A 144,179-nucleotide genomic window follows, 5' to 3' on the forward strand; every position below is an offset into this window, starting at 1 on the left:
TTTCGGGACAAGTCTCGCACGTACCTAAATACCTGCGCCGCCACGGAAGTGGGGAACCAAGCCTCGCACGAGCCACGTGTAATTTGGATACACCGAGCGGATTGCGTACCACGTGCAGTTACCGTTAGGATTGGAACCTGATTCAAGCGATTTTATTCGTACCACGCTTAGTCAATGATGGAAGGGACGAGATGGTCGAATAAAGGAATAACAGGTTTTAATTACTATTTACACTAGTATGTACAAGTCGGTAGAAGACAGAGACACAGAGCAGCCTTATACAGTCTTATGCTTAATTCCCAGACACAGGCCCGATCACACTCACAAAGGGGAAATGCAGGCAGGATGATGTTCACGCGCTGCTTTGGTCGTCCAGGAACGGCGTGGCTCTCCACGGTCACAGCACGTCCCGCGATGAAGGCAAGCAGGTGGTGGAAGGGACCCTCGTAGCGCGTCTCTCGAACAAAGGGGCAGATGAGGCAGGAAGGCGGGAGGGAATGTACGCGTCTCTCGGCGGCTTTCCACAGCACATTGAGTTACCGGCACGGTATCACTCGCGTAACCCAATAGAGGCTCGGCCTCAAGCTCAACCAAGCGTCCACTTTGGAACGAGTGCTTATACTTAGTTCATGCGTGTCTTTTCTCCGAACTCGTAACTCTCATCAATACGCGCCTCTCCAATATCTCAATGCACATGCTCACCTCTCCCTGAACTACTGGTGGGGGCTTCGCGCAACGGGTTTTATTGCCACGCCCTGAGCCCTCTCGAACGTTCCAACCACGCCCTGTGATGCATTGCCGCAGCCACTCCCTTTGAGCCCTGATTGGCGGCTCGCGCTTACCGTCAGCTTCTCTGCCGCCCTCATTCGGTCCCTGCTCGATTTGCCAGGCCTGCCTCATGTTAATTCATGCCAAAAAGCCAAAGGCAGCACAAGGACGCGTAAGGCGGCATAAGGCAATGGAGGCGGCATAAGGCAATGAAAGGACCTACTCTCATTATTCTACTCAACGCAAAACTAACACAGGAAAAGGACTATGCTCACAAATACTAAGAAATAACTGCACTATCGCGAGGCTACATGTTGTGGTGTGACTAAACTATGAGGGGGAAATTTAACCTTTATTGTACAAAACTCAAAACCGCAACACTACCCCTCTCCCTCGTCAGACCCGTCCCCGAGTCGAACCTAGCAAAATTGGAACGACCGGTTTTGAGAATGATCTGGAAAATTACTTTTACTTTTACATGTGACATATAGATGTGGTTCCCCCTAACATTTACTCTAACCCGTGTATGCGACAGTTTTAAAACACTAAATATGTCCCCCCTATTGCGTTGAGTAGCTACTCTAACAGAATCACGCCCACAATTAACCAAATCCGGAATTTGTCAAACTAAACATATAGCCGGTGGGCTGCATTTTTATATATAAGCACAGAAAAAAACTTAATTATTTACAGTTCTATGACCCAGGACCTGTCCTTTTTGGAAAGAAGATTGGAGGGGAGAGAAAGCACAGCAAAATCCAAAAACACACTCATAAATTCATAACATTTGCTGCTTGCTTCTTGCATCTTGCTTCTGTGTGCCTATATCAAACCGGCTAGCCCCCGGACCGGCATACAGGCCATTCCTGCTCTTCAGGGCGAACTAAACTTACCAATCTCATCCCTAGCACACCATAATAAAAATGCACAAAACATGTTTCATTTTATTTCTCTGCCAGGCAGGGCCAACCCTATGTGGTCCGACTGCGTGACATTACTGCCACTCAAAACAAGTGGTCCAAAGATGCAAGGTGATGCTGCAGCAAGGTGCTGCACAGCTGAGGTGTAAACCACCTTTAAAAGGTAAACCACCTGCACAGCAGAGGTGTAAGGCCACAAAACTTGTGGTCCATAAGTGTGTGGTGCAGCAAAGTGTTTGTGGCAGCAAAGTGCTGCACAGGTGCAGCAAAGTTATAACAAAAGGATATGGCAGCAAAGTGCTGCGCATTTCAGCTGCACAGGTGCAGCAGGGAATCCTGCACAGATCGATGGTGCTGCACAGTTCCACCTCCAAAATGGTCCTGGGGTGGGGGGGGAGAGACAAAGCACGACCAGCAAAGCGGAAAGGGCGCAAAGGTACACAAAAACACGATGTAATGCAGCACATGGGGCGTGGAAGAGCGAGCAGAGCAGGCTCATCCCTAACCGTCCGTACCCCTCATCGTCAGCTTACACTACCCTAGCCCTTTTTTTGTATTTACAAATTCGTCTCTACGTCTTGTCTCCCATATCCCCCTCTACTCCAAATTCGTCTCCCAATCCCTCCCAGGAAGGAAGGAATGGAGCAACCACAATGTCTCTTTACGTCACGATGCGTCTCACTTACTCAAACAGTTTACCAAGCCTTGGTGTGGAGCTTCGTCCTCCTTGGTGAATGGCTGTGGATGGCGCGAAGGGATTTCTCATCCTAACTACACTACTGACATTTACTTTTACACTACCCGTGGTCGTACCCTGCCAATCGGCCTCTTTAAACTATGTGGTTCTAAAAACAGAATTCCCATTGTCCACCCTGTGATGCCATCTGAATTTGGGTCTCACTCCCACAAATTTTCACACTGTGCCCCTGCACAATTTCGGGGCTGGGTCGTGTGGCTCTACAAGCAGGTCCAACTACCTGCGCACCTCCACCACCGAGGTCGCCACCCGAGCTTACCTGCTCCTGCGACTACCTAACTGGGGAAGGCCCCTCCTGGCTCTTTACCCCCTGATGCCCACCTTGGCATTGGGCAACCCGGGTCCTTCCCTTGGATCCTCGGGCCCCACTCAACAACTCACAACTACCATAACTGGCTCCCAGAGCCTACCTGCGGCCTCACCTGGCCGACAAACTACCAGTGGCGGAGTGCCCCAATAACCATACGCACCAATTAAACCACACACCCAGCCAGTCCACATAATCATGCACCCTCCAAAGCACTACTTTGCCACTACCTGCACCACAGGTATCCAATATCCATACAAATTTACCTGAGCCCTCTACCTGGCTTTACACTACCCACCCCGGGCATCCGTGAATGGGTTCCATCTCTTCCCATTCACTCCTTCGCACCATGCATTCCACACCTTTTATTCCACACCAAGCATTCCACACCAAATATTCTCACACACCAAATATTCTCACACACCATTTATTCCGCACACCACTTTTGTCTCGCACACCTTTTGTGCTCACACACCAATTATTTCCACTCACAACTCCATTTATCTCAATACACAATTTCTCACTCACACAGCATCATCTACCTAACTGCTTTTCCCCTAACACTCGTGCTTCCCCGTCTTCCCTTTACACTATGCACTCCCTTCGTCATTATCATCCAGCTAATCTACCTACGTCCCCACTACAGTACAGTGTCACTACTTAACTCTCATGTCTCTACACTCTACAGTCTGCTAATTCCCTACCATTTATGCTAGCCCTCCCTCGGCTAGCTTCGGTGCCCCATGGAGGTAACCATCGCTGCCCCCCCCCCCACCCCCCCATGTGCCTGTCACTGCCATCCCCCTAATCTAATGCTCATGGGCCCTGGTGTGAGGAATGGTAACACTACCATTCCCCCACGTAGGGTACACTATCCTCATCAGTCCACTACACTCGAGCCTCTCCGTGTGGGAATACATTGTCATCACGGCTCGACCTCGAGAGGCCGAGCGATCCATGTGGTTGGTTTGTCTCCTGTATGTGGTGTCCGTCTGGCATTTTCGATCCAGGGGAGGAGGCATGGATGGGCCGAGGTTCAGGGCCCCATCCTGGCGCGGGGCCTCGCGGTCCCACGCACGATGACCCAACCACCCACGGTCGGAGCACCGCACCCGCAAAGGTGCGCGGCTCCGAAATCTCCAACCTCCCCTTGAGCCTCGCCGATTGCCTTTGCCGCCACGGCACGGCACCAACCATACAGGGTGGGGGCCGGCACGGGTCGTGCACGGCGGTCCTTGTGAGACCGCCGCACCACCGATCCCGGCCGGTCCCTGCTGCACACAACTCACCGAGGGCTCGCGTCGGCTATCCGTCACGCTAAACGCTACCCCGGTCGGTGTCGATGCTTGAGCCGCGTTCTCACCACTCACGACCCACTCCGCACTCGCACACCCAGGTGTGCCCGCGCCTCCCATACACACCACTACCACACACCTTGGCACACTCACGCCCCTCACACACTTCAGTACGCACTCTTCTACCGCACAACCAGGCGCACATGCACCTTCCACACACTTCATTATCGCACACCCTCACACACACCCTGGTGCACACTCTTCCGTTACACACTCTGTAACACCCCCGGGTGTGCACTCCTGCACACACTGCAACATGCTATGGTGTGCACTCCTGCACACTCTCTGTAACACACTCTCCTGTTACACACTCTTCCCACACACAGTCTGTAACACCCACGGGTGTGCACTCTCCTGTTACACACCCAATCATCGCACACTCTTTTCCCCCACTCTTGTGTGTGCACTCCTTTGCACACTCTGTAACACACTCTCCCGTTACCGCACACTCTGGCACACACTTTTCTCTCTCACACCAACGCTCCGGTGCACACTTTTCTCTCACACGCGCACCAGTCGCCCTCGTACACTGCACAATGGACCTTCCACGACCGCCCGGGTTTCGTTTCTCTCCCAAGCGCGCCAAAAACCCATTCGCGCCAAACACATTCGTGCCATAATTCCTACTCACTTTGGGGACCTCCTTTCCCGCCAGCACCTGCAAACTTTCCATTGCGTTAGCAAGCCTGACGTCACGGTGCAAATACAAACTTTGGATGCATTCCATTACTTCCCTCTGTGCTATATTTTCTGACTCTGCTGTCTCTTCGGCCCCAATTGTTTCTTTCATTTCCATTATTTCTTCGACGACCGCCGGCGTGCATGAAATTTCCTCGTCCAATTCGGCGGCCGTCGGCTCTTCTACACCCCGTGTCACTATTTCATTATCGCCGGCCAACTTGGCTGTGCCTCGCTCAAGCTCGCTCCCCACGCGTTCCTCACATCGCGTCACCTCGTCGCGTACCAAGGCGACCTCCCCGCTCAACCTGTGCCCAATGTCCTCCCCCAATTTTTCCATATCACACCTGGATTCCTCCCTCATCTTTTTTAATGTCTCCCCTCGGGTGTCCATTCTTTCATTTATTTTATCCATTTTACTATTTATTCCCCGAATTTCGTCCTTTTGGGCACCAATGGTTTCTTTCAATTCGCTCTTTATTTCTTCCATTTCCTTGGTGGATTTGTCCCCCATTTCTTTGGTGGATTTGTCACCCTGGGCGTCCATTGTTGCCATTATTTGGTCCATAAAAAATCGCATGTACCCTGGCATCGCGGGCTCGGCTTCTGCCGCCACGTGCGAGGTGCCGCCATATTCTTCCCCTGCTGCCGCCCTCTCATCAATTTCCTCCTCTTCTACCAACCCTTCCTGTGGGTCCTGGGTCATCAATTCTACCTCTACCTCGTCTTCTACCCCCACTGGCATTCGACCGTCTTGGCTAGCCATGGTACGAATACAAAATTTTGGATTTAATAACTAAACTTCGGTTGCTCGTAATTTCGAGGATTTTGGTGTCCAAAAGTTTTGTCCAGGGTTCCGAATCCCCACTCCTGACACCAATTGTTACGGTTTTCCGCCGCCCTTCCTACCCTTACCAAGGGGAGATTAAGCCCCTTGTTCTTTCTGGGCTGGCGTAACAGAGACCTCACACGTACCTAAATACCTGCGCCGCCACGGAAGCGGGGAACCAAGCCTCGCACGAGCCATGTGTAATTTGGGTACACCGAGCGGATTGCGTACCACGTGGTCCGTGCAGTTACCATTAGTATTGGAACCCGATTCGAGCGATTTTATTCGTACCACGCTTAGTCAATGATGGAAGGGACGAGATGGTCGAATAAAGGAATAACAGGTTTTAATTACTATTTACACTAGTATGTACAAGTCGGTAGAAGACAGAGACACAGAGCAGCCTTATACAGTCTTATGCTTAATTCCCAGACACAGGCCCGATCACACTCACAAAGGGGAAATGCAGGCAGGATGATGTTCACGCACTGCCTTGGTCGTCCAGGAATGGCGGCGTCGCCCGGCGTGGCTCTCCACGGTCACAGCACGTCCCGCGATGAAGGCAAGCAGGTGGTGGAAGGGACCCTTGTAGCGCGTCTCTCGAACAAAGGGGCAGATGAGGCAGGAAGGCGGGAGGGAATGTACGCGTCTTTCGGCGGCTTTCCACAGCGCGTTGAGTTACCGGCGCGGTATCACTCGCGTAACCCAATAGAGGCTCGGCCTCAAGCTCAACCGAGCGTCCACTTTGGAATGAGTGCTTATACTTAGTTCATGCGCGTCTTTTCTCCGAACCCGTAACTCATCAATACGCGCCTCTCCAATATCTCAATGTACAAGCTCACCTCTCCCCGAACTCCTGGTGGGGGCTTCGCGCAACGGGTTTTATTGCCACGCCCTGAGCCCTCTCGAACGTTCCAACCACGCCCTGTGACGCATTGCCGCCGCCACTCCCTTTGAGCCCTGATTGGCGGCTCGCGCTTACCGTCAGCTTCTCTGCCGCCCTCATTCGGTCCCTGCTCGATTTGCCAGGCCTGCCTCGTGTTAATTCGCGCCAAAAAGCCAAAGGCAGCACAAGGAGGCGTAAGGCGGCATAAGGCAATGGAGGCGGCATAAGGCAATGAAGGCATAAGTAAAGGACCTACTCTCATTATTCTACTCAACGCAAAACTAACACAGGAAAAGGACTATGCTCACAAATACTAAGAAATAACTGCACTATCGCGAGGCTACATGTTGTAGTGTGACTAAACTATGAGGGGGAAATTTAACCTTTATTGTACAAAACTCAAAACCGCAACTATATATATATATATATATTTATACAGTATATAGATATACAGTATATAGATATATACAGTATATATATATATATATATATATCTATATACTGTATATATATATATATATATATATATATATATATATATATATATATAGATATATATATAGTATATATATATATATATATATATATATATATATATATATATATATATATATATATATATATATATATACAGACTTGGCATTTCATAGGGAATATTTTTTTTTTCTTGACTTGGGTTTACTTTCTGAATTGGGTATATCAATCTGGAGAGTTTCTTTCACGCTTCGGTGATTTCTTTGTTAAAAGAACCATGTCACTGATTGTCTGTCGCAGCAAGATGTCAATAACAGGATTATATCACAGGTGGCGTGACAAAATGTACGGACATGTACATTTGACGATTGGCTTCACAATCGGGTATATAAGGGTTGTTGCATTCTGTATTAGTGGAAAACAACTGATGCACGTCTACAAAAGTTATTGCCGCTTCCCCTGGAGATGGTCCGTCAACTCGACAATGCTGTTTGTCATTTAGTGGTGGCTTTATGAAATTCCGGCATTAAACAGCGTGCTATTGCTCGGCAGTATGGCATCACTCAAGGTCAGGTGTCAAAGATCCTGAAACGAAATGCTCAGAGGGGTGTCCCTACTCCAAATACCGAGGTCAGGACGTCCCCGCAGAACCACAAGGAGGGATGATCGCCAGCTGGACCGGTTAGTCCGCAATGGCCGTACCAAGTCAGCTAATCGGCTTAGGGCTGAGTGGCAGCAACTGACAAATGTGCCTGTATCCAGAAGGCTAGTCAACCAACGACTGGTTCAAGCAGGCTATCGTGCCAGGCGTCCCCTGAGAAAGCCACGTCTGACCAGACAACACCGCCAGCGCCGACTGCAGTGGGCCAGAGAGCACCGTCAATGGCAGCCAGGACACTGGAATCACGTGATCTTCAGTGACAAGTCTAGATTTCTGGTCTATCATCAATATGGCCGCGTCCGAGTGCGCAGACAAGTGCATGAAGCCTACAACGAAGATTGTATAGTGCCAAGAGTCCAAGCTGGAGGTGGTGGGGTGACCGTTTGGGCTGCTTTTCATGCAGGGGGCAAAACTGACCTGGTTGTTCTGAATGGAAACCTGAACCAGTTCAAGCACAGGGCCATTCTGGAAGAAACATTGCTTCCATTTGTTCGTGCAGCCTTTCGAGGAAACTTTGTCTTCCAAGATGACAATGCACGGCCTCATCGTGCTCGCATGATCCAACACTTTCTTGCTGACCGTGGTGTAGAGCATATGGAGTGGCCTGCCATGTCCCCGGATATGAATCCATGAGAGAACTTATGGGCAGAATTAACACGTCAAATCGACAACTTGGACCAGCAGCCTGCCTCTGTGCATGAATTGCAGCAGGCTATTTTTACTGCATGGCAAGCGATTCCTGTCCAAACCTTGGCAAATCTCGTGAACAGCATGCCTCAACGTGGACGTGCTCTCCTGAATGCTCGTGGGGGTTACACGAAGTACTGAACTGTAATTTTACTATCCGCAATCCCAGTCGTAATTTAACTTTTGTTTTTGTTTAAAAAAAAATTCGGCTAATGTGCAAAATAAAGAAATACTTCTGGAAAACGCACAGAAGTTTAACACAGTACTGTCCGTGAATTGAGTTCGATATCAGTTTACATCACTTTCAAGGATCAATTTACTTGCTTCGAAATGTCAAATGTGGTTTTTGTTTCTGTTAAAGGTCACATTAACAAAATCTAGAATAATTTCAACATAATTCCAATGAACTTTTGGTTCTAAGTCATCTTGAAAAGTAAGTTCACCCCCACAAAAAAAAATTCCATATTAAATGCCAAGTCTGTATGTATATATATATATATATATATATATATATATATATATATATATATATATATATATATGTATATATATATTGTTACGGACACGACTTATTAAGATGTTATGCTGGGCCGAGCGGAATGGCCGCCGTGTTCGCACAAGTTACCCGATTATACTCGAACGTTGGCCGAATCGCGCTACGCTAGATCAATGAAGGAAAGGACACAACGGCTGGGTTAAATGACACGACACCAGGGGTACAGTTCTCAAGACCTCCGGAGGAGGATATAATATGGGATATGCAGAACGTTTAGATTACACGGCACAAGAGGTACAGCACAGAAAGGTGGGCACTTATACACGGTCTTATCTTATTCCCGACAGACCACAGACAAACGGGACAAGACTGACTCACACAGGGATTGATGGCAAGGAAGGGCAGAATCGATGGCTCAAGGTGCACCTTGGCTCAGGGGCAGAATCGACCCGGTCCGGTCCAAAGATGCGGGTAGGTATCGTCGCGCTGGAGGTGGCGTCCGTTCTTCTTCGTAGCTGAGGCGCATCTGACGTCACCTCCGTCTTCCTGCGCATATCCAGCGGGGAGTGACACGCCCTCGGCTCGTTAGCTCCGCCCCAGATGGAATCGGTCCGCCGCTTCTTATTGGGTGCGGGGGGTTACCGGGCTCCAGCCTTGACGAGGAGCTGACAGTCAGCCCCTGAGTGGTAACCCCGTCGGAGCACATGGTCAATGGCGGCTAACCAAGCCGGAGTGAGGACGCGCACTCCCCGCGCCGCTGTTGTTGTTGTTGGTGTTGTTGTTTCATGGGGAAGAGATGCGGGGAGGTATGGGGAGGTCCTAAACTTACTACTGGTGCCATACAATCACATTCTGGTGCAACGAAGAGTCAGAATTAATGGAAACGAGTCCTTAACTGACATAGACTAAGAATAACTAGCAAGATGTCCTATAGTTGTCTACGTGAGATGCGGTGAACCTGGGCACGACATTTAATGGGGGAAAAAGGGGAAGGTCGGGGCTACAGAGTGTTATTTACAGACAATGGGACTAGGGAATGGGGGATTGGGGATAGTTGGGGAGTATTGGGGAAATAGGGGAATATTTACAAGCGGATATGGATGGAGGCCAAATCCCATATCCGCAACAATATATATATATTGTTGCGGATATGAGGATGGCATTTTTTTGATTGTGTGTATTGGATTGTGGTAAACTGCTGTGTACCATTGGTTGGATATGGCCCCTCTTGCCTCCAGAGTTGTATAAAGGTAAAAAAAGGGCGTTTCGGTAATTGGTCCATAAAGCATACACGTCAGCCAATCATAGAATACCCCTGTTCGATAGCTTATATCTTATTATGTGTCTTAGGGTAAGGCTGTGTCTCCCATTAACTTAAATACTCCATTGTACCAAGTGAAATAAGAGTAGATCCCCTTTCATTTCATTTCAATGGCCAACTGCATTTTGGGCGGTTTTCTTCAACCACCATTGGCCACGAGGCAGGGTTGGGGAAGAAAGGCATGTCTCCACCTCGTCATAGAGGGGAGGAGTGAGCCAGCCCCGAACAACCAACTAAGCACGAGGGGTTTGGTTTGAGAGGGCGGAGGAAGAGCGTTTGGGGGAGGTTCGCAAAGGTTGAGGGGCGGGGCCTATATAACCCGCCGGCGGGGCGTTCCCCAAGCAGTTGAGACAAGGAGGGAGGAGACAAGAGCTGGGTCGTCAGAGAGTTGCGCTTTTACTGAGTCCAAAGAAAGAGCTGGGTCGTCAGAGAGTTAGTTGCACTTTTACTGAGTCCAAAGAAAGAGCTGGGTCGTCAGAGAGTTGCGCTTTTACTGAGTCCAAAGAAAGAGCTGGGTCGCCAGAGCAGATGCGCTTTTACTGAGACAAGCAGCTCCGACCCGTGACTCCGCGCACACGACAGGCTCGGTGGCATCAGCGGCCGTCGAGGTCCAGCCCGACGTCCCGTGCGGGATCAAGCTCCAGCCAGCTCCGTGCCGTCCTCCCCCCTCCAGCCACACACCTCCTTCCAGCAATCCACTCTGCAATTCCCCGTGTGAGTCAGTGTCTTTGTTTGTTCTGTCCTGGGTAGTAAGTAAGCCTGTTAGATAAGCTAGTATTTTCCCTGTGTCTCTAAAAGCTTCTGTATATTATTTTATTATCTTTCCTTCTCCTTGGTTATTTTGAGCCTGTAAATAGTAAATAAATTTAGTAGTATTTTCAACCCTTTTCTCGTCTTATTCCTTTCCCTCTTTGCATTTGTCATCTTAGTCTTTTCCCGATTGAATAGCGGTGGCGCGATACGGCCAACGTTTGGGTTGAATCGGGTTTTAGTCGGGGAATAACTGTTCGGCCGCGGTTACACCACCGCTCGGTCAAAATAACATCTAATCCGCGGTCCGTAACAAATTGGTAGTCAGGAGTTGGGATTCGAACCTGGGACTAAATTTATTTAGCCCAAATTTTGGACACCAATTGTGTTATTACGTAACAAATTGGTGTCGGGGAGTGAGATATGAGGCCCGAAGCGCGCTTAACGCGCTCAAAATTACGAGCTGCTGAAAATTTGTGTTTTAAAGCAAGACCCGAATTTTGAAATCGCGCCATGGCTGGTCAAGGCGACAGGATGCCGGTGGGAGAGATAGACGGGGTGGAATCGACCCAGGACCTCGGGGAAATGTATGTGGAGGAAAGGGAGGAGGAGAACATTGGCAATGTGGTTGAGGGGGTATCAGGCGCACAAAATGGCGCTCTCGCGCACGTGGTTGAGGGGGCCACGGCCACGGAACCAATGAGCGCGGCCCAAATACAAGCCTTCATGGCCCAATTCATGGTGGAAATGCAGGAAAAAAAACGACAGTATGGAACAAATGGAAAACAGAATAAGGGCCAATAGTGAAAAAATGGAAGACAGAAGGAGGGCTGATAGTGAGAAAATGGACAACAGAATGATGGGGGCCCTTATGGGAGAAATGGGGAACCGGATGGAGGCTCAGAGTGAGCAAATGGGGATAATGAGGGACGAAGCGAGGGCTAATAGTGAGCGAATGAGGGACGAAGTGAGGGCTGATAGTGAGCGATTGGGGGGCGAAATGGGGGGCAAAATGGGAGAAATGGGGGAACGGCTAGAAGCTAAATTTGAGGGGTTAGACAACGGGATAAAAGAGGTAAAGAATGGGTTAACGGGGGTGGAAAATAGAATGGCTGCCCAGGAGAATCAGATAGAGGGGGTGAAAAACGGGTTAATGGGGTTGGAAAATAGGATGGAAGACAAATTGCGGGAGATAGGGGAGCAATCCGCCCGAGAAATTAAACAAATGGGAGAGCAGATAGAGGAGGTGAAAATCGGGGTAGAAACCAAACTGGATGCTCAGAGGGATGAATTGGGACAGATGAGGGCGGCATCTACAAAAGAGAGGGAGGAGATGAAAGAGAAGATACGACGAGGTGTAAGTGAGGAGGTCTCGGGAGTACGCGAGGAGGTAAAGCGAGGTGAAAAGCGTATAGAGAAAGAGGTGAGAAATGGGACGGCAAAGTTACAAGGGGGCATAGAGGACCTGACGGAGGAGGTGGAACAGCTGACGGAGGGACAGACGGAGTTAGTGGAGCAGGTTCAAAGGAACACTGCGGTACTAGGGGGGTTAAAAGCGACACAAAACGACATTAAAAATGACTTAATAGCGACACAGAGGCAATGTCAGATGGTACGTGAGGGACTGACAATGAGGTTGGACGAGGTGACAGAGATAATGGAGACGAAGGACCGGCAGGTGAGGACGCACATAGAAACGGTCAAGATAGCCTTAGAGGACGAACTTGAGGAGACGCACCGGGAAATAAAAGAGGTGAAGCAAAAATTAGAGGAGGTGGAAGAAGGGGTGAGTGAAATTAAGAAGAGACGGACAGAAACTAAGAGAGAAATACAGGAGGAGGTGATGGAATATGTACAAGGTCGGTGCTCAACTCATAATGGTGTGCTCACCTACCAAATAAAGAGTTTGCAGGTGGCGAAGGAGGTGCGGAGACGAGGTGCCAAGGTGAGTGGCGATATACGTGAAAATGCATATGATGTGAGGGGAGCTTCAGTCGGCTTGGGGGTTGTTGTGGACCCGGGTGTTCGTGAAAGGCCGTTGGTGAAGTGTGCGACAGGTCTGGTGTGCGAAAGAGGAGGTGTGCGAGAATGTCCGACTCTGGGGTGTGTGAGGAAAAAGTGCGCGCCGAGGAGTGAGTGTGCTGTCGCGAGTGAGTTGGTCGAAGCGCGTGTGCGAGGGGGCACATTGAAGCGCAGGGTGGTGAGTGTTACGGAGGAAGTAACGGGAGAGTGTGCGCAAGAGGATGCGCGAGAAAGGTGTGTAACGGACAGGTGCATGGGAAAAGAGTGCGCTGTCAAGAGTAACGGAGAATGCACGCCTGTGATGAGTGTTACAGAGGATGTAACAGGAGAGTGTGCGAAAGAGTGTGCACAAGAGGATGCGCGGGAAAGGTGTGTAACGGACGGGTGCATGGGGAAAGAGTGCGCTGTCAAGAGTAAGGAAGAATGCACACCTGTGGTGAGTGTTACAGAGGATGTAACAGGAGAGTGTGCGAAAGAGTGTGCGCAAGAGGATGCGCGGGAAAGGTGTGTAACGGACGGGTGCATGGGGAAAGAGTGCGCTGTCAAGAGTAAGGAAGAATGCACACCTGTGGTGAGTGTTACAGAGGATGTAACGGGAGAGTGTGCGTGAGAAAGGTGTGTAATGGACAGGTGCATGAGGAAAGAGTGCGCTGTCGAGAGTGGTGGTGAAAGTAGTGAGAGTGACACGGAGCGCGAGTTGGTTGTGACAGGTGAGAGAGGATGTACACCTGGAATGGAAGGAAGCACCTGGAATGGTAGAGCGTGTATGGGAATGCACGCTGGAATTAGTAGTGAGGCACGTGGTTGGGTGTGCGAGTGAGAGCACACCTGTGATTGTCACAGAGGAGGTGACCGAGAAGGGGGCGCGAAGAGGTGTGTTGGTGAGGTGTGGGAACGACGAATGTGTGCCAAGGTGTTCGGTGGTCAGGTGTGTGACCAAGTCTGTGAGCGGAATGAGTGTACCTGGGTGTGTTAGAGAAGGTACGACGAGGAGCATGGGAACAGCTGGATGTATGAGCAAGGAACGGGCTGCTGGGTGTAAGCATGCAGGTGAGGCATCGACGGTAACCGGGTTAGAGGTTAGAACGACTTATAGCCGAATCGGGCCCTCGGTGCGTGCCGGGTTTCGCATGCCGCGAGGACCAGCGGGGATCCGAACCATGGCGGGTTTGAAAGGACCGCCGTACGGGATCCACGCTGGGCCGCGCTTGGAACGGCCGCGTCCGTGCTCCGCTAGGCGGAACGGGCAGCCCGATAGGAAGGGTCGTCATGGCGACCCCTTTTTGTTGAAGCGTTCCGGCAGGTCGAGATCGGGCAATTGGATGGCTCCGTGCCGAGGTGGTGCGTGGGATCTCGGCCCGGGTAAGCCCCCGTCCCTGCACCGAATGCGGGACGTATCCAGCCGCTGGCACAAAACAACCCGCATTCATTGCTCGGCTTTACGAAGCCGAGCTTTAGAAGTGAATTGGCGCACCGAGAGGCATTAGTAAGTAGACGGGTGATGAGGTTAGTGTTTTGGACCCAAAATTAGAAAAAGGAAAAATTTGATGATTGGCAAAGGATTGGCAGAGTGATGATTGGTAATGGTACAGTGATTGGCAGATGATTGGCAACTTTTTGATTTGTGGAAATTGGACGAGCAAAATTTATAGTAAGAGATGCCCCATGTGATGGGATGGCCAATCCACCATCCCTCACAGCGGGGGGCAAAGGAGCACTAGTTTATGGGGTTGATGGCAGTGAAAACTAGCCCGGGAGGGTTAGGATATATCGTGTGTAGGGATCTAGCGAAGATGACATTAGGTAACGTTAAGATTTGTTAGTGACTGATACCTGTAGTGGGGACGCAGGTAGATTAGTGTGGATGATAATGACGTGGTATGTGCTTAGTTTAAAGGGAAGACGGGGAGCACTAAGTTAGCAGGGCAACAGGTAGTTCACATGATGCCGTGTGAGTGTTGGAGGTGTATTCAAGTGTATTGAGCAGTGTGTGAGGATTGAACAGGTGTGATTGCACAGGTGTGCAACTGAACAGGTGTATGGAGCAGTGTATGAGGGAGTAGTGGTGATTGCGTGTGGTGTTGACCAAATGGTCCAGGAAGGAAGGAGGGTGCAGGTGGCACCAGGTGTGAGTGCACAGGTGTGTGGAATACATGGAGTGTGGAGTATATGGAGTATTGGAATGGATGGTCGTGGAGTGAGTATGATGGAAATTGTGGAGTGGAGTGGATGGTGCGAAGGTGTGAATGGGGGAAGAATGGACCCCCATCACGAATACCCGGGGCGGGTAGTGTAAGTGTTAGGTAGAGGGTACAGGTAAATTGTGGTTGGATATTGGCATCTGTGGTGCGGGTGGAAGAATGATGTTTGGATGGGTGCATTAGTGTTGTGGAAATGGCTGGGCGTGTAGCCTGTTAGTGTGTGTAGTTGGTTTGGGCACTCCACCACTGTGAGGATGTCGGCCAGGTGAGGCCGCAGGTGGGCTCTGGGAGCCGGTAGCGTTGTTGTGGATGGGGCCCGAGGATCCGGAGGACGGACCCGGGTAGCCCAGTGCCAGAGGGCACCAAGGGGTGACAGAGCCAGGAGGGGCCTTCCCCAGTTAGTTAGGTTAGGGTGAGGAGCTAGTTATGCTCGGGTGGCAACTACAGTGGTGGAGGTGTGCAGGTGGGTAGACCTGCTGGGAGAGCTACACGTCACAGCCCAGAAATTGTGCAAGGGCACCGGGAGTTGAATCGAGGGAGTGAGACCCCAAATTGAGCAGCACCACAGTTTGGTCAATGGGAATTGGTTTTTAGAACCCATAGTGTAAGTTGGCCAATGGATTGGCAGGGAGAGACCCCGGGTAGTGTAAAGTGTGTTAATGTCATTTAGAGGATAGTTAGGATTGAAGTCTCCTCGCACCATCTACATCCACTCACCTGAAGTGACAGGTACTCCACACCATGCCAGGTTGTTTTTATTATTTTTATGATGCAGATGTTTGGATTGTGAGACGCATCATGACGTGGGTGTGACATTGTGCTTGATGTTCCATCTCTTCCTCCTTTTGAGGATTGATGATGAATTGGTGATGGCAAATTTTGGATAGTGGGATTGTGAAGACGAATTTGGTATAAGGGAAATATGGGGAAGACGTGACGGTAGCGACGAATTTGTAAATGTGTAGATTTTGTAAATATGGGGTAAGGGCAAGGGTAGTGTAGGTGACAGGGGGGGTGACGTACGGTAGGGACGAGCTTTCTCACTTCGCTCTCCGTACGCATTTCGCCCTGCATTGCCTTATTGATGTGTACCCTTGTGACCTTACCCCTCGCTCATTTGTCTTTCCCCTTTTGTCTCCCACATGACCTGTGCGCCATTGGGCGCCGAGGGGAGCGTGCGTGAGTCGGCCATTGTGCGCCCGGAACTCTCAGAACCAGCTGTCTGCATCGATGCACCACATGATGGATCACATGTCTGTGGCCGAGCACCACTTATGGACCCCATGGGTTGGGGCATGGCCCCTCTGCTGGAACCGGCCATGAGGGCCCGAAATCTTGCTGACGGACCTAGGCCACAGGGCACCGATGCCCCACAGGTGAACCACACGTAGTCGGCCTGGTGGGCCATAAATAAATAAAAAGGACACATTGGGTGCATTTTTCAGTTCAAATAGGCCGCCAGTAAGAAAAGCAAAGAAAATGACAACAACTGGAAGAAAATAATAATAGCCAGCAGAGGGAGCCGAAGAGCAAGAGATCACCTGCAGGGTTAGGGGTTGTTGATTTATTTTTATTATTGAACATTCATGAACACTGATGAACTGTGGTGACTGCACCGATTGGTGCTTGGGGGTGTATTGGTGCGTTTTTCGGTGCTTTCATGGTGCATTGATGCAGAGCAGACTGTCTCCCCCCCAGAAAGAACAATTACAGGTCCTGGGTTAGTCTTGTAAATAAAAGTAGTGTCAATTGTAAATAATGCTCCCCACCGTCAATGTATAGTTTGAAGACCATTCCGCAATTCGGTTAACTGTGGGCGTAAGTCTGTTAGGCAGGGTGCAATGGAGCAGCGGGACACATTTATTTATGTTTTAAAACTGTCGCACTCAGGGTCAGGTTAAAAGTAGAGGGAACTACACCTACGTGTCACACTAAATTAAAGTTATAGACCCGGGACGTGCCTAAGAGGAGGAGGGTGCAGTGTTGCGGATATGAGGATGGCATTTTTTTGATTGTGTGTATTGGATTGTGGTAAACTGCTGTGTACCATTGGTTGGATATGGCCCCTCTTGCCTCCAGAGTTGTATAAAGGTAAAAAAAGGGCGTCTCGGTAATTAGTCCATAAAGCATACACGTCAGCCAATCATAGAATACCCCTGTTCGATAGCTTATATCTTATTATGTGTCTTAGGGTAAGGCTGTGTCTCCCATTAACTTAAATACTCCATTGTACCAAGTGAAATAAGAGTAGATCCCCTTTCATTTCATTTCAATGGCCAACTGCATTTTGGGCGGTTTTCTTCAACCACCATTGGCCACGAGGCAGGGTTGGGGAAGAAAGGCGTGTCTCCACCTCGTCATAGAGGGGAGGAGTGAGCCAGCCCCGAACAACCAACTAAGCACGAGGGGTTTGGTTTGAGAGGGCGGAGGAAGAGCGTTTGGGGGAGGTTCGCAAAGGTTGAGGGGCGGGGCCTATATAACCCGCCGGCGGGGCGTTCCCCAAGCAGTTGAGACAAGGAGGTAGGAGACAAGAGCTGGGTCATCAGAGAGTTGTGCTTTTACTGAGTCCAAAGAAAGAGCTGGGTCGTCAGAGAGTTGTGCTTTTACTGAGTCCAAAGAAAGAGCTGGGTCGCCAGAGCAGATGCGCTTTTACTGAGACAAGCAGCTCCGACCTGTGACTCCGCGCACACGACAGGCTCGGTGGCATCAGCGGCCGTCGAGGTCCAGCCCGACGTCCCGTGCGGGATCAAGCTCCAGCCAGCTCCGTGCCGTCCTCCCCCCTCCAGCCACACACCTCCTTCCAGCAATCCACTCTGCAATTCCCCGCGTGAGTCAGTGTCTTTGTTTGTTCTGTCCTGGGTAGTAAGTAAGCCTGTTAGATAAGCTAGTATTTCCCCTGTGTCTCTAAAAGCTTCTGTATATTATTTTATTATCTTTCCTTCTCCTTGGTTATTTTTAGCCTGTAAATAGTAAATAAATTTAGTAGTATTTTCAACCCTTTTCTCGTCTTATTCCTTTCCCTCTTTGCATTTGTCGTCTTAGTCTTTTCCCGATTGAATAGCGGTGGCGCGATACGGCCAACGTTTGGGTTGAATCGGGTTTTAGTCGGGGAATAACTGTTCGGCCGCGGTTACACCACTGCTCGGTCAAAATAACATCTAATCCGCGGTCTGTAACAATATATATATATATATATATATATATATATATATATATATATATATATATATATATATATACATACATACATATATACAACAAAACAACAACATGCATTTTAAAGGCCATTTTCCCTGCTAGAGCGGGGGTTAGCCTTGCGGTCCCCATGACAATCTTCTCCATTTTGCCCTATTTTCTGCATCTCTCCTTGTTAACCCCCTTGCCCGCATTTCTTCTTCCACCATCTTTAGCCAAGTCTTTCTCGGTCTTCCCCGTCTTCTACTTCCTTCTACATTCATTTCCATCACTCTTCTCAACCAGTCACTTTCATCCTTCCTCAACACATGACCAAACCATCTCAACCTGTTCCTCTTCACAGCATCAATCACAGGCTCTATTCCCATCATCTTTCGCAATTCATCATTTGTCTTCCTCTCTCTCAACGATACTCCGCACATCCGTCGAACCATTCGCATTTCCACCCTTTCCAACCTTCGTTGCTGCTCTACGTTCATTACCCATGTCTCGCTCCCATAAATCATAACACTTCTCACACATGCAGCATACACCTTTCCCTTCAGCTTCAACGACACTCCCCTCATCATCAGCACGCCACTCAATTCCCGAAACTTCTTCCATGCACATCTCACTCGAGCAACCGTTGCCGAGTCTGATCCACCTTCTCCATTCAGCATGTCTCCGAGGTAGCAAAATGTTTTCACACCTTCCAGCTTCACGCCGTCTCCAAGATCCAACTCAACATTTCCTCTATCTGCAGCTTGCAGATATCTGCAGCTATCTATCTGCAGCTCAACATTTCCTCTATCTGCAGCTTGCTCCCTCTGTGCACACCTTACATTTGAATGTAGCTGCCACACTGGTTAATGACCCTCTCAGACCACTATATTTTTGATGAACCCACTCAGTGCACATTGTACACTGAATGGAGTTCACTCCGACACCCTTCCTACACACAGCACAGGGCCACTTCCCAGTTCTTTCCACCTCACCACATGCTTTACCACTTGCCATCACCTTCGTCTTTCCGATATTCACCTTCAGACCTTTTGTCTCCATACATTCCTTCCACGTGTTCATCTTTTCCTTCAGTCCATCCATACTTTCCGCAATCAACACCAGATCATCTGCATACAACAACTCCCACGGTAAACCCTCCTTTACGTTCTGAGCCAGCACCTCCATCACAGCTACAAATAGTAGTGGACTTAGTACCGACCCCTGATGCACTCCCACCTTCACCTCAAACTCACCACTGTTCCCGTCCTTCGTCCTTACAGCTGTGCGTGCTCTTTTGTACATTGCCATCACTACTCTGATCAACCATTCCTCCACTCCTAACTTCCTCAATGCCCATGTCAATACTTTGCGTGGAACCCGATCGAATGCTTTCTCCAGATCAACAAACCCAAGAAACAACTTCTTCCTCTTCTCCATGTACTTCTCCTGCAACTGCCTCACAATGAAAAGCGCGTCTGTCATTCCTCTTCCTGGCATAAATCCAAACTGCATTTCGTCGATCTTCACTTTCTTCCTTATCCTCCTCTCCAACACCCTTTCCAATACCTTCATTCCATGCTCCAATAACTTTATCGCTCGGTACGAGCCACACTCCAGAGGGTCACCTTTCCCCTTGTATAGAGGGACGAGGGTACTCAGTTCCCAATCCACTGGAATGCGGCCTTCTTTCACCACCAGATTACAGATCTCTGTCATTCACTTCACACCCCAACTTCCTGCTGCCTTCAACATATCTCCCACAACTCCCGTCAGCCCTCCCGCTTTTCTACCCTTCATTGCTTTTATCGCTTCCTCAACTTCCTTCTCAGTTATCTTCTCTGCCGGTCCTAAAACTGGGTTACTCTCTATGTTGCCATCTCATTCATTCTCTGTATTCAACAGCATTTCCATATATCTTTTCCATCTTCCTTTAATTCCATCTGGGTCGACAACGTTTTGTCCCACTTCATCCTTCAAGCAGCTCACCCCCATCACATCACACCTCTCTTTCGCTATCTGCTTTGCAATCCTGAATACTGCTTTCTGACCCTCTTCCGAATCCAAGCGTTCTCCAAACATTTTCCTACATGCCTCCTGCGCCTTTGCTACCTCTTTCTTTGCAGCCTTCCTGGCTGCCTTATAACTTTCATACTCTGCTGTTTCTGCTCCCGTACCCTTCGCCTTCTGCCACTCCTTGAACTTCTTCCTCTTCTCGTCAATCCTCTTTCCAACTTCATCATCCCACCACCATGTTTCCGAGTGCCTCGGTGGTCCTTTTGTCCATCCACATACCTCACCAACGGCTCCCAACAGACAAGCTTTTATTGACATCCAACCACTTTCAAGCTCAACCACATCATCCTCGACCCTACTCAGCCTCTCTTTTAATGCCTCCCTTACTGTCACCTCTTTCAACCTCCACACCTTCATTCTCGGTTGGTACTTCACCCGCCGAGCTCTCCTCGCACCTTTCACCCTTACGTCGCAGACAACCAAGTGGTGCTGTGAAACAGCCTCCTCCCCCGGGATCACCTTTGTGTCTCGGAGGTGCCCCCTATCTCGCCTACGCACCATCAGGTAGTCAACGGTTGTCGTCGACCCACCTGACGTGTATGTAACAAGCTTATTGTCCTCTTTCTGGAACTGAGTATTACAAATCAACAAATCAGCTCCATCAGCATACATACATACATACATATATATATATACACATATAATACGTTTATTTTATATAGCGCTTTTCAAGAAGCCCAAAGACGCTTTGACAGAGTACAAAAAACAAGTGCAAAAAGACAAAAATCAATAGGTAAATAATCAAAGCAAAAGGAAGGAGAAGGAGAAGAGATAGTCAGGGGTTAAATGCTGTGGGTTAAATGTTGAATGAAGTGTTGAACAGGTGGGTCTTGAGTGATGTTTTGACCGTGGTGAGTGAGGAGGAGTCTCTGATGGTGTGAGGTAGTGAGTTCCAGAGGGTGGGAGCAGCAATGGAGAAGGCCCTGTCCCCCCAGGATCTGAATTTGGTCCGGATGGGGGGGGGGGGGGGTCAGTAGGTTGGTACCAGCAGAGCGGAGGTTGCGGGTGGGAGTGTGTCTGGAGAGGAGGTCAGCCAGGTAGGATGGGGCCAGGTTATGGAGTTGCTTTGTCGGTCAAGAGGAGGATTTTGTACTGGATTCTCTGGGGGATGGGGAGCCAGTGAAGCTTGTAAAGGACGGGGGTGATGTGGTCACGGGTCCGGGAATGGGTGAGTAGACGGGCAGCGGAGTTCTGAATGTATTGGAGTTTATTGATGATTATTGAGGGTGAACCAAAGAGGAGGCTGATGCAGTAGTCCAGACGGGAGGTGATGAAGGCGTGGATGAGGGTTTCTGCAGCCGTGGAGGAGAGGGATGGACGGAGACGGGCGATGTTTTTCAGGTGAAAGAAGGCTGTCTTTGTGATGTGTTTAGTGTATTTGTCGAAGGAGAGGGTTTGGTCAAAGATGATGCCAAGATTCCGGATGTGAGGGGAGGTGGATACTGGGAAACCGTCGATGTTGAGGGCAAAGTTATGGGTGGATTTGGTGAGCGTTTTTGGGCCAATGATGATTATTTCAGATTTATCATGGTTAAGTTTGAGGAAGTTGATTTGAATCCAGGATTTTATTTCAGTGATGCAGTTTGTCAGGATAGAGTGGGTGGCGGTGGAGATGGACTTGGTGGAGATGAAAAGCTGGATGTCATCGGCGAAGCAGTTGAATTGGACACCATGACGGCGGATTAAGTGACCAAGAGGGGACAGGTACAGGATGAAGAGGAGGGGGCCAATAACTGAACCTTGGGGGAGGGGAGCAGTGGGGGATTTGCAGTTATTGATGGAGATGAACTGGCGTCTGTCAGAGAGGTATGATTTGATCCAAGAGAGGGCAGTGCCGGTAATGTTAAAGGTGGTTTCAAGTCGGGTGAGGAGGATGGGGTGATTGATGGTGTCAAAGGCGGCGCTGAGGTCGAGGAGGATGAGAATGTTGAGGTTGCCAGCGTCAGAGGAGAGGAGAAGGTCGTTGGTGATTTTGAGGAGAGCAGTTTCAGTACTGTGGTTGGAGCGGAATCCGGATTGGAATGTTTCATACAGGTTATTGGCAGAGAGGTGATGTTTGAGTTTAGTGGCTGCAGCGCGTTCCAAAACTTTTGACAGAAAGGGTAGGTTGGAGATGGGTCTGAAGTTATTTAGGGTGTCAGGGTTGAGTCCAGGTTTTTTCAGAATGGGGGTAACAGCAGCAATTTTGAGGGATGGTGGGACGATGCCTGTAGACAGGAGGAGTTTATTGTTGCAGTGATAAGTGGAAAGAGAGCAGGAAGGGAGGCCTTGACAAAGCTGGAGGGGATGGGGTCAAGAGTGCAGGTGGCAGTTTTCATTCCTATGAGGAGTTCAGAGAGGTCAGTAGGGGAGACGGGAGAATTGAGACAGGGGTTGGCAGGATAAGGGGGGGCAGGTGGTTTGAGGGGGAGCGGGTGCGGTGTATATATATATTGTTACGGATCTGGGGGACGGCACTCCCGTTAGCAAGGGGGGGTTAATCCACTTGTCCTGTTAAGCTGGCTGTCCGACCGGTCCTGGAACTATCTCGCCACTTCCGGTCAGCACTGAATAGGGTAATAGGCCAATTCTTCCTATGACCTAAGTACCAGCGCCTTCCGGTAAGCGAGGAAATGAGCCCCGCCCGAGCCGCGACTGTAATGGACACGCCGAGCGAAGCGAGCCACGACTCAGGCCGTTAACAAAAGACTAAACCCGATTATAAAGCGGTTCGGCCAAAATCGCGCCACGGGTACTCAATTGACAGAAATCACGAAAGCGATCGGACGAGAATGAAACCAAAGAATAAGGAGGAACAGGTATTTATTAATTATGTACAACAAACCAAAGAAAGAGTAGGAACGAAAATAATTTACAGGGCGAATAAGAAGAAGATACACAGGGCAATTCTTAAACAGGCTTACGTATCCCCAGGACAATACAGACATAACAAACTCACGTACACGAATGGGAATTGCAGGCAGGAAGGGCTGGACAAAGGAGAAGGGTCCGTGCAGAACGGCAGGGCTGGAAGGCTCGGGTGGGAAAACGCAGCAACGACGTCCGCTTCAGCTCCATGCTCCGCGCTGGAAGTGAGCAGCCGGTGACCCCATGTATTCGGTTTCACAAGGCAGGGGCTGTTTGAAGCAGCGTGTCCGAGCTTCATGTGGCAGGGGTTGTTTGAAGCAGCGTGTCCAAGCTTCCCGCAGCTTTGTCTCTCTCTCTGCCTTCTCACCGACTCTCCTCCAACTCCACCCAACTTCTCGGTTCGTGCTCCCTCACTCATCTGCGTAAGCAGTCCCTCACTCCTCCTTTTATTGCCCTCCCCGAAATCAAACCGCGGGCTACGAGGGCACGCCTACCGATCGCTCACCGCGGTGCTGTTCGGCTGTTAGGGCTGGCTGACTCCACCTCTGATGATGATGAGGTGCCACGCCCGTGATCTGGCGGCTCCCCTCCCCCCCCCCCCCCCCTTCTTCTCCGAGATGAGCACATGGCAATGGTGGCGTGCGGGATGGAAAACCACTCGCACCGCTTTTGAAAAGAACGAAAGGGACCTATCTTATTTGATTAATGCAACGTAGAGTCAACTATTGGAAACACAGCCTTACCTGAAACACATAATAATGAAATAACTACAAAGAGGGCTTATGGTTCGCTACGTGTTGCAATGTGGACTAACTAGGGGACGACCTTTGACCTTCACAATGAATGGAAGTATTTACAAAAAGAATTATTTACAAAGGGGTATATTTACAACAATTTACAAAGTGCAGGGTTCTCAAAACCCCAACACAGCACCCTCATTCCTCCAGGCACGTCCCGGCCGAAAAAACTTTAACTTAATGTGACACTCAGGTGTAATACCCCTCTACTATTAACCTTACCCTGAGTGCAACAATTTTAAACACAATTAAGTATGTCCCCCTGCCACGTTGCATCCTGCCTCACAGATTCACACCCACAGAATAACCGAATTGCGGAATTATTCGCAAACTAAACATTGACGGTGGGGAGCATTATTTACACAGCACTAATTTGTATTTACACGGCAAACCCAGGACCTGTCATTTTTAGGAAACAAAAAGAACCCTGTGGGAGAGAGGAAAAGCATGCACTGCACCGATACACCACCTTCACATGCCCGGGGATGCAGAATTGATATTGCAATGCATCCCCGAGCATGCAAGCACCAAAAACACCATAGCAAGCACCATCAAGCACCAAGCACCATCCAGTGCACAGTCATACATTTCAATAAAAAAACAACTGTTGCATGGTTCTTCTTTCTTCTGCTCCCTCTGCTGGCCGATGTTCCTGATGTTGTTCTTTTCTTGCTCTTGTTGACTCTTGTGGCTTGCTGCCTATTTGACCATAATAATAAAAAGTACAAACGTGTCCATTTTTATTTATGGCCCACAGGGGCCAACTATGGGTGGTCCACCTGAAGGGCAAAAGGGGCCACCTCTCCGTGGTCCGCAAGCCAACTCTTCCCTGGCCATCATGGCCGGTCCCAGCAGAGGGGCCAGACCCCAACACGTGGTGTCCATATGGGTGTGGTGCTTAGCCACAAACGTGTGGTCCATAAGGTGGTGCTAGGCCGCAAGTCGTGCGGTCCATAAAGTGGTGCATCGGTCCAGGCAGCTGGCAGCGGCGGCTCGGGCACACAGATGCGGCTCCCGCACGCTTCCCCTCAGTGCCCAGAGAGCACGGTCAATGGGTGGGGAGGAAGACAAAGCAGAGTCAGCGAGGTGCAAGGGCGCAAGGGTACACATCAACACAAGGCAATGCAGAGGTGAGGTGCGCATGGAGAGCGAGCGGAGAAAGCTCGTCCCTATCGTACGTCACCCCCCCCTGTCACCTAATCTACCCTTGCCCCTTACCCCATATTTACACCAATTTACAATTCGTCTCTACGTTCTGTCTTCCCCATATCTCCTTATACCAAATTCGTTTCCAATCCCTCTTTCTCAAATTTGCCATCAACCAATCTCTCATCAATTCCTCATAAGGAGGAAGAGATGGAACAACCAGCACAATGTCTCACCCACGTCATGACGCGACTTACATCCCCAAAACATTTGCAACAAAAAAAAAATACCAAACCATGGTGTGGTGTGGAGCACTGTCATCACCTCAGGTGAGTGGATGTAGATGGTGCGAGGAGATTTCCATCCTAACTATCCTCTAAGTGACTTTAACGTTCTTTACACGACCCGGGGTCTTTCCCTGCAAAACCATTGGCCACTTTACTCTATGCTGTTCTAAAAACCGAACTCCCATTGACCAAACTGTTGTGCTCATCAATTTGGGGTCTCACTCCCCCGATTCAACTCCCTGTGCCTTTGCACAATTTCAGGACTGGGTCGTGTGGCGCTCCCAGCAGGTCTGCTCACCTGCACACCTCCGCCACTGCAGTTGCCTCCGAGCTTACCTGCTCCTTACCCTACCCTATTGACCTGGGGAAGGCCCTCTGGCGCTCTCCCCACTCGGTGCCCTCTCTGGCACTGGGCTACCCGGGTCCGTCCTCCGGATCCACGGGCCCCATTCACAACTCTACTGGCTCCCAGAGCCCAACTGCGGCCTCACCTGGCCGACATCCTCACAGTGGCTGAGTGCCCATTTAAGCACACACACACTAACAGGCCACACACCCAGCCATTTCCACTTCACTAATGCACCCATCCAAACACCATTCTACCGCACGCACCACAGATGCCAATATCCACCACAATTTACCTACACCCTCTACCTACTTTTAAACTACCCTCCCCGGGTATTCGTGAAAGGGGTCCATCTTCCCCATCCACTCCTTTCGCACCAACCACTCCACTCCACGTTTTCCACACTACTCACTCCACACCATCCATTCCATACTCCATTCCATACTAGCTATTTCACACAACCATTCTCCATACACCTGTTCACTTGCACACCTGTTCATCACACCTGGTGCTCCCTGCACCCTCCTTCCTCCGGGACCATTCACTCCATACAATGCACAATCACCTCACACTTTTCACAATACACTGCTCAATACACTTTCAATTCTCCAAACCATTGCCTCAGGCACTCAGATTTTCCCACGCTCACACACACATCTTTCCCGAGCATTGCCTCATTTACTCAACACCAAGATTCTCACACACACAGCCATTCTCAACCAACTCCTCATTTGCTCAACACCAAGATTCTCACACACACAGCATCATCTAACTACCAGGTGCCCTTCTAACTTAGTGCATCGCCGGTCATCCCTTACACTATTGCACATACCACGTCGTTGTAATCCACCTGATCTATTCTACGTCCCCACTACAGGTACATGTCGCTACTTAACTCTACAGTTACCTATGGTCAGCTATTTCCCTATACAATTATCCAAACCCTCCCTGGCTTGGTTTTCACCACCATAACCCCATAAACTATAGCTCATGTGCCCGGGGTGGATGTGAGGGATGATGGATTTGCCATCCCTCCACCTCGGGCATCTCCCACTATCAATTTTGCCCATCCAATTCTTGCCAATCAAAATTTGCCAATCTTTACTGCCAATCATCTTCGCCAATCAAATTTAGCAATCCAATTTGCCAATCACCAATTTCCTACTCCTACCAAATGTCCATTAAACTTGAGCCTCGGTGCGTCATTACATTCTCAAAGCTCGGCTTTGCCAAGCCGAGCAATGAATGCGGGTGGTTTGTCTACTGCGGTTGGGTCCGTCCGGCATTTGGTTCAGGGAAGGAGGTTTACTCGGGCCGAGATTCCAAGGTCCACGACGCGGAGCCTTTCGGTCTCCTGCCCGATGGCCCAATCTCGCCCGGCCGGAATGCCGCAACCACAAGGGGGCGCCGTCCCGACCCTTCCTACCTTCCCTTGCACCGGGCCGCCCGCTCCGCTTAGCAGAGCGCGGACGCGACCATGCAGGGCGAGGCCCGGCCCGGATCGTGCACGGCAGTTCTTTTGAAACCGCCGTGATTACGACCCCCGCCGGTTCCCGCAGTACCCAAAGCCCGGCACGGTCCGAGGGCTCGCGTCGGCTAAACGTCGGTCTAACCGCTGCTCCGTTTCATGTCGATGCTCCCCGTACATACTCACACCACTCGTTCCTTTTCCTCCTCACACATCCAGGTGTCTCCATACACTTCGTTATTGTACTTTCTCTTACACACCACCCAGGTACACTCATTCCGCTCACAGACTTCGTTACACACCTGACCACCGCAAACCTTGGCACACACTCGTTGTTCGCACACTTCATCAACACACCTCCTCGCGCCCACTCCTCGGTCACATCCTCTGTGACAACCATGGGTATGCACTCTTGTGCACACCCAATCACACGCTTCAATGTGCCCTCCCGCACCCGCGCCACCACCAACTCACTCTCCGTGTCACTCTCACCACCACACTCTGTCGTGCATTCACTCTCACTCTCGACAGCACACTCACTCCTCGGCGCCCACTTTTTCCTCACACACACCTCCGTTCCACACCTTTCTTCCCCCGTTACGTCCTCCGTAACACTCACCACAGGTGTGCACTCTTCTGCACACCCAATCATCACCGCACAGCCTTGCTCACCAATACCTCTCGCACTCCCCATGGTCGGACATCCTTGCACACACCCTCTTTCCACACACTCTGCACCAGTCGCACACCTCACCAGCGGCCTCTCACGAACGCCCGGGTCTAGCCCAACACCCAAGCTCACTGAATCTCCCCTCACACCATATACATTCCCGAGCATATCGCCACTCACCTCGGCACCTCTTCCCCTTCGCTCCTCCTCCGCCACCTGCAAACTCTTTATTTGGTCAGTAAGCACGTCATCACGCTGTGAGCACAGACCTTGCACCAATTCCATCACCTCCTCCTTTGTCTCTTTCTTAGTCTCCCTCCGTCTCTTTTTAATTTCACTCACTCCCTCTTCCACTTCCTCTAATTTTTGTTTCACCTCCTTTATTTCCCGGTGCGCCCCTTCAATTTCTCCCTCTAAGGCCACCTTGGTCGTTTCTATGTGCGTCCTGACTTCCCGTTCTTTTGTCTCCATTGCCTCTACCACCTCTTCTAACCTCTTCGTCAGTCCCTCATGTACCGTCTGACATTCCTTCTTCATCGCTATTAATTCCCTCTTTATTTCTTTCTGCGTCGCTTTCAACCCCCCTATTACTGCCGTGTTCTTTTCCACCTGCTCCCCTAACTCCTTTTGTCCCACTGTCAGCTGCTCTACTCCCGCGTCAGGTCTTCTATTCCCCCCTGTAACCTAGCCGTGCTGTTCCTCACCTCTTTCTCTATGCGCTCCTCACCCCGCTTTACCTCCTCGCGTATCCCGCGACCTCTTCGCCCACTCCGCGCCTCATATCCTCCCCCATCTCTCCCATCTCTTTGGTAGATGCCGCCCTCATCTGCTCCAAATCATTCCTTTGGGCATCCAATTTACTTTCCAACCCGTTTTTTACCTCCTCTATCTGATTCCCCATCTGTTTAATTTCCCTTGGTGGATTGCTCCCCTATTTCCCTCAATTTGCCTTCCATATTGTTTTCTAACCCCGTTAACCCATTCTTCACCCCTTCCATCTGGTTCTCCTGGGCGGCCATCCTATTTTCCAACCCCGTTAACCCATTCTTCATTTCCCCAATTTGATTACCCATGTCCTCCAATTGGCCACCTAATTTACGTTCTAGCCCCCCAATTTTGCCGTCGAGCACCCCTATTTTGCTGTCGAGCCCCCCTATTTGGCTTCCCAATTCAGTTGTTAATCCACTAATTTGGCTTCCCAATTGCTCACTGGTGCCCCTCGCTTCTTCCTTTTGGGTGTCTAATTTACTTTCCAATCGCTCACCCATTTCATCCATTTTATGCTCTGCCTTGATCATATAGGCTTTCATTTGCATCATAAATAATTGGAAGTCCCCTAGCCCCGTGGGCTCGGCACTCGCCGCCACGTGCGAGGCGCCATCTTGTGCGCCTCCAACCTCGTGCGCGACGCCGCCATCTTGTGCGCCCGGAACCCCCTCTACCACATCCTCGTCACTCTCCTCCTCTCTCTCTCTCTCCCAATTCCTCCCTGGGGTCCTGGGTTGCCTCTAACTCCTCTTCTAACTCCCCTACCGGCATCCGATCGCCTTGATCATCCCTGGCACGATTTTAATTTGGATGTTAATAAAAATTTCGGCCGCTCCAAATTTTCGACCAAATTTTCAGTTGTTTAAAAAATAATTGGTTCGGGCCTCAAATCCCACTCCTGACACCAATTATTACGGATCCGGGGGACGGCACTCCCGTTAGCAAGGGGGGGTTAATCCCCTTGTCCTGTTAGGCTGGCCGGCCGACCGGTCCTGGAACTATCTCGCCACTTCAGTTCAGCGCTGAATAGGGTAGTAGGCCAATTCTTCCTATGACCTAAGTACCAGCTCCTTCCGGTAAGCGAGGAAATGAGCCCCGCCCGAGCCGCGACTGTAATGGACACGCCGAGCGAAGTGAGCCATGACTCAGGCCGTTAACATAAGACTAAACCCGATTATAAAGTGGTTCGGCCAAAATCGCACCACGGGTACTCAATTGACAGAAATCACGAAAGCGATCGGACGAGAATGAAACCAAAGAATAAGGAGGAACAGGTATTTATTAATTATGTACAACAAACCAAAGAAAGAGTAGGAACGAAAGTAATATACAGGGCGAAGAAGAAGAAGATACACAGGGCAATTCTTAAACAGGCTTACTTATCCCCAGGACAATACAGACAGAACAAACTCATGTACACGAATGGGAATTGCAGGCAGGAAGGGCTGGACGAAGGAGAAGGGTCCGTGCAGAACGGCAGGGCTGGAAGGTTCGGGCGGGAAAACCCAGCAACGACGTCCGCTTCAGCTCCACGCTCTGGGCTGGAAGTGAGCAGCGGGCGAACCCACGTATTCGGTTTCACACGGCAGAGGCTGTTTGAAGCAGCGTGTCCGAGCTTCACGCGGCAGGGGTTGTTTGAAGCAGTGTGTCAGAGCTTTGTCTTTGCTTCACGCAGCAGCTTTGTCTCTCTCTGCCTTCTCACCGACTCTCCTCCAACTCCACCCAACTTCTCGGTTCGTGCTCCCTCACTCATCTGCATAAGCAGTCCCTCACGCCTCCTTTTATTGCCCTCCCTGAAATCAAACCGCGGGCTACGAGGGCACGCCTACCGGGTCGCTCACCACGGTGCTGGTTGGCTGTTAGGGCTGACTGACTCCACCTCTGATGACGATGAGGTGCCACGCCCGTGATCTGGCGGCTCCTCCCCCCTTCTTCTCCGAGATGAGCACATGGCAATGGCGGCTTGTGGGATGGAAAACCACTCGCACCGCTTTTGAAAAGAACGAAAGGGACCTATATTTTTTGATTAATGCAACGTAGAGTCAACTATTGGAAACACAACCTTACCTGAAACACATAATAATGAAATAACTACGAAGAGGGCCTATGGTTCGCTATGTGTTGCAATGTGGACTAACTAGGGGACGACCTTTGACATTTACCATGAATGGAGGTAATTACAAAAATAAATTATTTCCAAAGGGGTATATTTACAACAATTTACAAAGTGCAGGGTTCTCAAAACCCCAACTATATAATTTTATATATATATATATATATATATATATATATATTGATAGATAACGGTGATATAATATAACAAATATCATGAAACATTTACATTTTGTCATCCATTGTATAATTTAAATAAACATAAATGCAAATTTCGCATGTGGAAAAAGTAAGTACACCCCTGCATTTATCACTACTTAAAAAACCTAAAATTAGAATCAGGTACACCAGCTCAGGTGAAAATGATTAGAACATCGTTAGAGAGGATCTTGGAGGAACCTGTCTTATTTAAACCTCAGACATTTAGTTTGGTTTGCTCTTTGTTGTTGAAGTGTGCGGTGTCACCATGCCTCGATCAAAAGAGCTCTCTGAGGCCTTCAGAAAGAAGGTTATAGATGCCTACGAGTCTGGGAACGGATTTATAAAGATCTCCAAACAATTTGAAATCAATCATTCGACTGTCCGGAAGATCATCTACAAGTGGAGAAGATTCCAAACAACTGCCAACTTGTTCAGGCCAGGCCGCCCCAGCATGTTCCGCCCGAGAGCAGACCGCAAGATGCTGAAAGAAGTCTCTAAGAACCCCAGAATGTCATCATGGGACCTACAGGTAGCTCTTGCCACTGTTGATGTCAAAGTGCATGAGTCTACCATTAGAAAGGGGCTGCACAAATTTGATCTACATGGGAGGTATGCCAGGAGGAAACCTTTGCTGTCCAGAAAGAACATCAGGGCACGAATAAAGTTTGCCAATGAACACCTAGGTCCTAGGCAAAGACCAGCACTTCTGGAACAATGTGCTTTGGACAGATGAGTCAAAGGTAGAGCTATTTGGCCACAAGAACCTGATACCAACTGTAAAGCATGGTGGTGGAAATATTATGGTTTGGGGCAGCTTTGCTGCATCAGGGCCTGGGTAGCTCACCATCATAGAATCCACTATAGCCCATCGGCATAGTAAAAAATACGAAACCAATTGTTCAAATTGTTCTAAAAGCACCAAAATTGGCACACATGTAGATTAATACATTCTGAACAATTTTGGATATGGAGGCATTCAAGATTCTCTTTTCATTTTTTTTTTCTTTTTTTTTTTTTTCTTTTTTTTCTCTTTTTTTTTTCTTTCTCTTTTCATTCATTCAAGATTCATTCAAAATGCACTCTTCCAATGTTTCATGCCATCACAGGGTGTGATACTGTGTCAGCCTTCGTCGGACATGGGAAGAAATCTGCCTGGGCAACATGGAACACGCTGCCAGAACTCACTGATGCCCTGCTGAGTCTGGCAAATGCACCCACAAGCATCCAAGAGGATACAATGCATGTCATCGAGAGGTTTGTATCTGTTAAACTAAATATCTGTTAAATATCTGTTATTTAACAGATATTTAAATTTAACAGATAACAGATATTTTGTATCTAAATATCTGTTAAACACTTATTGATGTTAATTCTGATGTAAAAAAAAGGAATTTTGGCCCATCTAGCACCATACTAACGACACATAATGAAGTCTATGTAATGACGCTAATGGTAAATGGCGGCCATTTTGAACAATGGCCGCCATATCTTCCACAGGGCTAATCTTGAATGCCTCCATATCCAAAAATGTTTAGAATATATTAATCTACATGTGTGCCAATTTTGGTGCTTTTAGAACAATTTGAACAATTGGTCTGCTATGCCGCAGGACTACTATGAATTCTCCATTGTACCAGAGGGTGCTTGAGGATAATGTGAGGCCATCTGTCGGAAAGTTGAAGCTCAACCGAAGGTGGACCATGCAACATGACAATGACCCTTAACATACCAGTAGATCCACCAAGAAATGGCTGAAAAGAAAGAAAGGGAGGGTTCAGGAATGGCCAAGTCAAAGGCCGGATCTAAATCCCATTGAGATGTTGTGGGGGGATTTGAAACGAGCTGTGCATGCAAGAAACCCCTCAATTTAGCTCTTTCACGAGCCTCGATTCAGTATACAAAAAAAAAAAAAAAAAAAAAAACCCCTTCCCACGCCTCCTCCCCTCAAGGCCTCTCCCTCCCACACATCTACCTGCTCTTAAATGTTGTGTGCTCTCAAGTGTTTGCGTGCTTCCCATTCTCTTGTCTTCCGCTCCCTCTTTTTATATATTTTGTTTGTCTGGTTGATTTGTTTGTGAAGTAAATGTCAGCTCTTTCAAGAGCCTCGATTCAGTATACAAAAAAAAAAAAAACAAAAAAAAAAAAACATCGCATAGCTGAAAGAATTCTGCATGGACAAGTGGGCAAAAATTTCTCCCAGTCAATGTCAAATTGGTAGACAGTTATAAGAAACGCCGATGTGAGATTGTTTCTGCCAAAGGGGGGCAATACCACCTTTTCGAGCCAAGGGTGTACTTATGTTTTCCACATGCGAAATTTGCATTTATGTTTATTTAAATTATACAATGGACTACAAAATGTAAATGTTTCATGATATTTGTTATATTATATCACCTTTATCTATCAATATGGTTGAAATGAAGATCAAATAGCTGTATGTTGAAATATGTTGAAAAAGTCAAAACTTTACTTGCGGTGTACTTACTTTTTCTATACACACTTTATACACACTTACTATACACACTTTATACCTCTTATTACAAAAAATATAACGTGCTGGCCTATTGGATAAAGCATCGGACTCCCAAAGGCACGGCCTCTGGCCACCGGGTGGTGCGGTCCACCATGGTAAGGACATGGGTGAAACCCCGCGATGGGGGCAGAGGTCCCACCAGGTCCACGTGCACGTGGTCGAACCGACGTTCCGGCACCGTAAACGGGGCCAAGGGGGCCTGTGTGTGCCGGTGCACCTTCGCGCGCTGGCACACGAGGCACGTCCTGGTCCAACTGCGGACGGCCTTCCGGAGGCCATGCCAGACAAACTTGTCGGCGACCAACCTCTGGGAGGTCTTCGTGCCCGGGTGGGACAGGCCGTGGATGGCGTCAAAAACCTGGCGCTGCCAGCCTGCGGGCACGATGGGGCGAGGCCGCCCGAGGGAGACTTCGCAAACAAGGGCCGTGCCCACGCCGTCGAAGGGCACCTCGGTGTTGCGGAGGCCCGTGACGGCGGTCCGCAAGGCCTGGACCCCGGGGTCGGCGGCCTGGTCCGCCGCCATCCGGGCATAGTCGATGCCAAGGTGGACTGCGTGGGCAACGGCCCGGGAAAGGCAGTCGGCCACCGTGTTGTCCTTTTTCCGCGACGTGTCAGATGTCCGTCGTGTACTCGGACACGGCCGCGAGGTGACGCTGTTGCCGGGCCGACCACGGCTCGGCGACCTTGCCTATTGCGAAAACCAGCGGCTTGTGGTCGACGAAGGCCGTGAACGCACGGCCCTCGAGCAGATGGCGGAAGTGCCTGACCGCCAGGTGGAGCCCGAGCAACTCGCGGTCGAAGGTACTGTACCGGCGTTCGGGCGGGCGAAGCTGCCGGCTGAAGAACGCCAGCGGTTGCCAAGCACCACACACCCATTGCTCGTGCACCGCGCCCACCGCGTAGTCCGAGGCATCGGTGGTGAGGGCGATCGGTGCATCGGGCGCCGGGTGCGCAAGCATGGTGGCGTTGGCCAAGGCGAGCTTCGCGCCCGAGAACGCCGCGTCCATCTGCTCGGTCCAGGTAACGTCACCTTTGCCCGGATTCCGTCGAAGGGCCTCGTGTAAGGGGCGCAGGAGCTGGGCGACGCGGGGCAGGAACCGATGGTAAAAGTTTACCATGCCCAGGAACTCCTGGAGCCCCCTGATCGTGCGGGGGCGCGGAAGAACCTTCACCGCCTCCACCTTGGCCGGTAGGGGGACGGCCCCGTGCCTGGTGACGCGGTGCCCCAAAAAGTCGATTTCAGCGACACCGAACCGGCACTTGGCGGGGTTCACGATCAGGCCGTGCTGGCCCAGACGTTCAAAGAGCGTGCAGAGGTGACAAAGGTGCTCTTCGCGGGACGCGCTGGCGACGAGGATGTCGTCCAGGTAGACGTATAAAAAATCCATGCCGCGCAAGACGCTGTCCATGAGGCGCTGGAACGCCTGAGCCGCATTTTTCAAACCGAAGGGCATCCGAAGAAATTCGAAAAGCCCGAATGGCGTGATGACAGCCGTCTTCGGGATGTCCTCCGGCCTGACAGAGACCTGATGGTAGCCGCGTACGAGGTCCACCTTTGAAAAGAAGGACATCCCCGCCAACCGGGCGGAGAAGTCCTGGATGTGGGGGACGGGGTAGCGGTCGGGGGTGGTGGCGTCGTTGAGGCGCCGGTAGTCCCCGCACGGTCGCCATCCCCCGCCGGGCTTGGGCACGATGTGGAGCGGGGACGCCCACGCGCTCTCGGAGCACCGCACGATGCTGAGCCGCTCCAGCGTAGCGAACTCCGCTTTAGCTACGGCAAGCTTCGTCGGCTCGAGGCGGCGTGCCCGGGCATAGACCGGTGGCCCGGCGGTGGGGATGTGATGTTCCACCCCGTGCTTGACGGTCCCCGCCGAGAAGGTGGGTCGCGTGAGGGCCGGGAAACCCGCGAGGAGGCGGGCGAATTCGTCCGCTGACGGAAGCGTACAGATGAACCTCGCCGGAACGGAACCGCTCAGCAAGCCGCTCGGCGAGCCGCTCGGTGAGCCGCTCTGTGAGCTGCTCAACGAGGCGGGCAGCGCACACGCGAGCGAGCTGAACGTCTCAGCCTGGACAAGCCTTCTGCGCTTTACATCGACCAGTAAGCCATTAGCACATAAGAAGTCTGCGCCGAGCAGTGCCATGGGCACGTCGGCCGTAACGAACGACCAACGGAAAACCTGACCTCTGAACCGCAGGGAGAGACAGCATTTTCCGTACGTGCGTATAGACGTACCATTGGCCGCAAGCAGCGCGGGACCTCGGCCCGTGGTGTGCTTGTCGGACGTACCGGCAGGAACGACACTCACCTGCGCCCCCATGTCGCACAGGTAACGGCGCCCGGACAAGGTGTCCGTTATATACAGAAGGCTGTTTGAATTGCCGACGCTCACCGTTGCCACCGAGCGCCGGCTTGCCCGTTTCCCGACCTGCCGAATGAGCACGGCGGGCGACACTGCCGAGCCTCGTGGCCGAACTTGGCGTGGAAGAAACACCAGGCGGGCAGCTGCGGCGTCGGAGGCCATGGTTTTCTTCGCGGCGGCGGCGGTGGTGGTGGGCGGGGCGTGACGGCGGACACGAGTTGCGGTGCATCGGGGAAAGCCTCGGGAGCCTCGGGAGCCTCAGGAGCGGCAACCACGCCAAGACTCGCCTGCGTGTCCAAATCCGCGTAGTATTTGTTGGCCTCAGCAGCGAGCGCACGGGGTTCCATTAACGCGGAACCAGCCAAAGCGAGGCGGACTCGTGCTGGCAGCTGGCGTCGAAACAACGCCCGGAATAGAGCGTTCGGGGTTTCGTCGCCTATGAGCGCCAGCATATGGTCCATACGGACCGACGGTCGCGTGTCCCCGATCTCGGGGAGGTCCAAGAGGCGATCGGCCCTTAGGACCGATATGACGCGGGTGGCCGTGCCAGGCCCGAGGGCGGCGACCACGTGGCAGTACATGGTCTCGTCCACCGTGATGCCTCGAAGTCGGAACTGGGCTTCCGCCTGCAGGAACCAAACTTCGGCTTGTGACTCCCAGAATTCGGGGAGCTTGATGGAGACCGCGTTGGTAGCCATTGTTGCGGCGGTTTCGGGTAGTCAGCGACGGCTGACTCGAATGTCGGAGGTCACCAATGAAGCACGCAGTGCTACGCGCGTGACTTGCTACCAAGGAGGAAGCGGACAACGCGGTAAGTTTATAGTTCTTTATTCCAAAGAGGTCACTGTAGCACTGGCGCGCTCCGGGCTGCGCGCCCGGTGTATATCCTGCGGCCACGCCTACCCCTCGGGCGCGGCCGCCGCCCACTTGGTGCGCGGAATGATGTCACCACGCCAGTGGGCTTTCGTGTACGCCACAATAGATTTATTGGTGAAAGTTAATTTCCTTACAAATGAGGATAAATAATGGAAAATAATGAGACTGTATCTGATGAAACAACCAAAGAAAAGAATGGTTATTAAAGAGGTACAAGGAATACATCTTCCTCAGGATCACGACGTTGGGAAATTTATTTTAAAACTTAGTCCGTCAAGATATTCTAAATTATTTCCTTAAGTTTGAAGAAGGTTTTGTTATTTAACCAGTACAACTTAGTAAATTTATCAGCGATGTATTTCCTTGTAATAGCGAATGAGTACTTCGTGCATTATAATTAGCTTTAAGTTAGTTTTTCCCTCTCGCCTTTTTGAAACCTATTTTGTAATCTCTAAGTAATGTAAAATATAACTCTAAAGCTAACTTTAGGATGTGCTTACAGATATTTCGGAGGACATGTAGAGATGATCAGTTGTGTGTGAGAAAGAGCGAGCACCGAGCAGGCGACGCAAACATGGCGGCGCCCAGTTCGGAGTGTCGTGAGGTGAGTTGTCGGGACCAAGATGATGTGGAGCATCAACAGGGAGAAGTAAATGATCTGGAGGAGGCGGAAAATGATTCTGACTCTGAGTCGGTTTCCTTTAAGGATTTGGTGAGTTTGCTTCGATTATATTAAACTGATGTGCGACTTGTGGAGCATTCCAGGCTCCACGTGTCTCAATCGTTTACGTGTCGCTGGCGGCATCAAACCGCTGATACAATGCCCACTGTAGCCGTAGGTTAGAGCAGGAATTTGGAAAAAAATCAGGATGCCGGCGATAGCTCGCCTACTCTTCGTGAAGGGTTCATGGGATATATAATGTCCACCGAATAACGCTGTCAGACGGGACGCCAAGTTTAACCTCCATCCGTGGGATGGTACAAACATTGATGCCTTTAGGTAATGAAGCAAAAGAGTATTTAGTCATTGGGCCTACACTTGTAAACAAGAACATCAAAGTACAGTAGCACTAACTATCGTGTGCAGCCACTTTCCAATCATTTTCTGTGGGCGTGGTCTGTGGCACTGATGCAGTGCCCTCTAGTAGTATTAGTATTACCATTGCACTGGTACTCATTTCACCGACCTCGGTAGGTTAACAGGCTCGGTCAACCCCACCTGGTATTAATTCAATGGCCGACCGGCACTCAAAATCGGGACCCTCAGAACCCAGGCTACCTGCCCGAACCATTCAGCCAACACCAGGTTAAGTTACAGTAACAAACTGCTTACAAAGTACCAAGCAAGCCAGGCTTCTACAATTTAATGAACCATTCGAGTAAAACATTTGTCTTCTGTCCCTTCAGTTCTTTGTTCAATTTTCAGGAACGCACACAGTAATACACGCACACAGTAATACACGCACACAGTAATACACGCACACAGTAATACACGCACACACACACATAGTAATACACGCACACAGTAATACACGCACACAGTAATACACGCACACAGTAATACACGCACACAGTAATACACGCACACACACACATAGTAATACACGCACACAGTAATACACGCACACAGTAATACACGCACACAGTAATACACGCACACAGTAATACACGCACACACACACATAGTAATACACGCACACAGTAATACACGCACACAGTAATACACGCACACAGTAATACACGCACACAGTAATACACGCACACACACACATAGTAATACACGCACACAGTAATACACGCACACGGTAATACACGCACACAGTAATACACGCACACGGTAATACACGCACACAGTAATACACGCACACGGTAATACACGCACACAGTAATACACAGTCACAGTAATACACGCACACAGTAATACACGCACACAGTAATACACGCACACAGTAATACACGCACACAGTAATACACGCACACAGTAATACACGCACACACACACATAGTAATACACGCACACAGTAATACACGCACACAGTAATACACGCACACAGTAATACACGCACACACACACATAGTAATACACGCACACGGTAATACACGCACACGGTAATACACGCACACGGTAATACACGCACACGGTAATACACGCACACGGTAATACACGCACACGGTAATACACGCACACGGTAATACACGCACACAGTAATACACGCACACAGTAATACACGCACACAGTAATACACGCACACACACATAGTAACACACAGTCACAGTAATACACGCACACAGTAATACACGCACACAGTAATACACGCACACAGTAATACACGCACACAGTAATACACGCACACAGTAATACACGCACACAGTAATACACGCACACACACATAGTAACACACAGTCACAGTAATACACGCACACAGTAATCCACGCACACAGTAATACACGCACACAGTAATCCACGCACACAGTAATACATGCACACAGTAATACACGCACACAGTAATACACGCACACAGTAATACACGCACACACACATAGTAACACACAGTCACAGTAATACACGCACACAGTAATACACGCACACAGTAATACACGCACACACTAATACACGCACACAGTAATACACGCACACAGTAATACACGCACACAGTAATACACGCACACAGTAATACACGCACACAGTAATACACGCACACAGTAATACACGCACACAGTAATACACGCACACAGTAATACACGCACACAGTAATACACGCACACAGTAATACACGCACACACACACATAGTAATACACGCACACAGTAATACACGCACACAGTAATACACGCACACAGTAATACACGCACACAGTAATACACGCACACACACACATAGTAATACACGCACACAGTAATACACGCACACAGTAATACACGCACACAGTAATACACGCACACAGTAATACACGCACACAGTAATACACGCACACAGTAATACACGCACACAGTAATACACGCACACAGTAATACACGCACACACACACATAGTAATACACGCACACAGTAATACACGCACACGGTAATACACGCACACAGTAATACACGCACACGGTAATACACGCACACGGTAATACACGCACACAGTAATACACGCACACAGTAATACACGCACACAGTAATACACGCACACACACATAGTAACACACAGTCACAGTAATACACGCACACAGTAATACACGCACACACACACATAGTAATACACGCACACAGTAATACACGCACACAGTAATACACGCACACAGTAATACACGCACACAGTAATACACGCACACACACACATAGTAATACACGCACACAGTAATACACGCACACAGTAATACACGCACACAGTAATACACGCACACACACACATAGTAATACACGCACACGGTAATACACGCACACGGTAATACACGCACACGGTAATACACGCACACGGTAATACACGCACACGGTAATACACGCACACGGTAATACACGCACACAGTAATACACGCACACAGTAATACACGCACACAGTAATACACGCACACACACATAGTAACACACAGTCACAGTAATACACGCACACAGTAATACACGCACACAGTAATACACGCACACAGTAATACACGCACACAGTAATACACGCACACAGTAATACACGCACACAGTAATACACGCACACAGTAATACACGCACACAGTAATACACGCACACAGTAATACACGCACACAGTAATACACGCACACACACATAGTAACACACAGTCACAGTAATACACGCACACAGTAATACACGCACACGGTAATACACGCACACGGTAATACACGCACACAGTAATACATGCACACAGTAATACACGCACACAGTAATACACGCACACAGTAATACACGCACACGCACACAGTAATACACGCACACACACATAGTAACACACAGTCACAGTAATACACGCACACAGTAATACACGCACACAGTAATACACGCACACACTAATACACGCACACAGTAATACACGCACACAGTAATACACGCACACAGTAATACACGCACACAGTAATACACGCACACAGTAATACACGCACACAGTAATACACGCACACAGTAATACACGCACACTGGAATACACGCACACAGTAATACACGCACACAGTAATACACGCACACAGTAATACACGCACACAGTTATACACGCACACAGTAATACACGCACACAGTAATACACGCACACAGTAATACACGCACACAGTAATACACGCACACAGTAATACACGCACACAGTAATACACGCACACAGTAATACACGCACACAGTAATACACGCACACAGTAATACACGCACACAGTCATACACGCACACAGTAATACACGCACACTGGAATACACGCACACAGTAATACATGCACACAGTAATACACGCACACAGTAATACACGCACACTGTAATACACGCACACAGTAATACACGCACACAGTAATACACGCACACAGTAATACACGCACACTGGAATACACGCACACAGTAATACACGCACACAGTAATACACGCACACAGTAATACACGCACACAGTAATACACGCACACAGTAATACACGCACACAGTAATACACGCACACAGTAATACACGCACACTGTAATACACGCACACAGTAATACACGCACACAGTAATACACGCACACAGTAATACACGCACACAGTAATACACGCACACAGTAATACACGCACACAGTAATACACGCACACAGTAATACACGCACACAGTAATACACGCACTGTAATACACGCACAGTAATACACGCACACAGTAATACACGCACACAGTAATACACGCACACAGTAATGCACGCACACAGTAATGCACGCACACAGTAATACACGCACAGTAATACACGCACAGTAATGCACGCACAGTAATACACGCACAGTAATACACGCACAGTAATACACGCACAGTTATACACGCACAGTAATACACGCACAGAAATACACGCACAGTAATACCTGCACACAGTAATACACGCACACATTAATACACGCACACAGTAATGCACGCACACAGTAATGCACGCACACAGTAATGCACGCACAGTAATGCACGCACAGTAATACACGCACAGTAACACACGCACAGTAACACACGCACAGTAACACACGCACAGTAACACACGACCAGTAACACACGACCAGTAACACACGCACAGTAACACACGCACAGTAACACACGCACAGTAACACGCACAGTAACACACGCACAGTAACACACGCACAGTAACACACGCACAGTAACACACGCACAGTAACACACGCACAGTAACACACGCACAGTAATATACGCAGAGTAATACAAACACAGTAATACACGCACCGTAATACACACACACAGTAATACACACACACAGTAATACACACACACAGTAATACACGCACACAGTAATACACGCACACACACATAGTAACACACAGTCACAGTAATACACGCATAGTAATACACGCACACAGTAATACACACACACAGTAATACACGCACACAGTAATACACGCACACACACATCGTAACACACAGTCACAGTAATACACAGTAATACACACACACTAATACACGCACACAGTAATACACGCACACACACACATAGTAACACACAGTAATACACACACAGTAACACACACACAGTAATACACACACACACACACACACACACACACACTAATACACGCACACACTAATACACGCACACAGTAATACACGCACACAGTAATACACGCACACAGTAATACACGCACACACACACATAGTAACACACAGTAATACACACACAGTAACACACACACAGTAATACACACACACACACACACACACACACACACACACACAGTAATACACACAGTAATACACACACAGTAATACACGCACAAACACATAGTAACACACAGTAATACACACAGTAATACACGCACACACACATAGTATATATAAATAAAAATAACCACCTTTAGAGGCCATTTTTACACGTTATTACAGTAACACACACACACACACACACACACACACACACACACACACACACACACACACACACACACACACACAATAACCCACATGCACACAGTAACACACACACACACACACACAGCAACCCACACAGGAAACAGGAACCCACATGCACACACACAAACAGTAACACACAGAGGAACCCACATGCACACAGTAACACACACACACACACACACACACACACACACACACACACACACACACACACACACACACACACACACACACACACACAGTAATACACAGTAATACACACAATAACAGACACACAATGTTTGCATCCTTGCTGATGGAAAGTCACTCCTGTCTCTCTTCATCCGCATTCATCATGATTTGTACAGCTGTAGCGGCACACGACGATATTTTGCTTTAAAGTACAGTATTGTTAGCAATTCAATGGGGTTTTAAATCAGAAGATTGTAAAGGGATGAAATCAAACAGAAGATCAGTGACAGCTTTCCACTTGCGTTCACACATTCAGTGCGTGTTTTGGGGGTACCAATATGGCTGCCAGTACCCTTCCGGCGCGGTGATGTCAAAATAGACACCCAATTCAGCATTGAGCCTCCAATCCAGTTAGTATAGATAGACTATAGAGATCAGTGAGTACAGGGTGGTCTGAAAGTCGCTTTACACCTCTCTATTGAAGCATTCGTTCTTAAACTCTGTTCATATACAGATTGTATTTTGCAGTATTTACAATAATTAATCAGTCGTATCTGGATGTGCTCAACCATCTACTGAGTCAGCATTGCCCCACACCCGGACGGGGGTTGAGGGACGGAAGGGAGGTAGGAGAGGGTGAGGGAGGTGTGAGAAACAGCAGTGGTAAAGGGACTTTCTGGCCACCCTGTAGATATCCTTTTTACTTGTTCATTTCACCCATGTTTGTGTTTCCATTTGCCTTTGTGTGGTTATTTTGTTGAAGTCTGGTTAGAAAGATGATTCTGCATTGAAAATACACAAACCAAGCAATCCCATTCTATTGGAGAGAGATCAATATTGCAGTTGCAGGTGGTAGACAGAGATAGACAGACAGATAGAGAGAGAAGCTCGTCTTTGTGGTTTAGAGTTGTAACGTTGCGTCATCTGCTGTTGTCACACATCTAGAGATTCTTGAGAGTATACATGTTTGTTCCTGACATTTAATGATAATTTTGTGTTTACAGGGGGTCACAGATGTTCTTTGTGAAGCGTGTGACCAGTTGGGCTGGAGTACCCCAACAAAAATACAGAAAGAAGCCATTCCAGTCGCCTTGCAAGGTACGATCTCGGTGCGTGTAAACAATTAAGTAAATACCTGGAACAGTTATCTTGGTACCAGAAAGACACTCACTTTGTCTGTCCATCAGGACCAGCAGGGAAATTCTCAAATTTATTTCTACACGGTCAGTCTCTGGGAAAGATACAGTCTCATCTATCTCCAAGATCCACCACCATGGAATTCTCAACAGGTCTTGCCATCCTCAGCTTACACAAGGTGTATGAGGCTCTTATCCAAAGTTTCCTTTAATATGGCTCCCGCCTGTGGATTGCTGCTTCCCATCCTGCCTTCCCTCCTCAGAATTCCTCAGAATTTAAGGCCAGCTCTGTTGCATTGGATTCACACATCAAGAATCTGCATCTCAGGGTCTGCTCTTTGCTCGCTATGGGCAGGTTGGTAGGCTTGTAGTTTTTTCTGGCACTACTATGGTCTTACTCATGCCCTTTGCCCAGCCACTGGCCCTCTAGGTTTCACCTGTTCTGCCAGAAACCCTTTCCACGCTACTTTCCCTAAGTCCAAACTCAACGCTCACCTCCATTCTTTACTATTAGAATGTAGTAGGCCTCTAGTATGGACCGTGTGTTTTGAGTAGGTTACATTGCCATGTAACAGCTGTGAGGCAAAATTGTACCTAATATGTGTGCTCGGGGGAGGGCAGTGGGTGTAACCTTTAGGATAGATCGGGTAAGGAGGTATATGTCAAACCTCACCATAAAGCGGGCGGGGTTAGGTGAGAACTTGGGGCCACAAAAAGGCACAATGGAAGCGCTTTATGCTTCAGTGAACCGATCGCAAACTGTTCGGCCGTTGTGAGCAAACGGTGGTGGTGAGGTGGGAAGCAGAGCTGATATGGTGAATCTACCAACAGCATGAAGCGGATTGTGACAAGCAGCCTTCAAGAGCTGCGAGAAGGTTCGGGATGAGGGGAGGAAAGGCGACAATTGCCATGGAAGAGTGCCACCCCCATCCCGGGCAGCGACCAATGGGGATCAACCATGAGTGTTTCCGGGTGGTAAAGCTGTCATGCGTGTGCTCTCTTTCTCTCTCTGTCTCTCTCTACCTCGCTCTTCATCTCTCTAGCTCTCTTCATCTCCCACTCTCTTCATCTCCCACTCTCTTCATCTCTGCCGTGGACCAAGGAGGAGGAGAGCGCCTTCATGCTGTGTGCCCTGATCCAGAATGTGACTCACACGCAATGCCTTTTCCCCGCTGATCGTGCACCTGTTCCACAGACAGTCATCGTGACAATTAAAGTCTTCACCTGCTTTCCCTTTGTCAGTAAGAGTCTGATGTGTGGTGCCGTAGGTGGGTAAAGATTATTTATCCCTTTACCACTGTCCATAAGCTGCGTGTTTCCCTTCTCCCTGCTTTTTTTTTTTGGATACTGAATCGAGGCTCGTGAAAGAGCTAACATTTACTTCACAAACAAATCAACCAGACAAACAAAATATATAAAAAGAGGGAGCGGAAGACAAGATGGGGAGAGAAGGGGAAGCACACAAACACAACATTTGAGAGCAGGGAGGTGTGTGGAACGGAGAGGGCTTGAGGGGAGGAGGCGTGAGAAGGGCGGGGGGGGGGGGGGGGGGAGGGAGAAGTATAAAACAAGGACACCAAGGACTTCCAGGACAGAAGTTGGTATTTCAAAAAAGTAGAATTGGGGTGAAATTAGTGGGGGTAGAAAAGATCAAGGTTTTGGATGGGGGAAGATAAGAGATGGTGGTGAACAGCTGTTTTAAAGACCTGGAGGGTGGAGTGGGATTGAAGAGAGTGAGGGAGTTTGTTCCAGAGGCAGGAGAAAAGAGGAATGAAGGAGTGAAGGTGAGCAGAGAGTCTTGATTTTGGCAGTTTAACCATAAGAGGGTTGCAGGCAGATCTTGTGCGACCTGTAGGAATATTTGCGGGACAGAGCCCAGAGAGAGCTGGGGGGGCGGGGGGGGGGGCAAGGCCAGAGAGGAGTCGGTAGAAGACGTAAAGACCACCAACCTGCCTGCGGTGAGTGAGTGAGAGGCCCTTGGAGTTAGCTTCATCGCGGGAGATTCCAATGATTCTGAATGCTTTGCTTTCAACAGCGTGACGACGAGCTAGGTGTGAGGCAGGAGCACCAGCCCAGAGGGGAGAGCAGTATTCCATTGAGCTGTGGATGGAAGCCTTTTATGTGGTGAGGAGCTCAGGTGTGCCAATGAAGGACTTCGCACGACGGAGGATGCCCAGTCGGCGACTGGCTTTGGAGGCCAGATTTGAAATGTGGTTTTCCCAGGAAAGATCATGGCAGATAGTGAGACCCAAAAGCTTGAGTGACAGAACTTATTGGAGAAGATTATTCAGAAAGTGGATGGGAGGGTTGTCCAGTCGGTCTTTTCGGAGAGACATAGTAAGAGTGTGAGATTTGTCAGGATTGAAAGACATGTTCCACTTGTTTGACCCATCTGTGATTTTGTCCAGGTCTACAGAGAGTGAGGAGGCTGCAGACTGCCGATCTTTGGGATGAGGAATGGAGCGGCAGAGAGTGGAGTCATCAGCAAAGAGATAGAGAGGATTTTCCAGAGAGTCGGAGAGATCATTGATGAAGACCAGAAAAAGCACAGGGCCCAGAACACTGCCTTGGGGAACTCCAGCCTGAACAGGAAGAGGAGATGAGAGAAACCCATTCAGGGCCACACGTTGACTATGACTAGAGAGGAAGTCCGCCAGCCATGCGTGGAGATTTCCATGGATACCAAAAGAGGAGAGTTTGGTGAGCAGAGCGGGGTGCCAGACCGTATCGAAGGCACGTGATATGTCAAGGGAGACTGCTCTAATTTCCTGTTTGGCATTGAGGACCTCCATCCATTGTTGAGAAAGCAGAAGCAGCATGTCCAGAGTAGAGTGACCAGGTCTGAAACCAAATTGATGATCAGAGATCAAGCCATTGGAGAAGAGGAAAGATTTCATATCTGAAGCAATGATGGATTCCATGACTTTGCTGATAATTGGGAGAAGGCTGATTGGTCTGTAGTTGCTGTGATCTGTTTTTGCACCTTTTTTGTGCAAAGCGGTGATGTTGGCAGATTTCCAAGCAGATGGAAGATGACCTTGAGCAAAAGGGAGGGTGAAGAGAACAGAGAGAGGGAGTGAAAGAGCGGAAGAACAGGATTTTAGGACCAGTGGGCTGATGCCGTCAGGTCCAGTTGCAGAATCAGAGTCGAGGGTTGACAGAAACTTTTCCACCTTGTCAGGAGGAAAGGACACAGAGTCCAGGAGCAGCTGGGTACGACTGGGTACGGTGGGTACAGAGAGGGATTGGTTTGGGACACAAGATTTAGAGGCAAACACAGAGTTGAGGCATTCAGCTTTGCTTGTGACGTTTTCCCATCTTTCACCTCTCATGTGCGCGTTCCACTGCCTAGAATCGGCTTAATTGGAATAACCTTGGTGAACGTTAAGTTAGGATAAGAATTGGTAATATAACGCAGTTTGACCTTGCATTTTTCAGCTGCTTGCGAGACCCAAGGGCCCTGGCACTGAGGCATATTGCATTTGTGAGCCTCTGACACAACTATACAGTCACGTGATAAAGTAAGTATACCCCATATAAAGTTTTGACTTTTTCAACATATATCAACATACAGCTATTTGATCTTCATTTCAACAATATCGACAGATAAAGGTGATATAATATGACAAATATCATGAAACATTTACATTTTGTAGACCATTGTATAATTTAAATAAACATAAATGCAAATTTCGCATGTGGAAAAAGTAAGTACACCCTTGGCTCTAATAGGTGGTATTGCCCCGTTTGGCAGAAACAACCTCAAGTAGGCATTTCTTATAACTGTCTACCAGTCTCTGACATCGACTGGGAGAAATTTTTGCCCACTCGTCTATGCAGAATTATTTCAGCTGCGTGATGTTTGAGGGGTTTCTTGCATGCACAGCTCGTTTCAAATCCACCCACAACATCTCGATGGGATTTAGATCCGGGCTTTGACTTGGCCATTCCAGAACCCTCCATTTCTTTCTTTTCAGCCATTCCTTGGTGGATTTACTGGTATGTTTAGGGTCATTGTCATGTTGCAAGGTCCACCTGCGGTTGAGCTTCAACTTTCCGACAGATGGCCTCACATTATCCTCAAGCACCCTCTGGTCCAATGAAGAATTCATAGTGGATTATATTATGGTGAGCTGCCCAGGCCCTGATGCAGCAAAGCTGCCCCAAACCATAATATTTCCACCTCCATGCTTTACAGTTGGTATCACGTTCTTGTGGTCAAATGCTGTCTTTGGTTTTCGCCAAACATGTCTTCTGGTGCTGTGGCCAAATAGCTCTACCTTTGTCTCATCTGTTCAGAGCACATTGTTCAAGTGCTGGTCTTTGCCTAGGTGTTCATTGGCAAAGTTTAGTCTTGCCCTGATGTTCTTTCTGGACAGCAAAGGCCTGGCACATCTCCCATGTAGATCAAATTTGTGCAGCCTCTTTCTAATGGAAGACTCGTGCACTTTGACATCAACAGTGGCAAGAGCTACCTGTAGGTCCCGTCATGACATTCTGGGGTTCTTAGAGACTTCTTTCAGCATCTTGCGGTCTGCTCTCGGGCTGAACTTGCTGGGGCGGCCTGGCCTGAGCAAGTTGGCACTTGTTTTGAATCTTCTCCACTTGTAGATGATCTTCCGGACAGTCGAATGATTGATTTCAAATTGTTTGGAGATCTTTTTAAATCCCTTCCCAGACTCGTAGGCATCTATAACCTCCTTTCTGAAGGCCTCAGAGAGCTCTTTTGATCTAGGCATGGTGACGCCGCACACCTCAACAACAAAGAGCAAACCAAACTAAATGTCTGAGGTTTAAATAAGACAGGTTCCTCCAAGATCCTCTCTAACGATGTTATAATCATTTGCACCTGAGCTGGTGCACCTCATTCTAATTTTAGGTATTTGAAGTAGTGATAAATGTAGGGGTGTACTTACTTTTTCCACATGCGAAAGTTGCATTGATGTTTATTTAAATTATACAATGGACTACAAAATGTAAATGTTTCATGATATTTGTTATATTATATCACCTTTATCTATCAATGTTGTTGAAATGAAGATCAAATAGCTGTAGGTTGAAATATGTTGAAAAAGTCAAAACTTTACATGGGGTGTACTTACTTTTTCATGTGACTGTATATGAATGTTGATTGTCGCTGTTGCACAAGCTTTGAGTGCAACGTTTCTTCATTATGATTATGGAGTTGCGTGATCCTGCATTTTACTTCCACTGACTGAGTCGTATCCCAGTGTGAGATAGTGGTATTTGTAGTGCTTTACGTCATTAAATTTCGAAATATGATTTGTATGCATCAATGTGTTGCAGGACGTGACATCATTGGCCTGGCGGAGACTGGTTCTGGGAAAACCGGAGCATTTGCTCTTCCCATTCTACAGGCTATTCTACAGGTTCCACAACGACTGTTTGCTCTTGTACTCACGCCGACCCGTGAGCTGGCTTTCCAGATATCCGAACAATTTGAAGCTATAGGGTCTTCCATTGGCATCAAGACTGGTAAGACATAAACTTTTAGTTATTGCATTTCACCCTGGTGTTGGGCTAGCGGCTAGGGTGCCGGCTTAGGATCCTAGGATCCTGGGTTCGAATCCCGGTCAATCGCTGAATTAACGCCAGGGGGGTTGACTCAGCCTGTCATCCTTCCGAGGTCGGCAAATTGAGTACCAGTTCACTGGTAATTCCCTGCTTGTCGTTAAAGGCGGCAAAAAGGGTTGGCGTCAGGAAGGGCATCCGGCTGTAAAACATTGCTTCAAAAAGGGGACCGAAAAACAACAACAACCACAGTTCCCGAAAAAGGCCAACCCCCGCTTGCGGGGAAAAAATGGCCTCTAAAGGTGGTTTTTATTTCACCATGGGGCATTGAATAAGTTTGATGAACGAGAGCGTCACGCTACTCTAAGACACACAGACAATAAAATGTGTATAATGAGGTGATTGTGTGGAGGAAAAAACCACATTTGCACGTTTCCTTTTGATTTCAGATACTTGATAATAAATGATGAAAAAAAAAAAAATGTTGACAGATCTTGGACTATTAGGACTATTGTGAGTATCTCGTTCGTAGAGCTTTTTGAATATATATTTATTTATTTAAATGGACAAAGGCTCGTAATAGAGCACACACATGCTGATGCACACACACACAAGGACATACTGATGAGACAAACACTTGACACTGCCACCTAGCTTGGAGGAAGTGCTGTCACTTCCTGGGATGCTCTGGGTACCAGTGACGTCACAACAATGGCACCGCTTTTCTCACCGTACTCAGCGTGGCATTTCCTCAATAGGAATTTCCTCCTCCCCAGAGATGCCAACCAATGGGGATTGTCTGTGCTCTATCCTTTTCAAGCAAGGAAGCAGCACGTACCATTTAAAAAGTCTTTGGTATGACTTGAACCGGTCCAAACCGGATGGGTGTTTTTTAGGAGACACAATCTCCTTACTGGATGGCCATTGGCTCTGTACGGGAGCTCAACCACCCTTTGCCAGGTGTTGTTTTTAGTCCTGGCAGGGTGTCACAGTCACCCTCCCCACTAGCCAAGCCAGTGAGGGGTGTCGGTTTAGTCGCCGACAACCTGACCATGCAGCAGGTCGCACTGGGTTACGTGTTACCAGTGGCAGTCCCAAAAGTCTGATCTGACCAGAAAATGACCAGAGAATGAATTCCCCGCATATTGGGATCGAACCCAGTTGAAAAGATCATCCTCTCTTGTTTCCCACTATGATCCTTAATTTATTTAAACAAACAAAAAACGCGCGTGCGTGCGTGCGTGCGTGTGTGTGTGTGGTTTTTGTGTGTGTTTTTAGCAGAAAATCCACAATACGAGCAGGGTGCCTCATTGACATTAATTAAATAAGTTACGGACGTAGCTTCAAACGATCGATCCTTTATTTTCGACAAGCTATCAGCCAAATAGGCCTCTTCTCAGTCTACAAGAACAGCAGGCATGCATATAAGACATTGGTATGATATTGATACATAAATAAAATACATACAAAAAGGACATAGATATCGATAACAGCTGCTCACCTTCCTCAAGATGAACTAGAGTGAGCTTACAGTTGATAATGTACACACGTACATCTATAAATAAACACATACATGCACATATTCATATACTGTGTATATTCATATACATGCACTGCCTGCATATTTTGTTAATGACATATTTAAAGGTAAAAGGGATGTTTTATGAAAAAATGAAGTGAATGACATGGTGAATGAGTTGAATGAATTGAAGTGGATTGAAAGAGTTGGAACATCCTTTAAACTTCAAAATTTATGCCGTGAGGGAACTTTGTCTGAAGTTTGTGTGTCTAAAAAGACTTGTTTCAGAATTGTGGCGTGTGATCGATTTGCAATTGATTCGATGGCAGAGATTTGGATATCGTCTGAGTGATCTGGTTGATTAAAATAATCTATATGATAAAATAAAATAAATAATTAAAATTAAAATAATCAACCACATCTATCTATAATTCCAGCAATCTCTGTGTGTGTGTGTGTGTGTGTGTGTGTGTCTGTGTGTCTGTGTGTCTGTGTGTGTGTTTGTTTGTTTGTCTGTGACCGCTGTTTCTCGACAACCACGGGTCCGATATACTTTAAACTTGCCAGGTATATTGCTGGGGACCCGAGGATGTGCCTTTTCAAGGTTTCATATTAATCGGACAAGTAGTTACCGAGCTATGTCCAAAAAACGATTCAACCAATCAGAGAGCAGCGAGCTATCACGTGTGCCGAACGTGGCGAACAGACTCTGCCTCGGACGGCACATTTGAGAGCGTATTCATTTATTTCACGTTGGCAAACTATGTTGGCGTTAAACTATGTTTTAAAACTAATTAAAACTAATTTGCGATTCATCGTAACTGCGATTTGCGACCTTCCGGACAGTGAAGACTGCACTTCCGGGAGCCAATCACAGAACGCGTTGTTGCGTAGGCGTGGCCGATGTGAGAGCGAGCCGAGCCGAGCGCGTGCGCCATTACGGTTCGTAATTCGATTTCTTCCGGAGAAAATAATAATTTCTCGATTTCTTATGCGCATTATTTCTCCCAATTCAGTCAGAGCGAAGGGCGGAAGCGAAGAATGAATGAATGAATGAATGAATGATCGTTTTAAGGCCATTTTCCCCGCTAGAGCAGGGGTTAGCCTTGCGGGTCCCATGACAATCATGGTTCCCTGTTTGAGGCAATGTTTTTATGGCCGGATGCCCTTCCTGGCGCCAACCCTTGGTCGCCTCTTACGATGCGCAGGGATACGGTGTACCTATTCTAAACCGGGATACACACCGGGATCATTCATCCCAGCAAGCTGGTACTCAATTTGCCGACCTCGGAAGGATGACAGGCTGAGTCAACGCCCTAGTGTAGGCTGTTATGTCATTTCGTGTTTTTTTTTTGTTAAAAGCAAAATTCCACCCGATTCCTTGTCTTTGGGGTGTCACATGCTCGAAAAAATAGGTTGCCAATTTTTCAAAACGGATTAAGGGCGTCAAATCCAAGATGGCCGCCAAAACATACAAACTCCACCAAAACTGGCATTCTGAGCGTTCTAGAGCGTACGGGTAGCGTTTTTTTTTTTTTTTGGCAAGGAACGGGCACCCACGTACGGGCATGCCCTAGTAATTTTAATCAACTTAATTTAATGAACTAATAATTTTAATGGGCTACATGTAAATGGGCTACAGGTCAAAGTAAGGGACGGGGTTACCGAGGGTGCAAGAGTTCATGAGAGAATGTGGTACAAATGAACTACCATTTTGAAGGAATGGAGAGAAGAGCACAAAAGGCCAGACTCTGTAAAGTAATTGCACAAATGGGAATAATCAAATTGAGAAAGAGTTTGGCATGCTGGGGAATACCAAGATGGCGTCTGCTCGTGTTTTGATATCCCTGCCACTCAGCATGTCACCGGGGTCTTATTCAAGTGGAAGGTTGTATTTTTTAATGGAGAAAGACCATGCAATGGGCTGTGATGAATAAAAATGTCACGTCTTCAATTGTGTCAACATCTGTGCTTCATTTTGTGCATGTTGAAGAGCGAACATTTGGGGATATGTCCATGAGCTTGTGGGTCTTTCTTTATTGCTCGTCCTGTGCAAATCACAGGTGGTAGGTTAGTTTGTTGGACTGTCCATTAAAGTTGTTGTTTTTGCTCATTGTTCCACAATTAGACAGCAGGTGGCGTTGCAACCTTTTGGCTGCTATATAAAGTTACCCTTTTTATTAAAGCACGGGGAATTTGGAGGCGAATGATTTTCAGGGGTTTGATCAAACGTCTTTGCACGATTTCCCAGAATGCCATTGGTGACCCGCTGGGGCCCCACCGCCCCCTTTGGAAGAAGGCATCTGGGGTGGTTGCAACCAAATATGCTCATCAATAACTGGAAGCCATTGCAGAAAGTTATTAAAGGGACACAGACCCCTCAGAGTTTGACACCTGAGTCTGCGCAGCCACACCGGCAACTGGAATACAACACAACAACAACATGCATTTTAAAGGCCATTTTCCCTGCTAGAGCGGGGGTTAGCCTTGCGGTCCCCGTGACAATCTTCTCCATTTTGCCCTATTTTCTGCATCTCTCCTTGTTAACCCCCTTGCCCGCATTTCTTCTTCCACCATCTTTAGCCAAGTCTTTCTCGGTCTTCCCCGTCTTCTACTTCCTTCTACATTCATTTCCATCACTCTTCTCAACCAGTCACTTTCATCCTTCCTCAACACATGACCAAACCATCTCAACCTGTTCCTCTTCACAGCATCAATCACAGGCTCTATTCCCATCATCTTTCGCAATTCATCATTTGTCTTCCTCTCTCTCAACGATACTCCGCACATCCGTCGAACCATTCGCATTTCCACCCTTTCCAACCTTCGTTGCTGCTCTACGTTCATTACCCATGTCTCGCTCCCATAAATCATAACACTTCTCGCACATGCAGCATACACCTTTCCCTTCAGCTTCAACGACACTCCCCTCATCATCAGCACGCCACTCAATTCCCGAAACTTCTTCCATGCACATCTCACTCGAGCAACCATTGCCGAGTCTGATCCACCTTCTCCATTCAGCATGTCTCCAAGGTAGCAAAATGTTTTCACACCTTCCAGCTTCACGCCGTCTCCAAGATCCAACTCAACATTTCCTCCATCTGCAGCTCCCTCTGTGCACACCTTACATTTGAATGTAGCTGCCACACTGGTTAATGACCCTCTCAGACCACTACATTTTTGATGAACCCACTCAGCGCACATTGTACACTGAATGGAGTTCACTCCGACACCCTTCCTACACACAGCACAGGGCCACTTCCCAGTTCTTTCCACCTCACCACATGCTTTACCACTTGCCATCACCTTCGTCTTTCCGATATTCACCTTCAGACCTTTTGTCTCCATACATTCCTTCCACGTGTTCATCTTTTCCTTCAGTCCATCCATACTTTCCGCAATCTAACACCAGATCATTTGCATACAACAACTCCCACGGTAAACCCTCCTTTACGTTCTGAGCCAGCACCTCCATCACAGCTACAAATAGTAGTGGACTTAGTACCGACCCCTGATGCACTCCCACCTTCACCTCAAACTCACCACTGTTCCCGTCCTTCGTCCGTACAGCTGTGCATGCTCTTTTGTACATTGCCATCACTACTCTGATCAACCATTCCTCCACTCCTAACTTCCTCAATGCCCATGTCAATACTTTGCGTGGAACCCGATCTAATGCTTTCTCCAGATCAACAAACCCAGGAAACAACTTCTTCCTCTTCTCCATGTACTTCTCCTGCAACTGCCTCACAATGAAAAGCGCGTCTGTCGTTCCTCTTCCTGGCATGAATCCAAACTGCATTTCGTCGATCTTCACTTTCTTCCTTATCCTCCTCTCCAACACCCTTTCCAATACCTTCATTCCATGCTCCAATAACTTTATCGCTCGGTACGAACCACACTCCAGAGGGTCACCTTTCCCCTTGTATAGAGGGACGAGGGTACTCGGTTCCCAATCCACTGGAATGCGGCCTTCTTTCACCACCAGATTACAGATCTCTGTCATTCTCTTCACACCCCAACTTCCTGCTGCCTTCAACATATCTCCCACAACTCCCGTCGGCCCTCCTGCTTTTCTACCCTTCATTGCTTTTATCGCTTCCTCAACTTCCTTCTCAGTTATCTTCTCTGCCGGTCCTAAAACTGGGTTACTCTCTATGTTGCCATCCCATTCATTCTCTGTATTCAACAGCATTTCCATATATCTTTTCCATCTTCCTTTAATTCCATTTGGGTCGACAACGATTTGTCCCACTTCATCCTTCAAGCAACTCACCCCCATCACATCACACTTCTCTTTCGCTATCTGCTTTGCAATCCTGAATACTGCTTTCTGACCCTCTTCCGAATCCAAGCGTTCTCCGAACATTTTCCTACATGCCTCCTGCGCCTTTGCTACCTCTTTCTTTGCAGCCTTCCTGGCTGCCTTATAACTTTCATGCTCTGCTGTTTCTGCTCCCGTACCCTTCGCCTTCTGCCACTCCTTGAACTTCTTCCTCTTCTCGTCAATCCTCTTTCCAACTTCATCATCCCACCACCATGTTTCCGAGTGCCTCGGTGGTCCTTTTGTCCATCCACATACCTCACCAACGGCTCCCAACAGACTAGCTTTCATTGACATCCAACCACTTTCAAGCTCAACCACATCATCCTCGACCCTACTCAGCCTCTCTTTTAATGCCTCCCTTACTGTCACCTCTTTCAACCTCCACACCTTCATTCTCGGTTGGTACTTCACCCGCCGAGCTCTCCTCGCACCTTTCACCCTTACGTCGCAGACAACCAAGTGGTGCTGTGAAACAGCCTCCTCCCCCGGGATCACCTTTGTGTCCCGGAGGTGCCCCCTATCTTGCCTATGCACCATCAGGTAGTCTAACGGTTGTCGTCGACCCACCTGACGTGTATGTAACAAGCTTATTATCCTCTTTCTGGAACTGAGTATTACAAATCAACAAATCAGCTCCATCAGCAAACTCCAAAATCCTTTCACCTTCTCCATTTCTCACACCATATCCGTAACCCCCATGAACTCCATCAAAACCATCCATACTCCTTCCCACATGTCCATTTAGGTCTCCTCCTACCACAACAACTTCCTCATCTTTCACGTTTTCCATCAGCTTCTCTATCGCACACCAGAACTTGTCCTTCTCTTCATCGCTTCGACCAACCTGCGGAGCATATCCCGAGATGACGTTCACCAAGAGCTTTCCAATCATCATTTTCACCATCATCAACCTATCACTCACTCTTGTCACACTCACCACACTGTCTACAAACTCCTCAGAAAACAGGACACCAACACCATTCACGCCCTCCGGGCACCCTTGCCACACAAACTTGTATTTCTGTCCCTGCCTACCCTTCACCATTCTCACACCACTTCCCTTCCATCTCATCTCTTGCACACAACATATGTCCACTCTTCTTCTGACCAATACTTCCACCACTTCTCCTGATCTCCCTGTCATTGTCCCTACATTCCATGTCCCAAACCTCAGAAACCGATCTCCACTTCGGGCTGTACCCTGCCCACATGTAGTTGTAATTGTCATGGTTCTCTTTTTGAGGCAATGTTTTAATGGCCGGATGCCCTTCCTGATGCCAACCCTCTTAGTCGCCTCTTACGACACGCAGGGATACGGCGTACCTATTCTTATCCAGGGTACACACTGGATGTGTGTCCAGGACTTATCCTGGACTTATCCAGTCCAGTCCAGGACTTATCCAGGACACAGCTGGAATGTGTGCCAAAAATAATCAAGACTGCACCTTCTCCATTAACGAAGAAGATCTTAACCTCACTATGAGACGGAGCTAAGCAAAAAGCTGAAGAGGTTCTTCCTTTTCCAAAACCAACAAGAAATAAGCTCCAGTCGAATATAAAGAGGATATTTCCATCTATCTATAATTCCAGCAATCTCTGTGTGTGTGTGTGTGTCTGTGTGTCTGTGTGTGTGTTTGTTTGTTTGTCTGTGACCGCTGTTTCTCGACAACCACGGGTCCGATATACTTTAAACTTGCCAGGTATATTGCTGGGGACCCGAGGATGTGCCTTTTCAAGGTTTCATATTAATCGGACAAGTAGTTACCGAGCTATGTCCAAAAAACGATTCAACCAATCAGAGAGCAGCGAGCTATCACGTGTGCCGAACGTGGCGAACAGACTCTGCCTCGGACGGCACATTTGAGAGCGTATTCATTTATTTCACGTTGGCAAACTATGTTGGCGTTAAACTATGTTTTAAAACTAATTAAAACTAATTTGCGATTCATCGTAACTGCGATTTGCGACCTTCCGGACAGTGAAGACTGCACTTCCGGGAGCCAATCACAGAACGCGTTGTTGCGTAGGCGTGGCCGATGTGAGAGCGAGCCGAGCCGAGCGCGTGCGCCATTACGGTTCGTAATTCGATTTCTTCCGGAGAAAATAATAATTTCTCGATTTCTTATGCGCATTATTTCTCCCAATTCAGTCAGAGCGAAGGGCGGAAGCGAAGAGCGTTGTTTTTTTTGTTTACGGGCGTACGGGCGGGGTAGAGCGTACGGGTAGCGTTTTTTTTTTTTTTTGGCAAGGAACGGGCACCCACGTACGGGCATGCCCTAGTAATCAATAATATGCATAATAATATGCTTGATATGCATAATCAATGCCAAACAGGAAATCAGAGCTGTCTCCCTTGACATATCACGTGCCTTCGATACGGTCTGGCACCCAGCTCTGCTCACCAAACTCTCCTCTCCATGGAAATCTCCACGCATGGCTTGCGGAGTTCCTCTCTGGTCGTAGGCAACGTGTGGCCCTGAATGGATTTCTCTCATCTCCCCTGCCTGTTCTGGCTGGAGTTCCCCGTGGTAGTGTTCTGGGCCCTGTGCTATTTCTGGTCTTCATCAATGATCTCTCCGACTCTCTGGAAAATCCTCTCTATCTCTTTGCTGATGACTCCACTCTCTGCCGCTCCATTCCTCATCCCTCAGATCGGCAGTCTGCAGTCTCTGCAGACCTGGACAAAATCACAGACTGGTCAAACAAGTGGAACATGTCCTTCAATCCTGACAAATCTCACACTCTTACTATGTCTCTCCGAAAAGACCGACTGGACAACCCTCCCATCCACTTTCTGAATAATCCTCTCCAAGAAGTTCTGTCGCTCAAGCTTTTGGGTCTCACTATCTGCCATGATCTTTCTTGGGAAAACCACATTTCCAAGCTGGCCACCAAAGCCAGTCGCCGACTGGGCATCCTCTGTCGTGCGAAGTCCTTCCTTGGCACACCTGAGCCCCTCACCACATATAAGGCTTTTATCCGCAGCTCGATGGAATACTGTTCCCCCCCCTCTCGGCCGGTGCTCCTTAGGCTGGGCCAAATCGGAGGTGATTTTCCTAATTCAATGTAATTTACCTAAAAGTTGTGAGTGAGTATCAGGAACAAAATCATGAAAAAATAATTCAAAAATATTGACGTTTTACGGTCAGACAGCCCGTTACCATAGCAACAGTTACAGACGGCTCAAAAAATGCCTAAATTGACGATTTCTCAAGTTGTGTTTGACCCCCAGAGTTGATTCTGGTACCAAAAGATGCAGAATTGAAAGCCAAGGATGATTGGATAGCTTAACAATGTCTGTGACACAATTCAATACCACTTTTATCCAAAAAACTGATTTTTGTCTGAAATTTCAATCATATTTATGGAAAAAAATTGAAAATTTTGCTTTTTAATCATAGGATAACCATTAATCAAATTAAATTTACTTTAAATTGTCTTTTACAACCTTGTATTGTCCAGTTTTTATAACTGTTATAACGTTGTTTAAATTTGGCCATCTTAATTTCAATAAAAAAAAGTTAACAAAAGCAGCTTACAATCATTAATTTTAATGCCTGCTTTCGGTTGTTACTGTAACCATTCATCAGGCAAGTATGCTGTTTTTGTTTACTTTTCTCATTCAAACATTATATTAATAATTGTTTTTTTATTGCAGTGCATCACATAGGCAATTAGGCATGGATACAAAAGCCAAGACCGTGTTGTGGCTCTTCGAAAAGTGTCCCCCCATCTTCAATCTACCAGGAAACCAGGGATTCACTGGCCCTTATCCACCAACAGGGGAACTGGTTGTTCTCCAGTACCATGGGTATCACAGACATCTGCAGGAAACCAGCCACCTTCAGTCTAGCAAAAAGGATGCAGTCAAGCTTGTAGTGAAGGACTTGCAGGACCGTCGGCAGCTGGGAGATATCTACACACCCGAAGAGCTGGAAGACATAACCAGTCTCGCTGCATTCATGTCAGTCTTCTACACTAAAGCGTGGTTGACATGTACCAGTGCTGCAGATGCACCATCTAACGACCTGTACCTGATGAAGAACCTCCTCAAGGCTGAGGCCAGTATCGCAAAGAATCCAACAAAGTGGCCTGCCAAATTTCTGTCCTTTGTGCCTGTGGCCCGAGAGAAGCTACAAAACCATTTGTGGTACCTCTCAGAGAGATTGGTCTCTTTGGCACTCTTCTCGGACAGAACGTCATCTGACAAGCAGACTATGAGAAGGGCTATGCTCAGGTACCATGGGGCTGCACATAACATGATACAGGAGATGCCAGCCTCACAGCAATTGGGGAGTAAAGCCCTCAAAGACTTTATTGGTTACGACTCTTGGAGCATGTTTGAACTCTTGGGTATTGACTCCAGTTTTGTCAAGCTCCCCGTTGCACAGTGGCCCACCGCAGACAGCTATCGTCATGGCAAGGAAGTTGTGGCCAAACTCCCAGTTGTCAATGACGCAGCAGAGCGGACACTTGGACTCGCCACAGATTTGAACACAAACAAGGCCCCCAAATCTGAGGCGCAGCTCCAGGCTCTATACAGGGTTGTGAAGGGCGTCAGGGAGAAGCTGCATGGACTGGCAACATCCACTGAGGTTGTGACTAAGAAGTCATTGGCCTCCATTGATTACAATTGGGACTAGGTTTTTTATTTTGTTATCAATGTTCAATGTCAGACCTTAAATTTGAGACAAAAAAGCTTAATCAATGACAAAAGTTAATTTAAAGTACATTTAATTTGACTATAGCTCTGATTAATGATTATCCTATGATTAAAAAGCAAATTTTTTTTTTTTTTCAAACAAATGCCTTAAATTTGAGATGAAAATGAGTTTTTGGGATAAAGGTTGTATTGAATTGTGTCACAGACATTGTTAAACTATCCAATCATCCTTGGCTTTCAATTCTGAATCTTTTGGTACCAGAATCAACTCTGGGGGTCACACACAGCCTGAGAAATCATCGATTTTAAGAATTTTTTGAGTCGTCTGTAACGGTTGCTATGGTAACGGGCTGTTTTACCGTAAGACGTCAATATTTTTGAAAAAACATTTCATGCTTTTGTTTCTGTTACCCAGCCACAACTTTTAGGTAAATTACAACCTTGTAGTATGAAAAATTGAGAATCACCCCTGATTTGGCCCAGCCTAGTGCTCCTGCCTTACACCTAGCTCGGCTTCACGCTGATGAAACCAAAGCTTTCAGAATCATTGGAATCTCCTGCGATGAAGCTAACTCCGAGGGCCTTTCACTCACTCACTGCAGGCAGGTTGGTGGTCTTTCTGTCTTCTACCGACTCCTCTCTGGCCTTGCTCCCCCAGCTCTCTCTGTGCTCTGTCCCCCAAATATTCCTACAGGTCGCACAAGATCTGCCAGCAACGTTCTTATGGTTAAACTGCCAAAATCTGGGCTCTCTGCTCACCTTCACTCTTTCATTCCCCTTTTCTCCCACCTCTGGAACAAACTCCCCCACTCCCTTCAATCCCACTCCTCCCTCCAGGTCTTTAAAACAGCTGTTCACCACCATCTCTTATCTTCCCCCATCCAAAACCTTGATCTTTTCTACCCCTGCTAATTCACCCCAGATACACTTTTTTGAAATTCCAACTTCTTTCTTGGAAGTCCTTGCAGTGTCCATATGTTTGATACCTTTCCCACCTTCCCCCAAGCCCTCTCCCTCACACAGTTCTCTCGATGTCCCTGCTCTCAAATGTTGTATTTGTGTCCTTCCCCCTCTCTCCCCATGTTGTCTACCGCTCCCCTTATTTTGTGTTTTATGTGTCGGTTTGACTTTTTGTGTGATTAATGTTAGCTCTTTCACGAGCCTCGATCTTGTATACAAAAAAAGAAAAAAAAGAAGAAAAAAAAAAAGAAGAGGTGTACTGGAGTTTAAAGGAAAAGGAGACAATCTTCTGCTGCAAAGCATATTATGAGCATGAGACATGGGGATGCACGGAAAGGTAGAACGTTTTATTAACGAACTTGGTCCTTGCAACGTGATCCGATACTGAAATGGAGGTGGCTACTTTGAGTCCTGGGGGGATTCAGTTCCACCTTCTGAAATCCGCACATGGAGATTACAACTATTGAATGGTTCCATTATTCGAATGGATTGGAGTTTGTCAGTTTGAAGAAAATTGACATCCACCGATTATAATTTCATTTTTGTAAAGGGGATGTTGGGAGTTGTGGTTTGATTTATCACACCTGCCTGAAAGTTTATGAAGTTGAGAATGTTCACCTAGAATGTGTGTGTGTGGTGTCCTTTATCCTCACTAATACTTTGTTTTGCAGTCGTAATTGTCGGTGGCATTGACATGATGTCACAGTCGCTGATGTTGGCAAAGAAACCTCACATCATTATCGGTGAGCAGTCACTTGACCTGGCTGTGGTACTGCACTCCACTCTATTGGACTGTGTATTACACTGTTGCTTTTATTTCTATTGATGCTTGCCATTAAGATTTGGTGTACCACAGTTATAGAAGGTTAAACCACAGTTTTGGTTGGTTAAAGAGATACTGTGATGGTTTGATGGCAGCAGCAATAGACCTTTGATTACGATGAATGTTTGTAGTAAGTGTTGTAATATTTATTTCCATTTTCCAGTCGTTTATAACATGTTTTTATTTAACCACAGGGGGGCTGGCTGGATAGCGTAAGCTCTAGGCCTAGAGGTATGCACCTTCAATTCTAAACTGTCTACCCCCAGTTTGAATCTTGGCCTAACTATAAACTGTCATCCTGGTGTTTTGCGGGCAATGCGATTTATCAATGGGTGTGCCGTCCCTCAGATGAACGTTAAACTGGGTGTCCCATTTGCGGGCATTGGTCGGTGGACATTAAAGACCCGCGGTGTCTTTTGCAAAGAGTAGGCGAGCTGTCGTCAGCACCATTATATCGCCTGCACCCCTAAAAAAAACCACAAAAAAAAACCTTTAGAGGCCATTTTTCCCCGCAAAGCGGGGGTTGGCCTTTTTCGGGGACCGTGGTTGTTGTTGTTTTTTGGTCCCCTTTTTGAAGCAATGTTTTACGGCCGGATGCCCTTCCCGCCGCCAACCCTTTTTGTCGCCTTTTACGACAAGCAGGGAATTACCAGTGAACTGGTACTCAATTAGCCGACCTCGGAAGGATGACAGGCTGAGTCAACCCCCCTGGCGTTAATTCAGTGATCGACCGGGATTCGAACCCAGGATCCTAGGATCCTAGGATCCTAAGCTGGCACCCTAGCCGCTAGCCCAACACCGCGGGTCTTTAATGTCCACCGACTAATGCCCGCAAATGGGACACCCAGTTTAACGTCCATCTGAGGGACGGCACACCCATTGATAAATCGCATTGCCTGCAAATCAACCAGGATGACAGTTTATAGTTAGGCCAAGATTCAAACTGGGGGTAGACAGTTTAGAATTGAAGGTGCATACCTCTAGGCCTGCACCCCTAGCCAGTTAAAAAATTCCTGCATTAACCTACAGGGGCACTGCATCAGTGGAACAGCTGAAACCACCCCTAACCCCCCCCCCCCCCCCAAATGATGCTACCCAAAGCTATCTGCTGCATATGAAAGAAAAATTGAACCACATATTGTTAGGATTCATATTGATGGTTGATTGGCAGTTTTTTTTTAACCACGCGAAGGGGAAGGCGGGGTTTAGCAATTGGCTCATGTCCGCGAACTTAGGTTTACGATCAAGGAACTACTAAATGTCAGTCAAATGTTATATTTTGAACACGAATCAGAAAATGAACCTGCAGTTTAGCAGGACCTTGGCTCTGAATTTGTCACGATCACACATGCGCAGAGAGGAGCAAGATTTATTTTTTTACTCTCCGCCTGTCTGGCAGTCAAACAAAATTGTGAAAATCATTCCAAACAGGAAACTTGCTGTTTTTAAAGATGCCATAAAGCAAACAAACAGGCACGAATAACTAATGTAACATGTTCGATAGGGTGGTGTAAAATATGCTGCATCAACGATGCTAAACTTTTGAAAAATAATTATACAACCTTTCCAATCCCTATTTTAGTTTGACTGAATTATATTCTTGAACATTGTAGAGCACAAATCGCATTTTTGGCACTTTCAAAACCCTTCCGTTTAGCAGTACTTGGACAAAATATTACAGCATTTTATGTAATCACGACCAAACAAATTTGCCGCTTGCAGACCCTGCCCTTGTTGTTTCTCAGAACAGCACGGGTTCTATGAACTCCTTCGTTAAAATCCTGAATTGATTCCTATCTTTGAGTTTGTCGATTAGTATATTTTGTGGTTTGTTGTCGTTTGTGCCGAAATATCGTTTAGGTGTCCTGTTCAGTCAAAGATACTTTATTGTGAGTGTCTTTCACACTTGGCATACATTGCAGGAAGAACTGATTAAAAGAAGGGATTTGGTTTGACACCTGCAGTCTGTGTTTATAAAATATAATGCGTACCTCCCAGCCACACCAGGGCGATTGGTGGACCACCTTGAGAACACTAAAGGATTCAACTTGCGAGCCATAAAGTACGTGGTTATGGATGAGGCCGATCGCATTCTCAACATGGACTTTGAGGTTGAGGTAAGAGCTGCTATATCTCTGTTTTTGCAACGGAAAGGCAGGATAACTAAATAGCCATTGATTTTAAAAACACTTATTTTCTGGTGGGCATGATTGGTAGCGCAATCCTTTAAAAAAAATTTTGTATTCAAAGTCGAGGCCCTTGAAGAGCTAGAATACTGAACGGATCAGGACGCAACATAACAAAAGGAAAAGTAGACAGAGGGGGGAAACACAAAGAGCAGGGCTGAAGGATAAAATAGAGGGAGACCTGGACAAATAAGGGAAGTGGGGAAGATGCAAGGGGTGGACAAGATCGAGGGAAGAATGAGATTGAAAAGAATGTGGAAGTTGGTTCCTGGTTCCACAGGTGGGATAAGGAGAGGAACGAATAAGTGGAGGTGAGCAGTAATTCTGGATTTTGGGAGTTTCACCAAAAGGGGGTTGATGTTGAGGTGTTATCAAGGTTGCAAGGGGTTGACAAAGCACGGAAAGAGCGAAGGGTACATGACCAGAAAGGAGGCGGTGGAAAACAGAGGCCACCAAATTGTCTGTGATAGGCCAATAAACTCAGCTTCATTGCGGGAGATTCCAATAATTTTGAAGACCTTGGTTTCCAACGGGTCAACCTGAGCAAGGTTTGAGGCAGGAGATCCAGTCCAAAGGGTAGAGCAGTACTCCAAGCTGCGGATGAAGGCTTTGTAGTTGGATCGGAGTTCAGGTGTGCCAAGGAGGGACTCTGTATGACGGAGGATGCCCAGTTGGCGGTTGGCTTTTGAGGCCAACTTAGATATGTGGTTTGCCCAAGAAAGATCATGGCTGATAGTGAGACCCAGGAGTTTGAGTGCCTGAACTTCCTCAATAGGATTGTTAATGAAGTATATAGGATGGTTTGCCAGACAGTCCTTTTGGAGAGAGTGTGAGGTGAGATTTGTCAGGATTTAAAGACATGTTCCAAGTGTTTTACCAACTTGTAATTGTATTAAGGTCTGAAGAGAGGGGAGAGGCACTCCTGCATGCTTACCTGAAGGATGAGGGATATCATGGCAGATGGTGGAGTCATAGGCAAAGAGATAAAGGGGATATTCTAGAATCAAGAGAGTCAGAGACAAAATGGACAGGGAATGTTGTGCTGAACATATGGACTCTTTGGAAATATCTTTCCTAACTTTTTCTCAAAACGAGGCATTTTGACTTCGTATTGTTTTCTCTTTTTCTCAGGTTGATAAGATACTGCGCGTCGTTCCAAAAGAGAGAAAAACCTATCTGTTTTCTGCAACAATGACCAAAAAGGTGAATTTGAGTTGTGTGCCCGATGTTGTTTCTCCATGCTTGCGGATATTTTTATTCTTATTTTTTAATAAATTACAGACCTGCCTACCTTTCTGAATTGTCTGTCATCTTTTTTTTCTTTTTCTTTTTTACTTGATGCCTCTTTCCAGCAGACTCACCTTTCCCACTCATTTTGTGGTTAGAGGCCATGATTAACGATAATTACAGGTTCAAGACAGCAAGTTGAGAGGTGCAGGGAGGTGTTTGCGGTTCAGAAACCAGATAGAGTATTGTACAGCATCAACATCTGTGCACCTCCCCTCATGTCCGTGGTGATGGTGGTTGGCTGGGTGGGTGGGAGGCGATGCGGGGGTGGGGTGATGGGGGCTCACAAACTTGGGATTACTGAAGGTCGATGGGATGTGAATACGTGCAACTCGGGAATACGTAAGGTTTACTGTACTCATCTAGCAGCTGAAACACCCTTCACATCATATCAATGGTGTTGTGATAAACAAATCTGCAGCTGTCTCGGTCAGTTCTGGAAGTTTTTATTTATTTTTTAATAAAAAATGTGTAAGAATAACTAAAACTATTTCTGTAAGAAAAATACAGAACTTGAAGGTGCGAAACATTTTCACTTTGTGAATACTGGAAAGGTGCCTGAAAAACTATCCATCATACCTGTGGTGCAGTGGTAAGCAAAACCACGCTTGGCTAGAGGTCCATTCTGCATGTTCATGAAGTGAATTGAAGTTGGGCCAAGTAGTCCTTCACATTAAGAAGATGCCTGCATGATGATTAGTAAACAGGGGAAGTTGCCTAAACTATAACATTTTATTATTAGTCCCCTACCGGTTTCATCAGAGGGGACTATAGGTCGTCTGTCTATCCGTCCCACATGTGGTTTTCTGCACTTTTTCCCCATATCCTTTAACATATTCAACTGAAACTTGGTACACGGCTTTATTATGATAAGTTAGAGAACAAGTTTGAGTTTTGGGGCGTTTCACCAATTTTTCACGGAGTTGTGCCATTTTTGGACTTTAAAAATATCACACGTTGTACATGGGTCAGTTTTCCAGACTTTTTTCCCCTTACCCTTTAACATATTAAATTGAAACTTGGTGCATGACTTTATGATAAGTTACAGAAACTGCAACATATTCTGTAGCTTTGCATACCTAAAACAATTTGTCCTACTGTATATGGCTCACAATTGCTGCGTGCTTGGAACAAGAACATTCAGTGGGACCAGTAGGGGACATGTATTGCATAGCAATTCTCCCTCTTGTTATTCTTGCTTTTTTCCAACAATGTCTCTTAGGCTCAAGGAGGTCATTATATACACGTCATATTAATTACAAATCTTTTGACGGTGTACAAAATCAACTCAATATATTTGGGATATGAACCAGGGACTGGATAATTAGTAAAAAAAAAAAAATGGCGAGAGGCTGTATGGAAAACATTGGATGAGATTATCTCAGAGTTAAAGGCCTAACAAGGGAGCTAGCAAGGGTTCATGTAGCCTGGAAGCAGCCATTGGGTGCATCACGGCTTGCACACGCAAGCATGGAAACGGCCGTATTTTACGATGATGATGATGATGATTGCCTTGTGGCTCTCTGTTGGTTCTAAGGTGCAAAAGTTACAAAGGGCAGCCCTGAAGGATCCTGTAAAGTGTGCTGTCTCTACCAAGTACCAGACCGTGGAGAAGTTGCTGCAGTACTACATATTTGTTCCTGCCAAGTTCAAGGTTTGAAATGGATCTTTAACTTGCTCAAACAAACTACTGCTGGTTAAGTTGTGTATATAGTCTCTGAATTTGCAAAGTATATATTTGAACTTTGATAATAGACTTGCAAATCTTGTGTTCGTAAAAGACACCACATATTGCATTTTTTTGAGCTAAAGTAAATCCTTTGTGTTGAACATACAATATCATTGTAACAGGATTAAAGTGCAAATGGCATTGTCGTAATAAGGTTTCAGGACTGTATTTATTTGGGAAAAAATCCTTATCTATGGTATTCAATGTTTCTGGCATTTCTGACACAACTATGGATTGGCTGTTTTCAGAGTACAAAGCAACATGTTTCAGACAGAGATAGCACACTGAATGGATCAGGATGTAATAGACAAAAACAGGATGCAGAACTCGCATGCATGGAGAAGGAAACTCCAAGGAGGAAAACGTGGAAAATTAGGAGGGATTTAGGTGGGGTTAACGAGGGTAGAAAAATTCATGGTTTTGGATTGGGGACGATCTGAGATGGCAGTGAGCATCTGTCTTGAAGACCTGGAGGGTAGTAGAATTAGGTTGAAAAAGATGTGGAAATCTATTCCACAGGTGGGAAAAAGAGGAACAATTGAGTGGAGGTGAGCAGTGATCCTGGATTTAGGTAGTTTCCCCAGAAGGGGGTTGATGGTGGACCGTGTGAGCCTTGTCGAAACCTGGGGGGGAGGGGATGGGGACAAAGTACGGAACGAGCAGAGTGTGCAAGACCAGAAAGGAGGCGGTAGAATATGGAGAGACTACCAAACTGGCTGCAATGGTAAGCCCATAGACGTAGCTTCAGCATGGGAGATTTCAATGATTTTAAGGCCTTGGTTTCCATGGCTTCATGGTGTTAGGCAAGGGAGCCAGCCCAGAAGGGAGAGCAGTATTCCATGAAGCTGTGAATGAAGGTCTTGTAGGTGGATAGGGGTTCAGCCGTGCAAAGGAAGGACTTTGTATGATGGAGGATACCCAGGTGGCAGCTGGCTTTGCAGGCTAACGTTGAAATGTGGTTTCCTCAAGGAAGATCCTGGTTGATGGAGAGACCCAAGAGTTTGAATGACTGAACCTACTCAAGATAATTGTTAAGAAAGTAGATGGGGGGGGGGGGGGGGGGTGGGGGGGGGGGGAGGATTATTATTCCTGATTATGATCGACTCAACCTGCTGATGCTTATTGACAGTGGATCATGCTATAATGTGTGAGGGAGCAATGTTATGCTAAAAGAAAACATCTGTTTGACCTTTGCATTGGGTTATGGACATTATGACATGTAGGCCTATGTGTGGCACTGAATGAATTGTGAGCTTTGACTTTGAAAGTGAGGAAGCTCAGACTGTGGAGCAGTCTGTCAGCTGATCATTCAAAGGTGGTATTCATAAGAATATTATTTATGAAAACACTTTATAACTTGTAAAACACAATAACAAGTAGTATAACCACACAGCGTTTACAAATCTATTCACAACATAGAACGGTACTCGGTAGAGCGCACACCTCCACCAAGCGGAACACTTTACGTTTTGTGTCCCACTGACAGGCCGGATCTGGACCTGAACCAAACTCTAATCGGCTTGTTCTTGTCGCCGAACCAACTTGTCCACCATGTTATGTCATAACCTATCCACAACATCGTTTTTGGTCCCATCTCTCAATGTTGAACAATCACTGAAAATAATAAGACATTTCTCGTATCCGGATTGGGATCTTTACCAAAATTGAATCAATTCGTCCTTGCAACATACCCAACTTGTCCGCCAAGTTTCATCTAAATCGGACCATAACGTTTGAGACAGGGGTGAAAACATAACCTCCATCCACCTTCGGCGGTGGAGGTAACAACAGTAGAAAGACAGAGGGGTACACACCAATGGCAGGGTTGAGGGACAAAATAGAAGGAGACCTGGAGAAATAAGGGACGTAGGGAAGAATGAGAGCGAGGGGAGGACATGTGGGGCTAAACAAGATGGATACAGCCGCGAACTCTCAATCACAGAATTTGAAAGAGTAACTGGAAACTTGGAAAGACGTCGACTTTGCCAGGATTAATGGAGGTAGATGACCTGAGATTAAGGTGACCAACTGTCCTGAAGCTCTGGAAGGGTGAATGTGATTTAAGAGACTGAGGAAGTTGGTTCCACAGGTGAGAGAATAAAAGAAGAATGAATAAATGGAGGTGAGCAGGGAGTCTGGATTTTGGGAGTTTCACTGGAAAGGGGTTACTGGCAGAACACCCGCACTCTGCAGAAACCTGCGGGTTGAGAGGGAGGGAGACCAGACACCAGAAAGGAGGCGGTATAATTCGTCCTTGTCACACACCCAACCTGTCCAAAGAGACAAACGATCACCGACCTGTCTGCGATGTGAAACTGATAGGGCCAGAGACTCAGCTTGTTATTCTTGGGAGTGCACCATGAATGGCTGAAAGCTTCTTTCTTTTTTATTTTTCGGCTTTTCCAAGCCGGTTTGTCCATTTTTTGCTGAAGGTTGTGCAATGCCACACGATGGGGTATCATGTTACAGTCCTGTGGCACCATAACAATCGATTGTCAGCACAAATGTGGTAATGTCACAGTTGTTCAAAAGGTTTGGTTGCACGATTGGCTTGTTGCACTTGAAGAGCTGCAATAGCCAAGGCATCACATCTGGAGTGAGGGTTTCCTTCAAAACCCCAAAAAACTTATGAAAATGACGTTTGTGGTTCAACTAGTCGTGTCGCTTAACTAACTGTTCATTCCAAAGGAATGAGAAAAATTCCATTCACCTGTCAACCGGTGCCAGATAAGCTCTGAACCCAGCCTAGTGGTTACCCAGCAATGGGGAAATTGAATTTACAACTAACCTGTGGTGTCAATCTACATTGGAGGACAGGTAGAATAATGGACATTGACTGAGGTATATTAACTGCCATGGGAAGTGAGGAGAAGCTGATGTTTCAGGCGATAACCCTTCGTCGTCGGAGAGCTCTTTTGAGCTTTCCAAGTTTATTGAAGCCGCATCCTTTGCACTGAGACCATGCGTGTCTTGTCGTGTCATGTCACGTGTCGTGTCAAATCGTGCAGTGCCGTCTGGCCTGGCATCGAGAAGTCGTTGAACTCGGTTCGGTGCATTGATGTATCATAATTTCACAAGAGTTAAAGTTGTAAAAACTAGCCTTCTGTGAAGCATGCGTTTGGGGGTGTTTGTGGTTCCCTACGTTTTTGAATGACAGTTACATTAAAGATAGGTTTCTCCTTCTTCCTATGTTTATCCTCCCCATTTTCCCTACATGTAAAAAAAATTATGTTACACATGGATTGTAGATTTGTGTTCCTTTTTTGCTGCACAGGATTGTTACCTCGTTTACATCATTAACGAGCTTGCTGGAAACTCGTTCATCGTCTTCTGCAGTACATGTAACAACACTCAGCGTACAGCGCTCTTGCTGAGAAACCTTGGCTATGCGGCAATCCCCCTGCACGGCCAGATGAGCCAGGTAACCCTTTCCCTTCTCCCCCACTTCCACACACTCCTCCCCCATTTATGACTACAACTGAGGAAGGCAAATCGTGCAGTATTTTTGAGGATTGGGCTGTCACTCTGTCGATAACCTAGGCCAATGGACCAACATCGATTGGTTAAATAGTAAATAGTGGACATTGATTGATTAAATACTGGATTATCATGCATGTACAAAAAGTAATTCGTGAAAGGGATTACTAAAAGTTGTTTGAAGATTTTATTGATTGGCAGGATGGCCTGGAGGTACGTGTGCATTTGCCCATAAGCTGTCTAGCTTGGGTTTGAATCTCAGCCCAGCTATTAACTCCCAGTGTTTCATAGGCAGGGTGATTCATCAATATGTGTGACGTCCCACGGATGAGTATGAAACGGGCGTCCCGCCTGCCGGCATTAGTTGGTAGACGTTAAATATCCCATAGTGTTCTTCATGAAGAGCAGCGAGCTATCGCTGGCACCCTGAACCAATTCCAAATTCCTGCTCTAACCTGAGTCAAACGTCAATCCGGGACACCCGATTCATGGAAGACTTGGCCCAAGCTTTACCCAACCAACCCCACAAGCACGTGGAAATAGTTGTGGCCATTAATGAAGAAGAATGATGGGTTGCAAATTTGTTCTACTTCATTATCGATGGTTCTTAAGGGGCATAAAGTGGAAATCCCAATGATTTATCCATCGGGATTACATCTCCCGATGTCCCTGCTCTCAAATGTTGTGTTTGTGTGCTTCCTCCCCTTCTCTCCCCATCTTGTCTGCCGCTCCCCTTTTTATATACTTTGTTTGCTTGTTTGTTTGATTTGTTTGTTTGATAAATGTTAGCTCTTTCACGAGCCTCGATTCTGTATACAAAAAAAAAAAAAAAAAAAAATCCACTAATTGGTGGAACTCTGGCCCATCTTTAACTGCTAGCACCATTCCCAGTGAGTGTAGGGAAAGCAGCTTTCATTTTGTTTCAGTTAATTGCAAATGGTAAACTGCTGGATTTCCAGTTTAATTTATTGGTAACGAGTGTTTTGTAAGGTACAGTTTTGGGGTTAGACCACAGAACTTTTTCAATAGTTTGAAGGAAAGGAGTTTTTTTTTTTGGAATATGATTTGAGCCTGATTGTTGAGGTTACCTTTAGTTCACATTATTTTATAATCTTTTGTGTAAAGCATTGTGGGCTTTTTTTTATGCCTCCGCCGATGAAGACGCCGAGACATTATGTTTTTGGGTTGACGTCCGTCCATGATAACTTGACAATGGCTGAAGGGATCTAAATCAAACTTAAAGTATGTACTGTGATGTAAAGATTAACTGTTTAGAATTTGAGGTCAGAGGTCATGTTAGGTAAAAATCCTGTTACCACAATAACTTGTGAACCGGCTATGGGATTTTGACCAAAGTTAGTACAAGTATGTATTATGATGCAAAGATTAACTGATTTCATTTTGGGGTCAAGAGGTCAAAGGTCAGAGGTCATGTTGGGTAAGAAATGTAATACTTGGGAACAACTGAAGGGATTTAAATCAAAGTTGGTACAAGTATGTGTAATGTTGGTGAAGGTATGTCAGTCGACATCATGACGTCGAAGAGTGCTGTTCTCCTTTTAGTATTTCTTTTTCTTGCATATATGTTTTTTAGAACAAACGATTGGGATCGCTGAATAAGTTTAAGGGAAAGATGCGTTCGGTCTTGCTGGCGACAGACGTGGCTAGTCGTGGACTGGACATTCCCCACGTGGACGTGGTTATCAACTTTGACATTCCCACCCACTCCAAGGTAGGTTTGTTCTTCTTATAATTGCACATGTATGTTTTGGAGTTTGTGTTGTTCTTGGAAGTAAAAAGTTGAGAACCATCTTCCCTGTTTGAGATGTACAACATTCGTAGCACAGTCCAATCTTATCTCGTGGTAAGAAGGAAGAACAACTTTAGATAATTGATGGTCACATGACCTTAGTAGCATCAGTTCTTCAAGTATAGTAATGTAATCTTGTCACATGTGCAAGACTATCCTCGTTGTACTCCTTGCATTTTGTTTGTGTAAGCTTCTCTCTGATTGAACACTGTTGAGATTCTCACAGTTGGAAGACGTCACTCTATGCTGATGTCCAGTTTTCTATATGTGCAACACATTAAGTCACCTGCAAGTAGTAAAGAGTTGCCATTTCTATTCAGCTTTGCATCGTGAGGTTGTGTAATCTCCTGGAATGTTCCTATTTAATCCATCCAAGTTTTTTCTGCACTTTCTCGTGGGAGAATTGGATGTTCTAGAAACTGTGTGAGGATATTGTCGTCTTCCTAGCAGCTCCCATTCGTTGAAGGATGTTGAAGAAACTCAGGCACTTATAATTTGTAGAGCATTTTAAAGAAAAACTCAATTGGTGAGGATACTGGATCTTTAGGATTTCAAATTCGGCCAATCACCGTTCGGCTCACGTGTAAGCCCAGCACGACGGGGCTGGTGAGAGTACCGACTTTTTTTCCCCTCCTCAAGTGGACACCTCTTAACTACAGCCATTTATTTCATTTCTTTACTGAGGAATAATCTGCAGACTTTTATATCCACATTATCAAATCCATTTGAACCGAGCTCAGCAGGACGAGACACCGGCGGTCGGCATTCGACGCATACATGCACACAGCATGTGAGCCCTGTTCAGTATGAAATCTATAATATTGTCATCAAATGTTCTTTGTACATTTAAATTCTGCATTGTGATGATGGCTGTACTTTGAACCCGAGATCCCTTCTCCATTCCTGGTGCAACTTGGATCAAACGCCCAAAACCATTCAACTTGTCTCATCCCACACCCTTTCAAGCATGTGGAGTTTCTTCCATGTGTGTTACGTCTCATGCTGTCATCCCCCCCCCCCCCCCCTTCCTCTGCTTTCCAGGATTACATACACAGGGTGGGTCGGACTGCGAGGGCGGGTCGTGCTGGGAAATCTGTCACATTTGTCACACAGTGAGTTTAATCCTCACCACCTGTATATATTTATTAAAATCATTTTCGATGACATTTCATCCTTCTTGCATGAACTTCGCAAATCATCCATATTTACCTCCGCCACCAAAGGTGGATGGAGGTTATGTTTTCAACCCTATCTGTCTGTCTGTCGGTCTGTTTGTTTGTTTATCTGTCCGTTTGTGAACAAGATTTGGCAGAGATGTAGTGTATGTGACAAGGACGAAATTATTACATTTTGGTGAAGATCCGGATTCGGATACGGCTACTAGAATTTTAAAGTGATTCTTCACCATTGGGAGATTGGGCCAAAAACTATACATAGCTGGATATCTTAAAAAGTTAGTTATGGACGGATTTGGTCGAAACTTGTTGGACAGGTTGTGTGTGTGACGAGGAAGAATCTATTCGATTTTGGTGAAGATCCGGATCGAGCTAGTAGAATTTTTAAAGTGATTCTTCACCATTGAGTGATATGGCCAAAAACGAGGGGTAAATCAGGGTATGAAAGACTGGACCTACGGTGATTCCTGTGATTGATTTTGATTAAATGTGATTCTGTATTGTGATTTTCTGGTCTACTCTGAGATACAAAACGTAAACTGTTCACCAGGTGGAGGTATGCTCTCTACTGAGTGCTGTTCTAGTTTTAAAATTGCGATTGTGAATAGAATATTCAAACGATCACATTTTGTAACTTTAAGTTCTGGTTAAAAAGCCTTTTCGAGGAGGAAAGTCATTGTTTGAGACTCAGATTTTTTTGCTCGACCTCTTGTTTCGTTGCAAATGTGGTTTGGTGTTCCCATCCAAGCACTTGCTTCGTTATGCTCTGTCCAGAGTTCAAATCCTGTATAACTGTTCATTGTGCATTAATGCACTTTTCATTTGTGTAATGGATCACTCAACATGGTCTCCTAAAGTTCGTCCTACCCGAGGCATATATCATGTTGTAAACACTTGTGATGAAATTTGCATGGAATGGATTGGTCATTTAAATATCATACGCTTTGAACCGACTAATCGGTGGTTTTTTGTTAGTTTAACTTGAACTCGGATTGAATTGAAGGTTTTTATTTTTCAACTTTCGTTGTCGCACTCGGTGTCACATTGTACTCAACCGTCTGTATCATGGGATCGGATATGTGATAACATTTGTGACATCACCCTTGCTAGGTATGACGTGGAGTTGTTCCAACGAATTGAGCAGTTGATCGGTAAGAAATTACCGGAGTTTCCAACTCAAGAGGACGAGGTGATGATGTTGGCCGAACGCGTTTCTGAAGCTCAGCAATTTGCAATCACGGTATGTCCATTGATTGGTTCCATCTGGTGACTGTGCAATGATCCACTACTCAACACGAGGTCTATATTATACCTGACAACTACTGTGAGGATCGTTATTAATTGGCCTTGTCATTTGTTGGGGATAATGAGCCAGATTAGAGCCAAATAAAATGGTGGGGTGATGGGGGTGTTTGTGGGTTTATATACGTATGTATGTTTCTTTGGTTGTTTGCTTGTTTTGTTACCTCCACCCCCGAAGGTGGATGGAGGTTATGTTTTCACCCCTGTCTGTTTGTTTGTTTCTCTGTCTGTCTGTTTGTGAACAAGATATCTCAAATAGTTGTGGATCAATGCCGATGAAATTTGGCAGATACTTAGGTGGTGTATGTGGCACAGACGAAATGATTAGATTTTGGTGAAGATCCGGATTCGGATCCGGCTAGTATAATTTTTTAAGTGTTTCTTCACTATTCAGTGATGGGGACTAAAAACGATATCTCAAAAAGTTATGGATGGATTTGGACGAAACTTGGTGGACAGGTTGGGTGTCTGGCAATGACTAATCGATTCAATTTTCGTGAAGATATGAATATGGATTCGGATACGAGATTTAAAAAAACTTTTTTAGTGATTCTTCACCATTGAGTGATGGGGCCAAAACCAATATATAGCATGATATCTCAAAAAGCTATGGACGAGTTATGACTAAACTTGGTGGATGAGTTGGGTAGGTGACAAGAACAAGCCGATTAGATTTTGGTTCAGGTACGAATCCAGATCCGGCCCATCAGTGGGATGCAAAACATAAACAGCTCAGCCAGGCGGAGGTATGTGCTCCACCGAGTGCCGTTCTCGTTTTTGTTCATTTTTAAATAAAAAGGCACATCCAACCCAAAAAGTATCTACATCTACTCTGCTAATGTAGTGATAAACTAGATGGTATTCATAGAATACTTACCCCGCACAGACGACTTCGTGCAAACGAACTGTTTTTTAAGGTTTTATTTTTTTTTCTTTGATCCAACATGGCTGCCAGACCACATTACCGATGACGTCATAAATTTACATTCTCCAATAAAATTCTTGCGTACATCACGATCAATAAATTTCAAACGGATCTGACTAAGCGTTGTACTTGTCGAATTATAATGTCATAATGGAAACACCAATGACGTCATCATTAACAACACTTGTTGCCCATGTGGAGTTCTTTACAATGAGCCACATTTCAATTTTTCCCATGCAGCAGTTTCGGAGATCGAGGTCCAAAGTTTTTCGGTTACATCAGTAGACGCATACAATGGTGAACATTACACGTCAATCAGACCAACGGATGCTGAGAAAATTACTTTTATAAATGCAGACGTACACGTGTGCAACCGATCGCTTAGCTCCGCCTTTCACTTTGCGATCGCAGGGTAACAAGCAAGAGTAGATTATGTCTTAGGCAATGTTTCACCCGCTTCTGCCTGGTGTTGACTTAACGGTTTATGTGACTGGCTTGAGATCTTAGGGTCTTGAGTTTGAGCCCCTGTCGTGCCATTGAAATAACTCCAGGTGGGTTGAATCAGCTTGTCGTCCTTCCGAGGTCGGCAAAATGAATACCAGCTTGCTGGTAAAGGGGGCATTGCATCAGCAGCACAGCTGCGCGCCCAGAAAATGATGCAGCCAAGCAGCTACAGGCTGCATACAAACCGCCACCACTCGCATCCCAGTGAGTTTCCTCAGGGCAATAGACACGTAGCCGCGGCATGTGTCCGCTTTTATTCCCGAGGCGACAATTTTTTCCGCTCACATTCAGGTTCAAGATGTCAATTGAGGAGTGTTTTTCTTTTGCCTAACGGAACCTTCAGCAACAAACACCAATTGCATCATCAATGGTCTGCTCTGCTCTTTTTATTATTTACTATGTGTGAGTATGTCCACAGTCTCCCCAGTTAGACCACCCTCTCGGCTCTTGACGTGCCATGCCTCCATTATCGATGTTGTTTGTTGGATGCTCTGTCTTGTACATGGGTACCAGGTCCAAACAATGAAAACACTTCTGAGGAAGCTCGCTGCGAACCGGGTGAAATGTCACCTTATATCTGCTCTTGTTTGTTTATTATTCGATTCGGGGAAAAGATTAGCAGGGTAGATCTAGTTACCTTTTTGGTTGGATGTGCCTTTTTCTTATAAAAGTAAATGAGTATAATCCCAACAGCCCCTATCTTCATACGAAAATATGCAATTTGGTGCCTCTGTCTGTCTGACTTAGTGTTACGGGGTCCCCCCCCCGCCTTACCCCTGGTCTCGGTGGACCTCCGGACCCCGAGAGGGTCCCCGGCAGAAAGATGTTTTTATCCCTCACTGGAACCAGCAAATGAAACAGTCGAGTCAAATGATGCAACCACACCCGGTTATAAGCCAACCATAATATATTATAAATCCCACACAAAGAGCCATACCGCAATGGGGCAAGCCATACAGCAATGGGGCAATCACACACAAAGAGCCATACAGCAATGGGGCAATCACCCCTACCTTCAAATCCTACGATAATATCATTATCAAGCCCCTCAACCCCACACTCACGGCACCTCCCCCAATGTCTCTGCTCCACTCCAAGGCGAAGTCCCAATGTCTCTGTGCGCTCCCGCGATCGGAGAGTCAAGGCCCGATGGTCAATTGAGGCGTCGACGAGCGAGACGACCCCGAGGTCACGTGCTCAGCCCCCAGCAGCACAGCGGTGGAGAGGAACCTCACAAAGATTCGAATTGAGGCGTCGACGAGCGAGACGACCCCGAGGTCACGTGCTCAGCCCCCAGCAGCACAGCGGTGGAGAGGAAGCTCACAAAGATTCGAATTGAGGCGTCGACGAGCGAGACGACCCCGAGGTCACGTGCTCAGCCCCCAGCAACACAGCGGTGGAGAGGAACCTCACAAAGATTCGCTCCGACGTACACGTTGCGGTTCAACCCGCGAGCCTCCGTAGAATTCGCACGTGCCCCTCTCTGGCACGGCCGTTCCCGGCAATCCACCAGGGAATAATGCCCAGCCGACACGACGAAAGCCTGTTCCCTGCAGGGTGCTCGCATGGCCAGAATGGCGGGCAGCTTTCGCTCCAACCCGGGTTCTCAAGGTCTGGATCCTCCGGAACCTCGCTGAGAATACCCGGCGACACAGGCTCCCCGCACTACGGCGATATTTCTTATCGACCGAACTTACTTTTAAGGACGCAAGGTTCCCTCGCACTGTATGTCGAACGCTCGGCCCAGAGCCTCCTCCACCACCACGTCTCTTTCCGATCTCCTCCCACCTCCCTTTTCTTTGCTCCACCTCTTCCGGTCTCGATCCGGATTTCCTTTAAACAACAACAATCCCAATACTTGGACCCACAATAATAATAACAACACTAGGAATGAGTGCCGAACCCGTAACACTTCCCCCCTTCAGGAAAGAAAGTTTGACCCCAGCGAAAACGTTCTTTGCAGGCCAACTTTTGTAAACAAACCACCCAAGCCCATTGATAGCACTTTTTCCCGGGAGGCCGAGCTGAGTATTCCTTACATGGACGCCTTTAGGAACGTGGAGTTCACGGTTAGTCCATGCAGGAACGTTTACTACATGGACGCCTTTAGGAACGTGGCGTTCACGGTTAATCTGTGTTGGAAAGTTCACTACCTGGACGCCTTTATAAATGTGGCGTTCACAGATAATCCATGTAGGAATGTTGGCTCAGCTGCTCCGCAGCATTCAGTGCTTCAACTCTTTCTAACTTCCCTAATATTCACGGTTGGACCACTTGTCACTGTAGTCCCGTGAATAACGGTCTCCTTCTCGGTCGCTACCCCGATAGTCATTCCTTCGGGAGCTGCCGTAACTCCGGGAGCCTCCATAGCAATATCGGCTGCGGCCACCACCAAAACTACCACCAAGTTGTCCTCTTCTGTGGCCTCTTCGACGCCTACGAAATGCCCTCCCTACTGTTATGGTCCAACCCTCCAACTCCTTGTTATTCAGATCCTTTTCTGCATTTCTGGCGTCCATTGAGTTTTCAAACGTGACAAAGCCAAACCCTCTGGACTTCTGTCTCTCCCTGACTTTTATCAGCAGCACTTCCAAAATCGGTCCATATTGGCTGAAGGTAGACTCCAGAACAGTCCACCTACAAAGAGCTTGCCAACTTTGCCTCCATCCCTGACTGGTGTGGTGTTATTTCCCATATCGGACTTTTTCACAACCATCAGGTTACTAGAAACTTGACCCCTGGCCAAATCATTCCCAACCACAACTGATACTCCCTCGACAGGAAGAGTGGCTTGCAACCCCACAGTGACCGGTCCTGACACCAAATCAGACTCTAGATTGATGACATGAAGGGGAGCGCTAACCCAGCCACCGATCCCCTGCAACCGAACACTATCACCAGTTGCTGTACCCTCCGACAATGGCAAAATGCCTTCAAGCATTAAGGATTGATGTGCTCCTGTGTCCCTCAATACCCTAACAGGTCTTGTGTTAGTCGAGTCTCCCTCCAGTGAGACAAACCCCTCATAAATAAATGGTTAGTAACTCTTCTGCGGGTGATTACTCACGTTTGCCATCGCATTCGGAGTGGTACTAGTCGGACTCCGCTCCCGATTTTCCTTTCCCAAAGCATGACAGTGGGACATCAAGTGTCCCGATTTATGGCAAAAAGCGCAAGTAGGCCCGGAGGAGAACCTCGTGGTCTGCCTCGAGGCCCACGGAGGATACGACTGCCTTGAAACCGTTGACTTCCGACCTCCAGAAGTCGTGATATGAGAGTGGTCCTCCTCTCGAGGCCGTCCCCATGAATTTTCGTTCTCCGCCCCTGCTGTACCATAGCTCCCCTGGCTAAGTCTAGGCGAGAAGTTAGGGTTGTGGAACCCCATCCTGTGGGTTAAGGCATAGTCATCTGCCATGGTTGCTGCCTCATACAACTTTGGTACTTTCCTTTCCTCCAGGTGTATTTTAATGTCCTCGTGGACACACTGTTGGAATTCCTCCACCAGGATCAATTGCCGCAATAGTTCGAAGTTTTTCCCAACTCCTTTCGAATCGCACCACCTATCAAACATGGTTTCTTTCAATCTGGCAAACTCCACGTGGGTCTCACTCTCCCTCCTCCTGGCATTCCGGAATTTCTGCCGGTAAGCTTCCGGGACCAATTCATAGGCTTTGAGAAGGTGTTTCTTCAATACCTCATAATCTGCACACTGGTCAATCGGTAAAGCCGAATAAATCTCTTGAGCTTTACCCACCAGAACACTTTGCACTAGTATGGACCAGTACTCCTCAGGCCAGTTTAACTGTCGAGCCACTTTTTTTTTCTTTTTTTTTGTATACTGAATCGAGGCTCGTGAAAGAGCTAACATTTATTTCACAAACAAATCAACCAGACAAACAAAATATACAAAAACTTTCTCAAAGTGTGGAAAAAACTTGGCTACCTCCTCATTGAAGGGTGGGACCAGCCTCACATGTCTGCCAACATCCCAGGTGTTCTGACTAGGTGTCGAACCAGTCAGCAGGGATGGTACCTCTCCCCGTTCTCTTATTAACTCCAGCTCCTTGACTTTAATTTCCTGCTGACGCGCCAATTCACGGTCCTTTAACTCCCTTTCGGCTCTTCTCTCCTCTGCTTCGAGGTCTCTTTCCACTCTCCTTTCCTCTGTTTTTTTGTCTTCTAACCTTTCCTGAAGCTCTCTTTCCACTCTCCTTTCCTCTGTTTTTTTGTCTTCTAACCTCTCCTGGAGTTCTCTTTCCAGTACTTTTAACCTTTCCTGGAGTTCTCTTTCCACTCTCCTTTCTTCTGCTTGTTTCTCTTCTAACCTTTCCTGGAGTTCTCGCTCCTGTGCTTTTTCCCTTTCCTGGCTCCGTAATTGCATCTCCAGTTTCCGGAGCTCCACATTTTCTTGTTCTTCTGGTAACCAATCCCAGACTACCTCTTCCCATGCTTTTAATCCCACCATAGATTGTATCACCACTGTCTGCAACTCTGCCTTCCTCATATTAGTTCGGACCTCCAAGCTAAAATGTTTGGCCAATTTCCAGAGGTCCGATTTTACAAACGCTCTGAACTGTGCTTCACTCGGGGTCACCGTAAACTTCTCTGCATCAAATGCCATAGTGACTACTGGTAACACCTGTTAACCTTCACACAATAAATTTCTAACAAACAAAAACAAAAGTATATATATTTTTTTGTTGTTGTTGTTGTTGTTGTTTGTTTTTGGGAAAAATTTGGGAATGTTGGAAAAAGTTCCAAACTTGGGAATTCTTTCCCGGACTAAATTTAGGAATTTTTTTAGATCCCGGACGCAGACCCAATTGCGAGTCCACGAATATCAATTTGGACCAGCCCCCAATTTCTGTTACGGGGCAATCCACCAGGGAATAATGCCCAGCCGACACGACGAAAGCCTGTTCCCTGCAGGGTGCTCGCGTGGCCAGAATGGCGGGCGGCTTTCGCTCCAACCCGGGTTCTCAAGGTCTGGATCCTCCGGAACCTCGCTGAGAATACCCGGCGACACAGGCTCCCCGCACTCTGGCGATATTTCTTATCGACCGAACTTCCTTTTAAGGACGCAAGGTTCCCTCGCACTGTATGTCGAACGCTCGGCCCGGAGCCTCCACCACCACGTCTCTTTCTGATCTCCTCCCACCTCCCTTTTCTTCGCTCCACCTCTTCCGGTCTCGATCCGGATTTCCTTTAAACAACAACAATCCCAATACTTGGACCCACAATAATAATAACAACACTAGGAATGAGTGCCGAACCCGTAACACTTAGATGCATTCGGTCGTTATTTGTCCGATCTCAACCAAACATGACAGGAAGATAAAGGGTCAATTAATGGAGGTTTTAGTGACTTCATATCCACCCTCCCCAGGGGAGTTTTCCGTATTGGGTGTAATCCGTGTTGAGGTGTATATCTGTGTTAAGATAGCTAATCATGGCATTTTTACAAGGGCGCTTCGAATAACAAAAGTAATACGAACACTAATGACAATAGCATAATGGTAATGTTATTACAAAACAGTATTGATACAATTAATATCCTCCCTCCACAAGGGTTTTTTCCTCCTTGAACAGACTTTGTGTTAACGTGGTATACATAGCTTGTTGTGGGGCAGGCCTACCAGCAGTAAAAATATAAACCACAAACATGTATGATTACCTTTTGAACCAGTCGCTACTGCTGTTTAACATGAAACGGAAAGGGAGTAAACCCAGGGTGTGTACAGTTACCAAGCAGCTAGTGCTACTATATCAAATACAGTACTGTATATATACTCACACACACACACACACACACACACACACACACACACACACACACACACACACATATGTATATATATGTGTATATATATATATGTATATGTATGTATATATATATTGTTATGTCTGGGGGGTAAAGGAATATCTAGACCCAGGTAGATCTGTATAGGTAGGTATTCGACTGTCGCGATAGGGAATCTACCCTGTAATAAGTTCTGTGTTTTTAGGCGGTTTGTCGGGATAAGAGTATACCTGTGAACATACCAGGATGTTCGTGTGTTAAATAGAGTAGGGACTAAGATAACCCCCTGTGTGTCAGACCTGGTAGCCAAACCTTTGTCCCTTATGGCAATGCATACTCATATAAACACTTAGATAGGCCCTTTAGTGCACACATTAATTGGTTCCCTTCCCTTACAATGACTTTGGAACAAGACAGGCAGGAAGCCAGATCGGGGCACTGCCGGATGGCCGCCGCCGGCCACACCTCCGGCAGGCCTAGCAACATCGCGTGACACGAGCTATAACCACGCTACACTTGCTACAGGGAACGTGTGATTGGTTGGGGCGGAAGGCGCGAACCTCCAGCCAGTCAGGGCGGGAGGCGCGAAGACACAACGGAGAAAGAGGTTGTTCATTGGAGGGAAGGCGCTGGAAGGTTCGGTGAACGGCGGGAAGCTACGAGGCGCTGATTGGGGGGCGTGCCAAGACCGACGTCACAGGCCAGGTTATAAAAGGGGGCGCTGGACGACTTTCTCTCTCTCCTGGCTTCTTCGCTCTCCTGGCTTCCTCGCGTTCGTGGTTTCCTCGCGCACTTGGCTTCCTCTCTAGGCGCTGTTCTCCCTGTCTCGGCTCTCTCTCTCTTCGCGGTGGACCTCGTATGGGGATCGCTGGCCCTGCGTGGATGCGTGGTGCTTTTGGGTGCTTTTGGTTCTGCTTCTGGAGCTTGGAGTGGTGCTGGGGCCTCGTGTGCGATCGCTTAGGAGCTTAGAGCCGGACGGGGCTGCGTCGAACGACAGACAGATAAGGCCGCACACACAGAACATTTAACAAGTACACGACGAGACATTTCTTTTCGTAATTCATTTGCCCCTGTCTCGTTTCTGAAGTGAGGTGTGTAGGATCCCAATTTAGGCTCATTATTTATTCATCGTCGCGTTTCATTGTTTCGGGTTCCGTTGAATAAACCTGTTCTTTTTGTACATTCTAATTCGGTTTTCGCTTGAGTTAATTCCCCTGCAGGATCGGAGCTGCCGTCAGTTCGCTCAAGGTAAGCGCTTTTGCCGCATCTTCCTCTTCCCTTCTTCCTCCCGTGGGTTTATAGCAAAGTCCGTGTTTGATCGTCGCCTCCAGTAAATCCGTTTGGTCCATCCGCGCGCGGTCCCTGGTGTTAACCTGGAAGGGATCGCGTGACTATATATATATGCAGACTTGGCATTTAATATGGAATAATTTTTTTTCTTGACTTGGGTTTACTTTCCTAACTCAGTATATCAATCTGGTGAGTTTCTTTTACACTTTGGTGATTTATTTGTTAAAAGAACCTTGTCACTGATTGTCTGTCGCAGCAAGAAGTCAACAACAGGATTATATCACAGGTGGCTGTGGCAAAATGTACGGACAGGTGCATTTGATGATTGGCTTCACAGTCGGGTATACAAGGGTTGTTGCGTTCTGTATTAGTGGAAAATAACTGCTGCACGTCTCCATAAGTTATTGCCGCTTCCTCTGGAGATGGTCCGTCAACTCGACAATGCTGTTTGTCATGGAGTGGTGGCTTTACGAAATTACGGCATGAAACAGCGTGCTATTGCTCGGCAGTATGGCATCGCTCAAGGTCAGGTGTCAAAGATCCTGAAACGAAATGCTCAGAGGGGTGTCCCTACTCCAATCCCGAGGCCAGGACGTCCTCGCAGAACCACAAGGACTGTTGATCGCCAGCTGCACCGGTTAGTCCGCAATGGCCGTACCAAGTCATCTAATCGGCTTAGGGCTGAGTGGCAGCAACTGACAAATGTGCCTGTATCCAGAAAGCTAGTTAACCAACGACTGGTTCAAGCAGGCTATCGTGCAAGGCGTCCCCTGAGAAAGCCACGCCTGACCAGACAACACTGCCAGCGCCGATTGCAGTGGGCCAGAGAGCACCGTCAATGGCAGCCAGGACACTGGAATCACGTGATTTTCAGTGACGAGTCTAGATTTCTGGTCTATCGTCAAGATGGCCGCGTCCGAGTGCGCAGACAAGTGCATGAAGCCTACAACAAAGATTGTATAGTGCCAAGAGTCCAAGCTGAAGGTGGTGGGGTGACCGTTTAGGCTGCTTTTCATGCAGGGGGCAAAACTGACCTGGTTGTTCTGAATGGAAACCTGAACCAGTTCAAGTACAGGGCCATTCTGGAAGAAACATTGCTTCCATTTGCTCGTGCAGCCTTTTGAGGAAACTTTGTCTTCCAAGATGACAATTCATGGCCTCATCGTGCTCGCATGATCCAACACTTTCTTGCTGACCGTGGTGTAGAGCATATGGAGTGGCCTGCCATGTCCCCGGATATGAATCCGATAGAGAACTTGTGGGCAGTATTAACGCGTCAAATCGACCACATGGACCAGCAGCCGACCTCTGTGCGTGAATTGCAGCAGGCTATTGTCACTGCATGGCAAGCGATTCCTGTCCAAACCTTGGCAAATCTCGTGAACAGCATGCCTCAACGTGTACGTGCTCTCCTGAATGCTCGTGGGGGTTACACGAAGTACTGAACTGTAATTTTACTGTCCGTAATCCCAGTCGTAATTTAACTTTTGTTTTTGTTTTAAAAAAATTGGCTAATGTGCAAAATAAAGAGATACTTCTGGAAAACGTACAGAAGTTTAACACAGTACTGTCCATGAATTGAGTTCGATATCAGTTTACATCACTTTCAAGGATCAATTTATTTGTTTCGAAATGTCAAATGTGGTTTTTGTTTCTTTTAAAGGTCACATTAACAAAATCTAGAATAATTTCAACATAATTCCATTGAACTTTTGGTTCTAAGACATCTTGAAAAGTAAGTTCACCCCCACAAAAAAAATATTCCATATTAAATGCCAAGTCTGTATATATATATATATACAGCAAAACGGCTCTCTCAGGGTCAAACTCGGTATCGTTTTGAGCGCACGGTTCAGACCTTCAAGAAAAAGTTTATTTTGTAAAAATCGAGCCACGCGTTCAAAAGATATGACTGGTTTTGTTCGCCGGCACGTCGGTGCTCGAATCGGCTCGCGGTAAAATCCAACACGTCCTTTGTCGGGTCCGTCTGAACCAACCACGGGGCCTAGAAGGCTGGGACTGGTCTCAAAAGTTAGGTCTGGATCATATCTCGAAACGCTGGAAGCTGCACCTCTCTGTGATAATCTTGTGGACCATGACAAGAGATCGTGCGACACGTGGTTATCTTGTCATTGCAAGTACAGTATCTCTGCCGTCAACTTGTTCAGAGTGCCGGCGATAGCTCGCCTTCTCTTTGTGGAAAACACGGTGAGATCCTTAACATCCAACAACTAATGGGACGCAAACGGGGCGCCCAGTTTAGCGGTACACACATTGATGAATCACCCTGCCTGTGATTCACCCATGACAGGTTATAGCTGGGTCGGGATTCAAACCCAGGCTGGACAGTTTAGACTTTAGAGTCAAGTGTGCGTACCTCCAGTCCAGGCCATCCTGCCAGCTTGTATGCTGGCATACAGGTGAAATATAAAGCGCGAGATATTTTTATATATACTGTATATTTAAAAAAAAATTGGTGTGGTTTTTGGCGGGCTGGAACGGATTAATAGCATTTCAATGCATTTCAATGGGGAAATTTGATTTGAGATACGAGCAATTTGAGTTACGAGCTCGGTCACGGAACGGATTAAACTCGTAAGTCAAGGTTCCACTGTATATGTATATATATATATGTATATATATATATATATATATTGTTGCGGAGATGAGGACTGTATATTTTTTGATTGTGTGCTGTACTATTATTATTATTGTTTATTCTGCGCCCCCCTACCTCCGGAGCTGTGTAAAGGTGAAAAGGGCATCCCATAATTAGTCCACAAGCATACACATCAGCCAAGTAATAGAATACCCCTGTTGATAGTTATCTCTTATTCTGTGTTTTAGGGTAAGGCTGTGTCTCCCATTAATTGAAGTACTCCATTGCACCAGTGAAAGAGAATAGATCCCCTTTCATTCCCATCCCCAAAATCCCCATTTCCTTCACATCCCCTTTCGTCATTGCCGAGCCTCGATTGCCCATATTACATCCCCTCTCGTGATTGCCGAGCCTCGATTCCCCATTTCCCTCCCCTCCAATAACCGCCATTGACCACGAGGCAGGGTCGGAGAAGAAAGGCGTGTCTCCACCTCGTCATAGAGGGGAAGAGGGGCGTGCCCGCCCGTCGTCATCAAGGTCGGAGCCAGAGGGTCGCGCGACCAACCAGGGCCGAGGTGAGCACCCCAATGGGCGTGTCCAAAAGGCCGGCGGCTTAATCGCTGGAGGCGCTATAAAAGCCAGGCACGCAAGAAGCGAGTGAGTCGGTTGCCAGTAGAGGGTCCGTGAGGAGTTGGTCCCCAAGAGAGAGAGTCGTGAAGGGTCGGTTGCCAGAGAGAGTTGGTCACAAAGAGTTGGTCACAAAGAGTTGGTCGTCAAGAGAGAGTCGTGAAGAGTCAGTCAGTGGAGTCGGTGGTCAGTTGGTTGCGGTGAGGAGTCGGTGGTGGCGGTCAGTGGTTGCGTTGGTTGCGGTGAAGAGTCGAGGAGGGAGGAGATCAGAAGACAGGAAGGCCTTGAGTTGGACTAAGCAAGAGAGGAAGTTGTTGGACTGGGTGGGACTAAGGAAGGAGAGAGAACCCGTCACACCAACCCCCCAAGCTCCGCATTGGCTCCACCAAGCGTTCACCTCCACCAAGGCTCCACCAAGCTCCGCGTTGGCTCCACCAAGCGTTCACCTCCACCAAGGCTCCACCAAGCTCCACGTTGGCTCCACCAAGCGTTCACCTCCACCAAAGCTCCACCAAGCTCCGCGTTGGCTCCACCAAGCGTTCACCTCCAGCCATCCACCTCCTGCCATTCCTGTCATTCCCCGCGTGAGTCTGTCTTTTGTTTGTTCTGTCCCTGGGTATTTAATTAAGTCTGTAGGTAAGCTAATATTTGCACTGTGTCACCTGCGTCTTATGTGTTGTAAATAAACTTGATTGCTCCTTTTTGCTTATGTGTGTAAATAGTAAATAAATTCAGTAGCATTTCCAACCTTTTTGTCTTCTTTTTCTTCTTCACATCCGTGTCGCCTTTGTCTCTTCCCTATTGACTAGCTGCGGTGCGACCCGGCCAACGTTTGGGTGGAATAGGGTGAGTCGGGGATCCTGTTAGGTCGCGGTAATACACCACCGCTCGGTCATCATAACATCTAAACCGCGATCAGTAACTATATATATATATATATATATATATATATATATATATATATATAAATATATATATATATATATATATATATATATATATATATGTATATGTATATATATATATATTGTTGCGGATCTCGGGTTCGCCGCTCTCCTTACCGAGGGGGGGGGGGGGGGGGGGGGGTGGGTTAATTCCCTCGTCCATTAAGCTGGCCGGCCGAGTCCTGGAGCTATGACGTCACTTCCGGTCAGCGCTGAATAATAGTAAATCCGTTTGGTCCATCCGTGGTCCCTGGTGTTAACCTGGAAGGGATCGCGTGACAATATATATATATATATATATATATCGATATATATCTATATATATATTGTTGCGGATCTCGGGTTCGCCGCTCTCCTTACCGAGGGGGGGGGGGGGGTGGGTGGGTTAATTCCCTCGTCTATTAAGCTGGGCGTCCGAGTCCTGGAGCTATGACGTCACTTCCGGTCAGCGCTGAATAGGGTGGTAGGCCAATTGCTCCTATTACCTAATTACCAGCGCCTTCCGGTAAGCGAGGAAATGAGCCCCGCCCGAGCCGCGGCTGTAATGGACACGCCGAGCGAAGCGAGCCACGACTCAGGCCGTTAACAAAGACTAGACCCGATTATAGCGGTTCCTAATCGTGCCACAGGTATTCAATCAGGGAAAAGACTAAAGCGAACGGATGAGAGGAAAACCCAAAGAATAAGAAGGAACAGGTGTAATTTATTAATTATATAGAAAACCAAAACCAAAGAAGAAGCGAAAGGAATGTACAGTGAAGAAGAAGAAGCAGATACACAGGGCAAACCTTATACAGTCTTATATTATCACACGCCCAGGACAGTACAAACGGACTTACACGTATGGGGAATAGCAGGAAGAAAGGTCCAGCCGATCAGCGTGGGCACCGGTCCGGTTCTCGTCCACGTCTTTTGTCCACGCTCACTCCGGCTCACGTCTCTGGTGCCGCGGCGAAACTCCGGCAGGCAGCGCGGTTGGTATGGTCGTTATTGAACGCCAGCAGATTGTCTCTCTCCAACTCTGTCAAGCAGTCCCTTTCACCAGCTCTGACACGTCGCGCCAACCCTCTCTCCTCTCGGCTGCCACGAACCACCACCCTCTGCACTCTGCTCTGCCCGAAGCCACGAAGCACCAACTCACTTCTCTCTCTGCGACCCTGCCACTCTGCCCTGCCCTAAGCACCAACTCACAACAACCCTCTGCGACCCTGCCGCTCTGCCACGAAGCAGTTCCACACGAGCGCTTATGTAACGCGCTCCCGTATTAAGCTGCGGTTCATCCGGATACGCCCACCGAGGCGCTGGCCTCGGCCCTGGTTGGGTGATGAGGGCTCCTTGGCTCCACCTTTAACAGGGATCCGCCTCGCTCGATAGCTCCTCCCCCCCTTCTTCTCCGGACTTGACCGGTGCTTAATGGCGTCTTGTGCAGCAAAACGCGGCCAACAAAAGGCAGGGGAGGGCAGGAAAATGAGCAACCCCGACTGTAGGTGTTAATTGATGGCTGGAGAGAGAGAGAGATTGGGAATAATTGATGGGGCCTATCTTATTTGATTAATGCAAACGCAGAGTCAAACTATTGGGAACAGATCCTGAACTAGAACACATACTAATGAGATATCTAAAGAGGTTTCTATGTGTCCTACGTGTTGTACATGGCCTAACTAGGGTGCAACCTTTACAAAGGGGGATATTTACAAGGCTTATTATTTTACAAAGTGAAGGTTCTAAAAACCGTAACACAGCACTCTTCTCTCCTCCAGGCACGTCCCGTGCCGACAAAACTTTAACTTAATGCGACACTTAGGTGTGGTAACCCTCTACTATTAACTTCACCCTGAGTGCGACATTTTAAAAACAATTAAGTATGTCCTGCCTGCTGCGTTGCATTCTACCTAACAGATTCATGCCCACAGAATAACCGAATTGCGGAATTAATTTTCAAACTACACATTTACGGTGGGGAGCATTATTTACAAAGACTACTATTTGGTATTTACAAACGCGAACCCAGGACCTGTCTTTTGGGAAACAAAGGAAGAACTTTTGAAAAGAGGAAAGACATGCACTGCACTGCACCGATACCACCAGCACCAATAAGCACCAATAAGCAAAAAGCACCAAAACCACAAAAAGCACCACTATGCACAAAAAGCACCATCCGGTGCACAGTCATCACATTTGTTATTAATAAACGATGACGTCTTCTCAGCTGGGCCGATGTTCTTGGCTGCTGGGCCGATGTTCTTGATGTTCTTTGCTTGCGGCCTATTTGAAAATAAAAAGGGCACACAACGCGTCCGCTTTTCTCTTAATTATGGCCAGCAAGGGCCAACTAGGGTGGGCCACCTGTATGGCTTAGGTGCCACCTCAACCGTGGTCCGCAAGCAGATTTCGCTGGCCACAATGGCCGGTCCCCAGCAGAGATGCCAGGCCCCAAAACGTGGGGTCCATAAATGTGGTGCTCGGCCACAAAAACGTGTGGTCCATAAAGTGGTGTACCGGTCCAGGCAGGCAGCAGCGAGGGTGCGGGCACACAACTGTGAACACCTGCGCACTCCCCCCGGGCCCAAAATAAACAAATCCGTGAGTGGGGGAAGGAGGACAAGCAAGCAGCGGGGCAAGATCGCAAGGGTACACATCAATACAAGGCAATGCAGACAGGAAGGGCGCTGGAGAGCGAGCGGAGAAAGCTCGTCCCTAGCGTACGCTCCCCCCCTGTCACCTAATCTACCCTTGCCCCTACCCCGTATTTACACAATTTACAAATTTGTCTCTACGTCCTGTCTTCCCCATATCTCCCCTAATACCAATTTCGTCATCAATCCCTCTAACCCAAATTTGCCATCAATCAATTCCTCATAAATCCCTCCTAAGGAGGAAAATATGGAATCGCAAGCACAATGTCACCCCCACGTCATGATGCGTCTCACCATTCTCAGACATTTGCAAAAAACAGTGGTGTGGAGTCCTGTCACCTTGGTGAGTGGATGCGGATGGTGCGAAGAGACTTTCAATCCTAACTACCTTCTAAATGACTTTAACACACTTTACATTACCCGGGTACTTTCCCTGCCAAACCATTGGCCATTTTTACTCTATGTGGTTCTAAGAACCGAACTCCCATTGACCAAACAGTGGTGCTCACCAACTTGGGGTCTCACTCCCCCGATTCTACTCCATGTGCCCTCGCACAATTTCCGGGCTGGGTCGTGTGGCACTCCCAGCAGGTCCGCTCACCTGCACACCTCCGCCACTGTAGTTGCCTCCCCGAGCTTACCTGCTCCTTACCCTAACCTACCTGGGGAAGGCCGTCTGGCGCTCTCACCCCCTACCGCCCTCTCTGGCGTCGGGCTACCCGGGTCTGTCCTCCGGATCCTCGGGCCCCATTGAACACTACTGGCTCCCAGAGCCAACCTGCGGCCTCACCTGGCCGACAGACTAACAGTGGCGGAGTGCCCATTTAATCACACACACTAACAGGCCACACGCCCAGCCAATTTACTCCACTAATGCACCCCTCAAAGCAGTACTCTGCTACTCTCGCACCATAGCTGCCAATATTCAACCACAATTTACCTACTCCCTCTACCTACTCTTAAACTACCCTCACCGGGTATTCGTGAAGGGGTCCATCCTGTCCCCACTCACCCTTTCGCACCATACACTCCACTCCACGTATTCCACACTACTCACTCCACACCATCCATTCCGAACTCCATTCATTCCAGACCATTTATTCCATGCAACCATTCCCAATACACCTGTATTGCACTTGCACACCTTGCAAGCCAATCACCCAATGCACAATCACATCCATTCTCAATACTGTGCACTTCACTTGCACACCTGGTGGCACTTGCACCCTCCTTTCCTCCAGGACCATTCACTCAATACAATGCACAATCACCCACTGCATCATCTGATCTATCTACTGCCCTTCTATAACTCGTGCTCCCCGTCTTCCCTTATACTAAGCACTCCCTCGTCGTTATTATCCATACTAATCTCTCTACGTCTCCTCTACAGGTATCATGTCGCTACTTAAATCTAAAGTTACCTATGGTCATCTTCTAATTCCCTATACATTATATTATAACCTAACCCTCCCGGGCTAGTTTACACCGCCAATCCCCATAAATCTACTGCTCATGTGCCCCAAAACGTGAGGCGAATGGTAAACCTACCATTCACCATCACTATCACTGCTACCATCAATCGTCCACTACTCTGAGCCTCTCGGTACGTCATTACATTATCAAAGCCCGGCTTCGCAAAGCCGAGCAATGAATTCGGGTGGTTTGGTCTCCTGCAGGTTGGGTCCGTCCGGCATTCGGATTCAGGGGAGGAGGTTTTGTCGGACCAAGGCTCCAAGCACCATCCCGGCGCAAGCCCTTGCACTCCCAAGCGCGATGGGCCAGCCTTGCCCAGCCGGAACGCCGCCACCACGGGGGGGCGCTGTTCCGACCCCTCCTACCTCCCCTCGAACCGGGCCGGTCACCTTGCCTAGCAAAACTCGGAATCGACCGTGCAGGGCGGGGCCCGGCCCGAATCGTGCACGGCGCCCGAGCAGGAGCGACGCGACACCGATCCCCGCCGGCTCCCGCAGCACACAACGAACACCACGCATATAGAGCTCGCGTCGGCTGTACGTCGGGCTGAACGCTAACCCGGTCAACGTCGATGCTTTCCTTGCATGCTCACACCACGCGTTCCTTTTCCTCCTCACACATCCAGGTGTCTCTATACACTCCGCACATTTCCTGCACTCTATCACCGCACTCTGTCCGTGCACACTACCCAGGCACACTCACACACTCCGTTACACACCTGACCACCGCACACCTCGGCGCACACTCGTCGTTCGCACACTTCATTAACACATCCTCGCGCACCGTCTTGCGCACTCTCCCTTGGTACGTACTCCGTACCACTCATGGGGGTGCACTCTTGCATCCACCCAATCACGCGCTCCACAACCAACTCAGGTGTGCCTTCTCGCACACTCACCACAACCAACTCGCACTCCGTACACTCGGTTTCGCACATACCCTCCGACGTGCGTTCGCTCTCGCACCCGGTATCACACCCATACTCTGTCACACACTCACTCTTCGACGCACACTTTTTTCTTACACGCGCGCCATTTCCACTCACACAGCGCACCACGGACCTCCCACAAACGCCCGCAGTACGCTGGGATCCCAAGCGCGCGAAAATTATTTTCGCGCCAAACACTCCTGCAAAACCTTTTTGCACCATACATCACCCGGCTCACCTTCGGGATTCTTCCTCTTCGCCGCTCCAACACCTGCAAACTTTCCATTTGGTTAATAAGCACGGCATCATGATGCGAGCACGGACTTTGCACATATTCCATTTCTTTCTCCCGCGAGTGCTTTTCTAAGTCCGTCTCTTCCGCCCCAATTTCCACTTGGTTCGGTTTTAATTTCTTTTTTCTCGACGACCGCTGGCTCTAATATAATTTCCTTTTCTACTTCAGCGGTCGTCGGCTTTCCCATACCCCGGGTCGCGATTTCTACCCCGGTCCACCCGGCTGTACCTTTTTTTTTTTTTCTTTTTTTTTTGTATACAAGTTCGAGGCTCGTGAAAGAGCGAACATTAATCACACAGAAAGACAAACAGACACATAAAACAAATAACATCGGGAGCGGTAGACAAGATGGGGAGAGAGGGGGAAGGACACAAACACAACATTTGAGAGCAGGGACCGAGAGACATGGAGACATCGAGAGATCTGTGGGAGGGAGAGGGCTTTGGGGGGGAGGCATGTGAAGGGGGGGGAGTTATGTGAAGGGGGGGGGGGGTGGGAGAGGTATAAACATATGGACACTGCCAGGATTTACAGGAAAGAAGTTGGAATTTCAAACAAGGTGGATCTGGGGTGAATTAGTGGGGGTAGAAAAGATCAAGGTTATGGATCGGGGAAGATAAGAGATGGTGGTGAACAGCTGTTTTAAAGACCTGGAGGGAGGAGATTTTGGCCTTGCTCCAACTCGCTCAACCCGCGCTCCTCGAGCCGCGTTACCTCGTCGCGTACAAATGTGCTTTTCCCGCTTGACCTGCGGTCTATGTTCTCCCCAAATTTTTGTATGCGGTCGCCCATTCTATTACCACACCCTTCAATTAGATTTCCCAATTGCTCACCCTGAGCTTTAATCTCGTCCCCTTGGGCGTCTAATTTGCAATTTATATTTTTCAATCCATTCAGGAGCTGCGCCATGAAGGCTTGCATGTCGCCCACATAGGATTGCATATCCATTGGCGCTGCGGGCGCGGCTCTCGCTGCGGCCATGTGCGAGGCGCCGCCATTTTGTGTGCCTGCAACCCCCTCTACCACACCTTCATTATCCTCCTCTTCCATTCCTCCCACTTCTTCCCTGGGGTCCTGGATTGACTCTAACCCTTCTTCTATCTCCCCCACCGGCATCCGATCGCCTTGAGTATCCATGGCACGACCAATTTGGATGTTAATACTAGATTTTGGCCGCTTGTAATTTTTGACCAAATTTTTTCCAGTGTCCAAAATTTGGTTCGGGTCCCAAATCCCACTCCTGACACCAATTGTTGCGGATCTCGGCACTCCCCTTACCGAGGGGGGGGGGGGTTAATCCCCTCGTCAATTAAGCTGGCCGTCCGAGTCCTGGAGCTATGACGTCACTTCCGGTCAGCGCTGAATAGGGTGGTTGGCCAATTGCTCCTATTACCTAATTACCAGCGCCTTCCGGTAAGCTAGGAAATGAGTCCCACCCGAGCCGCGGCTGTAATGGACACGCCGAGCGAAGCGAGCCACGACTCAGGCCGTTAACAAAGACTAGACCCGATTATAGCGGTTCCTAATCGTGCCACAGGTATTCAATCAGGGAAAAGACGAAAGCGACCGGATGAGAGGAAAACCCAAAGAATAAGAAGGAACAGGTGTAATTTATTAATTATATACCAAAGAAGAAACGAAAGGGAATGTACAGTGAAGAAGAAGAAGCAGATACACAGGGCAAACCTTATACAGTCTTATATTATCACACGCCCAGGACAGTACAAACGGACTTACACGTATGGGGAATAGCAGGAAGAGAGGTCCAGCCGATCAGCGTGGGCACCGGTCCGGTTCTCGTCCACGTCTTTTGTCCACGCTCACTCCGGCTCACGTCTCTGGTGCCGCGGCGAAACTCCGGCATGCAGCGTGGTTGGTATGGTCGTTATTGAACGCCAGCAGACTGTCTCTCTCCAACTCTGCCAAGCAGTCCCTTTCACCAGCTCTGACACGTTGCGCAGATGCAATGAAGGACACACATACAGTCATACATACACCTCTCTCCTCTCGGCTGCGGCGAACCACCACGCTCTGCACTCTGCTCTGCCCGAAGCCACGAAGCACCAACTCACTTCTCTCTCTGCGACCCTGCCACTCTGCCCTGCCCGAAGCACCAACTCACAACAACCCTCTGCGACCCTGCCGCTCTGCCACGAAGGAGTCCCACGCGAGCGCTTATGTAGCATATTAAGCCGCGGTTCATCTGGATACGCCCACCGAGGCGCTGGCCTCGGCCCTGGTTGGGTGATGAGGGCTCCTTGGCTCCACCCTTAACAGGGATCCACCTCGCTCGATAGCTCCTCCCCCCTTCTTCTCCGGACTTGACTGTGTGCTTAATGGCGTCTTGTGCAGCAAAACGCGGCCAACAAAAGGCAGGGGATGGCAGGAAAATGAGCAACCCCGACTGTAGGTGTTAATTGATGGCTGGAGAGAGAGAGATTGGGAATAATTGAAGGGGCCTATCTTATTTGATTAATGCAAACGCAGAGTCAAACTATTGGGAACAGATCCTTAACTAGAACACATACTAATGAGATATCTAAAGAGGTTTCTATGTGTCCTACATGTTGTACATGGCCGAACTAGGGTGCAACCTCTGCAAAGGGGGATATTTACAAGGCTTATTATTTTACAAAGCGAAGGTTCTAAAAACCGTAACAATGTATATATACACAAAGAATTAAGTTAAGCACCCCTACACAAAGAATTAAGTTAAGCACCCCCTAATATATATTCTTTGTGTATATGTATACATTGGCATATATTCTAAGGTATGTGAGATCAAATAATGATTGGTATGACATTAGCAATTATCCATTGATGAAATGCAGATGAGTGCACTCATCTGTGACGCCCATCGCTCGTGCAGCACGTGTTATCATCCACGTGGTCGTGATTGACGCAAAGATCGCTAGAGGTCTTCTCAGAACAATGACTGTACGTTAGAAAACATAAACGTCATCCACACTGTCCGTGATGGACCTATAGCTCCATACTTAAATTGAGGTGAAAATATGCCTAAAATTCCCAAAAAATTTCACCTTAAATTATTCAGAATAAAATATTGAAAACGGCATGATTGTTATGTTTTTATGTGACCATAATATCACTTCTCCAGAAAATATAGCAATATCATGGGTATATTACACTGTTTTGACGACAACAAACTTGTAATGTGCGAGGTTGTAAAAAAACGGGGGGGGTGCTTAACTTAATTCTTTGTGTATATATATATATATATATATATATATATATATATATATATATATATATATATATATATACTGTATATATATATATATATATATATATGTATATATATATATATATATATATATATATATATATATATATATATATATATATATATATATATATATATATATATATATATATATATATATATTGTTGGGGATTTGGGAATTGTGTGTGTAAATTGATGTAAATTGTCCCCTTTTTGTATGCTGTAAATCCTGTAAATATCACCCTCCAAGTATCAAAGATCAAAGGTCGTCTGTAGTTAGGCCATCGCACACACGGAGCAAATCCATGATTTCCCTCATTAGTTATGTCCTTATTCTATGTAGTTGAAGGCTCTGTTTTCCACTAGTTCATTACGTTGCATCAATTAAATAAGACAGGTCCCTCCGACGTCCCATGGCATCTTCCAAGTGCCAGGTTTGCCAGGTTTGCTGCAATTGACTCCTTCAGCCACTTTGCTGCATTTTCATCTCCTTTATCCACTTTGCTGCATTTTCATCTCCTTTATCCACTTTGCTGCATTTCATCCCCCGCCCACTTTTTTGCTGCATTCGACTCCATTACGCACGAGGTAACCTCGGAGAAGAAAGGCGTGTCTCCACCTCGTCATAGAGGGGAGGAGTGAGTCAGCCCCGCTCAACCAACCAAGAACAAGGGGTTGGACTTAGAGAGGGTGTGGAGAGAAACATCGAGGAGCTTCGCGAAGGTTCAAGGGAGGGGCATATATAACCCGCGGTGGCACGGCCCCCAAAAGAGATATACGTGCGACGATTGTGAGAGCAGCAGGTTGAAAGGGAGAGATACGTGCGACGATCGCGCAGGCAGGAGATCGAGTGAGATAGACGCGTCAGACGATTTGGAGAGAAGGGTAGGACCAAAAGAGCCCGAGGCGTGCAGCGACAACCAGCCCCTGCCGCGTGCAACGAGATACGTGTGCCGACGTCGCCCTGCTCGCTCCCAGCCTGACAAGGACCGGCTTGCTGTGCGCCCTGCCAAGCCTTCCAGCTTGTGGTTCGACCTTCTTCTCCCTCCAGCCAAACCAACCTGCAATTTCCCCATCGTGTGAGTCGGCCCGTTTGTCCGTCTTTCATGTTGTCTTGGGGTTTATAAGTAAGACTGTTATAAGTAAGACATGTACAAACCACCATTAAATAAGCTAATCATTGCACTATGTCTCCTGCTCCTTCCATTGCCTTGTAAATCGAATCCTTTCCTTTCTGCTTTAGTTGTGTGTAAATAGTAATAAATCCTGTTATTCCCTACTTTGTCTTTTTCTTCTTCATGCTCTTTCGGTCGCTTTAGAGGTTTCCATCATTGCACACCTGTGGCACGATTTGGCCAACGTTTAGGATCGGGTTTAGTATTGTTAATGGCTCGAACATCGGGTTGCTAAAACCGCTCGGCAACTAGTCCATCTAAAACCGGGGTTTGAGCGGTACTTGTCTCCCTGTTCTGCGGAGGGACGGATAAAGGTATTCGGGATAAACCCTGGACCCATAACCCTGATCTGTTCCATCCCGCGGGAGGGCGTTACAAGTACCAGGACCGGGGAGACAGCCAGCTTAACAGGACAAGGGGCTAATCACCCCTTGCTAACGGGAGAGCCGTCCCCCGTATCCATAACAACATATATATATATATATATATATATATATATATATATATATATATATATATATATATATATATATATATATATATACATATATATATATATACATACATACATACATACATACATACATATATATATATATGTCGAGATCGAAGACCTCAAGGGAAGGAAGAAGAAGAAGAATCAGAAGAAGAAGAACAACAATGTTTAATAAAATCGATTATACACACACGTGTGGAGCGAGGCTCGAGAATGTACCGCCTACACGCAGCGGACAATTCCTCAAGACACTCGCTGAAAAATAAGTGGAAAGGCATTTCATTTATAGCAAAATATTAGACAAGAATCTGCGCTAAAAACATAGCAATACTGGGCCATAAGGACAACATCTCCCATTGTCCCGTCCTACAGAAGGTCAAATTTAGACAACACGATGTAAGCATAATGATAGGCTGCGCCTTTCTGGCTTTTTATCTAAACATATCAGACCTGAGCGCAGGCCGAAGAAAATATTCTCATACACTAGGCTAAATGGTAGATGAATGATTGGATACACATGCTGAATACCATTACAATCAAGTATATGTAATGTCTATATTTCTTCCGAGGTGTTAGGTTACGTCCTTGCTTTAGGAGACATACTAAAACTACAAAGATATATAATTAATTATTCCCTTCGTGAAGGAGGCGTTTGGCGCCATGTTTTCCTGTACGTGGGTCGCGAACATTTTATCTACTGTTTGGCACATAATTCAAGGACTAATTTACTAGGCTAAGGATCCACCCTGCACCTCGAGCCTCGAAACCACATTTTGTCCACTCACCTCTGCCTGCAGTTGAGTTCAAATCAGTTTTTCAGAAGCACGATATATAATTTCAGATGTTATGATCAATTGAGTCATTTAGTTTAAACCTTAATGGCTGACAGTTCCTTCCTTTGTCTTTACAAGACACCTCCTTGGAAAGACACCAAATTCATCAATTAGTTACATGCCAGGCACGACATAGCGTCACGTATGCTCAAAGAGAGATACCGGCCCTTAACTGGCCGTCTAACATTCAACGCATAAATTGTTAGCCATGATTCGCGACGACGGCGCCTGGTCAAGAGATTGCTGCCGCCCGCCAGATTCCGAATCCACCCTCGCTGCAGCGTAGGTGCGACCCGGTTGCCAGCCAGATTAAGGGGCCCTCTTTATGCAGGTGAGGTCCTCGCGAATCAGGGCAAACAATCGACGTTAAATGCCATCAAGCCCTGTGAATGTGATTTGCTGGGTGGTGTAAATAATTTTTAAAAGAACGTACACTTTCTAAATCACAGATATAATCATCCCAACTAAAATCATAATCATTATCAGAATCCCAAGCATCAAATAGGTTCATCGATTACCCCATATACTCCTTCCTTTTCTGCCAACAACATATCCAAAACCACTTGATTCTGCATCACCATCGTTCGCATATGCATTAATTCGTTTTCCAATTGTAGTTCTACGATTCAGGTTTCGTTTCCAATTCGTTTCATTACTAATGCGAGACTATCTATTTGCCAATCATTCATAATACATAAGAGGCGTTAGCCAGTACACGCAAGGGGTTTTCCACACAAGTATCACAATCATCACAAACATCGATGCAGGCATCAGCCAGTAGCCAGTTCCCACAAGGGATTTTCACAGTCATCACAAAAATCAATACAAAATTCTGAAGCGCTGGTCACATCTGCCTTGTTGAAGGACCCATTCAGGTCGACGGCCTTTGTGGTCAAGATCATGGTCTTCCAATGGCGATTTCTTCATCGTCCATCCTGAAAAATACTTTCTTACACACACCATGATCAAATTCCTAGCCCCCCCCCCCCCCCGTCCCACCAATTGGCATTTAGTTACCCTCTCTCTCAGATGGTTGGCTTATTCATAGCCGCATTTCCTGTGTCGTGTCTGGAAATTCTAATGCCATATTTACTTTCACCAATTTCCGAAAATTCCTTCCTTTTAATCATCTTCCCTACATTTAATAATACATGATTTACCAAATTTACCTTGGGAAAAATGGATCCCAGATAACAAGTCCCTCCCCACTGTTCGGGTAGGTATGGATATGCTTTATTTCCGCAAATAAACATTACTCCATGGGGTGGGATAAGGGCCGAGGCCATGCATTTACTGATCTCAACGCGGGTGGCGCTTGGTGTTCCCCAAGATATGGTTAGCTTGGTTACGTTATGCTGGACTTGGTCATCTATGGTTATTACAAGGGGGCCTCCCTTTTCTCTCCATCTGGTGTCGGATGGCAGGGTATGGGTACATTCCGAGGTTCCCATCTGAACGTGTCCCTTTCCTATAAGACACACCCGTCCCTTTTGCTCTGTCACCCAGACTGGATCAGGTGGTTTGTCTAACAAAGCCTGCTTAATGGGTGGGGTATATCGAAACTCCCGGGAACACACTGCTGGGGATTTTGGGCCTATCAATTCCAAGGTTGTGGTCAGACATGGGGTACGCAAGGGTCCTGAGCACATATCTCGTAGGGACAGGGGCAGCACTACCATTTCTATCCCTGTCGTACTGGTGTGGGGAAAATGCATACACACCCAACACCGTGATCGGTTCTGTACCTCCGCCATTGCACGGGTCACAGTCCAATACGTATTTTCCTTTGGCTTTTTCTTGCTTTCGATCCGTGGGTGCGGAATTAATATGTGTGAGATGCATGGTGGCCTATCATCGTAGGGGGAGGTCATGAATTCACATTGTAGTAATAGAGTAGTGCCGCTGTTCAGTAATACATGCGTGGTTAAATTGTTCGAGTCCTTTCAATATCTGTCTAAACCTACTGCCATTTAACGACGCTTCCCAGATGACGGCTCCCATACACTATTCTGGCACAAAATTGTTGCATCCTACAGATGCCACGATTATTTGAACAAACTCATTTTCCTAATCCACCCTTTCAATTTTCATTTCAATTTAAAGTCAATCCAATGTCCTCTAATACCTCTCTTAGCATCCCATGCACCTGTTGCAGACACCTGTTTTAGCCTCTGGCCCAATAGCTGCCCAATAAACAAATAATAAAAGGAAAATAACCTGATCTATTTATTGAAATAGACCTAATCCTCATGTTGGTCAATTTTTTCCTAACAAGCGGTGGTGCAGCATCCTCGATCTGTGGTGGTGCGTTTGAGGTGTCTGTGTTTGTGGGTATGGCCAACTTACAATGTGTGGCATGTACCCAGGACGACTTGCCCTCACCAAAACACCGCTGTTGGTGTGATCAGAAGAACTTGGTGGTGTGGATGGTGGTGTGGATAGGCTTGCTTGCTGGCTCCGGCAGGGCTTCCCGAACACATTCATGTATGCTGTGTGCCACATGGGAGAGATCTATGCAAAACTTTAAAAAACATGTCATCCATGATAGGTAATTTAAGTGCTGCCATATCCGTTGTTGGCTGATGCCGTTGACATATAGCGCACGAGCGACAGACCATGGTAACCACAGTCGAAAGGCCTGGTGCTGCCCAGGTGGAAGTGACCTGCCTCATCACCCCCCTATGGCACACATGGCCATTTTGATGCGCCAATGCGTGCCAACCATGGCAATAAAGCTCGCGGTGCCACGGGTTTGTCATTAATCGTCCACATTTGTCCTTCCGCGGGGCGTTGAGCTCCCAATTTAATCCAATCTTGATGTTCTACGTTTGAGGCCGCGGCTTGTAATTGTATTACATCGAACTCTGTTGGTGCGGATGTCGGAACGTCTGTCTTGAGGTGCCAAATTAATTATGAACCCTTCATTGTTGTCCAACACATGGACCGTTCGGTGTTCAACATTGTATCGACGCCTTACTGGCGTTTTCCGCAGTCGGTCCATCATCCATGTACAACAGTACCCTGCCATTCCCAAAAATCGCAACGAACACACTAACACTTCACTGTTATCCTTCACTTCATTTCAAAATTTCACTGTTATCTTATCAATACCTGGACATTTTTTCCCTTCCTTACTAGATACGCGAATTTCACATCAGTATAAACCCACTGGAAAAATTATCTGAAAAATAACGAAATCGTCTCCAAGTTCTCTAGCTAATCTCCATCCGCAATCACCAACTTTACCCTCCTATGCATTTTATAATTTAATTGATGTAATTCCCATATACCTGGTGGGGTTCTGTTCACCTGGTCTGCAGAGCCGTGATCCAATCTTCACCAGCCCCCAATCACCTTCTTATCACAAAACAACAGTCCATAACTAACCACTTTTCTTTATTTCCTGTCTTCTCCATCAACTTTTATAATCTTTTCCCCTCCCTTTCTTAGCAAACCTTGCAAAGTCACTTGTCATTGACAAATGATCCATCTAATTCGACTTTCCTTTATCATCTTCGCACTTTCCACGACATTCTTCTCACTTCCTTTTAAACCTTTTCTTCAGACACAACCCACATGAGTTATGAATACAATTTCCCCTTTCAGGCACGTGTCTAGCCACTCACAAAGTGTCCATAAGACAACGTCATCATATTCCACAGAACTCCACCACCCTATTAAATCCTAAACATGCCTAATGGGCAATCCACGAAAAAATCAAAGCATTTTCAGTCCCCCTTTTCCCATATACTAGTCAATGTAAGTCAGCCAAACATAAACAAAGAGGTTCCAGCGAGTTGTGACCTCCATAACTCTAAACAACTCCGCTGGCACCTTTTAAAACAAACTTTCCCAGTCACTTACTAAAATAAAGTGCAGCTCTTGTCCGTAGATATACGTTAACCAAGGTTACATGAGACTTGACAACAATAGAATTTGGCTACCTACAGAGAAAGTACCTGCACAACACATTTACAAACCAATTCATCCCCTCGTATTAGGGGACGTCACAAATGTTCCACCACAATTCACAGCAGGTGACCACCCACCTGCCTTCTGTCGAAGTCCAGTTCAATTTCCATTCACAGACAGACAGACAGACGAACCCCCAACGTACTAACAGGATGGTCTCACAGAGGCCATTCCATTCAAATCTGTAGGCTGCCACGATTCTTCCCGCCAGGACACACTATCATAGTCCCCATAGTCACACGACACGTCAGCAGACACAGTGAAAGACATTCAACACCATAACAAACGCCGCAGAAACTGCTCCTCCTTGATCCATATCTGCAGACGCAGTCAGACACACCCAGTTGGACAGACAGACTGGCTTCACATTACAACTGCAAACATCCGAAATGACAACAGCTAACACCAAATATTTATTGTCCCCCTTTCAGGGAAGTCAAATCAACCCTCATTAAAGCACAAAACCGAAAACGACCATATACTCAGAGTATATACCATATACTCAGTGAGACCCGAAAATCAAGCAGACAGACCGACAATCGAACCTGTCTTTCGACACTGCCGAACGACAAGTCTGCAGACACAGAGGGAGTGACCTTCGACCCCCAGTAGATACCGCGGACACCGCTGTTGGTCCGCACCTGCAACTCCATCACGCCTGCAACTCCCTCAAAATCAGTGTTCAGAGACATGACTCCATGGACAGCCAGAAAGCCAGACAAATACGGATACACACACACAGAGATTAATATATTTTTACAGATTAATATACAGAGATTAATAGATTAATATGAACAATTAATATATTGTCCACATTCATCTTGGTCACCCCAACCCCTTCTGGCTCTCCCCAAGAGCTCCGTGTCCGGACAGACAGACAGATAAACGGACCGGGTGAAACCATAACCATCCATCCTTCCGATTGGACTCACGTCAGCATCACATGTCATTCTCGCCTTCATTCAACGCATTCTGCCATCCCAAGTCGGCCAAATACAAGCCCCGGCCATGCCGTTGAATAAACACCCGGTCGGTTGACAGCCTATCATTTTTGAATTTCACTCCCATTCTCCCTTGCTACATCTGGAGAGCCGTTAATGTGGGGATGTAATTGAACACTTGTTTTTTAAAGCCCTGTCTACACATGCTCTCCATAACATTCTCATTATTCCCTGCCAATTTTACTCATCCGGATTGCCCAACGCCCGCAGGCAATTTGGGGAATCCCTTGTCAGTCAATGACACACATCAATGACACACACACAATAAACACAAATACACGCTGCAATGACAGATCATTCATTCCCTTATACACACATACCATGTGACTGACCATTCATTCTCCATACAATACAGTATAAATTCATGCACTCATGCACACTTCAATCCTACTTACCTGTGAACTCCAACACATCCAGTGCGTACCTTAACTTAAAATACTCATCTTATTACAGTACTCACGCCGGAGTATTCTTAACACTAAGATCTATTACCTATTCTTATCCTTATTCTTGGGTTAATCCCTCCTAGTAGTCCTAAGATCGGGTCGCCCCCCGATCCCTAGCCTTAAACGCAGTTCTCACGCCGGAGTAACTTAACACCTATTATCTATCACCCACATATGGGTCTACTTGCTTCCCACGCAGGAAGCTTACCTGAGGGATATCCCTCCTTATCTTGGGCGCCCTGTATAATCGATTCATTACCCACTGCTGCTCTGGTTTATACTAAATTTGGTTCGGAATGCAAGCCAAGTTGTACAGCCGACAGAGGTCCACACGTCCAAAGCAAGGCGGGAGGCTTCAATTTCGAGGTGCAAAAATGCGTACCCACCAAATTAGATGCCGGCAGGCCTCCTTTCCGACCTGGAACGTGAGGATCCACCTCGTCTGCACACTTGGATGATCCCACTCCTGACACCAAAATTGTCGAGATCGAAGACCTCAAGGGAAGGAAGAAGAAGAAGAATCAGAAGAAGAAGAACAACAATGTTTAATAAAATCGATTATACACACACGTGTGGAGCGAGGCTCGAGAATGTACCGCCTACACGCAGCGGACAATTCCTCAAGACACTCGCTGAAAAATAAGTGGAAAGGCATTTCATTTATAGCAAAATATTAGACAAGAATCTGCGCTAAAAACATAGCAATACTGGGCCATAAGGACAACATCTCCCATTGTCCCGTCCTACAGAAGGTCAAATTTAGACAACACGATGTAAGCATAATGATAGGCTGCGCCTTTCTGGCTTTTTATCTAAACATATCAGACCTGAGCGCAGGCCGAAGAAAATATTCTCATACACTAGGCTAAATGGTAGATGAATGATTGGATACACATGCTGAATACCATTACAATCAAGTATATGTAATGTCTATATTTCTTCCGAGGTGTTAGGTTACGTCCTTGCTTTAGGAGACATACTAAAACTACAAAGATATATAATTAATTATTCCCTTCGTGAAGGAGGCGTTTGGCGCCATGTTTTCCTGTACGTGGGTCGCGAACATTTTATCTACTGTTTGGCACATAATTCAAGGACTAATTTACTAGGCTAAGGATCCACCCTGCACCTCGAGCCTCGAAACCACATTTTGTCCACTCACCTCTGCCTGCAGTTGAGTTCAAATCAGTTTTTCAGAAGCACGATATATAATTTCAGATGTTATGATCAATTGAGTCATTTAGTTTAAACCTTAATGGCTGACATATATATATATATATATATATATATATATATATATATATATATATATATATATATATATATATATATATGTTTGGTATGACCGCGTCTGCACAGTTTACCCGATTCCACTCGAACGTTGACTAAGTCGCGCTATGCTAAATCAATTAAGGAAAGGACACAACGGCTGGGTTAGATGACACGACACCAGGGGTACAGTTCTCAAGACCTCCGGAGGAGGTTATAATATTTGTATGCAGAGCGTTGAGATTACAAGGACAAGAGGTACAGCATAGGAAGGTAGGCACTTAGACACACTTATCTTATTTCCCGACAGACCACAGATAAACGGGACAAGACTGACTCACACAGGGATTGATGGCAAGGAAGGGCAGGTAGTCGCTGGACAGCACAAGGTGCACCTTGGCTCAGGGACAGGATAGCGCGGTCCAAAAGATGCAGGGAGGTATCGTCGCGCTGGAGGTGGCGTCTGGTTCTCTTCAAGCTGGGGGCGCATCTCTCGTCACCTCCGGTAAGTGGCTGCGTATATCCAGCGGGGAGTGACACGCCCTCGGCTCGTTAGCTCCGCCCCAGATGGAATCGGCCCGCCGCTTCTTATTGGGTGCGGGGGGTTACCGGGCTCCGCCCTTGATGAGGAGCTGACAGTCAGCCCCTTCGTGGTAACCCCGTGGAGCACATGGGCAATGGCGGCTAACCAAGCCGGAGTGAGGACGCACACTCCCTGCGCCGCGCCGCGCCGCCCCCCTCTGTTGTTGTAGTTGTTGTTGTAGTTCCATGAGATGATGGGAGGATGCGGAGATGAGGTTGTGGGGAGGTATTGGGAGGTCCTAAACTCACTACTGGTGCCATACAATCACATTCTGGTGCAACGAAGAGTCAGAATTAATGGAAACGAGTCCTTAACTGACATAGACTAAGAATAACTAGCAAGATGTCCTATAGTTGTCTATGTGAGATGCGGTGAACCTGGGTGCGACATTGAATGGGGGAAATAGGGGAAGATCGGTTCTACAGAGTGTTGTTTACAGACAATGGGACTAGGGAATGGGGGATTGGGGATAGTTGGGGAGTATTGGGGAAATAGGGGAATATTTACAAGCGGATATAGATGGAGGCGAATCTCATATCCGCAACATTGCACCCTTCTCTACCTCGGGGCGTCCCGACCCGATAAATTTTTACCTAACTTTAGTGTGGCACTCAGATGTAGTTCCCTCTACTATTAACTCTACCCTGAGTGCGACAGTTTTACAGATGTTCACAAATGAGTAAATATGTCCCCCTGCGACGTTGCACCCTTCTCCTCACAGAAACACACCCACAGGATAACCGAATCGCGGAAAGAATTCTCAAACTAAACATACAGCCGGTAGGGAGCATTATTTACACAAGACTACGCTGATATTTACACTACGATCCAGGACCTGTTTTTGGAGGAACACATGCAGATGTTATGCATAGAGAGAGCACGCATGCCAGCATCGATACACCAACCCACGAGTGCCCTGTGGCCCTACGGCCTTTAATAATGTGCAGAGCACCCCTTCCAAGCACCAAAAGCACCACCCCATCATGTACAGTCAGCACCATCCGGTGCACCAATAAAGTGTTCAACAATCACCGGTGGTGTCGCAGCCGGCCGATGTTCTGCCGCTGGTCTTGCCTTGGAGCCCACTTGGTGTTCTGGCTTCCTTCAAAAATAAAGAAAGGCGCCAACCGCGTCCATTTCTAAATTGTGGCCGTCAGGGGGCCAACTAAAAGTGGTTCACCTGTATGGCATAGGTGCCACGTTGACCCATGGGTCCATCAACGGGTGGTGCTTGGCCGCAAAAGACTGCGGTCCATGGTGGGCGGCCACAAAAATTGCGGTCCATATGGTGTATCGATCCCGGCAGCAAGCAGCGAAAGTGCAGGCCCACAACTGCGGAGCCAGCACCTCTCTCTCCTCTCTCTCTGCCCCAAAGCCAGATCCTCGGAGGTGGGAGACAAAAGAAGAAGACAAGTGAGTAAGGTGGTAAGGGCGCAAAAGTGCATGCAATATAAGGTAATGCACACTGGGGGCACATGGGAACCAGGTGAGACAGGTACGTTCCTACCGTACGCCCCCCCCCCCACCGGGTAACCTACATGGCCCCTCCCTTACCCCTTACTGTATCCAAAAAACACAACACTACCCATAAACATCTACTTTACAAATCAACAAACGTCCCTACTGTCTTCCCCGTTCCTCCCATAAACCAAATTCGTCTTCTCTCCCTCCTATCCAATCAAATTTGCCATTTCCAACTCTCATCACCATTTGCCATCGCCAACTCAACATCAAAATTTGCCATCACCAATTCATCATCAGTCCCTCCTAGGGAGGGAGAGATGGAATCACCCGAATGTCTCATCCACGTCGTGATGCGTCTCACAAATCCACACAGCAATTCTCATTTCCTGCACACAGAACAAAGAAAACACAGGTGTGGAGTCATCATCTTCACCTCAGGTAAGTGGCTGCGTATGGTGCGACAGGTTCATCAATCCTAACTATTTCCTAAATGACTTTAACAACTTTACATTACCCGGGGTCTTTCCCTGCCAATCCATTGGCCAACTTACACTATGGGTTCCAAAAACCAATTCCCATTGACTAAACTGTGGTGCCTCTCAATTTGGGGTCTCACTCCCCCGATTCATCTCTCGGTGCCCTCGCACAATTTCTGGGCTGCGACGTGTAGCTCTCCCAGCAGGTCTACCCACCTGCACACCTCCACCACTGCAGTTGCCTCCGAGCTTACCTGCTCCTTACCCTAACCTATCTACCTGGGGAAGGCCCTCTGGCGCTCTCCCCACTCGGTGCCCTCTCTGGCACTGGGCTACCCGGGTCCGTCCTCCGGATCCTCGGGCCCCGTCCACAACTCTACCGGCTCCCAGAGCCCACCTGCGGCCTCACCTGGCCGACATCCTCACAGTGGTGGAGTGCCCAAACCAACTACACACACTAACAGGCTACACGCCCAGCCATTTCCACAACACTAATGCACCCATCCACAATACCATTCTGCAACCGCACCACAAATGCCAATATCCAACCACAATTTACCTATACCCTCTACCTAACACTTACACTACCCGCCCCGGGTACTCGTGAAAGGGGTCCACTCTTCCCCCATCCACACCTTCGCACCATGCACACCACTCCGTACCACTCACTCCAACTCTCTCCACACCACTCATTCTCTGCTCCATATATTCCACACACCTGTGAGAGCACACCTGTGATTGTCACAGAGGAGGTGACCGAGGAGGGGGCGCGAAGAGGTGTGTTGGTGAGGTGTGCGAGCGACGAATGTGTGCCAAGGTGTTCGGTGGTCAGGTGTGTGACCAAGTCGGTGAGCGGAATGAGTGTACCGAGGTGTGTAAGAAGAGGTACGACGAGGAGCATGGAAACGGCTGCATGTATGAGCAAGAAAGGGGTAGCGTGTGCATGTAAGCGTGCAGGTGAAGCATCGACGGTAACCGGGTTAGAGGTTAGGTCGACCTTTAGCCGAAGCGGGCCCTCGGTGCGTGCCGGGCTTCGCGTGCCGCGAGAACCAGCGGGGATCCGAGCCACGGCGGGTTCGAAAGGACCGCCGTGCGCGATCCACGCTGGGCCTCGCGTGGAACGGCCGCGTCCGGGCTCCACTAGGCGGAGCGGGCAGCCCGATAGGAAGGGTCGTCATGGCGACCACTTTTTGTTGAGGCATTCCGGCAGGTCGAGATCGGGCCATGGGATGGCTCCGTGCCGAGATGGTGCGTGGGATCTCGGCCCGGGTAAACCTCCTTCCCTGCACCGAATGCGGGACGTATCCAGCCGCTGGCACCAAACAACCCGCATTCATTGCTCGGCTTTACGAAGCCACTATACTAAGGTGAGGTGCTATACCTGCAACCGTCTGGGTCACCTGGCGCGGCACTGTCGAGCCGCACGCCGGGATGATCCCCGGCGGTTGAGGTCCTCAACTCCGCCCAGGGGGGAGCGGGTTAGCCGACCCCAGACACCCCCCCGCCAGACCCCGGGAAACTAGAAGGTGTCGGGCACGTAGGGCGGTGTTCGGCAGAAGAGGATGGAGGAGAGCCCTCATTGACGCGACAGGTCATTTATTGTGGCCAAATTGGAACCGGTAGCCTGACAATCAGATGCAAAATTGCCGGCGTGGGGGTAGACGCCGTGGTGGACACAGGAGCTAGCGCCACGATCATCAGCCCTGTGGTCCTTGATTCGAGCGCAGGTGGCTGGGATAAGATACAGCGCCTGCAAAATTATAGTTTGCAACTTGCTACCGGGGTAACGGCCCCGATCATAGGGCGTGGTTCTGTGACCCTCAAGTTAGGGTCGGTAAGGAGGGAGATAGATGTTTGGGTGGCGGAGGTGTGCGACCCATGTTTAATAGGGTTGGATTTGTTGACTGCCAGCGGTTGTAAAATCGACTTGTGCCGGGGGATCCTGCAGGTGGGAGTAGAAGAGCTGCCGTTAGGGGGAGTGAGCACGGCCGAGAGAGCGGAGCTGGAGGCTTCCGAGGCCGTGACCATCCCCCCAAGGGCCGAGGCGATAGTGCCGGCCCGGTGGGCAGCTCGCCCAACATGGCAGGAGTCCTGCGGCCTGGTCGAACCGGTGGCAGCGCAGTCCATACCGGGTTTAATCGTGGGCCGCACCCTTGTAAAAACGGACGGACCGGTAGTGGCCGTCCGAGTAATAAATATGAGTACAGAACCACGCACTATAGTAAGGGGCACGAGGGTAGCTGGCTGCACCCCAGTTGAGGAAGTCGCGACAGTGAGGGGCGAGAACGTCCAGCCGAGCCGACCCCGGGGGGAGCCTTCAATAAGAAGTAGGAATTGGCCCGATCCCATTTGCGAGATGGTAAATCGTAGTAGCGTAGAGTTGGGAGGTACCCAGAGGGAGGCCTTACACAAACTGGTTGGGTCCCATTTGGACCTCTTCTCCCTGTCCACCGAGGATATTGGACGTACGGGCCTGGTGAAACATCAGATCCACACCGGTGAGGCCCGGCCTATTCGTCAGGCCGCCCGACGGCTCCCTTGGAGCAAGAGGGCGGAAGCTGACGAGCAGGTTGAAAAAATGCTCGACGCAGGTGTGATCGAGCCCTCGGGAAGTCCTTGGATGTCACCTGTTGTGCTGGTCAAAAAGAAGGATGGGACCACGCGGTTCTGCGTGGACTATCGCCAGCTAAACAACGTGACACTCAAGGACTCATATCCCCTGCCAAGAATTGATGACACCCTCGATGCCGTTGCGGGCTCAAATTGGTTCTCGACTTTGGACCTCAAGAGTGGGTATTGGCAGGTGGAGATGGATAGGGCAGGGAAGGAGAAAACGGCATTTTCCACAGGTAAGGGACTGTATCAGTTTACTGTGATGCCGTTTGGTTTGTGTAACGCCCCCGCCACCTTTGAAAGATTGATGGAGCATGTACTGGGCGGCATGCCATGGCAATCATGCCTGGTGTACCTGGATGACGTCCTGGTACATGCCCAAACGTTCCCCCAGGCAGTAGCTAATTTGGACCAGGTGTTCGGGTGCCTCAGACAGGCAGGGTTGAAGCTGAACCCGAGTAAGTGCACCTTGTTTGCCAAGGAGGTGGCCTATTTAGGCCACGTCATCGGTTGCGAGGGGGTAAAAACGGACCCAGACAAAATTAAAGCGGTAGAGGAGTGGCCCGCACCACGTACCATCAAAGAGGTGCGGGGATTTTTGGGACTCTGCTCCTACTACCGGCGCTTTGTGGCGAAATTTGCGGAGTTGGCCCGTCCCCTCCACCGGCTTACGGAGAATGGGACGCGATTTAATTGGACACGGGAGTGCCACGAGGCCTTCCAAAAATTGAAGGGGTGTCTAACATCCGCACGCCTTCTAGCTTACCCCACTAGCAACGGGGCATTTACCCTGGACACGGATGCGAGCCAGGAAGGATTGGGCGCAGTTTTGTCTCAGACACAGGAGGGCGTGGAGAGAGTGATTGGTTATTATAGTCGGGCCTTAAGTAGGCCCGAGAGAAATTATTGCGTCACTCGCAAAGAGTTATTGGCTATGCTGGCTGCCATGAACCATTTCCACCCGTACTTGTACGGGCGGAAATTTTTGGTTAGAACTGACCATTCCTCCTTGCAATGGCTCCTTCGGTTCAAGGAACCAGAGGGCCAAATTGCAAGGTGGTTGGAAAAGTTGCAGCAGTACGATTTTGATGTGGCCCATAGGGCCGGGAAGGCCCATGGTAATGCGGACGCACTCTCTCGGCGTCCTTGTCTGGGGGAAAACTGCAAATTTTGTGCGAGACACGAGGAGAGGGAACAATTGGGCGATTCGGACCCGACCCTCGTTGTCCGGGCAACCCGGGTGAGAGGGCCAATTTTGCCACTAACCGCAGATGAGGAATTCGGAACTTTGGCATGGAGCACGGCCCAGCAGGAGGATCCTGTCCTGGGGCCAGTGTTCAATTGGGTCAAATTGGGGCAAAGACCTTAGGGGGAAGAGGTCACCCCCCTCGGGGCACAGACCAAGGCGTATTGGGCTCAGTGGCAGACCCTGGAATTGAAGGATAACATCTTGTATCGCAAGTGGGTGGAGGTTCCCTCTGATAAAACTTCCTGGCTGGTGGTAGTCCCAAATAAATTTAAGACCGATATATTACAACAGGTGCATGGTACCCGCCCCGGCGGCCATTTGGGCAGGACAAAGACGACATCGCAGGTACGCCGGAGGTTTTATTGGGTGAATATGAGGCGCGTCATACAGGACTGGTGTCGGAGATGCGACGCCTGTACTGCCAAAAAGGGACCAGCACGGAGGATGAGGGCCCCCCTTCAATTACACCAGGTGGGGGCCCCCCTAGAGCGGGTGGCCATGGATATCCTAGGCCCACTACCCCGCACCCGCCGAGGTAATAAGTACATCCTCGTTGTGATGGACTACTTCACCAAGTGGCCGGAGGCCTACGCCCTCCCCAACCAAGAAGCAGGGGTGGTAGCGCAGGCCTTCGTGGAAGGATTTGTGTGCCGGCATGGGATTCCACAGGAGTTGCACACCGACCAGGGACGAAATTTTGAGAGCAAATTGCTAAAGGATGTGTGCAGTCTCCTGTCAATTCGGAAAACCAGAACAACGCCTTTAAGACCTCAATCTGACGGGATGGTGGAAAGATTCAACCGAACTCTAATCCCACTCCTGACACCAAATGTTACAGACGCGGTTTTGGATGTTAGTTTACCGAGCGGTTTGGTATGACCGCGTCTGCACAGTTTACCCGATTCCACTCGAACGTTGACTAAGTCGCGCTATGCTAAATCAATTAAGGAAAGGACACAACGGCTGGGTTAGATGACACGACACCAGGGGTACAGTTCTCAAGACCTCCGGAGGAGGTTATAATATTTGTATGCAGAGCGTTGAGATTACAAGGACAAGAGGTACAGCATAGGAAGGTAGGCACTTAGACACACTTATCTTATTCCCGACAGACCACAGATAAACGGGACAAGACTGACTCACACAGGGATTGATGGCAAGGAAGGGCAGGTAGTCGCTGGACAGCACAAGGTGCACCTTGGCTCAGGGACAGGATAGCGCGGTCCAAAAGATGCAGGGAGGTATCGTCGCGCTGGAGGTGGCGTCTGGTTCTCTTCAAGCTGGGGGCGCATCTCTCGTCACCTCCGGTAAGTGGCTGCGTATATCCAGCGGGGAGTGACACGCCCTTGGCTCGTTAGCTCCGCCCCAGATGGAATCGGCCCGCCGCTTCTTATTGGGTGCGGGGGGTTACCGGGCTCCGCCCTTGACGAGGAGCTGACAGTCAGCCCCTTCGTGGTAACCCCGTGGAGCACATGGGCAATGGCGGCTAACCAAGCCGGAGTGAGGACGCACACTCCCCGCGCCGCGCCGCGCCGCCCCCCTCTGTTGTTGTAGTTGTTGTTGTAGTTCCATGAGATGATGGGAGGATGCGGAGATGAGGTTGTGGGGAGGTATTGGGAGGTCCTAAACTCACTACTGGTGCCATACAATCACATTCTGGTGCAACGAAGAGTCAGAATTAATGGAAACGAGTCCTTAACTGACATAGACTAAGAATAACTAGCAAGATGTCCTATAGTTGTCTACGTGAGATGCGGTGAACCTGGGTGCGACATTGAATGGGGGAAATAGGGGAAGGTCGGTTCTACAGAGTGTTGTTTACAGACAATGGGACTAGGGAATGGGGGATTGGGGATAGTTGGGGAGTATTGGGGAAATAGGGGAATATTTACAAGCGGATATAGATGGAGGCCAATCTCATATCCGCAACAATATATATATATATATACACAGACACACATACATACATCATTTCTTTTTTAACCATTTGCTCCTCTACTTTTCCAAACAGGAAATGAAAGAGATTCATGGAAAAAGGAAAAAGCGGAGAGAAGATGCAGATGATACAGAAGAGTCTGTTGGATTTCGTAAGAAGATAAAAGGAGGGAAATGGAAAAAATGAATCAAATGCAGAAATGTGTCGGGGTTTTTTTCCCACATGCATCAAGGTTGATTTATCAGATCTTTGTACAGAAAGGATTGGGGTTTGTGTGTAAACGGTATTTTCCGTTCCTTATGTTGATGCTACTTGAAGGTCCCGAGATAAATCTATCGATGATGGATTTTATTTCTTCTTCCTAACAGCTGTGATGAAAGCAACCCACTGATGTTGATAAATGTGTGTGCAGCCCTTTCGGTTGTTGTCTCCACATTATGCACAGATTGGAGTTTGTAGATGAAATAAACAAACTTTAGGACCCCATGTACAAACCACCATTAAATTTGTTAATAACCCGTAAATACCGTTCAATTTGTTTTGTACAATTTTGCTTTCCTTTTACTATGCTGCGATTATTTTTTTATTTTTTTCTATTCTGCATTGACCTCTTAACTTATTTATTTAATAACGATGAACCTCTGCCTTTTTATTTAATTAGTGACGTTTGTTTTTGTTGCTCTCCAACCCTTGACTCATTTTTGCATTTTTAAATTAAAAATTACCGTTATACAGTCACGTGAAAAAGTAAATACACCCCATGTAAAGTTTTGACTTTTTCAACATACAGCTATTTGATCTTCATTTCAACAATATTGATAGATAAAGGTGATATAATATAACAAATATCATGAAACATTTACATTTTGTAGTCCATTGTATAATTTAAATAAACTTAAATGCAAATTTCACGTGTGGAAAAAGTAAGTACACCCTTGGCTCTAATAGGTGGTATTGCTCCCTTTGCAAGAAACAACCTCAAGTAGGCGTTTCTTATAACTGTCTACCAGTCTCTGGCATCGACTGTGAGAAATTTTTGCCCACTCCTCCATGCAGAATTATTTCAGCTGTGCGATGTTTGAGGGGTTTCTTGTATGCACAGCTCGTTTCAAATCCCCCCACAGCATCTCGATGGGATTTAGATCCGGGCTTTGACTTGGCCACCCATTCCAGAACCCTCCATTTCTTTCTTTTCAGCCATTCCTTGGGTGGATTTACTGGTATGTTTAGGGTCATTGTCATGTTGCATGGTCCACCTTCGGTTGAGCTTCAACTTTCCGACAGATGGCCTCACATTATCCTCAAGCACCCTCTGGTACAATGAAAAATTCATAGTGGATTCTATGATGGTGAGCTGCCCAGGCCCTGATGCAGCAAAGCTACCCCAAACCATAATATTTCCACCACCTTTTCCATGCTTTACAGTTGGTATCAGGTTCTTGTAGTCAAATGCTGTCTTTGGTTTTCGCCAAACATGTCTTCCGGTACTGTCGCCAAATAGCTCTACCTTTGACTCATCTGTCCAGAGCATATTGTTCCAGAAGTGCTGGTCTTTGCCTCGGTATTCATTGGCAAACTTTAGTCTTGCCCTGATGTTCTTTCTGGACAGCAAATGTTTCCTCCTGGCACACCTCCCATGTAGATCAAATTTGCGCAGCCTCTTTCTCGAGGAGCTCTTTCTCGAGGAGAATGGTACTCATGCACTTTGACATCAACAGTGGCAAGAGCTACCTGTAGGTCCCGTGATAACATTCTGGGGTTCTTAGAGACTTCTTTCAGCATCTTGCGGTCTGCTCTCGGGCTGAACTTGCTGGGGCGGCCTGGCCTGAACAAGTTGGCAGTTGTTTGGAATCTTCTCCACTTGTGGATGATCTTCCGGACAGTCGAATGATTGATTTCAAATTGTTTGGAGATCATTTTAAATCCCTTCCCAGACTCGTAGGCATCTATAACCTTCTTTCTGAAGGCCTCAGAGAGCTCTTTTGATCTTGGCATGGTGACGCCGCACACTTCAACAACAAAGAGCAAACCAAACTAAATGTCTGAGGTTTAAAGAAGACAGGTTCCTCCAAGATCCTCTCCAGCGATGTTCTAATCATTTGCACCTGAGCTGGTGCACCCGATTCTAATTTTAGGTATTTGAAGTAGTGATAAATGTAGGGGTGTACTTACTTTTTCCACATGCGAAATTTGCATTTATGTTTATTAAAATTATACAATGGACTACAAAATGTAAATGTTTCATGACATTTGTTATATTATATCACCTTTATCTATCAGTATTGTTGAAATGAAGATCAAATAGCTGTATGTTGAAATATGTTGAAAAAGTCAAAACTTTACATGGGGTGTACTTACTTTTTCACGTGACTGTATGTATTTATTTTTTTGAATAATATTTTGTAAATATCTTGCTTTCTCTGTCATTAGCACAAACAACTTTAACCCAGCTATATTTAAAAAGCCGAGCTCGATGGTGTAATGGTTAGAGCGTCCGCTCCGGGTCTGGGAGGTGGGTGTTTCAAACCCCGTCCGAGTCGTACCAAAGACTTTTAAAATGGCACGTTCTGCTTCCTTGCTTGACGGTCAGCATTTAAAAAGATAGAGCACAGACAAACAATGCAGGGAAGGCAATGGCAAACCACCCAGTATAACACTTGCCAGGAAACTGCTTCAACAGCACGAACGCTCTGTAATGAGTATGGTACATCAAAAGGGTTTTAAAGAGAAAAAAAAATCTTCTTCATGATGATTATTCAAGAAAAATTATTTTTATAAAATGAATTGAATATAAAAATGTGTTGTGAAGGACTTACCTATAAATCCCACACATACCTGGAATGCAATTGGTCAGGTTGTGCAACAATGTTAAAGGGACTCGTTCTGCAAAATATGCCACTTTTGAGTGATTATTTATATTGTGTGATGGATTTTTTTTTTCAATAAATTGATTTTCAAATTACGTTTGCTTAAAAACTTGCATGGACGTTCAACATACTGAACGAGGATCCCCATAAATGACATCGGCTGAACGATATGCCCCAAATTTGCAATGTGCTGAAGACGTAGAGCGGAGAAAGAAGACGAAGAGGCAACAAAAATGTCTAACGAATTGGATTGTTTTGCTGAAATTAGGCCGTCGTGATTCTGGCGTGTATGGCAGGTGTGACATCTTGAATTGACCTGTTGCCTGAGCACAACCGGGGACAGGACGTCTGCGAATGTTGTTTCACAATTGGTGGCACCTGTCACTGTTGGAATCGAATCAAAAGGGGACCTTTCATTTCCCAGCATATTATCAGCATGATTTTACCAATAAACTACTGAACCTTGAACCTTCTTCCACAACAGCTGTTGGACGCTTCCACTCTGCTTTGTCTCTCCAGTTTGTAGTGGCATATTGGAGTTGGCAGGGTGGTCCAGCGTTACGTACACTCGCCGCCCTAAGCTTTCTGGCTTGGGATCGAATCCCTACCCAACTACAAACTGTCATTATAGTGTTTCACACAGAAGCCTGATGTTGGCTTAGCGGTTAGGGTGCCGGCTTGGGATCCTAGGATCCTGAGTTCGAATCCCGGTCGATCACTGAATTAACACCAGGGGGGTTGACTCAGCCTGTCATCCTTCCGAGGTCGGCAAATTGAGTACCAGCTTGCTGGGATGAATGATCCCGGTGCGTACCCCGACCTAGAATAGGTACACCGTATTCCTGCACATCGTAAGAGGTGACTAAGGGTTGGCGTCAGGAAGGGCATCCAGCCACAAAATAATTGCCTCAAAAAGGGAACCACGATTGTCATGGGGACCACAAGGCTAACCCCTGCTCTAGCGGGGAAAAATGGCCTGACAACGATCATTCATTCATAGTGCTTCACACAGACAGGGTGATGTCTCATCTGTCGGTATTACTTTGTAGACGCGAAAGATACCACGGTGTCCTTCCTAACCTTAGAGTGCATTGCATCAGAGGTACAGTCGCACCCTGATCAGCAAATGATGCTACACTGCAGCCTTGAGCTGCATACGATGCAAGTGGCATCTTCGTTTCATCCCGTGTCACAATCCAAGATAGTGTTGCGTTTATTTCTGTTACGTGTATTTCTGTTACGTGTTACCTCCTCAAACTCAGGTTACGCTGCCCCTCAGAGTCTTGAGAGGGAACGCGGCAGAAAGATTTGTTATTTTGAGTGTTCTCATAAACCATGGTAAAACCACACCAATGCAATTGTGTAGAACAAAACAAGTAATTGTATTAAGAACTCTGTCTGGACACGTCTACGAAAAGACCGCCTGGACAACCCTCCCATCTACTTTCTCAACAATCATCTCCAAGAAGTTCTGTCACTCAATCTCTTGGGTCTCACAATCTGCCAAGATCTTTCCTGGGAAAAACACATTTCCAAGCTGGCCTCCAAAGCCAGTAGGCGACTGGGCATTCTCCGTTGTGCGAAGTCCTTCCTTGACACACCTGAGCTCCTCACCACATACAAGGCTTTCATCCGCAACTTAATGGAATACTGCTCTCCACTCTGGGCTGGTGCTCCTGCCTCACACCTCTCTCGGCTTCACGCTGTTGAAACCAAAGTTTTCGGAATCATTGGAATCTCCCACGGTGAAGCCGATTGTGAGGGCCTTTCACTCACTTACTGCAGGCATGTTGGTGATCTTTCTGTCTTCTACTGACTCCTCTCTGGCCTTGCCCCCCCCCCCCAAGCCTGGTCTGTGCTCTCCCCCCCAAGTACTCCGACAGGTCGCACAAGATCTGCCTGCAACCCTCTTCTGGTGAAACTGCCAAAATCAAGACTCTCTGCTCACCTTCACTCTTTCATTCCTCTTTTCTCCCGCCTCTGGAACAAACTCCCTCACTCTCTTCAATCCCACTCATCCCTCCAGGTCTTTAAAACAACTGTTCACCACCATCTCTTATCTCCCCCCCCCCCCCCACCCCCATCCAAAACCTTGATCTTTTCTACCTCTGTTAATTCACCCCAGATCCACTTTTCTGAAATACTGACTTCTTTGACTTCTTTCCTGGAAGTCCTAGCAGTGTCCATGTGTTTTTTTAACCTCTCCCACCGCCACCCCCTTCCCACGCCTCCCCCCCCAAGCCTTCTACCTCCCACAGATCTCCTGATGTCCCTGCTCTCAAATGTTGTACTTGTGTGCTTCCCCTTCTCTCCCCATATTGTCTCCTGCTCCCTTTATTTCGTCTTGTGTCCATTTGTTTTGCTTTTTGGTCATTAATGTTAGCTCTTACACGAGCCTCAATCTTGTATACAAATAATGATAATAAATAAATAAAACACACAACTCTCACATCTATCTATAATTCCAGTAATCTCTGTGTGTATGTGTGTCTGTGTGTGTGTGTGTGTGTGTGTGTGTGTGTGTGTGTGTTTGTTTGTCTGTGACCGCTGTTTCTCGACAACTACCGGTCCGATATACTTGAAACTTGCCAGGTATATTGCTGGGGACCCGAGGATGTGCCTTTTCAAGGTTTGAAATTAATCGGACAAGTGGTTCCCAAGGTATGGTCACCGTACTCGCAAGCCGTTCGCTTTGGCTTTGCGAATGGACCAAACCATTTCATGTAAATAGAGGGGGGGGGGGGGGGTTCTGTGGTCGTTCGCTTTGGCAGTGATAACACAAGACAAGACAACACAAGACAGACACTGCACAGATATATATTTAGAATATATAGAAGATAATGTAAAAAAAAAAAAAGGCAATTTATTTTACATTTCCGGATTCAGCGTTCAATTCTATATAAGTGAGTGTATTTTGAGGCATGTGTGACTTCAAATAAAATTGTAAGCCAGAAAAACGTTCGTTTCATTCCTTAGGGATACAACATGTAAAACTGGCCCAAACGTCAAAACAAAACTCGCTCATTTTAAGTCGTACAAGCTAATGCGACCACTCATTCTTCTGGGAAGAATCCCGTGCACATGCTTGTCACACTTATAACTCACCAAAGTCTTTATAATTTCATCAAATATGGTCCAGGCAATCTAGCCCATTTTTTCACTCAACTTGGAACAAATTGCAACAGAATTTTTTTTGCCACAATACATTTCTACAACATCCCCAGAACAACATACTTAAAGTCCCAAGCAATCCCAACATGGGAAATATGTCTAATTTGCATAATCCAATATGGCCACCAATCTGCAATTATAGAAGTTAGTAATAGCAATGAAATAATAATTATAACACTCTAATTATAATTATAATTATACTGTAATAAATAATAAATAAATACTCGAATTATAATTATAACACTCTAACTCTAACACTCTTTACTCAAGAACAATGCATCCAGTATATTGCGGACAATGTTGACTATAACGTAGCAACAGTAGATGGCACTGGGACATTTCATGGCATGGGCATCATAGCTACTGTTACACCACAAATAAAGACCTCAAGACCTGTCCCCACAATGTCTGTTACAGCTTCGGACATTGCTGCAGTTGGCCGTATAAACATTGAGTACTTCCATATCCCTGCAATGATGCCACCACTCACCTATCTGCCACTTGTACACACGGCTGCAGATGATCCGACATCTCAACTTGACATTCTATGGAAAACCTCCCGATTTCTTCGCTCTCCAAGACCAGCATGGTCTGGTATGATGCAAATGTTCCATCATGGCCAATATCCAGGACAGTCTTCTGTGATATTCCTTCCAATGATTGATCTCAATCCTAGTGATCCAAATTGTATCTATTCCACACTAAAGTTTGTGTCAGCTCAGGCCATGCGACATGGTGTTACTCCTGTCCTCACATTCGATCAACCCTTGTATTGGAAAGCATTATCAATTGTTCGATCTCAACCAGTTGACAGTCATCTCCAGCGAATGGTCCTCAAACTGGGAGGGTTTCACATGGAAATGAGTTTCCTGGGTAGCATTGGGCATCTGATGGCAGGTTCCGGATTGGAAGAAGTCCTTGAGGTTGTGTACGCTAGTAACACCGTGAGCCACATGTTGACTGGCAAGGCTGTGTCCAGAGCAGTCCGTGGTCACATGCTAGTAGATGCTGCACTGAACACCATCCTTCTGTCCAGCGCATACAATGTACCAGTGCCATCCAAAATGAAAGCAGAGGACCCTGATGAAGTGATGACAGGTGATGATGTCGAACAACATTCTGACACAACCGACTTGACCATAGCAGCAGAAGTATATGACAATGCAGTTTCCTCTACAACATCTGTAGAAAATGTGTGTTTGGCAGATGTCTGGATCAGAATTCAAAGCAAACTGAAGGAAAAGAAAGATATAATGACCACAATGCGGACCGCAGAACTCTGGGTACAATATATGGAAATGGTAGACATTCTACAGAGGTTTCTCAAGGCTGAACGCACAGGCAATTGGAAAATGCATCTCCAATCAGTACGTGAAATGTTACCATACTTTGCAGCATCTGGACACACACTATATGCAAAGTCTGCATATATCTATCTTCAAATGATGTTAAATCTGCCAGAGACACACCCAGAAGTCAACCAGAAATTTGAGCAGGGATACCATGTGGTGAGACGCAGCGATAGATATTGGTCAGGATTGTCGACCGATCTCATTATTGAGCAAGTGCTCATGAGAAGTGTTAAGACAAGTGGGGGACTTACAAGAGGCAAGGGGATGACAAAAACCCAGCGCTTGGTGTGGGTCCTATCTATGCCAGCATGTGCAAACATCAATGATGTCATGCAAAAGCTCAGTGGTGTGTCATATGAAACCAGTGACCAACACAAGGACATATCATCAGCATGACAAGCTAGAGATGTCAGCGACACCCTTGACCTTATCAGTTATCTTGAAAAGAGAAACCCATTTGTTAATAACAGTACACTGCTCAACATTGCAAATGGCATGAAAGCTCAGGAAGGAGTCAATGTTGAAAGATCAAGAGAGGTTGGTGAACGGATTCTAGCGTCAATGGTTGGGAAATCTGTCGATGAGTTTGTCTTCCGAAAAGCTGATCAAGCAAAGACACTCGGTACAAGATCAACTGTCAAAATCAAAGGCGAATCTGTGAAGGTGGATCCACAGCTGATATTCCAGAGGCTGATAACTGTCGCTGAACGCTGTGAAGATGTTCCATCACTGTTCAAGTATGAACTCTGAAGTCACCCTCCTGCATTGTTCGAATCTTCCTCCCTTCCACTGCAGGCCAATAAGGCAACTCTTGCTGATTCCATCTGGAAAGTCATCCTAGAGAAACAACGAGAACCTACTGAAAATGTCCAGTACATCCTTGATGGTGGTGCTCTACTTCACAGACTACCCTGGCCAAGAGTTTCTACCTTAGATTATGTGTGTGATCTATACACCAACTATGTTGTACAGAAATATGCTGATGCTACTGTTGTCTTTGATGGCTACAATGATGACCCATCAACGAAAGATGCCACACACATGAGAAGAACAGGAGCCTGTACTGGTGTGACAGTTCACTTCGCAGGTGAAATGGTGATTCAATCCAGAAAAGAGGATTTCTTGAACAATGCGAGGAACAAACAGCGCTTCATTTCTTATCTGAGTGACAAACTGGAGACAGCTGGGTGCAATACATTTCATGCGAAGCAAGATGCTGATTTGTTAATTGTTCAAACAGCTGTCGCCTCTGCACGAACAACAGACACTGTCCTGGTGGGAGATGACATGGACATACTCACCCTTCTTATTCACCATGCTGAAATGGACACACATGACTTCTTCCTGATACCAGAACCAAAGCAAGCTTCAAGAAAGAACAGGATTTGGAACATGAAGCAATCAAAGAATTTGCTTGGCAGTGATGTATGTGACTGTATGCTGTTCGTACATGCTATTCTTGGTTGCGATACAACTTCTCACCTGTTTGGTTTGGGAAAGGGTGGAGCACTGAAAAACAATCATGAACGATGCCTTCTTCTATCAACAAGCTAAAGTTTTCAGTCAAACACATCAAATGGAGGAGAAGGTTATCGCCAAGGCAGGAGAACATGCACTAGTGTCCGTTGTATGGAGGATCTGAGGAGGAAGGATTGGACACCTTACGGTACAAGCTGTTTTGTGAGGTCACCAAGAATGTTTCACATGTAGAGCCACAGACCCTGCCACCCACCACTGCAGCTGCAAGATACCACAGCCTTCGTGTGTACCACCAAATACAGCAGTGGAAAGGGATCGATCTCAATCCACTGGAGTGGGGATGGCACAAAGCAGATGGACATTGCCTACCAATACTGACAGATCAGGCCGCAGCACCATTAGCACTCCTGGACGTCATCTGCTGCAACTGTAAAAAGGACTGCAATACACGAAGATGTACTTGTAGAAAATATGGTTTCACATGCAGTGCTGTGTGCGGGGAATGTCATGGTACAGGTTGTACCAATGCAGAACTGCCAGATTTCACAGAGGATGACAAAACTGTTTAATCGTTTGAGTTGGATGTTCCAGCATTTTGTATACCTATGTGGCGGACACAATGCCAGCGGGTAATAATTCCGCGCACCAGTGGGTGGCGCGAGCGACCGGGCGTGGAAGCACGGCTCGGGACACGCCCGGAGCAAAGGCGTCACGAGGCGCAGGGTGGAACTGAAATACATGCCCCGCCTTTCGGCCGACCGGCCATGCCCGAGGGCAAGGCGTGGCCTCGGGACATATATGCAGGCTCGAAAGTCGAGCCCGCCCAGTGCTTACGTGCGAGCATAGAATAAAGTGTTTTGGTTTGTACAACGCGTTGTGGCCTACCTTCTTGGCAAACGAGTTGTGTGCGCATAGCACCACACTGGTGACCCCGACTGGTTCAGCCGTAGCTGACCCCTGAACGCGCCATGGCTACCAACGCTGTCGCCGTTAAACTCCCGGAGTTCTGGGAAGCACAGGCCGACGTTTGGTTTGTGCAAGCCGAGGCCCAATTCCAGCTCCGGGGCATCACAGCGGACGACACCATGTACTTTTACGTGGTCGCCGCCCTCGGGCCCGGCACTGCCGCCCACGTCATGTCCTTCTTTCAGCACCCGCCGGGCGCCCACAGGTACGCATCGCTCAAACGACTGCTCCTCACCACGTTTGGGCTCACGGAGGCCGACCGCGCCGATCGCCTCCTTGACCTTCCCGCCATCGGCGACACACGACCGTCCATTCGGATGGATTATATGTTGTCCCTTCTTGGCGACAAACGCCCGGATTTCCTTTTCCGAGCGCTTTTCCTCCACCAGCTACCTGCACAGGTGCGGTTCGCGCTGGCCGGTTCGGCCATAATGGAACCCTGCACCCTGGCCAGAGAGGCGGACAAATTTTTCGCGGCCTCCGACACGTGGCCGACGTATGGCGCTGCCGTAGTGGATCCCGGTGCGGAGGTTTCAGCGCCTATGTGGCGGCCTCGTGGCCGCTGCTACACCCCGTCCACCACTGCCGTCACGACCGACGTGGCAGCCACCACCGGGGCAAACCTGGTGTTATTATCATGCCAGGTTCGGCCGCAAGGCTAGGGCGTGCCGCCCGCCGTGCTCTTTCGACAGGTCGGGAAACGACCGGGCCGGCGCTCACTTGTGGCCATGAGCGTCGGCCATTCCGGCAGCCTCCTGTTCATCACAGACACCTCGTCTGGTCGCCGATTTCTGTGCGACACTGGAGCACAGGTAAGCGTCCTCCCTGCCTCCGCGTCTGACAAGCAAGCCGCGGGCCGGGGCCCCGCCTTGCTCGCCGCCAACGGAACTCCCATCTGCACATTCGGGAAGCGTTGCCTCTCGCTGCGTTTCGGGGGACAGCGCTTCCAATGGTCTTTCGTCACCGCCAGCGTGCCAATGGCCCTGCTCGGTGCGGACTTCCTTTGTGCGCATGGGCTGTTGGTGGACGTTAAGTGTCGACGCCTCGTCCAGGCCGGAACCTTCAGCTCGCTCGCTTGTTCGCTGAGCGGCTCGTTGAGCAGCTCACTGAGCAGCTCACCGAGCGGCTTACCAAGCGGCTTGCTGAGCGGTTCTGTCCCGGCGAGGTTGGTCTGTACGCTTCCGGCAGCGGACGAGTTTACCCGCCTCCTCGCCAGTTTCCCTGCACTCACGCGGCCCACCTTTTCAGCGGTGGCCGTCAAACACGGGGTGGAACACCATATTCCCACCGTCGGACCACCGGTCTACGCCCGGGCGTGCCGCCTCGACCCAACGAAGCTTGCCGTTGCGAAAGCGGAGTTCGCCACGCTGGTGCGGCTGGGCATCGTACGGCGCTCCAACAGCGCATGGGCCTCTCCTCTGCACATTGTGCCCAAGCCCGGCGGCGGATGGCGGCCGTGCAGTGACGACCGCCAGCTCAACGACGCCACCATCCCTGACCGCTACCCGGTCCCGCATATTCAGGACTTTTCCGCCCGGTTGGCGAAAACGACCATTTTTTCCAAGGTGGACCTCATCCGGGGCTACCCCCAGGTCCCCGTAAAACCGGACGATGTACCGAAGACGGCCGTTTTAACACCTTTCGGCCTCTTCGAGTTCTTGCGGATGCCTTTTGGGTTGAAAAATGCGGCCCAGGCGTTCCAGCGGCTCATGGACAGCGTCTTGCGTGACTTGTCCTTCGTCTACGTCTACCTGGACGACATCCTAGTCGCGAGCGTGTCCCGGGAGGAGCACCTGCTCCATCTCCGCACGCTTTTCGAACGCCTGGGCCAGCATAGCCTGATAATCAACCCCGCGAAGTGCCGTTTCGGCGTCACTGCCATCGACTTCTTGGGGCACCGCATCACCAGGCACGGAGCCATCCCTTTACCGGCCTTGCCCCCCCAGCTCTCTCTGGGCTCTGTCCCCCAAATATTCCAACAGGTCGCACAAGATCTGCCTGCAACCCTCTTATGGTTAAACTGCCAAAATCAAGACTCTCTACTCACCTTCACTCCTTCATTCCTCTTTTCTCCCGCCTCTGGAACAAACTCCCTCACTCTCTTCAATCCCACTCCACCCTCCAGGTCTTTAAAACAGCTGTTCACCACCATCTCTTATCTTCCCCCATCCAAAAGCTTGATCTTTTCTATCCCCGATAATTTCACCCCAATTCCACTTTTTGAAATACCAACTTCTGTCCTGGAAGTCCTTGGTGTCCTTGTGTTTTATACTTCTCCCACCCTCCCCCCCCTTTCCCACGCCTCCTCCCCCCAAGCCCTCTCCCTCCCACACATCTCCCTGCTTTTAAATGTTGTGTGCTCTCAAGTGTTTGCGTGCTTCCCATTCTCTTGTCTTCCGCTCCCTCTTTTTATATATTTTGTTTGTCTGGTTGATTTGTTTGTGAAGTAAATGTCAGCTCTTTCACGAGCTATTCAGTATACAAAAAAAAAAAAAAAAAAATTCTTCCCTTTCTCCAAGCTATTCTGAAATCTCTGACACACCTTCAACAGCTCTCCCTTCCTCTTCCTCCTCTTCCACATCTTACCCTACCGCTCCTCCCCCCTGTTCTGTATCCGATGCTCCCCCTTCCTCTTCTTTAACAGTATGGACCTCAAACATCCGGGGCCTTCGCTCAAACTTGACTGATCTCTCCATGCAGGTTGCTTCTGACAAACCAGACGTGATCTGCTTAACAGAAACTTTCCTCCTTCATGATGTCTCTGATTCCTTGGTATCGCTCCCAGGTTACTCCCTCCTCCGGTATGATAGACCTGAGCCTCGTTGCTATCTTTATAAAAAACTCTCTTCCTCACTCGCCGTGCACTGCCCTCTCTCCACCTCACCCCCAGGAATACCTTTGGCTACGGCTTCCCCTTCGCTCCCACCTTTTGTTCATATGTGTGTTGTACCGTCCCCCAATCAGTGATGACTCCATCTACATCTCGCTGTCTGATAATATGGACCAACTTCTATCTACCCATCCCAACTCTCTCTTCCTCATATGTGGTGATTTCAATTGTCACCATGCCAGTTGGGTGGGTGTGGGTGCCACTCTCACCAGCCATGGCTCTTCAGCAAAGGACTTCTGTGACTCACTGGGACTGACACAATCTGTCAATTTCCCGACCCAAATCTCAGTCAACGGAGCATCTTCTCTTCTGGACTTGGTTATGACTAACTTCCCTGAAAATGTCTGCTGCTCTTCTTCTGCTCCAATCGGCTCATCTGATCATGTGCTTGTTAAAGTGGACATCTCTCTGACCATTCTCAGAGAGCCTCCTCAGCGTCGTCGAGTCTGGCATTTCACTCAGGCCAACTGGCACCGTCTTCAACCATCAATCATCTGGACTGGTCTCCCATCTCTACCGCCTCTGACATCAACTCATCCTGGGAATTCTTCCAAAGTAAATTGCTCTCTCTCATGCACAGATTTATCCCATCTCGTCTTCAGTTGTCATACCCTTCCTCCCGTCCATGGTACACGGAATCTTGTGGTGAGGCTATTGCCCAGAAACAACTTGCTTTCGTCTCCTGGAAAGCAAATCCAATGGAAGGAAATCTCATTTCCTTTCACAAAGCCCGAAACAAGTGTGTGTCCACCCTCAGGAGAGCCAAGAAACAATATCTCTCCGTCCTCAGGACAGAACTCTCTTATCTGTCTCCCTCTTCCAAATCCTGGTGGCGTCTGGTCAAATCTGTTTCTGGTGTTTGTTCCCCCTCCATCCCCTCCCTCACCTCAAACGGCCACACGGCTGACTCCGCACGTGAAAAAGCTGAATGCCTCAACTCTGTATTTGCCTCGAAATCTTGTGTCCCAAACCCATCCCTCTCTGTACCCACCGTACCCAGTCGTACCCAGCTGCTGCTGGACTCTGTGTCCTTTCCTCCTGACAAGGTGGAAAAGTTTCTGTCAACCCTCGACTCTGATTCTGCAACTGGACCTGACGGCATCAGCCCATGGGTCCTAAAATCCTGTTCTTCCGCTCTTTCACTCCCTCTCTCTGTTCTCTTCACCCTCTCTTTTGCTCAAGGCCATCTGCCATCTGCTTGGAAATCTGCCAACATCACCGCTTTGAACAAAAAGGTGCAAAAACAGATCCCAGCAACTACAGACCAATCAGCCTTCTCCCAATTATCAGCAAAGTCATGGAATCCATCATTGCTTCAGATATGAAATCTTTCCTCTTCTCCAATGGCTTGATCTCTGATCATCAATTTGGTTTCAGACCTGGTCACCCTACTCTGGACATGCTGCTTCTGCTTTCTCAACAATGGATGGAGGTCCTCAATGCCAAACAGGAAATTAGAGCTGTCTCCCTTGGCATATCACGTGCCTTTGATACGGTCTGGCACCCCGCTCTGCTCACCAAACTCTCCTCTTTTGGTATCCATGGAAATGTCCACGCATGGCTGGCGGACTTCCTCTCTAGTCGTAGTCAACGTGTGGCCCTGAATGGGTGTCTCTCATCTCCTCTTCCTGTTCAGGCTGGAGTTCCCCACGGCAGTGTTCTGGGCCCTGTGCTTTTTCTGGTCTTCATCAATGATCTTTCTGACTCTCTTGAAAATCCTCTCTATCTCTTTGCTGATGACTCTACTCTCTGTCGCTCCATTCTTCATCCCTCAGATCGCCAGTCTGCAGCCTCCTCACTCTCTGCAGACCTGGACAAAATCACAGACTGGGCAAACAAGTGGAACATGTCTTTCAATCCTGACAAATCTCACACTCTTACAATGTCTCTCCGAAAAGACCGACTGGACAACCCTCCCATCCACTTTCTGAATAATCCTCTCCAAGAAGTTCTGTCACTCAAGCTTTTGAGTCTCACTATCTGCCATGATCTTTCCTGGGAAAACCACATTTCAAATCTGGCCTCCAAAGCCAGTCGCCGACTGGGCATCCTCTGTCGTGCGAAGTCCTTCCTTGGCACACCTGAGCTCCTCACCACACACAAGGCTTTCATCCGCAGCTCAATGGAATACTGCTCTGCCCTCTGGGCTGGTGCTCCTGCCTCACACCTAGCTCGTCTTCACGCTGTTGAAACCAAAGCATTCAGAATCATTGGAATCTCCCGCGATGAAGCTAACTCCAAGGGCCTCTCACTCACTCACCGCAGGCATGTTGGTGGTCTTTCCGTCTTCTACCGACTCCTCTCTGGCTTTCCCCCCCCCCCCCAGCTCTCTCTGGGCTCTGTCCCGCAAATATTCCTACCGGTCGCACAAGATCTGCCTGCAACCCTCTTATGGTTAAACTGCCAAAATCAAGACTCTCTGCTCACCTTCACTCCTTCATTCCTCTTTTCTCCCGCCTCTGGAACAAACTCCCTCACTCTCTTCAATCCCACTCTACCCTCCAGGTCTTTAAAACAGCTGTTCACCACCATCTCTTATCTTCCCCCATCCAAAACCTTGATCTTTTCTACCCCCGCTAATTTCACCCCAATTCCACTTTTTTGAAATACCAACCTCTGTCCTGGAAGTCCTTGGTGTCCTTGTGTTTTATACTTCTCCCACCCCCCCCCCCCCTTCCCACGCCTCCTCCCCCCAAGCCCTCTCCCTCCCACACATCTCCCTGCTCTCAAATGTTGTGTGCTCTCAAGTGTTTGTGTGCTTCCCCTTCTCTTGTCCTTCCGCTTCCTCTTTTTATATATTTTGTTTGTCTGGTTGATTTGTTTGTGAAGTAAATGTCAGCTCTTTCACGAGCCTCGATTCAGTATACAAAAAAAACAACAGAAAAAAAAAGCGTGCCTGCCCGATTACATAGTACCACTTGTAAAGTTTGGTGGAGGAGAAATAATAGTGTGGGGCTGTTTTTCATGGTTCGGGCTAGGCCCCTTAGTTCCAGTGAAGGGAAATCTTAATGCTACAACATACAATTTTTTTTATATTTTTTTTGTATACTGAATCGAGGCTCGTGAAAGAGCTAACATTTATTTCACAAACAAATCAACCAGACAAACAAAATATATAACAAGAGGGAGCGGAAGACAAGATGGGGAGAGAAGGGGAAGCACACAAACACAACATTTGAGAGCAGGGAGATGTGTGGAAGGGAGAGGGCTTGGGGGGAGGAGGCGTGGGAAGGGGGGGGGGGGGAGGGAGAAGTATAAAACACAAGGTCACCAAGGACATTCAGGACAGAAGTTGGTATTTCAAAAAAGTGGAATTGGGGTGAAATTAGCGGGGGTAGAAAAGATCAAGGTTTTGAATGGTGGAAGATAAGAGATGGTGGTGAACAGCTGTTTTAAAGACCTGGAGGGTGGAGTGGGATTGAAGAGAGTGAGGGAGTTTGTTCCAGAGGCAGGAGAAAAGAGGAATGAAGGAGTGAAGGTGAGCAGAGAGTCTTGATTTTGGCAGTTTGACCATAAGAGGGTTGCAGGCAGATCTTGTGCGACCTGTAGGAATATTTGCGGGACAGAGCCCAGATAGAGCTGGGGGGGCAAGGCCAGAGAGGAGTCGGTAGAAGACGGAAAGACCACCAACCTGCCTGCGGTGAGTGAGTGAGAGGCCCTTGGAGTTAGCTTCATCGCGGGAGATTCCAATGATTCTGAATGCTTTGGTTTCAACAGCGTGAAGACGAGCTAGGTGTGAGGCAGGAGCACCAGCCCAGAAGAGAGAGCAGTATTCCATTGAGCTGCGGATGAAAGCCTTGTATGTGGTGAAGAGCTCAGGTGTGCCAAGGAAGGACTTCGCACAACGGAGGATGCCCAGTCGGCGACTGGCTTTGGAGGCCAGATTTGAAATGTGGGTTTCCCAGGAAAGATCATGGCAGATAGTGAGACCCAAAAGCTTGAGTGACAGAACTTCTTGGAGAGGATTATTCAGAAAGTGGATGGGAGGGTTGTCCAGTCGGTCTTTTCGGAGAGACATCGTAAGAGTGTGAGATTTGTCAGGATTGAAAGATATGTTCCACTTGTTTGCCCAGTCTGTGATTTTGTCCAGGTCTGCAGAGAGTGAGGAGGCTGCAGACTGCCGATCTGAGGGATGAAGAATGGAGTGACAGAGAGTAGAGTCATCAGCAAAGAGATACAGAGGATTTTCAAGAGAGTCAGAGAGATGATTGATGAAGACCAGAAAAAGCACAGCGCCCAGAACACTGCCTTGGGGAACTCCAGCCTGAACAGGAAGAGGAGATGAGAGAAACCCATTCAGGGCCACACGTTGACTACGACTAGAGAGGAAGTCCGCCAGCCATGCGTGGAGATTTCCATGGATACCAAAAGAGGAGAGTTTGGTGAGCAGAGCGGGGTGCCAGACCGTATCGAAGGCACGTGATATGTCAAGGGAGACTGCTCTAATTTCCTGTTTGGCATTGAGGACCTCCATCCATTGTTGAGAAAGCAGAAGCAGCATGTCCAGAGTAGAGTGTCCAGGTCTGAAACCAAATTGATGATCAGAGATCAAGCCATTGGAGAAGAGGAAAGATTTCATATCTGAAGCAATGATGGATTCCATGACTTTGCTGATAATTTGGAGAAGGCTGATTGGTCTGTAGTTGCTGGGATCTGTTTTTGCTCCTTTTTTGTGCAAAGCGGTGACGTTGGCAGATTTCCAAGCAGATGGAAGATGACCTTGAGCAAAAGAGAGGGTGAAGAGAACAGAGAGAGGGAGGGAAAGAGCGGAAGAACAGGATTTTAGGACCCGTGGGCTGATGCCGTCAGGTCCAGTTGCAGAATCCGAGTCGAGGGTTGACAGAAACTTTTCCACCTTGTCAGGAGGAAAGGACACAGAGTCCAGGAGCAGCTGGGTACGACTGGGTATGGTGGGTACAGAGAGGGATGGGTTTGGCACACAAGATTTAGAGGCAAACACAGAGTTGAGGCATTCAGCTTTTTCACGTGCGGAGTCAGCCGTGTGGCCATTTGAGGTGAGGGAGGGGATGGAGGGGGAACAAACACCAGAAACAGATTTGACCAGACGCCACCAGGATTTGGAAGAGGGAGACAGATAAGAGAGTTCGGTCCTGAGAACGGAGAGATATTGTTTCCTGGCTCTCCTGAGGGTGGACACACACTTGTTTCTGGCTTTGTGAAAGGAAATGAGATTTCCTTCCGTTGGATTTGCTTTCCAGGAGACGAAAGCAAGTTGTTTCTGGGCAATAGCCTCACCACAAGATTCCGTGTACCATGGACGGGAGGAAGGGTATGACAACTGAAGACGAGATGGGATAAATCTGTGCATGAGAGAGAGCAATTTACTTTGGAAGAATTCCCAGGATGAGTTGATGTCAGAGGCAGTGGAGATGGGAGACCAGTCCAGGTGATTGATGGCTGCTTGAAGACCGTGCCAGTTGACCTGAGTGAAATGCCAGACTCGTCGACGCTGAGGAGGCTCTCTGAGAATGGCCAGAGAGATATCCACTTTAACAAGCACATGATCTTAAGAGCCGATTGGAGCAGAAGAAGAGCAGCAGACATTTTCAGGGAAGTTAGTCATAACCAAGTCCAGAAGAGAAGATGCTCCGTTGACTGAAATCCGGGTCGGGAAATTGACAGATTGTGTCAGTTCCAGTGAGTCATAGAAGTCCTTTGCTGAAGAGCCATGGCTGGTGAGAGAGGTACCCACCCCCAGCCAACTGGCATGGTGAAAGTTGAAATCACCACATATGAGGAAGAGAGAGTTGGGATGGGTAGATAGAAGTTGGTCCATATTCTCAGACAGCGAGATGTAGATGGAGTCATCACTGTTTAGTGGACTGTACAACACACATATGAACAAAAGGTGGGAGTGAAGGGGAAGCCGTAGCCAAAGGTATTCCTGGGGGTGAGGTGGAGAGAGGGCAGTGCAGGGCGAGTGAGGCAGAGAGTTTTTTTATAAGGATAGGAACCCCACCTCCAGGACGAGGCTCAGGTCTACCATACCGGAGGAGGGAGTAACCTGGGAGAGATACCAAGGAATCAGAGACATCATGAAGGAGGAAAGTTTCTGTTAAGCAGATCACGTCTGGTTTGTCAGAAGCAACCTGTATGGAGAGATCAGACAAGTTTGAGCGAAGGCCCCGGATGTTTGAGGTCCATACTGTTAAGGAAGAGGAAGGGGGAGCATCGGATATAGATCAGGGGGGGGGGGGGGAGCGGTAGGGTAAGATGTGGAAGAGGAGGAAGAGGTAGGGAGAGCTGTTGAATAATAATAATAATAATGCATTTATTTTATATAGCGCTTTTCAGGAAGCCCAAAGACGCTTTGACAGAGTGCAAAACATAATGCATAGCAAAACATAAAAACAATTGCAAAAAAAGAAGAATCAATAGGGAAATATTCAAAGCACAAAGGAGGGAGAAGGAGAGGAGATAGTCAGGGGTTAGATGCTGTGGGTTAAATGTTGAATGCAGTGTTGAACAGGTGGGTCTTGAGTGATGTTTTGAATGTGGTGAGTGAGGAGGAGTCTCTGATGGTGTGAGGTAGTGAGTTCCAGAGGGTGGGAGCAGCGATGGAGAAGGCCCTGTCCCCCCAGGATCTAAATTTGGTCCGGATGGGGGGGGGGGGTCAGGAGGTTGGTACCAGCAGAGCGGAGGTTGCGGGTGGGAGTGTGTCTGGAGAGGAGGTCAGCCAGGTAGGATGGGGCCAGGTTATGGAGGGCTTTGTAGGTCAAGAGGAGGATTTTTGTCAGAGATTACAGAATAGCTTGGAGAAAGGGAAGAATGGGGCGGACAAAAGGTTTGATGGTGATTGGGAGAGGCGCAGTGAGGTGTTATTTGACGAGGGGGAAGAGTGAGGCAGAAGGTTGAGGGAGATGAAGGTGAAAGTTGGAAGGGGGAAGAAGCGGGGAGGACGCTTTGAGGAGGAGGGGTGAGAGGGGAGTCTAGGAGGGGAGGAGCGAGGGAGAGTCTCGGAGGGGAGGGGTGTGGGGGGAGATTTGAAAGGAATGGGTGATTGGGAAGATTTGGAGGGGAGGGGCAAGGGGGAAGATTTGAAAGAGATGGGTGATGGGGATGATTTGGAGGGGAGGGGCAAGGGGGTAGATTTAGAGGGGAGGGGTGATGGGGAAGTTTTGGAGGGGAGGGGTGATGGGGAAGTTTTGGAGGGAAGGGGTGATGGGGAAGATTTGGAGGGGAGGGGCAAGGGGGAAGATTTGAAAGGGATGGGTGATGGGGAAGATTTGGAGGGGAGGGGCAAGGGGGAAAATTTGAAAGAGATGGGTGATGGGGAAGATTTGGAGGGGAGGGGCAAAGGGGTAGATTTGGAGGGGAGGTGTGATGGGGAAGTTTTGGAGGGATGGGGTGATGGGGAAGATTTGGAGGGGAGGGGTGATGGGGAAGATTTGGAGAGGGGGGGGGGGTGAGATTGGATTTTGAAAAGTGTATGATTAATGGGAAACGAACATTTATTGCAAAATGAGTTTCTTGAGACATTCGAGTCAAAAATATGTTTGAGGACGCTGAAGGATGGGTGGAGTGCTGGAGAGTTTAGGGAATGAATGAAAGATGCACTCTAAGAGATGGAATTTTTTTTTGGAATGAATAGATTTGGTGAGCAAGTCGAAAGCATCCTTTTATAGAAGAAGAAGAAAAAGGTGTTATAGAATATGACAGAATACAGGTCTTCAGGGGACAGATTAGACATTTTTTAACGTGATCACGTGATCACAAACAACGTGGTCGAAGAACGAACGAACAAAAAAGAACGAATAAACGAATAAGAACAGAAGGAAAATATATATATATATATTTTTTTTGAGGAGATTTTAAAACAAGGAAGTATGGGGTGAAAAGACCGGGAAAATCAGAGACCAGAAAGTAATTGCAGCGCGATCGAAGAACCGCTGAGACAAAAACAAAGCCTCAAGCCAAGGTCGGACACGGTAGCCTAATACTACACTTAGGCCTCAGAATACGCGATACGAAAGACCGACGATTCTGTACACAGGTATGAAAAACCAACACCAAGAATACTATTAAAGACACACCAATAGTTACATACACCGAGAGAAAGATACAGTTTCAACAAAAACACAATTGTGAAAAGTTACTTAACTTCGAAAGCGAGCGCGCATGGACAGCTTTGAAGAGATGAGACCTCCAATCTTGGGCATGCGCTTGCGCATGCGCTAACCTGTTTCCTGTCACTTCCAGGAAAGAAGTTGGAATTTCAAACAAGGTGGATCTCTACCAAAGAAACAACTCGTCCTGCGTCCAGCACCTTTCCTCTTTGAATTGATCCGTGAAGCACGACGAAAAGAAAGGCAGCTTCGCTTTAACGAACGAAACCATTCACCAACAAGAAAGACACGTCCGCCACTAACAATTGCAAAGCAATCAATCATTCTAGAGGATTGTGTGCTTCCAACTTTGTGGCAACAGTTTGGGGAAGGCCCTTTCCTGTTTCAGCATGACAATGCCACTGTGCACAAAGTGAGGCCCATCGAGAAATAGTTTGTCGAGATCAGTGTGGAAGAACTTGACTGGCCTGCACAGAGCCCTGACCTCAACCCCATCGAACATCTTTGGGATTAATTGGAACACCGACTGCAAGCCAGGCCGAATCGCCCAACATCAGTGCCCGACCTCACCAATGCTCTTCAGGCTGAATGGAAGCAAATCCCCGCAGCAATGTTCCAACATCTAGTGGAATGCCTTCCCAGAAGAGTGGAGGCTGTTATAGCAGCAAAGGGGGGACAACTCCATATTAATGCCCATGATTTTGGAATTAGATGTGTGATGTTTGGGTGCCCACATACTTTTGGTCATGTAGTGTATATATAATAGGCATTTTACCTGGCGCTTTGCTGACTGATTTAATCAAAAGACAACATGTTGTACTTCACAAACATTCTGGTCTATTCACTCTATCATTTGCCCGAGGTCAGCTTCCATCTGCTTGGAAGTCAGCTGACATCACCTTCGTCAGCCAATATTGCTGCTTATATATGGGGCAAGCAAATTTCACTTCCGCTTTGCTGCGAAGCTGTATTGGATGCTTTGGTTTGAACCACTACTTAAAATGAGTGAAATGAAACCTTTCGAAAATGTATCCTGACACAGATTTAAACATCACCATAGTGCATAGTGCATGTCAAGGTGTTTAAACTTTTTATAGAAGAGGATGATTTGTAATACTGGCTACCACTGGGTGATACTGTAAGATACACATTTACAGGGAGAGAATTTGGGTTTTCCCTCCCCCAGATATGCGACTCAGATAAAAACCATACTTGGGGTAGCCCTAGACAACATGGAAAATCTGGTTGGATTTGTATCAGTATTTTTTTTTATGCCTCTGCCGACGAAGTTGCAAGAGGCATTACATTTTCAGGTTGTCCGTCCGTGTGTCCATGATAGGTTTTGTTTCCGTTATAACTTCAGAACGGCTGAAGGGATCCAAGTCAAACTTGGTACAAGTATGTATAATGATGCAAAGATGTAGTGATTGGATTATGGAGTCAAGAGGTCAAAGCTCAGATGTCAGGTAAAAATGTAATACTTGAGACCAGCTGAAGGGATTTAAATCAAACATGGTACAAGTATGTATAATGATGTAATAGTGTGGGTGGATGCATATCAGTCGACATCACGACAGTGAAGAATGCCGTTCTGGTTTAATATTTGAAAAATAAATAAACAAAATTAATATATCTTATCGAACAGACAACTTAACTCCCTCTGAGGATTCTAAAGGATAATTCTAAATGGTTCTAAAGGGTTTCGTTTGTTTCTACGCTTTGCCTATTTCATATTTAAAATGTCAAACTGAACCGCTTCCTTCGGACACAGGTGCGATTTTATTTAACTTCTGGTAGATGTGCAAACCAACGACTCTGAGTATATAATCCACGTGCGCAGCAAAAATGAATAACACTCGAAATTGCACGAATATCGATATTTTAGACCACTGCATGCAAAGTCTGGACCCAAGAACTCTTAATAAATCCGTTAATGATCTTCAAAGGTGCTGTTCATATTTACCCAAATACCCAGTTTTCATTTGTGCACTCCTTTGTAGTTCCCTTTGTATGCATACAAAGTTTCAAGCTGCTAGGTTTCATGGTTTTGGAGTTAGGAAAGAGACGCACACACAATGACACATACACACTGACATTTATTATTATATAGTATTGTTATGTCGGTTGGGTAGGGCATATATTGATCCAGGTAGATCTGCATAAGTAGGTGCTCCGATGTCACGAAGAAGAAGAAGAAGAAGAACCATCTCGATGTACGTAAGTCAGGGACCTGTCTAGCCCGGTTTGTCGGATTAAGGTGTATCTTCGTCCCCATTACGAGGAATGGGGTATGCTAAGTAGTTCTAGGGTTTATGCTAATTCCCCAGTGTGTCGTCCCCTCTGTGACCATTCCGGTGTCCCTTATGGCAACACATCACATACACTAGTTAGGCCCAATAGCGCACCACATTAATTAAATCCCCCCTCACAATGACTGACCGGAAGAACAAACAGCAAGCGACCACGTACTTGGGCTGACAACACTGGCAGGGTAGCAAACATCGAACAGGAAGGCCGAGAACCACGCCCCAGAGAACTCGTGATTGACAGGAGGGGAGGGGCGAGCAACTACCTGAGCACCGATTGGAGAGGAAGGGAGATGAAGGACGTGCCACACTGATTGGCCACCGACAATGACGTGCGACCGATGATGTAACACCAAAAGCGCGAGACGCTCTGCCAATAAGTGCGGAGGGCGCAAAACAGCACCAACAAGCGACGCGCTCATTGGAGGATAAGCGCCGGGATGTGAGAAAGGTGTGAAGGGCCCCAAATAAACGACACACTGATTGGCAAAGGAAGAGAGCTGACGTCAGACGCGGAGCAATAAAACGACTCGCTGGTCGACATTTCCTTCTTCTAGCTTCTTCTCGTTTTGGCTTCCTTCCTGTGTGGACCTCCCTTCTGCCACTTGCCTTCCTCTTGATTGCCTTGCTTGTTGGACGTTGGAGAGATGGTGGAGCGCCGACGATCATCCGCCCTGGTTATTCATCGTGTGGAGATGAGGTTTGCCACGCACCGGCGGACATTGGCCCGGCAGCGTGCGAGCGAGAGGTGTCATCGAAGCCTGGTTGCGCCGATGGCCGAGCGGTTCCCGGGGATCGGAGCCGCACCCGGACTGCACGCTTGGGGCCTGAACGATGAGCCTGACTGACCCGACATCCAGACAGATAAGAGCACCGCACAACGTTTTATTTTATTCATTATTCCATTGTCCTGTAGTTGAAGTTGGTGTGCGGGATCCTGATTTAGGAGCATTATTTATTTACCAGCGCGTTTCTTTGTTCTCAGAGTCCGGCAATAAAGCTGCGTATTTTTGTACAGCAACTCCGTTTTTGGTTTGATTTATTAATTTTCAGGTTGAAGACGCCTGCGTGCGTGAAGGTAAGCCGGCATGCTGCCCCAAACCCCCCTGCTCGCGTATCATCCGCCATCAATTGGAAACGCCTCAAAGTAAGCTCAATCAGCCATCCGTGGACGCTCTGCCTTAATAGTCATCCACAGGACAATATTTTATATGATATATACATATACATATACATATTGTCGTGTCCCCAGGGAATTAACACCCCTGTGTGATGGATGGCCAACCGAGCTTTAACTCTGAGGCGTACCCAAACTATGATGGTGTTATCTCTTCAGCACGCGCGAGGGTGGAGGGTGACAAGGCTTACCTGCACGGGTTTCACTGGGGCGTCCTCGAACCCACGACAGATAAACAAGACAGACACAAATTGGAAAATGTACAAATAATGCGTTTAATCTATCTATAATTCCATTAATCTCTGTGTGTATGTATGTGTGTATGTCTGTATGCGACCGCTCTTTCTCGACAACTACCGGTCCGATATACTTGAAACTTGCCAGGTATATTGCTGGGGACCCGAGGATGTGCCTTTTCAAGGTTTGAAATTAATCGGACAAGTACTTACCGAGCTATGGCGATTTAGCCGTTCGCCGTTCGCTTTGGCGTTGCGAATGGACCAAACCATTTCATGTAAATAGAGGGGGGGGGGGTTCTGTGGTCGTTGCGAATGGACCAAACCATTTCATGTAAATAGAGGGGGGGGATTGTCACTGTACTCGCAAGCCGTTCGCCGTTCGCTTTGGCGTTGCGAATGGACCAAACCATTTCATGTAAATAGAGGGGGGGGATTGTCACTGTACTCGCAAGCCGTTCGCCGTTCGCTTTGGCGTTGCGAATGGACCAAACCATTTCATGTAAATAGAGGGGGGGGGATATAATTTTAGATATATATATAGTACGGGCATATATATAGTACGGGCATGCCCTAGTAAAAATAAATGCCAGGATAACAGAACCGTACGGTAAACTATTATTCCTAAATTGAGACGTCTCCACATGGACTCATGAAACAGACACAGGGAGAAATAAAAGAAAGTAAAAATGTAGTGTGGTGCATTTGCCTACTACTCCGTGGTCTCCTCAAGCAGTCCCCAGACCCTGCCGGCCGCCGCACGGGTCCCCAAGTCCTTGCGCGGGAAACGCACGCCTTGGCGCGAAGTCGCGTTCCCCCACCAGCCGCTGACGTGAAGGGAACAGGCCCTCGCTCCTTTCTCGTCCCTCCTGCTCAGCCGCATCGAGCTCCGACGTTCCTCCCAGGTGCACACGGCACCACGCGCCACCGCCACAAGCCAACACCAAGGAGAGAGAGAGAAGAAGAGAAGGATGCATCCACCTTTCCCCCACAGCCAGGAACAGAGCGATAGAAAATGCAACTGCTTGCAGTGAAGGCCAGCGCGAGAGAGAGAGTGCAAAATGTGACCGCTTGTGATCAAAGCCAGGACCAAGAGAGTATCTACGACCACTCGTTATGCCAGCCACGAACCAAGAGACTATCTGCGACCGCTCGTTATGCCAGCCACGAACCAAGAGACTATCTGCGACCACTCATTATGCCAGCCACGAACCAAGAGAGTATCTGCGACCACTCGTTATGCCAGCCACGAACCAAGAGAGTATCTGCACCCGCTCGTTATGCCAGCCACGAACCAAGAGAGAGGGCACAAACTGCGACCGTTTGTTATGAAAGTCGAAACCAAGAGAGACGTGTGACTGCATGCTATGAAAACCCAGAGCCAAGAGAGAGAAAATTGCGGTTCTCTCCCTTTTTGTCCCTTGTACTACAATGTTCCATGATGACGGCCGCGCGCGCTCCAATCAACGAACGCCACCGCAGCAGTCTATTTCCCTGAGTAATCACCTTTCAGGGCGGGGCTTCACGGACCTTCTTGCTCTCCCTGTGATGACTCGGCTGGTGGCGTCAGTGGTAGTGTTCGAATGTCCAGATCTCGTTGGTTTTACATGGTGTTTTTAGTACAGGTGGGTGCGGAGTGCATGGCTGGTGTTGTGTTTGTCATAAGGAACAAAGGGAAAACCACAGAGGTAATTTACATACAGGGAATCTACCCTTATACCCTAACTAATTAGCATAGCTCCACCCCTCGTATGGAGACAAATATACGATCTTACCGGACATGTGAGCTGACTTATTTACATCAAGGTGTTCTTACATGACATTTGGAGCATGGCAATCTATACACTGCTACCTGGACTAAGGTATTTCATGAGCTACCCCCATAAACGTAACAATATATATTGTTGCAGTTTTGAGAACCCAGCACAGGTAACATCATTAAAGGTTAACGGTTGCACCCCATAGATAGGCCACAAGCAACACGTAGGTCACCTTAGGATGTTAGTTATTTCATAGTATGTGTTTAGGATAAGGCCATTCCCAATAGTTGCATCTGCGTTGGATAGAACAAATAAGAGTAGGCCCATTCGTCCATTTTTGCAGCCTCCCTTCCATCGACGCCATTAAGCGCTAGCCAGTCTGTAATCGCCCTCGCCCTTTAGGTTGCCAGCAGTAGGCTGGGCCAAATCGGAGGTGATTTTCCTAATTCAATGTAATTTACCTAAAAGTTGTGAGTGAGTATCAGGAACAAAATCATGAAAAAAAAATTCAAAAATATTGACGTTTTACGGTCAGACAGCCCGTTACCATAGCAACAGTTACAGACGACTCAAAAAATGCCTAAATTGACGATTTCTCAAGCTGTGTTTGACCCCCAGAGTTGATTCTGGTACCAAAAGATGCAGAATTGAAAGCCAAGGATGATTGGATAGCTTAACAATGTCTGTGACACAATTCAATACCACTTTTATCCAAAAAACTGATTTTTGTCTGAAATTTCAAGCATATTTATGGAAAAAAATTGAAAATTTTGCTTTTTAATCATAGGATAACCATTAATCAGATTAAATTTACTTCAAATTGTCTTTTACAACCTTGTATTGTCCAGTTTTTATAACTGTTATAACGTTGTTTAAATTTGGCCATCTTCATTTCAATAAAAAAAAGTTAACAAAAGCAGCTTACAATCATTAATTTTAATGCCTGCTTTCGGTTGTTACTGTAACCATTCATCAGGGCGTTCAAGGCGCCCTTGCACACATCAAGGATAGGCGCTCTTGTCTTCGATACAACGGCAGTGAACTCTGGGGTCAAGAGTGGAGTCGTAGTAAGACTGGAGACTGAGTTTGGCAGGAGTCTTCTGCAACTGGCGTGTCGGCACCACATCCACGAATTGGTTGGAGGGGCGTCTTGCTCAATAGTGTATGGCCCCACCACAGGACCTAATGAACAGCTGTTCAAGCGACTGCTCAACACTTGGAGTGAATTGGACCAGGGCAACTACACATTGGTCGAGGTGTCTGCTCAACAGAGAGAGCTGGCTGGCCATGTACATGCCACCATCACCTTCCTTCAGACGTGGATGGACAATAGCACAAAGGAGACTCTTCGACACGACTACCTGGAACTGGCACACCTCACACTGCTGTTTCTTGGAGGGACTGTCCCTGATGGTATGAGGACCATCACTATCAAAGCTCCTGGGGCATTCCACCATGCCCGTTGGATGAGCAAGACTTTATACACTATAAAGGTGGCACTCTTCCGTTGGCAGCTGGGAGATATCTACACACCCGAAGAGCTGGAAGACATAACCAGTCTCGCTGCATTCATGTCAGTCTTCTACACTAAAGCGTGGTTGACATGTACCAGTGCTGCAGATGCACCATCTAACGACATGTACCTGATGAAGAACCTCCTCAAGGCTGAGGCCAGTATCGCAAAGAATCCAACAAAGTGGCCTGCCAAATTTCTGTCCTTTGTGACTGTGGCCCGAGAGAAGCTACAAAATCATTTGTGGTACCTCTCAGAGAGATTGGTCTCTTTGGCACTCTTCTCGGACAGAACGTCATCTGACAAGCAGACTATGAGAAGGGCTATGCTCAGGTACCATGGGACTGCACATAACATGATACAGGAGATGCCAGCCTCACAGCAATTGGGGAGTAAAGCCCTCAAAGACTTTGTTGGTTACGACTCTTGGAGCATGTTTGAACTCTTGGGTATTGACTCCAGTTTTGTCAAGCTCCCCGTTGCACAGTGGCCCACCTCAGACAGCTATCGTCATGGCAAGGAAGTTGTGGCCAAACTCCCAGTTGTCAATGACGCAGCAGAGCGGACACTTGGACTCGCCACAGATTTGAACACTAACAAGGCCCCCAAATCTGAGGCGCAGCTCCAGGCTCTATACAGGGTTGTGAAGGGCGTCAGGGAGAAGCTGCATGGACTGGCAACATCCACTGAGGTTGTGACTAAGAAGTCATTGGCCTCCATTGATTACAATTGGGACTAGGTTTTTTATTTTGTTATCAATGTTCAATGTCAGACCTTAAATTTGAGACAAAAAAGCTTAATCAATGACAAAAGTTAATTTAAAGTCCATTTAATTTGACTATAGCTCTGATTAATGATTATCCTATGATTAAAAAGCAAAATTTTCATTTTTTTTTCAAACAAATGCCTTAAATTTGAGATAAAAATGAGTTTTTGGGATAAAGGTTGTATTGAATTGTGTCACAGACATTGTTAAGCTATCCAATCATCCTTGGCTTTCAATTCTGAATCTTTTGGTACCAGAATCAACTCTGGGGGTCATACACAGCCTGAGAAATCATCGATTTTAAGGATTTTTTGAGTCGTCTGTAACGGTTGCTATGGTAACGGGCTGTTTTACCATAAGACGTCAATATTTTTGGAAAAAAAATTCATGGTTTTGTTTCTGTTACCCAGCCACAACTTTTAGGTAAATTACAACCTTGTAGTATGAAAAATTGAAAATCACCCCTGATTTGGCCCAGCCTAGCCAGCAGCCTTCGCAACGTCGCTGGGCTTCCGCTCAAAACCAGCCCAAAGGCCACGAGGTAAGGCCCGAAAAGGGGGCGGAGCGCAAGGGTGGAGGTGTGGCCACGTCAAGCAGCCATCAAGGCGGAGCCGGTAAGCCGTCACCAGCCAATCAGGGCTGAGGTGAGATCGCCTGACAGGGCGTGGCTGGAGATTCGAGAGGGTTCACTGGGCGTGGCAATATAACCCCTTGCGCGAGGCCCCCACCTCAGTTATGAGGGGAGAGAGAGGGCTTGAACATTGTACCTGAGTTATGAGCCGGGATCCTCTGCTGAAGAGGTATGAGGAGGGACGCAGCTGCAATCATTGCGCTCTGAGTTATGATGGGAGAGGCACCTGGTTTGAGTACCTGAGTTATGAGCAAGAGTTATGAACCAGAAGGACTGATTGGAAGGAGCGCATTCAGAAGGACTTGAGGGGGCGAGCGCGTTGTGCAAAAGAACTCGTATGATTGGCATTGAAGGACATTTGTTGGAGGAACGCGCCATTGTGAAGGGTTTGTCGGGGATCACCGGTTGAGAATTTGGCTTGGGCTTGCGGTGCGCAAACATCCAAACGCCCGTAATCCTATTACATACGCGGCCAAGAGCCATGAAGTCGCCGATAGCCCAGCTTACCATTTCCCTGATATAATTGTCCGCTCGCGCCGACGCTACGCGGAGAGCTGCCTGCCGCCCACCATCGTCTGCTGGTACGAGTCGGGGACCGGACGAGCTGTGAACGCCATCGCCGGACCCTCAACCCGACCATCTGCATCCCCGCGTGAGTCTGAGTCTGAGACCGAGTCTGAGAGCGAGCGGGCCCGAGTCCAAGGGATAAGTAAGACTGTCTAAGGCTGCCCTGTGTACTTTTTCTTCCTCTTCCTTGTACATTATCTTCTTCTTTTCCTCTTCTTTGTACAAATTGTTAATAAATTACCTTGTTCTTCCTGGTTTCTTCCTAATCCGATCGTCCTAGTCTTTTCTCAATTGGGTAAGCGTGGCACGATTCGGAACCGCTATAATCGGGTGTAGTCATTGGTTAACAGCTCGGATCGTGGATTGCTACCCGCTCGGCATATTCCATCAATATCCGTGATTCGGGCGGGAGTTATTTCCTCGTTTCCGGTCAGCATTAGAACTTAGGTAATAGCGAATCCCTAGTCCTAAAAAACCCTACCTAACGCTGCCCGGGAAGGACGTTATAACCCCCAGGATCGCGTCGGCCAGATAAAGGACAAGAGGATTAATCCCCCCTTGATAAGGGGAAGGCCGACGTCGGAGATCCGCAACAATATATTATATATATATATATATTTATGTATATATATATATATATATATATATATATATATATATATATATATATATATACATATATATTGTTACGGCCCGTGGATAAGATGTT

At 47.6% G+C, this 144,179-nt stretch overlaps 1 protein-coding gene across 1 annotated transcript; it reads left to right on the plus strand.

The window, feature by feature from the left end:
• Nucleotides 1–37,303: 37,303 nt before the first annotated feature.
• On the plus strand, nucleotides 37,304–114,226 carry DDX47 (DEAD-box helicase 47). Its single transcript, XM_068110695.2, has 12 exons — nucleotides 37,304–37,485; nucleotides 44,000–44,093; nucleotides 49,439–49,627; nucleotides 61,807–61,878; nucleotides 63,957–64,075; nucleotides 65,276–65,347; nucleotides 66,969–67,085; nucleotides 70,435–70,581; nucleotides 72,232–72,369; nucleotides 73,489–73,559; nucleotides 74,733–74,862; nucleotides 113,778–114,226. Exons 1-12 carry the CDS (start codon nucleotides 37,348–37,350, stop codon nucleotides 113,886–113,888), a joined length of 1,398 nt encoding a protein of 465 aa, XP_067966796.1. The 5' UTR covers nucleotides 37,304–37,347; the 3' UTR covers nucleotides 113,889–114,226.
• The last annotated feature ends 29,953 nt before the right edge of the window (nucleotides 114,227–144,179 follow it).

The sequence above is a fragment of the Myxine glutinosa genome, chromosome 3, assembly GCF_964187855.1.
Source record: "Myxine glutinosa chromosome 3, kmMyxGlut1.1, whole genome shotgun sequence".
Lineage (NCBI taxonomy): Eukaryota > Metazoa > Chordata > Myxini > Myxiniformes > Myxinidae > Myxine > Myxine glutinosa.

Bases quoted from the DNA above. Each gene is read 5' to 3' on its own strand.
- DDX47 (XM_068110695.2), top strand. From the start codon at position 37,348: ATGGCGGCGCCCAGTTCGGAGTGTCGTGAGGTGAGTTGTCGGGACCAA. The intron at 44,094-49,438 runs GTACGATCTCGG...AATGTGTTGCAG, and splicing joins CATTCCAGTCGCCTTGCAAG to GACGTGACATCATTGGCCTG. The intron at 67,086-70,434 runs GTTTGAAATGGA...TTTGCTGCACAG, and splicing joins TTGTTCCTGCCAAGTTCAAG to GATTGTTACCTCGTTTACAT.